We start from the raw sequence: 124,058 nt of genomic DNA, 5'->3' as shown, positions 1-124,058 counted from the left end.
CCTTGCATTGGCAGGCGGACTCTTAACCACAGTGCCACCAGGGAAGTCCCAACGTCTTACATCTTAGAATAATCTCCTGTATCTGGATGTCTTGAGAACAGCCATCAGTAGGACCCAACTGAGTGGCTTTTAAATACGACTACCACTCCCAGGGCGGAGTCTTTGCGGTGGGGGACAGAGAATGGTTGGATTGAAAGTTAAAATGCCTCAAAATCAACCTTTAAGCAGGACTTTTGCATTACATGTATATTGTATGAGCAAAGGCAAATCACTGTTTATCGTCTGCTGCCCTCTCTAGAACTTCTGGAGGCAGGGGCTTTTATCTCTTTAGTTCACTCCTTATTCTTAGTGCCTAGAGCAGAGCTTGGTAAGTAGTAAGTGCTCAATAAATACTGTGCTTAATAAATATTGGGTTAAATGCATGAATGACCAACAGCTGATAGGGTACCCTCTGCTATCTCTCCTCCCTAACCTTATCAGAACTTCCTGTCTCTCCCAGGCACATCTCAATGAACCAGAACGTGTGGGCTGAGGATTCTGTTGAACTGGATGTCTCTCAGCTCCCCATCCAGCTTAGTCCTCCATCTTGGCCTCTCCTCTCTATCCCAGAACTTAAGTGGGGGAAGGGAGAAGACAGTCCTTTTTCTGCCACCTGTCACAAACCCCAAACCCAGATGTGTCCCCAGCCCTAGCCAGCCCACCCCTAACTCTACACCCCAAGAAATGCCCAGTGTCAGTTCTTCTACCCACATCAAGCTTTGAGGGGAAATCCCAGATGTGCCAAACTACAACTCCCAGAGCCCTCCTGGCCCCAGAAGGGGCGGGACTTCCGGGCTCAGCCCCACCTTAGCTGATTCTCTCCGCGTTCCTGTGTCTTCCCTCCCAGGTGAGAGGCTGCCAGCCAGCACACACCCAGAGATTACACCCTGACCAAAGAGGTGTCAGGTTGTACATTGTTTTCAGAGCCAATACCCCACCCACCACTCCCAGCCCTGGCTTTTCTCTTCCTGAGGAGAGAGGACAGTGCCACCCAGGGACTTTCCCAGAACCCCTTCTCTGCCATTGTTTGCCCCCTCCTCCAGAAAGTTTGTCCTGAACTGGCAGCTCTGTTCTCAGACTCTCTGGCAGCTCTGTCCAATAGAACTTTCTGCAATGACAGAGATGTTCTATATCTGCACTGTCCAACATCAGCCGCAGATGACTACTGAGCACTTGAAATTTGGCCATTGTGTCCGAGGAGCTGAATTTTTTATTTCATTTTAATTAACTTAAGTAACCACACGTGGCTACAGCTACTGTATTGAACAGGACAGCGCTAGAACTCACACACTCCTTGGCAAAGACCATATTCACACATTTTCATTGATGTATATTTATTCATTTTGTTTCTCCTGTAATTTACCTGCTCCTTGAAGGGGAGAGCCAGTACGTTCTTTGAAATGTTTTCTCTCAACACCAGGCCTTTGCCCATGCCATGGCCTCTGTCTGGAATACTTTGCCCTCCATCATCTGTAACAACTATGTGTCCTTCAGATCTTAGTTTTAAAGTCAGTTCCTCCAAGAAGCCATCCCTGACGACCATCCCTGACCCCCATGCCGAAGTTTCTGAGTCTTCTAGCCCCAACTAGACACTGATGACACTGTAGTATAATTGCCCAATTACTTCTCTGTCTCACTTTCTAGACTGTGAGCTCCTTGGGAGCAGAGACTAGCATAATACCTGAATCAGAGCTGACCCCCAATAAATATTCATGGAGTTCAACGCTGAATAAATGTTTTCACATGATACAATCCAATGCCCCATTCACAGTGATACTAATGAAAGCTGTAATTTATTGAGCTGTCTCATTAAACGCCACAACAATCATACAAGAGATGCTATATTATCTCCTTTTCACAGGTAAGTGATCTGAAGCTCAGAGAGGTTAAGTAAATCATTCAAGGTCACACAGCCTGGGTTCCCTAGAAAACAGAGCCTAAGGCAAGATTTATAAGCTAATGCCTTATTAGGGATGAAATCCCAGCTTAACAAGAGTGAAGGAAAAGGGACTGTGAGACTGAGAAGGAGGGAGAGCAAATATAAGACGTGTCTTACTAAGTTGGCCACAGCTTTCCAAGAAAATACGGCCGGGAGTTCCACCACTCAGGGCATCTCTGGAGAAGCCACGTGAAACATGCAGGGATGAAGGGCAAGAACGTCATCTGCTGGCCCGTCCCCTTTCCTGTCTGCCATTAGTGACCATTGGGCCCAACTGCTCCTCATGTCTGAGCTGTGTTACCTACACCTCCAGGCAGCCATGAGGGAAGCCAGTTCTACACCCAGAGCTTCACCTGAGTCTAGAAGAGGAGGCAGCAGAACCCTATTCCCAACCCCCAGCCAAGGATCCAGTCAGGTCGGACTGGACCACAGCTGGGGTCGTTGGAAGACCAAGCCGCGACTCAGGCCTCATCACCACAGGCTGAGCTGGCCAAGTGGCTGCAGCAACTGACCCAGGCCACCTGCAGGGGCAGGTGAGCAGAGGCTGATGGCATCCAGTGCCGCTGGGTGGCCAGGAAGGACACAGCTAAGCACACCTGAGAAGGTGCATCCATCAAGCCTGAGAGATATCACACTGGGATTCAGATCCAGTTCAGACTAACTCCAAAGCCCTTCCACAAATACTGATTGAAAGAAAGAAAAAAAAAAGAATAAATACATGACTGAATGAGTGGGAAAAAATCCCTGGCAATCATCTCTTCAAAACCCTGGTGTATTCCAGAGGCTCTCATTTTACAGTGGAAAGACTGAGGCCCAGTAAAGCAGAGATCCCCTGACCAGGGCCACACTGAGTGTGGGTGGCAGAGCTGGGACTTGAGCCTCGGTCTCAGGCATCACTGAACCTTCCTGCTTCTGACAGCACCAACTGATGTGTCTCATTTGTCGTGTCAGCATTTATAGCAACAGAGTGACACCTCTTGTTCTCACCTTCCCAGCATCCACGGCCCATCCTCTGCTGACAGCACCTTGGTTTTCCTCCTAGAAACCAACCCATCCCCCACCTTTAGTCCATGTAGTTCTAGTGCAGTGAGCCTCATGACATGCTTACTCTAATCCCCATTCTCCAACCCTCAATCCCTAATCCTTGAGCCCAGATCCTAGGTCTGGCCAATCAGAGCATCCCATTTCCCTGGCCACAATGATGGGACCCAAGCTTGTCCAGTGAGCGTTAATCACAGCAATTGCGGCAACTATGTGCAAAGAGGAGCTTTCTTTTCTCTGGGGCTGCTAAGCCTGGAGGCACCAGAAGCCAACACTGTTAGAATCTGCCTGAGAGCAAACCCAACTCAGCAGAAAATGGAGTTGAGAGATGGAGAGAGAAAGAGAGGTCCATTGCTTGTTCACCTGGAGCCAGCTGTGCCTGAAGCTGTCCCACAGAATTTTCAGTTATGTAAGCCAATGCATTTCTCGTTTCTAGTTGAGCCAGTTGGAGCTGCACTTCCATCACTTACCGCAAAGACAAGACAAGCGCCTATGCTGTGCCAAGTTTTTTTGTTTTTTTTTTTTAAATTAATTAATTAATTAATTTTTTGCGGTACGCGGGCCTCTCACTGTTGTGGCCCCTCCCGTTGCGGAGCACAGGCTCCGGACGTGCAGGCTCAGCGGCCATGGCTCACGGGCCCAGCCGCTCTGCGGCATGTGGGATCTTCCCGGACTGGGGCACAAACCCATGTCCCCTGCATCGGCAGGCGGACTCTCAACCACTGCGCCACTAGGGAAGCCCCTGTGCCAAGTTTTATGCTGAATGTGGGGGACAAAGATTTTTCAGATTCAGTGCCTACTCCCCGCAAGTTTACAGCCTACAGGGTAGATATCCAGATCCCAGAGAAATATCCCTCAACTAGAATTACCAAGGCAGAAAGGTAGAGAGCACAGTGGCAAGAATTTCAACACCTGGTGTTTAATCGTAGATCGGTTAATCCCTATTCATGCCTTCTCCTACCCAGGAAACCCCATACCCTCACCCCATCCTGATTTGGGGCTGGCTTTTCCCTCTTTGCCCAACCCACCCAGCAGCCCAGTGAAAGCCTGTCGATTTAAGGAACTGGGAAGGAAAATATACGCACACACACACACACACACACACATGCACACGCACACACACACACACGCACACACACACACACCCCTCAGGCCAGCTTGTCACACACTTGGGCTTTGTTCAGCAGCCTGAATGTTTCCTTCAAACGGAAGGACACCTGTTATGAGGTCGCAGACGTATGTTCAAAGCTGGAGCCTGAGAAGAAGTGGCCACCTTGGAGGGTCTTGACCTGAAGTGTGGTGAGTCTGGAGGGAAGAGGGATGTGAGGTCAGGATGGGGAGAGAGGAAAGTATTGTCCAGGAGCCATAATGGGCTTTAAGGGTCCATGAGCCCCTGAAATTACAATACTGTGTGTGTGTGTGTGTGTGTGTGTACAAGTAAGTCTGCATGAAGAATGCATCCATGCTTTTAAATCCTATTTTCAAAGGAATCATCACCTCCAAAAGTTAAGTCCCACTGGTCTAGGATATGGCCATCCTTCTTCAGGTGGGTGTTTTAGTCCACTCAGGCTGCTATAACAAAGTGCCACAGACTAAGTGGCTTATAACCAACAGAAATTTATTTCTCTCAGTTCTGGAGGCTAGGAATTCCAAGATCAGGTAGATTTGGTGTCTAGTGAGAGCACGCTTCCTGGTATATAGATGGCTGTCTTCTTGCTATGTCTTCACATGGCAGAAGGGGCAAGGGTGCTCCCTGGGGTCTCTTTATAAGGGCACGAATGCCATTCATAAGTCCACCCTCATGACCTCATCACTTCCCAAATGCCCATCTCTCAATACCATCACCACTGGGGTTAGAATTTCAACATGTGATTTTGGGGGGCACACAAACACTCAGTCCACTGCAATGGGGAAACAGAGCCATTACATTACATCATAATTTGACCAGCTCACACAGCCAACTTGTAATGGAGCTGGAAAAGAACCAGAAGTTGGGCTGAGCTGGCTGTGCAGCTAGGAGAACGAGACAAGGGATGCGGGTCAAAGTCCTCCCCTAAACCCGACTTGCCCATCTTCAGATCTCAGCCTGGATGTCACCTGGTACCCAGGCTGGATCAGGTGCCCCTCCTCTGTGCCTGCCCCAACATCGCCCTGGGCTTTCTCTTGGTGTGACGCTGTGTCTGTTTGCATCTGTTGATCAATGGGTTGGCGAAATACACATCTCAGACTTCATTTAGGCTACACCACACTCAGATATCTCCACCTCTCCTAACAAACCGGACCCTCCTGCAGCTTCCCTATCTCAAGTAAGGGCAGCTCCTCCATTCCAGGTGCCAAGGTCAAAAGCCCTGGCGGCATCCTTGCCTTCTCTTGGTCCCTCACACTCCAAGTCCAATCCATAAGCAAAGCCGGTTGGCCGGACCTACCTTTTTCCTTCCACAAAGATCCAGAATCCGCCCCCACCCTCCCTCTCTCCTCTCTCTCGGGTCCACTGATGTCTCTCACCTGACCGGCTGAAGTTGCCTCTGGTTGCTTCTTCCTCGCCCTTCCTTCTGCCTCTCCTCCATGCAGAAGCCAGAGTGATCTTTTTAAAACACTGGGACAGGTGACGTCACATCTCTACTCGAGACCACCCACAGACTCCCCGTCTCACTCAGAAAGTAAAAGCCAAAGATCTGTCATTGCCTAGAAGGCCCACCACTCTCCCCCTTTCCTCATTCCTTCCAGTTACCGGGTCCTCTTTGCTTCCGCCAACATGCCAAGTACACGTTTACCACAGGGCCTTTGCACCTGCTCCTCCCTCTGCCTGGAATTTCCTCCCCCGTAAATCCACATGGCTTCCTCCCTCAGCTCTTACTCAAAGGCCACCTTCTGGGCTTCCCTGGTGGCGCAGTAGTTGAGAGTCCGCCTGCCGATGCAGGGGACACGGGTTCATGCCCCGGTCCGGGAGGATTGCACATGTCACGGAGCAGCTGGGCCCGTGAGCCATGGCTGCTGAGCCTGCACGTCCGGAGCCTGTGCTCCGCAACGGGAGAGGCCACAACAGTGAGAGAAGCCCGCGTGCCACACACACACACAAAAAAAGGTCACCTTCTCATGGGGCTTTCCTGACCATCTCCCAGTCACTCACCATCACCCTTCCCAGCTTCATTTTCCTTTGTGGCACTTATCTACATCAGGCATCTTATATATTATTTCCTTATTGTCTCTCTCTCCCACTAGAGTGTAAGCTCCATGAGGACAGTGGTTTTGTCAGTTTTCCTCACTACTAAACCCCCACCACCTAGAACAGTTCTCAGAACATAGTAGATACTCAATAAATATTTGTTGACTGGATGGATGGATGGATGATGGACCATATTCTTCCACCCTGTTTGTCTGCCTTGCCCATGAAACCCTAAGCTCCTTGAGGGCAGGCACTATGTTCTGTTGACCACTGTATCTGTGAAGGTCACCTAGGGCTGGGCACATAAAAGTTGAATGAATGAATGATCAATTCCTTCCAGTTCACAGATGAGGACATGGACACCAGGATGAGGAAGGGACTTGGCTGTGGGGACATACCAAGGCTCTAGCAGCCACCTCTAAATACCCAAATCCCAGTTCCCCTCCTGCCATGGCTGACTATGGCTACCCTGGCCATCCATGCTCACTGGCTGGAGCAGGTGGGAGGGTTGACCAAATTCTAACCCTGGCTAGCTCCTAAAAAACGCTGGGGTATTTGACTTTTAAACTAATTCCTTAATATCACTTTGGGTTTAGGTCCCAGAGTCAGGAGCCTGATTCCCTGATTCTGGGTCCCTGGTCCACCACTCGTTTCCTGAGGCTTCGTTTTGTCATCTGTAAAATGGGAACTCAGATAACAGTACTATCCATCCTATCATAGAGGGGCCACAGTCTTGAATTGAATGAGGCACTGAAAGAGTTTAGAATGGGGCTTGATGAGTGCTCAGGAATTGTCAACTGCCATTAACAGTTAAGCACTGAGCTGGAGGAGAAAATATTCAAACCCTTTCATGTTTCCCTTAGGTGGATTCCAGGTAATTGAAGCCTGGCCGGATGTGGTTTCGGGTTATAATGCCTCATTTAAGTTTCTGGGCACCTGGACGGTTGGTGTGATTTTCCCAGGTGACACTGAGCACATTATCTGGAGAACAAAACTTCTTTCAAGGTCAGAAATGCCCGGAGAGGCACTGGGGCAGCCAGAGAGAGGCAAAATCACGGGCCTCAGTCAGCTCTGGGCTCCCCAGCTTCCTGGCTGGAATTACACCCCTCGGGATCCTGCCAGCCCCAAAGTTGAGGCTGATTTTGGCGTAGGACAAAAATCCATCCTCCCCTCCTCAAGGGGCCGTGTCTCATTTGCTGGCTAGATGCCATGAGGTTTTTCTAATCCTGGGAATAAAATGTCTGTGCCACCTTACCCTGACCTACCTTCCCAGGCTTAGCTCAGCCCCTCTCCCTGCAACACACCTGCATCTGACCCCCTAGAACCTTCACAACACCCCTACCCCCATTTCCAGAGAGACGAGGTGACCTCCTCAAGGTCATGTGGGGGAAACATGGTTTGTGTGCTTCTTTCTACCACATCATCCTGCTCAGTGATTGAACCCAACACGACATGCCCCCTGGGATTTAGAATCTGCTTTTACAGATGGAGAAACTGAGGCCCAGAGCAATGGGGCAACTTGCTCCAGGTCACACAGCTGGGAAGTGGTAGAGGGACTGGCTGGCCTCCAAGCCCAGGATTCCGGCCACGTTTAAAGTGCTGGCTGGGCTTAGAGTCCCCAAGTGAAACCCAAGGTTGAAGTCCTGGAAAGTCTGTGTAGGTGCCCTTGGCTGGCTCAGCTGCTTTTGACCCTGGGTGCCCTTAGGCTGCCTCAGCCCTTCTGGGCCTCACTTCTGACCATCAATGACAATGTTGGCTATTAGCAAACCACCATCCTGCCTCAGCCTCCTCATCCAACCTCTATTATTATTTTGGTAAGACTGGACTTGAAATCAACTCTCTTTCTCCTTAAAATAGATTTTAACTTAAAATGGATAACCAGTATCATGCCAAAAAATAAAACAAATCACCACAGCAAATACACGGAAAATCCAACTACATCCCCCAAATCTCACTAGACCCCATTGCTTGCTCAAGGCTCCCTGTCTTTTAAAAAGAGGAGATTGACAGATGCTTGGGAGATGATTAAGATCCTTTAACTCCAACAGAAATTTTCTCCTTGGTGTAAAGAGAAGGATTGAAGGAGAATTGAAAACTAAATAACTCTTGGCATTTAAGGCTGGGTTCAGGTGCCACCTGACTATCCCTCAAGGGACATATGTGGCACCATGAGAAACAGCAATATATAAAACAATGCCATTTACATACATGAAAAATACACATATACTGAACAATATTGATTTTGCAAAAATACCTCCATACAAAAAGATACACATTAAATAATGGTCAGGGATTGAGAGGAGCTAGCTGATGGGCAGGGTGGTTGCTAGAAACACAGCATCTGTGTGTGATTTCGGAAAAGGTGCTCCCTCTGGGTAGAAGCAGACCTTCTGGAAAGTGCAAGCCTTGATGGGCAGAGCGAATGAATGAAGGAATAAATGAATGAATTAATGAAACATGAGAGGGGGCTTGCATGGACCAGCGATGATCATTTCCCGAGGACTGGTTGTGCTCCAAGGTCTGTTTAAGCACTAACATTCATTCTAAAATTTGGAGTTTTGACTTCCAGAACTTGTTAGGGAAAAGACCCACCCTCACCCCAGTTATTAACACCTCCAAGTGCATCCCAGGCCAAAGGGAGGCTAATGACCTGTGATCTGAAGACAGGACCAGATCCCTGGCTGGCCAGGGAGGGGGGACACCTTTGCCAGCCCCGGTTTCTCTCCTTCCACTAATCTTGTCCCTTGACCTCTAGATCACTGACATTCCCTGATGGTGGGCAGCGTGTGGGCAACTCTGGGGCTTTCCCTAACCTGCATCTCAGCCCTCAGCCTCATCTCTCCTGCCTGGTTCCAGACCACCACTTTCTCCTTTGGTGTCCTCACCTACTGCTCCTGGCCTCAGGGTAACAGCTGAACCAGAGCTGTGGGACCTTCAGGTCCCTGGATGATATTCCTGACTTTGCCTGGAAGGTGAGGCATGGTCTCAACGATTCACTGGGACCTGGCGGTGGGGCACTCTTAAACCCATCGGAGCAAAAAAAAAAAAAAGCCAGTTTCTGCCCACCTTCCTCCTAACCTCTGACTCGTTAGGTGCGGGGTGGGGTCTGGCTATCCGCATTTTAGCAAACACCCAGGATGATCCTGAAGGCAGCTGCCAGCGTGCAGTGCCTTTGTACAAACTAGGAAAAGGGTGCCCCTGCTTCAGGACACTATACTGCCATCTGCTGGAAAAGTACTGTAGTCAATATGCATTTCTGTGATGACTCCCAAACGCATCTCCTGGAGTTGTGCAGTGCACAACCTGTACACACCTACCTGGTCATCCTCTATCTAAGCGCTGCTAGGTTTGAAAACCACAGCTAAGGTGTTGAAAGTCACTGTAAATTGCCAAATTCAACAATGGGCACAATGGGTTGGGACTCCCAGTTCAGCACCTCTAAGGAAGATTACACAGCCTTCAGAACCGATGATTATAAAGGTGCCTCTCTTGGTGACTCTGCTGTATAGCAGGTACTCAATAAAGGGAGGGTATGGTGGTTGTAGATCTAGATCTTAATTCTGACTCCAACTCTTAAGTAGCTGTGTGCTCTGAGGGAAATGGCTCCAATTCCTTATACCTCTGTTTGTTTATATGTAAAACAGGGATAATAACAGCACAGACCTTGTGGGATTTTGAGGACTCAGTAGCTGATCAGTTAAGCAGAGAGAGCCGAGACTGCCCCCACCCCAGACAACACCCTCCCTCCTTTCTCTTCCTAGCAGGTCTCAGCTGTGATGCTCCTTGGAGGCTGACTCCTATTGGCCTTCAATGCAATTCTCTTCCTGTCCTGGGCCTTAGCCCCCAAAGGGCTGTGCCCAAGGAGGGGCAGTGGCCCAATGCCAGGGGTGCAGGCAACAGCAGGTAAATCTTCTATCACATATGTGTTCCAGACATGTTTGTGGAATGAATGAATGAATGGATGGATGGATGAGCCTGTAAGCAGAGTCTTGCCTCCTAGTTGAATCTCAGAGATAAACCCTAGGATTGTAGACTATTCCAGGTCTTTAACAAGCCAGAAATTGGAGGTAGGGAATGGTATCCTTAACATCACCCTCTCTTGCCCTTATCCAAACCCAGTCTTAATAATCTGTCCTCCTTTGTTTCTCTCCCATCCATCCACTTAGCATCATTTTTACCAGGACCATCATATACAGTTGGGCAGGTTCTACACTGCACAAGGGCATCCAGCTGAGGTCTGAGAGCTGCTGAAATCTAACCATGCTCCAATTCCTAAGCTGTGAAACTGCAGGGCTGCGTCTGCCCAGCTGCATCTGCTTTTCTCTAATTCACACATCGGCTTGGGATGATCTAGCTCAGGTCTTAACTGAACCTTCATCCAATTAATTCTCCACCATCTCTCACCTGGTTTAGAGGTGACCCCCTCACACGTCTCCCTGCTGCCACCCTTGCCCCCTAGAGTCTGTTTGCCACACTCTGGCCAAGTGGGTCCTGTTAAAGCTGAAATCAGACCATGCCACTCGGACTGGCTTATCCGCGCCAATGACTTCCTGTTACCGATGAGGCTCCACTGATGAGGCCCTCATTCGCTCACTGACCTCATCTCTTACCTGCTCCTCCAGGCTCAGCATGCTCCAGCCAAACTGGCTTGCTTTCTGTTGCTCATGAAGCCCAAGCTTGTTCCCTCTGCCTGGAATTCTCTCTTCTCAGATCTTCACATCTTGCTCCTCCCACTTCATTAAGGGCTTTGCTCAAATATCACTGCCTCAGTGGGGGTCTTCCATGTCCTCAAGGTAAGGGAGCTTCCCTCTCCTTAGAGTCTCCTTCCTCTTACCTTGCTTTCCATTTTTCATAGCACTTACCTGCCTGCTTGATAATATCTTATCTGCCTGCTTGATTACTGTGCATCTTTCTCCACTAAAACATCAGCTCCATGAGGGCAAGAACATGTCTGCCTTGATATCACCAGCATCTAACACGGTACTTTGCACATAATAGTTGCTCATTAGATATTTGTTGAATCAATGGATGGAGATACAGTCCTTGTCCTCCAGTGTCTACTGGGGGTGGGGTGTACTAGGCAGTTATAACTCAGTGGATATTTGGCACAAGAGGATGAGCACAGGATGCAAAGAAAAACTCCAAGAGGTACCTGACCCAGTGTGTGGAAGGTGTTAAGGAAGGCTTCCTTGAGGAGGCATCACTGAGATGAATCTGGAAGGATGAGTAGGAGTTAACCAAATGTAGAAGGGTGTTTCAGGTAATGGGAACATCACGGGCAAAGGCATAGAGACAAGAGCAAGGCATGTGCAGGGAACTTCAAGTGGACGAGAGTGGCTGAAGGGTGGCTGCAAGTCACGTGACTCTCCGGCACGGGAAGTGCTTTCTAGGTGCGGAGGTGTCCGGCTCATTTTCTTAGTATCATTAGTACCTCTGACAGAGTGCCTAACAGTTTTGATGAATGAGTGCATGGATGGATGGATGGGTTGGTGAATGGATGAAGTAGGGTGGGTAAGTAGGTGGATGAGCTGATGGATGTATCAATAGACATATTACTGGAAGAATGGATGAATAGATAGATGGATGGAAGGATGGGGAAAATGGGTAGATTGGAATATGGATAGATGGATGGATGGATGAATTGGTGGAAGGCAGGTGGCTAAGTGGGTGGTTGGTTGGATGGATGGATGGATGAGTGAATGGAGAGGTAGGTGTAGGAATGGAGAGAATGAGTGGATGGATGAGTAGATGGACAGATGGGTGGAAGGCTAAGCTGAGTGATAGGTGGATAAAAGGATAGATGAGCCAATAAATAAGTGAGTGGATGGATGGATGGATGGATGGATGGGTGGGGGAATAGGAGGGTGGATGAGTGAGTCCTGGGATGGAAAGGCAGCCCAGAGCCCCTTGACCGACACATTGGTTTTCCTTGCTTCTGTTTCTAGCCATCGCCACCATTGTGGGCCTGCTGGTTTTCCCGATCAGCTTGGCCTCCCCATTTGCCAATGAAGCCTGCTTAGCCTCCTCTGTGTACCACAGTGGTCAGTGCCAGCTGGGCTGGGGCTATGTGACTGCCATCTTCCACACAGTCCTGGCCAGCCTCCTGCCCATGTTCAGGTGGCTCCACGTGACCAAGGTCCAGCGGAGGACCATCCTCTTCTCCAGTGACACTGAGAGCATCATCCTCGTGCCAGAAATGAGCAAATAAAAATATCTCAGGAGGAGCCAAAAGAGCCCATGCAACAGTTGTATGAAATCACCACGCACCCAGGTTCAAATCCCACCTCTGCTGCTTCCTTGCTGTGTGACCTCAGACAAGACACTTCACTTCTCTGGGCCTCAGTGTATACTTCTGTAAGATGGGTGTGTGTGTGAAATAATGCTTACCTCATAGGGTTGTTATGAGAATTAACTTAAGATGCTGTGTATAAATAAAGGCCTTAGCACAATGTTAGGCACTAGTATTCAATAAACTTTAGCTATAATTATTATAATCCTTATCTCACAGGACTGTGGTGAGGATAAATCTATTCATGAAAAGTGCCTGGGGCAATTCTGAATCCGTGGTCACCAGTCAAATACTACATCTTTTAATAAGTATGTGCATATTCTCTCTCTATGAGAGAATAAAATAAAAATATCCTTCCCTTTTTATAACTCCTCCTCTTGGAGAATTTGAAAATTTTTCCTTTTCCCATCAAACATCTAGTGAGTGCCCCTTATAGATGAGAGTTGGTCCAGTGCTGGGGTGGGGATTGAGGGGGGTGTCAGACGGTAAGGACCTATCTCACCCCTCCATGGATAATCCCACTGATGTGGAAACTTCACTGTTTTTTGGGGCACATGAGGCCCCTCACCATCCAGTCCAAACCTCTCTCTTCAGCTTCTTTCTTGTCATTCACCCAACCCTGCGCCTCTCCCTCCAGCCACACTGAATTCTGAGCCCACAGTAGGTCTCTTCACAGCTCCACCCCTTTGTACACGTTGCTCTCTGCCAGGGATGGAGTCAGTCTGTTGCCTTTGCTTATCAAAACCCATTGCCCTTCTTTGGGAAGAGCGCCCTAATCTTCCCTTGGGGAATGACCCTCAGCAACTCTCTGACCACCCCAGGCTTTAGGATGGACAAATGAGTCCTTCTGGCCAGTCAAGCCTAGTCAGAATGATTGGTTCAGAGATGGGCATGGGACCTGTATAAGCCAACATGGACAAGAGTTGAATCACCAGATAGACAAAGATGGAGCTCTAAAGACTTCACTTGAGTAGCTGGATGCAGCCATGCCTGCTCCGCTACCTGCAAGAGACATAGTCACAGGCAGCTCCAGGCTGGTACCCCTCTAGTTAGACTGCCCAGAAGGAAGAGTGAACTACTCTCTTCCCAGGGAAGGAATCTGATTGGCCAGAACTGAGTCATGTGCCCACCTTGGGGGGAGGGGCATGTCAGCAATCTCAATAGCCTATAACTATAGTTATAACGTAAGAGATACATTTCCCCAGAAGATGGGAGAAGTTGCTGGTCCTAGAATGGGGCAAGGATGCCAGGCAAGCAAAAACATTTGATACCAAACTCTCTCTTTAAGGGAAGCTTTACTATCTGCATTTCACAAAAGTGAAAACTGAAGCTCAGAGAGACAAAGTCACTTGCCCAAAGTCACACAGCTGATCAGTGGCAGAGCTGGGATTTGAATCCAGGTCTGTCAGACTCTGTGATGGAGGCAAAATAACACCTGAATTTGTGATCTCTGCCCCGACCCAGCTCACCAAACTCTTTTGATTTTAAATGTTCAACTAAGAACATCTGTAAATAACAATATTATATTATTAGAGCGATTCTATTATTTTGAAAACACACAAACCACAGAGAATGCAGCTTGCATTCGTCTTTCAGAAAAAAAAACAATAAGGACAATAATTACTTTAAAAAGTAATAGAATAATGGAATAAAGTAATAGAAAACCTAGGAAGCCACCACATGGTATCCAAATGGACTCGACGACCAGTGGTATGTTTCAAGTGTCATCAGAAGCACTTTGATGTGAGTCAGGCTTCTGTGGGAAGATTCCAGGAGGCCCAGGCAGCATCCCAGTGTAAAAAGCAGCAAGTAGATGCCACCAAGAAGAAGCCCAAACTCAGCTTCAGGTCACCCACCTGCGCTAGGGATGAGTCACCTCCTCTATTTAATAACCTTACAGTAGCTCCCAAGTTCCTTAATTTTCTCCTTCAACAATGCCAAAGGGAGCAAATCTGCAGCCTATGAAGCAGAAGCATTTACACAGACACTGTCTTTATTTGACAAGAGACAGAGGGATCTGTCTGTCTTATTCTCTGTTCATCATAGAACAGGATGGTCCTGTTTGCAGGAGCCCTTTACCTGCCGAGGCTGGAAATCACTGCGCCCACAAGACTGAATAAAGCAAGCCAGGAAGATACTGGAGGATTCCTGCCCAGCACCCTGATGTAATGGAAAGTCCCTAGGGAACGGCATCGTTCTGTAGGTCATTTGAATTCTACTAGGTTGACTTAGCAACGGATTGGCAAGCTGGCACTTCAAAAAGGATCAAACTGTGCTCCTTCTAGAGTCTATACCTGTCCTGGGCTCAAGCTCTCAGTGTGTCCAGCAGCTTAAAAGCCAGCAGCACAGAGACCTGACAGCCCTTCCCTGACTCAGCAGAACCCGATGCAAACTGCAGAGTCAGAGCGGGTTTTGCTCCTGCCAAGAACTGATGGCCTCACCACACCTAACTCCAGTTGCTCTGTCATAGCCCCAGAGGGCTCAGAGCTCATCCCTTCCCCAGTTCTCCTCCAGGAGCTGTGTCAAAGATTCACCTGAGAACCTGAGCAAGACAGATGATGGGAACTCAGGGAAACTGAGGTCCCAACCAGGAAATCATCCCCAGTGATGCTAGGGGCAGAGGGTCCCAGTGGACAGAGGGGGGCCAGGACTGAATCCAGACCCAAGGGAGGCATTATTACCCCCAGTTCACAGAAATGAAAACCAAGGCTCAGAGAGGCAAGGTCACTTGCCCAAAGCCACACAGCCAGGAAGTGGCAGAGTTGGGATCCTAAGTCATCCCTCCCCAAGCATGTGGACAAAGATATAGGACATGATTTTAGTTGGTGTGGTGAGAAAGTCACTCCCACTTCAATCCTCCTTGAAGTCCTCCAAGAAGAAAGGCTCATCTGGTGCTGGCATGTCTTTAACCTCTCAAACCCTTAGTGCATCTCTTCTTAACGGCAAGAGAGCAAGCTTCAGAAAGCCTTTGGTGGGAAACAGTATTTCGGCAAAATAATAATATTTATTTTTACAACCATCTTCTGTTTATGCAAATGATCCTGGCTTGCCATAAGTTTGAAGTTTTACAAAATGAGTTGATTTGAAGAAAACTAGTAAAGGGACTTTCCCTGGCGGTCCAGGGGTTAAGATTCCGCGCTTCCACCGCAGGGAGTGCAGGTTCGCTCCCTGATCGGGGAACTAAGACCCCACATACAACACAGTGTGGCCGAAAAGTAAAAAGGAAAAAGAAGACTAGTGAAGATATAATAGTACAGATGGCACACAGATGTGGTCCGAAGTATAAAGGTGGACTGCAGGTGACTTGAGTTCGATGCTGTCAGAAAACCTGGGGAGAAGGCTCATTGATTGATGGATCTAATGTCTCTCAAACGTGAGTATGTGTTGAAAAGGAAAGAAATCTAAACCACTTCCTCCCACTGCCCTTGACTGTACCCTCACCTCCTTTCCCCGATGGGCTGCTGGGACCTCAGGCCTGGGAGAGAAGGAGGGAGGGATAAGAAGGAAGATGAAACAGGATGGCATAAATGGTTGCAGCCGTTCTGAAATGGGATGGTCGGGGCCTCCCACACTCTTTGCATAAGTGCTTCTCAGTTGCCCCGTGGCCTCTCCCACAAGCCACATGGAAAGCTCCAAGTGAAAAGAAAATGGAACGTGATTTAGAAGAGAGATGACAGAGCAGCCAGAGGGTCTAAACCCAGCAGTGTTGTTCTGAATGAGAACAGCAACATTCAGGCAGAAGACATGGTGACGGACAGTCTCCACATGCTCATGGCTACAAGGAAAGGAGGCAGAAGGAGCAGAGGAGAGGAATCGGAGGGATGGGGGAAGGAGAAGATAAAGAAATGGAGGAAAAGATGGAGGAGGAGGCGGAGGAAGAAGAAGAGGGGGGAGGAGGAGTCCACAGTGACAACTGTGTGTGCCATACGTTCTCCATCCCTGCTTTGAGCCACGAAAACGTGCCTAGTGGCCCAAGACTCATCTTCTCACATCTGTGCAAGGTGCAAATGCATGTCTTTAGGAAAACCTTTACAAAAGCAAAAACCATTCTCTTAGGATTTTTTTCCCACAAAATATATCGTCCATTACCATAAGTCAATAGTGCATGTAACTGCACATTTGTACACACATAAAAGGTATACTGGTGGTTCCCAGGTCTGGTGGTGCCAGGCAGCTGCAAGAATAGTGGGGTCCTCCAGGAGGAGGGCCACGTGTACCAAGCTATGGCTGGAGTTGGGGAAATGAGACCAGTGGCTTCAACGGATGGTCAGAACATCAGGACCAGTCTTTGCTCTCAGAAGCTTCTCCCAGGAAGAAGCAGACCTTCCCACTAAGAGAGCCACATGTGGGCCAGCAAAAGACAAGTCCCCACCTGCCCGCTGCTGTGTGGCTTCAGACTTACCTCTGCTGGCAATCTTCCAAGAAAGTGGTGACTTGGGCTCAGCCAGGCCACCAATGCCACCTGAAACTCCTTTACTTTGCTGGCTTATTTTGAAACTAACTTTTTCTATAGAAAACCTGAAGTTTTGATGGGTGCTCATTAGATTAAATCAAGCTTTGCTTCTGCAGAGGAAAGCCAGAAGTTTCCCTTGGTGCATGGTTAGAGGCTGCTGGGGGTGGAGATCCATGCGAGGTCTCCATTGCCCAAAGACTGTGGTTCAGAATGGCAGCCGTGAGTGGGAATCATAGATATTGAGGAGATAAGTTGATGGTCTATGGGAACACTGGGGGCGAGAGAGGAGCTAGCTCAGCAGTGGGGATACAGTGAGGCATCAACTTAGAGGTATACTCTTGAGTCCAGTGGCTGACCATCTTGGGACCCCTCTTGTTCATGGACCTTGGGATACATGGTAGACTGTTTGCAAAAATACTCAATTATTTCCCTGCCTGTATTTACAGCCCTTTTCATTGTCACTTTTCAAAACCTCCCATAAACTGGTGGAATCTATTTCTCCATCCTTTCAATCTGAGCTCAGCCACATAACTTCTTGGACCAAAAGAATATAGTAGAAATAACTTTATGCCAATTCCAATCCTAGGTCTCAAAAGGCATTGCACACTTCTGTTTGCTGTCTTAGAAACTGCCATCATGGCCACGTAAACAAGCCTGAGCTAGCCTAATGGAGGATGAGAGATACATGGCCCAGTTTCTCCAACTATCCTAGCCAACAGCCAGCCAATTGTCAAAAGCAGAGTTGCCTGGCTGGCCATCAGCTGACCAGAGACACACAAAGAAGTCGAGCTGAGACCAGAAGAACTGCCCAGCTGAACCCAGCTCATATTGTTGACCTACAGAATCATCACAAGCTAAATAAATGGCTGTTTGAAGCCACTAAGATTTAGGGTGGTTTGTTACACAGCATTACTTGTGGTAACAGCTAACTGATACAAAGGATGAGATGAGATTCACCAGCCTTGAACTTTCAGGGGAAAGATCAGGGAGCTATCGTAAGAATATGTCCCTCTCTGTGTCTGGGTCACTGAGGTGGGGTGGAGGGTGGGGTATGAGGACACAGTCTTCAGAAGCAAGCATTTCTTTCTTTCAAATTAAAAAGAAAATCCCCAAACACAGAAACAAAAAATAACCCAGGTTCACGTTTCTGTTTATATATATTTTCTCTCTCTATAGACACAACTCTGTAGTAAACTGTAACAAGATATGTTGGCAACACTGAGAAAAGGAGGGCACTCCATAGATAAAACAACTTGCACGCATACAATTCAGGGACACAAGGACGCACACGAAGTACAAAGATCCGAATAAGCACAGTAAGCCGAATAAATAGGAGTTATTCCAAATCAGAACCACGACGCTCTCTGGAACACCACGAGAGAAGGCAGAGAAGAGATCTTGTGCTGTACTTTCAGACTAGTCTGTCAAAAAATGAATAAGAATTGGAAGGTCTAGGACCTGGGTCTTGCTAAAATAACATCCTCTGTAGTGAACAGTTGAATGGCAATATAAACTCTTATCTGGAGGGGACTTTCATACATTTTCTCCCATCTTGGGAAGGTGGGGGACTAGGGCGAGGAGATGCATTTCTCACAGAGCGTTCTTTGGAAGCAAGCGCCATCTAGTCTCATCCATCCTGCCCAGGAGACCCTACGCAGGCGGAAGTTCAGTGCAACCGAAAGTGCTGGGTCCAAGGGAAGCGCCTTCACAAGCACGCCAGGCAGGGATTGCTCCCCCTTCTGGTTTGCTCAGGATGGAAGGACTAATGCACTCTCTGCGAATGCTTCAAAGTCCTTGACGAGTCTCCTACCCTCTCCAAAATCCTACCTGCCATTCTTGGGAAGAGCATCCCTCCCCAGCTCTCACTGTTTCTCCCAACTCTGGTGCACTCTCGGAAGAGAAGGGCTGGCAGGACCACTCTCCTGGGAGGACAGGTAGGCAGGGTAAACTAGCTCGCTTAGGGTCTGTTTGGGGATTGGTGACCCTCTGTGTGAAGACATGGAGGGGACCATTTCCAGTCTGGTCTGTGACCCTGGCACCAGTTCATCAGCTGATGTTTCTTTCCCGAGGAAAACACCCGCCATACCCTACCTGGGCCAACCTCCTTTCCCTCCTTTGTCCTGAGTGAGCAAGGGCACTTAGAGAAAAGCCAGCCTCCCTAAACAAGTGGCTTGCACCAACACACATCTTCCAAGCTTCTGGAACATCAGACCCGATGTATGGAAGGGGAGGCGAGGTCGTCCCTAGGAAGAAAGGAAGGGGATGTGGACTCTGCCCTGCCCAGGGGCTCCTGAGCAGGACCCGGAAGAGGCCTATCTCATGCTTACAGACACTTCTCACAGGCAGACGTCTTTCTTTAAAAGAAGACAAAAGTCTCTCCTGGGCCAGGTGGAGGAGAAAAAATGAGAAATATACAACGGTTGAAATCCCGGACCCCAAGAGAGATGTGCAAAGGACCCCATGTGCCTTTTCTAAATGGAAGAAAGTCTCAGGATATAGGCGGCTCAGGTACAAAGAAAGTGGAGAGGGAGGTACACTTGTAGCCCCTCCTCCAAACCAGTGGTTCTCAAATGGGGCTATTTGGCAATGTCAGGAGGTGCTCCGGGATGTCACAAGGGGGTGGGGAGGAGGGTGCTACTGGCATGTAGTAGGCAGAGGCCAGGGATGCTGCTCAAACTCCAACAGTGCACAGGGCCGCATCCCTCAGAAAAGCATTAGATGTCAACAGTGCTCCGCTCCAGGCCAACCTTCCAGCCACGTTCTGGAGCATCTCCAAAGGCCCCTTTCAGAGTACAGAGGTAGCCCCAAAGACCTCTCCTATACCAGTTTCCAAAAAGTTCCCTCCCCAAGTCTCATCCGACAAGACAGTTGGAGGGATGGGAGAGAAGAGGGAGGAGACCCTTCTGGGGACCATGACCCAAGATGTGCCCTCTGCACACCAACAACTCCCAACTCCCACGAGGGAGAAATCCCAGACTTGGGCGATCTTTGGTCAAACAGGAAAACGTAAGGCTGAACTGAAGGGGCAACCCCTCGATCCCACCTGCCTGGTGGCCAAAGTTGGGGTACTTTCTCTTTGCACAGAGGTCCATGCTCGGGAACAGATGCCAGGACCTTGCTCCCTGGGCGGCCAGGAGGAGAAGCAGGCAGGACAGGCAGGTGGGCGGAGGCTTGGCTGACACTGCCTGGGTGACGTGGTCCTCACTTGTTCTCAATCAGGGTCTGCACCTTGTACACGAGGTCCCGGGCCAGCTTCAGCACCTGTTTGGTGTTGTGTCGCTCGGCCATTTCTGAAAGAGTGGAAGTAAAATCTCATGAGCCTCCTTCTGTGTCCACCCTCGGGATGCGCTTTCAGTGCCCGGAGAGGTCTCTGGGGCATCCCCATCATCATCATCATCTGGCATCACCCCCAGAGCAGCTCTGGAAGCAGAGACTTTGGGGAGGGTCTGCATCTCCAGACCTCGGTTTCCTCATCTGTAAAATGGGAACCATAACAGTACCTACTTCACAAGGTTACTGTGAGATCAAACGAGATGAAGCTGGCTCTCAGTGTGTGTGTTTAAAAAAATATTAGGTCCTCCCACCACCCTCCTACAAACATGACTGGACACCTTTTAAGAAAGCAACGCCAGGCACGTGGTAGATGCTTAAAAGTAGAGAAGGAAGGAAGCAACAGAAGGAGAGGGGGAGGGGAGGGGAGAAAGCACCAATAATCACTTTGTCGAGAGTGACACAAAATGATCAGCTCTTCAAAGCAGAATAATCCTAAACTTAGACATTTATCATAAAGAAATCATTTGGGGACTTCTCTGGTGGTCCAGTGGTAGTCCCCGCCTTCCAGTGCAGGGGACGTGGTTTCGAATCCTGGTCAGGGAACTAAGATCCCACATGCCACGGGGCAACTAAGCCCGCATGCCACAACTACTGAGCCCATGTGTCGCAAACTACAGAGCCCACGCGCTCTGGAGCCCGCACACCACAACTAGAGAGAGACAACCCGCATGCCACAGCTAGAGAGAAGCCCGCATGCTGCAATGAAAGATCCTGCATGCCGCAAGGAAGATCCTGCGTTCTGCAACTAAGACCCGACACAGGCGAGTAAATAAATAAAAATTGAAATAAAAAAAATAAAAATAGGGATAAGTAACATTAAAAAAAACCCTCAAAAAAAACCAAGAAAGAAAGAAATGATTTGGTAGAAGAAAAACAAACAAACAAACAAAAAACACTAACACCGTGGTTCCCAAACTGGGTGCTGAGGAACCCCAGGGTGCCACAGTGAACACATGGAAACGTTGAGGGAAATACAGCTATCTTCCACATCTGCTCAACATCACATAAACTGCTAATGCGAGTGAGTTTGCAAATTTCATGACATTCCTATCAACGGCTTTATAGCTTTGCAAAAACTAGGTTTTCAGCAAGCAGTTGCCATGATAAAAGCAAGTATCATGCGAAAATCACTGTGGAATAGGAAATGAAGGTGGTGGGGTTCAAAATAATTCCAAGGTTTGAGAGGTTGTGCAAAGCCCAACAGGTGAACACACCCATTAGTAACTGTACTTATTTATTTATTTATTTATTTATTTATTTATTTATTTATTTAGGCCACGCCGTGTGGCATGTGGGATCTTAGTTCCCTGACCAGGGATTGAACCCATGTCCCTTGCATCGGGAGCACAGAGTCTTAACCACTGGACTGCCAGGGAAGTCCCAGTAACTGTACTTATTTAAATATAAAATAAAAATACTATTTTCTTTTGACTTACACGTATTATTTTTTCAAATGGCTACTAAGTTGTTAGGATAGATATAATTATTAGGTGGTTTGGACCTAACTAGTCAGTGAATGGAACTTTTGGTCTGGGTGCCACGAAAACTTTACAGAGACATCAGGGGTGCCATGAACTGAGAAAGTTTGAGAACCTCCACGCTAAGACAGGAATTGCTTTGGGTTCTCAATCACACCCTCAAACCGAAAACAACCTAGATGCCCAATCAGAATGGACGGTTCAGTAAGTTATGAACAGTCACTTGAGGTATATTCTGGTGTCTTAAAAAATGATTATATGGAAGATGGTTTTTAAAACATTAAGCGGAAAAAAACCTAGATACAACTGGATTCTGAAATGGTAACAACATAAAAATATATATTACTTTGGGAAAGACTAGATGGAAAAAACATTAAAAAAAAAAATTGAGGGCCTCCCTGGTGGCGCAGTGGTTGGGAGTCCGCCTGCCGATGCAGGGGATACGGGTTCGTGCCCCGGTCTGGGAGGATCCCATGTGCCGCGGAGCGGCTGGGCCCGTGGGCCATGGCCGCTGGGCCTGCGCGTCCGGAGCCTGTGCTCCGCAGCGGGGGAGGCCACAGCAGTGGGAGGCCCGCATACCGCAAAAAAAAAAAAAAAAAAAAAAAATTGAACCCACTAAGTACAGCGTGGTTTCCTGGATTGGATCCTGGAGCAGAAAAAGGACATTAGTTAAAAACCAAGTGGAATCAAGTCAGTCTGTAGTTTAGTTGATAACAATATATCAACGTTAATTGCTTTGTTCTACAAATGTACGAGGATCAGGTAACATATTAACATTAGGGGCAGCTGGGTGAAGGGTATTGGGAACTCTCTGTACTATCTTTGCAACTTTTCTCTAAATCTAAAATTATTCCAAAATAAGAAAGCTTCTTTAAAGAAAACTAATAATGTTTCCAGTGTAAGGTCATCACAGGTGGCTTTTTTCTTCTTTTGCTTTTTCCAAAACCGTCTTTAGTTTAAGAAAATGTTTTAATAGTGATAATATTGATAGTAGCAACAGCTTCTATTCATAGTAACAGCTATGAGCCAAGCACCACCTGACTGATGGGCTTTATATCCTTGTGGTCTCATTTAATCCTCCTGACATCTCCGTGAGGGAGTTGTTAGTACCATTTTATCCCCAAGGACTCTGAAGCCCAGAGACATAAAGTCACTTGCCCAAGTCACACAGCTCCCAGGTGGCAAGGCTGGGATCAGAATCCATCTCTGTTTGATTTCAAAGAGTGTGCCTTTTTCATGCCATTTCAACTGCTTTCCTGTATCTGCTTTCCCTACACATGTCAACCCTCTGAAGAAGACACTGTTACTCCATTTCCCAGATGAAGAAGCAGATGTTTAGAGAGAGGGGAAGCAACGTGTCCATGGCACAGTTGGTTAATGGCAGAGCCAGGGATGCTCCCTGAGCCTGATTTCAACACCTAGGCCCCTTCTGCCAGATCCCTGAGAAAAACACACAGGGATCACTCAGCATTACAAGTTGTTAACTCATCCATTTGGAAATAGCTGCAAGAAGTGGGGAGAACCCTCCTCCATCCCCTTCATGGTGCATCAGTTTCAGTGACCCTCCATACCTCTCCAGGCCCCAGGAAGGGGCCCTCCAGAAGCCTGTACCCCTCAGATAAGACCCTGGTCACGTGGATACCATTAAAAAATTTGATGATGTCTGTGAAATCCATGTTGTTCTCCAAGATGATGTCACGGTAGACCTCCACCAGCGCCAGCGCGATGAACAGGACATAGTGGGCGGACGACACGTGTTTGGCTGCCCAGATGGTCTCCCAAACAGAGAAGACGTCATCATAGATGAGTTCTGCCGGGACACCAACACACACGCGCAGGGGGAGGGTCAGTCACTGAGCTCACGGCGCTGCCCTCCCTCCGGAAAGATCCCATGTCAGCCATGGTCTGCTCTTCTGTCCTGGAGCAGTGGCCAGAGCTCAGGCCAGGAGACAGGAGACCTGGACACTGTCATTTGACAGAAGCCTCAGTTTTCCCCTCTGTAGAATAGGCTATGCAAACCAGGTGGGTTGTAAGTTTCCAACTCTGACATCCTGTAAGTGGAGGAACCGGGCACATGCAAATTTGATTTACATTGACCTGTCCTTGCCCTGTCCCTTGGTCAGTGTCCCCCTCTCTCCCTGCTCCCTCCATCTCTTTTAGATACCAATGGGGGTATCTCCTTTTCCCCCTGCACCCAGGCAGAGCTGGCTGCTGCCTCTGTGTCTGGTAAAGAGACAGAATAGAGCAATGATGAAAAGTAAGGCTTCCTATGTCCAATAAACTCAGTCTGAATCCTGGCCCCATCACTTACTAGTAAGGTGACCTTGGGCTAGTTATTCCCCTCCATGAGCCCTTCTCTTTCCTCATCTGTAAGTGGGGTGATACTAACAGTAATAAAGGACTGAAGAAATAATACATAGAAATGGCTCAGCACAGTGCCTGGACCTTAATAAACACCTCCATACAGGTTAGATATTATTAGCATCACCCCAAATTGGCAAGACAGCAATGCACTGTGTCAGACATCATTTCTAAGTCACGTGTGAAAGATACTCTATGGGCTTCAGAGTTCTTGGCCTCTGATAAGCAGCTTAATAGAATGGAAGGGAACTGGGCTTAGGTAGACAGAGTGGGGCTCAGATCCTGGCTTTATTATTCCTAGCTCTGAATTTAGTTCTTCTCAGTCTTAGTTTCCTCATCTGTAAAATGGGGATTGTGACAACACCTACTGCATAGTGTCTCTGCAAGATAAGTTGGGTGAACTGATAGTCAGAACTCAACAAATCGGCATTACTCTCTTCCACTGGCTTTGTTACAACACCTCCCAGCCTCACCTCCCTGGTACCTTTTCCCCTGAGATTCTGCTACAAAGAGTCTGAGAACAAGTTTCCAGTTTGAAGTCTGTACCTCGCTTGAAATCCAGCAGGAACCAGCGGTAGCAGAAGTAGAAGTGAGTGTAGTCCCCATTCTGATGCATCAACTCGAAGAGCTCTGAGTCCAGGATCTGTCAGAGAAAGGAAAGATAGGCATCAGTCTCCTGGGCAAAGGCTAGACTAGAGGGGACAGCTGAATAAATGATGCTACATCCCCACACCAGATACCATACAGTCCTTAACAACCAGGTGGAGTTTAAAAATGGGCAAAGGATTTGAGGTGGAAGTCAACCTAGCTCAACCTAACCCCGTCATTTCTCTAAAGAAGATGTGCAAATAGCCAATAAGCATGAGAGATGCAACAAATGGGCATCTTTAGCAATTAGGAAAATGCAAATCAAAACCACAATGAGATACCACTTCACATGCACTAGGATGGCTATAATAAAAATGACAGACAACAAAGTGTTGGTGAGGATGAAGAGATACTGGAACCCTTATATGTTGCTGGTGGGAATGCAAACTGGTGCAGCTGTAATTCCACTCCTAGGTATATCCCCAAGAGAAATGAAAACCTATGTCCATATAAAAACTTGTACATGAATGTACACAACAGCATTATTCATAATAGCAAAAAAAGTGGAAACCACTCGTGTTTATCAGTGGATGAATGGATAAACAAAATGTGGTCTATCCATGCCATGGAATATTCAGCAATAAAAAGGAATGATGTACAGATATATGCTATAACATGGATGGACCTTGAAAGCATGATGCTAAGTGAAAGAAGTCAGACACAAGAGGCCACATATTGTGTGACTCCATTTATATGAAGTGTCCAGAATAGGTAAATCTATAGAGACAGAAAGTAGATTAGTAGTTGCCAAGAGCTGGGGAGAGGGATTGATGTTAATGGGTATGGGGATTCTTTTTGGGGTGATGAGTGTTCTGAAATTAGATAGTGATGATGATTTCACACCTGTGAATATTCTAAAAATCACTGAATTGAACATTTTAAAAGGGTGAATTTTATGGTATATGAATTGATCTCAGTAAAGGTGTGTGTGTGTGTGTGTGTGTCTGTATGAGAGAGAGAGAAAGCGAGCGAGAGAGAAATATACTCAAATATTTCTTTGCAGAAAAGGACCAATACAATCAAACATCCTGTTAAGGACAAGGGCCATGTCTTGTTCATCATTGTAGCCACAGTGCCTGAACCAAATAAATGCTCAGTGAGAATGAACGTAGTGGAGCTGAGCTGTTGAGTGAAGGTTGAGTTGAATTGAGTTTTTTAGTTTAACTCAACTGGGCTGAGTTAAGTAGATTGAGAGACTGAGTCAAGTTAAACAAGGCGCGGCTATTAAGTTGGCTTGTGGTCCATTGGGCTGAGCTGGAATAAGTTATATTATTGAAAAGCACAAGGTCCTACCTGAATTAGTGACCTCATGTTGGCAAAGTGCGTGTCCATGGCACCTCCGTGGGGGAAATTCTGGTTCATCCTCTTCATGAGCTCGGTGAAGCAGCTGAAGGCAAGGGCCTCTGCGGGAAGAGCACAGGAGGAACAGTCAACTGTGCCACTGCCCAAGGAACCTGAGGTCCCAAAGTGATGGTCCGAGGCCCTGAGGTGGTTCACAAAGTCCACAGCCAAATGACAAACATAAGGACAATGGAGTACAAATGTATACCATTTCAAGGAACGTTCTCCAATTAATTACATACTTCCCACCTTTAGAGGTACTGAAATGTTTTATTTTAGGAAACAATGGTGACAGCAAAGCGCTCTGTTTTAAAGATCCCTATTTGCTATAATGAAAAGTCGACAATGTTTGGTCCCAAACTTTTTGAAAAAAACATTCTACAGGGTTCATGAAATTCTCATGTCTGGGAACCACTGTATTAAACGAGCAGTTGTCAATATTGGAAGGGTGTTTGCAGGCGTTATGCAAAGAAAGGGTCAAATAACATTGGGAAATGCTGCTTAGAGAGCCACTACCTATATTAAGAATGAAAAGGCTCTGAGAAGTCATATAATTTAAAAAATCTTTTATATTGTTCAACCCAGTGTTTAAAAAATTTATTTGAAAATAGTACCTTTTTTCTCTCTTTTGACACCTAGTAACTTTGGGGAAAGTTATAAGAAGGTTTCCAGAGGCACAGTAAGATCTCATTTATTTTTTAAAAGACTTTATTTTTCAGAACAATTTACAGAAAAATTGGGAAGAGTGTACAGAGAGTTTCCATATACCCCACACCTCGTTCCCCCTATTACTAACATCTCCCATTAGTATGGTACGTTTGTTACAATTAATGACCTACTGATGATACATAATTGACTCAAGTCCATAGTTTTTTATCTTATGTCCTTTTTCTGTGCCAAGAACTCATCCAAGGACTACATTACATACAACTGTCATCTCTCCTTAGGCTCCTCTTGGCTATGGCAGTGCCTCAGGCCTTCCTTGTTTTTGATGACCTTGATAGTTACGAAGAATACTTGTCAGGTATTCTACGGGATGCCTCCCTATTGGAATTTATCTGATGTTTTCCTCATGATAAGACTGGAATTATGGGTTATTGGGAGAAAGACGTAGGTAAGGTGCCATTTTAATCACATCATATCAAGGGTATACTGTATCAATGTGATTTAGAATGGTTGATGACCTTGGCCACCTGATAGAGGCAGTGTTTTCAGGTTTCCCCACTGCATAGTTTCTCTCTCACCTCCCACCCCCTTCTACACTGAACTTTCTGGAAGCAAGTCACTATGCTCAGCTCTGAAGAGTTGGGAGTTATACTTCCCATTTTAAAACAGCCTTACTGAGGTTTACGTACCATAAAATCCACTCTTTTAAATGTATAATTCACTGGTTTTAGTATATTCACATCTGTGAACTAAAATCTCTAATTTCAGAACATTTTCATCACCCCCAAAAGACTCTCTCTATATCAGAGGTCATCACCTATTTCCCTCTCCCTGCAGTCCCTGTCAACAACTAGTCTATTTTCTGTCTCTACAGATTTGTCCCTTCTGGCAGCAATCTTATTTTAATGTTGCTAAAATGCCCAGCTTCTCACATGCTCTTGGAGGCAGTTTTCATATCTTACTGGTTTCCTCATTAATAAGTTGGATGAAATCTTTGTCATGTGTTTATTCTATTTGTATGAGAGAGACACATTAACTTTTTGAAAATTATATATATATATATATTTTTTTCCGTACGCGGGCCTCTCACTGTTGTGGCCTCTCCCGTTGCGGAGCACAGGCTCCGGATGCGCAGGCCCAGCGGCCATGGCTCACGGGCCCAGCCGCTCCGCGGCATATGGGATCCTCCCAGACCGGGGCACGAACCCGTATCCCCTGCATCGGCAGGCGGACTCTCAACCACTGCGCCACCAGGGAGGCCCTGAAAATTATATTTTATCAGTTCTGAAGGTCATCCACTGAGATGTTTGAGGGGATTAATCCAATGGAGACAAATTAAATCAAATTTACCTGTACATCCTCGGTGACAACAGAACTTTTTCTGACCCTCTAGTTCTTTTTTTCTTTTTCTACTGATATTATGTATTTGTTTTTATTTCTGGCTTGTATACCTTCAATAAGTTAATCTGAATTGGTGGCAGCAATGACTGGGGATTTGCTATTATGGTCTGACTATTTGGTGATCTCTGTTGGGTGTATAATGAAAGCCTATTCTCTGTTGGGTGAGAGATGACAGAGAATCCAATTTTGTAGTCTTTTTTTCTTCGTTGTTCTTTTTTTTTTTTTTTTTTTTTACCTGTTTGTCTATTTGCAAACTCAAATCAATTAACAATTACATGCTCACTGGAAGAAAAATAACCAAGTTTTTGTGTTTCTGGTTCAGTTTTCAGCAATATTTTATAGTTTTTGGTGTACAAATCTTGCACTTCTTCTGTTGAATTTATTCATAAGCATTTTATTCTTTTAGATGCTATTGAAAATGGAATTGCTTTCCTAATTTCATTTTTAGATTATTCATTGCAATTGTATAGAAATATAATTGACTTTTATATAGGTCCTATATCCTGCAACCCTGCTGAACTTGTTTATTAGTTTTAATGTGTTCTGGATTCCTTAGGATTTTCTATAGGCAAGATCATGTCATCTGCAAATATACATGGTTTTACTTCCTTTCCAATCTGGATGCCTTTTATTTCTTTTTCTTCCCTAGTTGTAAAGGCTAGGGCCTTTTGTGGCAAAAGTGGACATCTTTGTCTTACTCTTGATCTTAGGTGAGAAGTGTTCAATATTTCACCATTGAGTATGACATTAGTTGTGGGTTTTTCATAGATGCCTTTTATCACGTTGAGGAAGTTCTCTTTTATTCCAAGTTTGCTGAATTTTTTATCATGAAAGGCTGCTGAATTTTGTCAGATGGCATCTTTTTGTCAACTGAGATGATCATGTGATTTTTGTCCTTTATTCTATGAATGTAGTGAATTACACTGATTGATTTTCATACATTGAACCAGCCTGGCATTCCTGTGATAAATCCCATTTGGTCTTGAAATATAATCCTTTTTATACCTTGATGGATTCAGTTTGCTCGTGTTTTGTTGAGGATTTTTGCCTTTGATTTCATAAAGGATATTGGCCTGCAGTTTTCTTTTCTTGTGATGTCTTTGTCTGGTATTGGTATTAGGGTACCAGTGGGCCCTCATGTAAGGACCTGCCTTATAGGATGAGTTGAGAAGTGTTCCCTCTTCTTCTCTGTTTTAGAAGAGTTTATGAAGTATTGGTATTCATTCTTTGTTAAGTGTTCGGTAGAATTCAGTAGTGAAGCTGTCTGGGTCTGAGTTTTCCTTTGTTCTCACTCATGTTTATACAGCCAGTGGCTAGCAAAAGCTTGGATGGGTGTTGGACACCTGGAAATAAGTGTTGGTCAACATGGAATAAGAGAACTTTTTATTTCACTAGGACCTTGATGTGTTCACTGGACAGGTCTTCTGAGCACCTGTACTGACCCATTCCATGGAGTCACAGAGTCAGGTTAACCTCTCTTCTATGTAGTGGGAAGGAAACTGCATCCCCAGTTCTGGGGCAGGGAGGATATACTCACCGTCATCCAGAATGACCAACAGTGGAGCCAGGAGGTCACACATACCCTGGACATAGCCGATATCAATGTGCTGCCAGATGTAGCTACGAGAGAGACACAAGATGCCCAGTGATGGCCCCCACAATATGCCTCTCCAACCCCCTCCTCCTTTACCTCCACCCCGGGTTGGTCCCCATCCCTCACCTGGACCACTTCCTCAACCTCCAGCCTGCATCCCCATCCCCAGTCTCACTCTCTTCAAACATCCTATGCTCGGTCACCAGGATGTCCTTCTTAAAGCTCAGCTCAAGACCACTGCATGCTCAAAAACCCCACTGCATGACAGGACAGTGTCCAAACTCCTTTACTGGGGGTGCAAGGAGTTCATAGTTTCCTCCCAATCCCTCTTTACAGTCTCACACATCACTTCCCAGTGCTTCTTCCCCTCCAGCTGCAGAGGTATTTACCTTTGTACAAATAAAGCATACATTCATGCCCCTGTGCTTTTGTCCCAGCAGTTTCCTCTGCCTGGAATTTCCATCTGTCCCTTAATAATAATAACTAATATTTACTAAGCATTTACTGTATGCTCTGTCCACTATACATGTACTGTATCATTTAATTCTCAAAATAATCATATGAAAAAGTTACTATTATTATCCCATTTCACACATAAGGGGAATGAGGCACAGAGAACCAAGTGACATGCACCAGGTCATACACCTAACAATAAATGGTAGAGACAGGACTTGAACCCAGGTGGCCTCACCCCAGAGTATGTGCTCTTAACTTCAGTGCTAAATGATTTATTTCTTCAGTGTCTTCTCTTTTTGCCAAAATTCATCTTGAAGGTCACACCACTGTGAGGCCTTCCGTGATTTCTCCTGGTGCTGTAACTAGGTAAAAGTCAGTCTATGCTTCCTTCTCCCCCAGCACTATTTAATTTTAAGGAAGCATGCTATATTAAAGTTAATTATGTTTGTATCTCATCAACTAAATTTTGAGTGGCAGTAATTGCTTGGGAGACCATAAGACAGAATAGTTAAGAGGTGGTGTTTATTAATAAGAAGGCTTTGAACAGGGTTTGGCAATCCTTTTCTGAGAGGTCCAGATAAGAAGTATTTTCAGCTGTGTAGGCCATATGTTCTCTTTCTCAACTACATAACTCTGCAGAGGCAATCACAGATAATATGCAACCAAATGGGCATAGGTAAATTCTAAAAAAAATTTTATTTACAAAAGCAAGTGGTAGGCAGGATTTGGCCCATGGGCTGTAGTGGTAGTTTGCAAACCCCTGAGTTAGAGTAGCATGTAAAGAAGTCCAGGATGCACTGTTGAGTGTAAAAAGCAAGTTGTAGAAAAATAGTTTATAGTATAACCCAACACAGATAAACATTTAAAAAAAATTAAAACGTGTGCATTCATATTATATTATCCTATATATTACATAGTATAACTATATATTATATAGTATAATTACATTCTATATATTTATATAGTTATATAGCATATTACATTAAATATTAATTACTATCTAAATATCAATATATTAACATGTGTATATTCATATTATACTATATATTTATATAATTATATACTACATATGAATCATAATTATATATGTTATATAGTATAACATTGTATATTATATAATATACTATCTATTATATATGTGTATATATAGATATCTCATATATATGGCTTGGGAGGATATTCACTAAACCATTAGCAGTAGTTTCTTCTTCTTGGTGAGTGGCATTAATGACTGGATATAAAAGGAGAAGTTTCTCTTTATACTTTATGAACTTCTGATTTCTTTGGTTGATTCAGGTTTTTAATAAGCATGGGTTGCTTTCATATATCAAGAAATAAAATATTTACTATTTAATGAAAAGTAACAAGTAGCCCCAAATCCTGGCTTAAAGAAATAAAGCAGAGATTCTACAGTCCGAGAGAAATGGGTGAGTTCCTGTACAGCCACTGCCCACCTGGAGGGACCCTGAGCAATGCGGTACCCCTCTGAGCCTCCATTTCCTCACCTATAAAAGGGGATAAGACTTACCTCATAGGCTTGTTGTGAGGACCAAGTGAAATGATGTTAGTAAAGGGCTCAGGACAGTGCCTGGTATACAGTAGGTGCCTAATAAATGCTCTCTATTATTATTATTATTACTATAATTGTTATATAATTGTCAGGATGGGCTGGAATGAGATTCAAGGTGGGCATGGTGCCAGCTGCAGAGAGTGCGATTCTAAATGGGCTCCCCGTAGCACACACCTGTGCCATCCCCTCCCGATCCCCGACTGATCCATCCCCCCCACCCCGCCCCGGCCACCTGCACATGATGTTCCGTAGCTTCTCCAGGTTGGCGGGTGTGAAGTACCAGTAGTTGCGGTCACACCTCTGCACGTCCTTCTCGATGCGGTGCAGGTTCACCGTGTACAGATCCAGCAGCTCTGGCTGCGGGCCCCCAGGAGGGGAGGAAAAGAACAATTACACCCCAACTCCTCACAGAGGCTGTCTTCCAGAGATTCTCTTTCCTCCTCCTAGCCCTCTCCTGTCATCACTGAAAAAAACTTCCTCTACCTGGACCAGTCAGATGTTCGACTTTATTCTTGTTGCTATTGTTTCCTGAGAAAGCCTCTTTCACTTTGTATGATGAAAATTCTCTTTATTTTTTTCCTTTATAAAACAACACAATCCTGGGACTTCCCTGGTGGGCCAGCGGTTAAGACTCCACACTCCCAATGCAGGGGGCCCGTGTTTGATCCCTGGTCAGGGAACTAGATCCCGCATGCTGCAACTAAGAGAGCCCGCAGGCTGCAACTAAAGATTCTGCACACCACAACGAAGATCCCGCAAACAGCAATGAAAATCCCGCATGCCACAACTAAGACCCGGCGCAGCCAAATAAATAAATATATTTTAAAAAATAAACCAAAAAAAATAAAACAACACAATCCTATGAGATGTATAGAATTACTATCCCCATTTTATAGATGAAAAAAGTAAGATTGATATATATATGTTTATATAGGCTACAATATATATGTAGCAAACTAATAAAAAGCAAACAAATAAATGAAAATACTTCTAGGAAAAACAAAATTTTTTGCAGGAAAGAAAAAACATATACAGGTTACTACATGGATTATGCATTAAATTCTTATAATAATATAACCACCAAACAGTCATTTAACTAAAATTACTATAACCATAGTGAATGGATGGGGATTGGGACGGTTTCACTCGTGTGGTGAGGGGGCGGGGCGGGGGAAGGAAGAAGACTGAATCCTCTTCCTCCACAGTGGGGAGTCAATAGATGTCAAAAACTGAAGAAAAACAAGAAAAGATCAGTAAGTAGCAATACAAGTGTATTATTTACAGACATGAGGGTAAACATCGGATAATTTGGGCAGAATAAGTAACTACCACTGCCTCTGGGGAGGGCCTAATGGGCAGATGTGGGGCAGACAGCTTCCAGTTCTTGGATCCAGCCTTGTCTGACTGTTTGACTCTTTGTGATAGAGATAAAAAGTCCTTTAAAAGAAAATGGATATACAACACCTGGCCCAGAAAACCTCCCTTTCAGTTGATGTTCGTTGCTTTGGGCTCTTTTGGCAAGAAAGTAAAATATTTAAAAGATATTGGACCTGAGTGTAAATCAGGATGCTCACCATCAAGGCTGCTATTGATCGCTATGGGCTGAGCACAGAGGACTTGACTCACTAATTCTGAAAACAACTCAGGGAGGAAGGTACGAGATAGATAGGGAAACTGAGGCTCAGAAAGATAAAGTGATGTACCTAAGCTGGGATCTGAACCCAGCACTGTTTGTCTGCAAAGCCTGTGTTCTTTAAGTATTATATTATCTTCTCTCCCAAATGGGTTTCTACAGTGAACCCTCCGTGATGGGAAAAGGCAATGAACCAGAGGTCGTTCTGGATAACTGCGGTTTGTGGGACACTCCCACCCTCCTGAGGCTGCAGAAAATTGAGTGGAGGAGAATCCTGGTGACTTACAGAGTAGGTGACGCCACTAGAAGACACAGGGGATGCCTCGTTGTTGGCAGAAGTGGTCACGGCCAGAGAAGCAAGCACGGGGAAGAGACTTTCCATCTCGGGCTCCTCTGAGAGGTTGTCCTCACTGTCCACCTGGCTCTGCTTCCCCACCTCGATGCCCCTCCAGCCCTCCATCGCAGGGCCCTCCCTTTCGGGCAGAGCTACATCCATACTGCCAGTGATGGACACGAACTCGTCCATGCTCCCGTTGGCCAGGAGGTCGCTCTCCAGGCTGTCCTGCACAGCCAGCTCCTCACGGGGGACCTCATCCCGGGAAGTGGTGGCCTCGCTGCTCTGCCCGTCATCCACACCGTTGTCCCTGGATCGAATCACCAGTGGGGCAGGGCGCTGGGCGTCCATGACGCTGTCCTCTGTGCTCAGGCTGGGTTCTGAGTGCTCCGAGAGGCCCGAGGAGAAGTTGTGGGAGGAAGGGTGGCCGGAGTCTGGGGAACAGGTGCCATTCACCAGGTTCCCGTTGGGGATCTTGGGCTGCTTCTCCTCCAACCTGCATTCTGCCTCCACCTGCTCCACCTCGTCCACAGACTCAAAGACCTGCAGACCAGGTGCACAAAGACAGAGGGACTAGGATGTCTATTGTGGTGCTACTTCCAGCAGCGACCTGAATATCCATCCACAGGGGACTGGTTCAAATACGGAACATGCCTGCAGGGGAACACTACACAGTCAGTAAAAAGACTGAGGCAGAACAAGGTGTAATATATGCTCCCATGTGTAGAAAATAAAAAATTGCTCCATATGCACGCATAAGCATAGAATAATCCAGAAAGAAACAAGGAAGAACGGCAGTTGACCCTGAGGAAGAGTATCTTTTATCATACAAAATTATGTGCACTTAATTTTTTTTTTTTTTTTTTTGTGGTACGCGGGCCTCTCACTGTTGTGGCCTCTCCCGCTGCGGAGCACAGGCTCCAGATGCGCAGGCCCAGCGGCCATGGCTCACGGGCCCAGCCGCTCCACAGCATGTGGGATCTTCCCGGACCGGGGCACGAACCCGTGTCCCCTGCATCGGCAGGCGGACTCTCAACCACTGCGCCACCAGGGAAGCCCATGTGCACTTTTTTTAAAGTAAAAAAATTAGTTAACCACATATGGAACAGGCTAAAAAAACATCCATGTGGTGGACTATTATGGATCAATTTTCAAAATTAGTTAGATGTATATGAAATATTATGGAAAAGTCTCCAGGATACATATCTAAGATTTATTTGTGGTTCTTTGTGTCTTTAGGCCATATCCCATCAAGGCAGACTGTATAAGATCATATCCCAAGATCACTTGAAATATTTCTTCTGTGTGGTTATGTCACCAACTTGATTTACTGTTAATTTCATGTGCTTCTGGTTTTAAAAAGATTTTTTTTCGATTAAATTGCTTTTGGAGTTAACTTACCTAACTCCAAAATCAAAACTAGAAAACAAAGTACATTCAGGGAAATGTAGCTTCTTTCCCTGTACCCCTCACCCCACTTAAGTAACCATTTGATCAGTTTCTGGTTTATCCTTCCATCGTTTTAGAAAATAGATATATATATAAATATAAATAGATATATATATAATACATATATATAAATATACACTTATATACATATATATAAATATAAAGATATATATTATATATATACATATATATAAATATAAAGATATATATAAATAGATATATAATACATATATTAATATTTCCTCTGTTTATGCAAAAGGTGACATACTCGGCACATTTTTTCACTTTGTTTTTTTCTTTAATATTGAGTGAGAATGTGTTAACATTTCTTTGCAGTGAATGAAATGAAAAGCTGTTGAACAATACATCTGATGGTATTTATTTAGAAATTTTAAAAGATTACTAAACATCGCAATATATTACATACTGTCTATATATTTCTGTGTATGTAAAGGCATACAGAAGGGTCTGGAAGGATACACAGCAAACTGAAGATAGCAATGTTATTCCTAGGGAGGGCATGTGGGGATTAGGGGTGGTCAAAGCCAAATAGTTTTCTCTGTAATATTTTAATTTTTTTAACAGGCAAAAGAGCTTCATGTATTACTCATGTAGGTAAAACTTCAATTTTTAATGCTAGCATAAAAGCTAAAACAGATCAACCATGAGTGACCTGTATATGAGGGACCTCCAGTCCCATTATTCCAGGTTGGAGGGAGGGGGATGGGTGGGGAGGGGCGGGGCCTCCGGGAGGTCACCTGTGTGCTGCTGCTGGAGTCGCTCTGCAGGCGGATGTTCTGGCGGCCCGAACTGCAGCTCTGGGAGGACTGAGAGAAAAAGGGGTAGGACGGAGTGTGGGTGAGGCTGCAGCCGGGCTCAGGGTCCCCACATTGAGCTTAGGAGGGGCTGCTGGGCTGGAAGTGAGTAAGTGTGGTCTTATCTCTACCCCTGACTCGGGCAAGTCCCTTCTCAGGGCCTCAGCTTCCTACCTATCAAATAGAAGTGGGGCGGGGGCTCGCTCCCTGGAGCCTCCTCGGAGGCCACAGCAGCCACTGGACCTCCACCTCCCACCCACAACCAGAGAACCCCACCTTTAACTGCTCTGCACTTGAGACTTCCAACTAACATTTTAGTTCAACTCAAAGGACTGGTTGTATGCATGTCTATTGTCTACTCCTTCCCTGTATACGTGCTTTTTGCCCTATAACTTTTACTTTCTGTCAACCCTGATGCTAAGCTTGGCCAAGTGACCTGCTTTGGCCAGTGGGGTGTTAGCAAACTCGACAGGGCAAACACATAAAAAATGCTTGCGCATTTTCTGCTTTCTCTCTTTAAGATCTGCTTTCACTGCGAGAACATGGCCAGGCTAGCCTGCTGGAGGATGAGACGTGAGGAGCAGGGCCGAGTCACCCCAGATATGTGAGAGCCCAACGAAGATCAACAAACCTTTTAGCTGAGCAGAACTGCCCGGCTGACCCACAGACTCATGAGTAAAAAATATATGTTTACTGTTGGACATCATTGGCTTTTGGGGGTTGTTTGTTACACAGTATTAGTGTGGCAATTGATGACGGATTTATCACTGGTGAAGGGAATTGACTTTCTTTCCATCCCCTGCTTTGGGATGCTAAACTGGAGATTCTATCAGGACAGATATGTCTGACCTAGTCACTGGAGCATTCTTGACATTCCAGGACATTCCTGAAGTACCTGGCACATAGTAGGTACTCAACAGCATTTGCTGAACAAATGAAAGTCTAACACTGTGCTGGGCACTTTATATATGCTAGCTTGTTTGAGTTGTACACAAATCTCCCCTATACAAATGATCATTCCCATTTCATAGATGAGGAGACTGAGGCCCAGAAGTAAAGGTGCTTGTCTGAGCCCCAGAGCTAAGAAATGAAGGGGCTGGAGTTTGAAGTGAGGTCTGTCTGACTCCAAAGTCACCTTCCACCTAAAAGCCAGGGGTGAGACTCTGTCCCAAGGCCCCAAACACCCAGCCCTCACCCTTCCTACAACAGCCTGATGGAGCAGAGCCCCACCCCCAGCTCCCTGAGGGGAGCCACCCATCACCTCATTGCTGATGGTAGAGTCCCGGTGCATCATCCGGTGCAGGTGGCTGTCCAGGCTGGCCCCCGAAGAGCATTTGGCCAGGGCGGCCGCGTGGGATTCCCGCTCCCTCTGCCGTACAATCGCCTCACAGCCCAGCCACTCAGACATGGTCTGTGCATAGCAGGCATGCATCTGCTCGTCCACCTGCCAGGGCAGATGCACGGTCACCTGGAATGCTGGGATCCCAGGGGACAACCAACCCAACCCAGAAGATGGTGGCTCTGACCTGGGACCCTGAGCCCTAGAAACACCCATCCAACATTCATGGAGTTAACATCCATCAGATGTTAACTGAACACCTACTATGTGCCAGGCACTGGCTAGGCCCTGGGGATACACAAAAGTGAGCAAGGCAACTTCTTTCTTTCCATTTTTCCCTCCTTCCTTTCTATCTTCCTTCTTTTATTCATTCATTCATTCATTCATACACTTATTCAAATATTTGTTGACAACCTACTCTGTGCCAGGCAGTATACTAAGCCTTGGGGATACTAAAGTGAGCAGACTGTTTATTTCTTTATTACCTTCTTTTCCTTTTTCCTACTTCATTCATTCATTCATTCACTTGTTCATTTAAGTTGATAAGTACCTACTATGTGCTAGGCATCAACCTAGGCATATGAAACATAAGATGAGCAAGATGCCTCATTTGTCCATTCCTCCAGTCACTCAACACACTTACCAGGGGCCTCCCAGGTGCCCAGCATGGGGGGTAGGTGCTGAGAACACAAAGATGAATAAAAGTGACCCTTTCCTTTACTTACAGCAATGGCTTTAGAGAAGGGCCACAGGTTTCTAGTGTTCCCCTTGTGAGATTTCAGCAGAGAAGATCGGAGCTTACTTCATTTCTGTGTTGCACAGCCCAGGTAACTGAGGTTCTGAATCTGCCAGACCTCTGGGCACAAGTGGGGCAGACAAGCTGACGAAAGGGTGTGAGGGGGCAGGAAGGAGAAGAGGGAGGGCAGGGAGCCTGCCCCATGCCAGGGTTGGGAGGGGCGGGCGGCCTTTAGCTAGTCAGGGCTTCCAGAGAGAGGCTCCGGGTCCACCCTGCCCAAGCCTGTCATGGGCAGCTCCCTCCTGCTGACCTCCCGAAGACTCATCCAAGCCCACCTCCCTGTTCCCACTGCCATCCTAGGCTAGGCTTCCAGGACCCCTCACCCAGATGACCTTCCTTCCTGGTGCCTGCTTGTCCCAGCCTGGCCCCTCCTGTCCCTCTCCCACTCGGCAGTCTTCCTCTTGTTTCCTCTCCAGCCCTGCTTCTCACTGTTGCCCCCACCCTCCTCGTCCTTTACATCCCAGCTACCCACGTCCCCAGCTACCCACGTCCACACGCCCTTCCGCCCCTCCCCACACAAATGCACACAGACACACACATCGCATCATGCAGGCGTCTCTCTTCCCAGAAGCCCTTCCTCAGTCTCCTCGCCTGGAAAGCAACCTCTTCAAAGAATGCAGGTAGGCTTCTGCCCGGTGGAGGTGCCTCCTCTGTGCTCTTAAAGCCCCTGAGTTTGCCTCCATCTGAGTTTGCATGAACCCCCCTAAACTGGCAAAGACCTTATCTAATGCACCTCTGGGTTCCCAGTCCCGAACACGGGGCCTGGCACACTGGAATCCTCATGCTGGTCCTGAGATCATTTTATTTTATTTTATTTTTATTTATTTTTTTTTTTGCGGTACGCGGGCCTCTCACTGTTGTGGCCTCTCCCGTTGCGGAGCACAGGCTCCGGACGCGCAGGCCCAGCGGCCATGGCTCACGGGCCCAGCCGCTCCGCGGCATGTGGGATCTTCCCGGATCGGGGCATGAACCCGTGTCCCCTGCATCGGCAGGCGGACTCTCAACCACTGCGCCACCAGGGAAGCCCCTGAGATCATTTTAGACAGTTCGTGGCACAGCCTCAGCATATGGAACCACAGTGTGAGAAAGTCTCCATATTCAACTTTTCTGATTATGAGGAAGGCCAGTCTGGCACTACTGTGTCTTTAATCCATCCTTAATACTTTATAATCTCCCTTCTAAACAAAGAGAGAGAGGCCTCAGGCAGCCTGTGACATCTAGGTAGAACTGAATTATATCATTTTGTCACATTCTATTTATTTTTGAAGTTTCCTTCTCTTTTGGCAAGTCATATTGGTTTTCCATTGATGGCAGGGATATAAAATGCCTTTTTAAGTAAGTTATATAAATTTTTAAGTGAATCAATTCAAAGACAAATACTTAGTAAATCGTAGCACAGATGGTACACAGACATGGAGTGTAAAATATCAGTGGGTTTTGAAAACTCAGTATGAATAAAAGAATGTAAAATACCTCACTAATAATTTTTATATTGAGTACATGCTGAAATGGTAATATATTGGATATACTGGGTTAAATAAAATATGTTATTAAAATTAATTTCACCTTGATAAAATGACATAGAACCACACACACACACACACACACACACAGAGGAGCGGATGCAAAAACTAATGAAATCCTAGGTTGTACTGTACCAATGTTAATGTGCTGTTTTTTTGTTTTTTGGGGTTCTTTTGGCTGCGAGGCCTTTGGGATCTCGGTTCCCTGACCAGGGATCGAACCCAGGGCCCCAGCAGTGAGAGTGCCGAGTCCTTACCACTGGACCGCCAGGGAATTTCCTTAATATGCTGGTTTTGACAATACACTATATATAATAGTTCTATAAGATGTTTTCATTGGGGGAAGCAGGGTGATGGGTACCTAGGACCTCTGCATCACAACTTTTGCAACTTGGCATGAACTTAAAATTATGTTAAAAATAAAACTTTAAAAATATTAATTGTGTCTGTTTCTTTTTACTTTTTAAAATGTAACTACTAAAACATTTAAAATTCCATATGTGCTACAGTAGTGAAAATAGTATGATATTACCTGAAGATTACTAATTATAGTGTGGCATTAGATCAAAGGCACAGAATAGAGAATCCAGAAATAGATGCCACTCTAAAAAGCCCCACTGATTTTTTTCTCCTTCATTTTTTTTTAAATTGAGGTATAGTTGATTCACAATATTACGTAAGTTTGAGGTGTACAACACAGTGATTCACAGTTTTTAAAGGTTATACTCCATTCATAGTTATTATAAAATATTGGCTATATTCCCTGTGCTGTACAATATATCCTTGTAGCTTATTTATTTTATACATAGTAGTTTGTACCTCTTAATCCCTACCTCTATCTTGCCCCTCCCCTCTTCCCACTGGTAACAACTAGTTTGTTCCCTATATCTGTGAGTCTCTTTCTTTTTTGTTACATTCACTAGTTTGTTTTATGTTTTAGATTCCAAGTATAAGTGATATCATACAGTATTGGTCTTTCTCTGCCTGACATTTCCCTAAGCATAATACCCTCCCAGTTCATCCATGTTGTTGCAAATATAGGCCCAAATGATTTTTCACAAAGGTGCAGAAGCAGTTCAATGGAGGAAGGATAGCCTTTTCAACAAATGGTGCTGAATCAACTGGACATCCAGAGGCAAAAACCAAAACCAACCAACCAAACAAACAAAAACTCCTGACTTAAATGACACACCATATCCAAAAATGAACTCAAAATGGATCATGGACTTTTTAGGAAAAAATAGGAGAAAAAGTCTTCAGGATTTGGGGCTAAGCAAAAAATTATTAAACTTGACACCAGAAGCACAATCCATCAGACGGAAAATTGATACACTGAACCTCCTCAAAAATCTAAAAATTTGTTCTGCAAAAGACCCTGTTAAGAAGACAAAAAGACAAGGTACAGACTGGGAGAAAATATTTGCAAATGACATATATGACAAAGAATTAATATCTAGAGCATAAAAAGAACTCCCAAACTCAACCGTAAAAAAATGAAACAATTCATAAGAAAATGAACAGAAGCCATGATCTGACATTTCACTGAAGATTCACAGATGGCAAGTGAGCATGTGAAAAGATGTTCAATATCACTAGTCAATTGGGAAACGCAAGTTAAAACCACAACGAAATACCACGTACACATTCCTGTAAGTGGCTAACATAAAAAATAGTGATAACACTAAGCCCTGGTGAGGATGCAGGTGTGGATCACTCCTACGGTGCTAGCAGGAAGATAAAATGGTACAGCCACTGCAGAAGTTTGGCGGTTTCTTATAAAACAAAAAGTGTGAACTACCATCGGGCCCAGCAACTGCATTCGAGCATTTATTCCACCTTATGCTCACATGGAAACCTGTATATGAAGGTTCACTGCAGCTTTATTTGTAATCACCGAAAAACTGGAAACAACCTGCCTATCCATCAACAGGTGGAGTTAAACTGTGGTGCATCCATACTGTGGAACACTACTCAGCCGTATAAAGGAATCAAGAATTGATACGCACAGCAACTTAGATGAATCACTACAGATTTACACTGAGTCGAAAAAGTCAATTCCCAAAGGTTATACACTGTATGATTCCATTTCTACAACATTCTTGAAATGACAAAGTTATAGAAATAGAGAATAGATCAGTGGTTGTCAGGGGTTAGGGATGGGAGTGAGTGGGAGGGAGGGAGGTTTGGCTATAAAAGGACATGAGGACCCTGGTAGCACTGGAAATGTTCAGTATGTTGATTGTGGTGGTGATACACAAACCCACATGTGTGATAAAATTGTAGAGAACTAAATAGACACACACACGAGTACAAGTAAAATGCGAAGCCTGATTAAGATTGAGATATATATATACACACACACACATATATATAAGGATATATTATACAGCACAGGGAATATGGCCAATATTTTATAATAACTATAAATGGAGTATAATCTATAAAAATTTTGAATCACTACGTTGAACACCTGAAACTAATATAATATTGCAAATAAACTATATCTCAATTAAAAATATATACATATTTATTGTAAACAACAAAAAAGAAATGCAATAAAATATGGACTTTAATGTAAAAATAAAGATTGATACATTGCCAGTATATCTATGTCAATGTCAATACCCTGGCTGTGATATTATAGTTTTGCAAGAAGTTACCACTGGGGGAAGTTGGATAAAGGATGAGATATCTCTGCGTTATTTCTTACAAGTGCATGTGAATCTATCACTACCTCAAAATGAAAAAGTTATTCAAAAAAATGACATCTGTGGCGTGTGTTGTGTTTCTATTGGACTGTGCTGCCCCCAAGCTTCCTGACTCCCCAACATCTCCCTGCCCCACCTTGGTCTACCATGGGACCAGAGCTCCCCCAGCCCCACATTACCTGGCTCTTGTTGCTGCCAAAGACCCCACTGCCCATCAGGGGTAACCAACCTCCTTCCTTTCTGTTTCTGTCATCCCAAACTGGTAGTGGCCCAGGAGGAAGGGCCACACGGCTTTGCGGATCTCTGGCTGGATGCCCCCGTAGTAGATGAGACGCAGCAGCTCCCGCTCCTCGTAACTCTGTGGTAGGTGGGGGGAAACAAAGGATTTGCTCAACAGGAAACCAGCGGATGGACTCTGTGACCCAGCAGTCCCGCTTCTCAGACTTAGCCCTCAGTGATCATGCTGTGAACAATCAAAGCCACATGGGCTCAGATATCCATCGCAGCATCACACAATAAAGCAAAACCCCAGGAACCCCCATAACTGCCCACCAATGGGGGAATGCTGCATCCCTACGTGGGAATACCACACGGAGAGTAACAGGGCAGCAGGCGCATTTATGAGAACCTACATAAAAGGATGTTCAGTGTATACTGTTAAGTGTAAAAAATAAGATGCAGAATAGGTCGAGGGTGAACCCATTTTTGTAAAAAACAAAAACAAAACCCAAAGGTCAGAATATAATGAATTAACATTTCTACTTAATTTTTAGTCAATTTTGTGTACTGTGCTTATTGGGGAATATTATCTTGGAGTTATTAATCTTGACTCAGCACTAAGAAAATTGTTTTAAAGCGAATTAAACTGAAAAGGAACCATTTCCAGCTGATTCTTCGTACACTAATAGCTTTTGTGCACACAAGAATGACTTTAGCAACTGTTTGCTGTACTGTGGAATAGATTTGTCCTCTTTCTTTTTTAAAATTCATTTCCAGGCAAAGGCTTTGCAGATACAATTTGTCAAGCAGTCGCGCTGGGGGACCAGAGGGTCCTATCTGTGTGTGTGTGTGTGTGTGTGTGTGTGTGTGTAAAGTGCCAGTGACTGCCAGAAGGCTACCCTGAAGGGCACTAGGGTCCTGTTTCCTCCCACCTCTTTACTTCACATTCTAAAATTAAAAGCATGTTTCACTTCTTAACACTAGTCTTAAATGTACCCAACCACAATGGCAAAACCAGCCATTTTGTTCCTGTTAGGAATTTTTATTCATAGTGTATTGACAGCCTTGTCAATGCTGTATAAAAATTAGGGAGCTTGGGCCTCCCTGGTGGCGCAGTGGTTGAGAGTCCGCCTGCCGATGCAGGGGATACGGGTTCGTGCCCCGGTCTGGGAGGATCCCATATGCCGCGGAGCGGCTGGGCCCATGAGCCATGGCCGCTGGGCCTGCGCATCCGGGGCCTGTGCTCCGCAACGGGAGAGGCCACACAGTGAGAGGCCCGCATAACGCAAAAAGAAAAAAAAAAAAAAAAAATTAGGGAGCTATTTGGGGCTGAGGCTGTGAACGCTTCATCAAACATCTGTGTTCTCTTCTCCCGGACTCCATTTCCCAGCCTCCCTTGTAGGTAGGTGTGGCCATGTGACTGGGCTCTGGCCAAAAGGATGTAAGAGGAAGTGATGTAATCCATTTTCAAGCCAGGGCTTTGAAGAAGCAGGTGTACTCCCTTCACACTTTCCATTTCCCCTCTGATGGCTGGAAGCAGATGACCACAAGGCCCCAGAGGATGGTGGGGCCACAAGACTGAAAGATCCCTGACCCTCTAGAGGGAGGAGAGATGCCCACTCACCAGGAATGCCCACCCAGGACTGTTAAGTGAGCAATAAATACACCTCTGTGGTGTCAAGCAACTAAAATAGCGGGGACTATGTGTTACTGCAGCCCAGTCCACCCTGACACAACGATGCAACCAAGCAGATTGTGAAAGGGTTGCAGGAGTGTTAGATGGAAAATATTCATTTTTGACTATTTATTGTTTCAGCCAATTTGTCCTTAGGATACTGCCTCCCAAACTGGGGAGATTGCGAGGAGCATTTGGGGAACTTTCTTTTTTTTCTTTTTCTTTCTTTCTTTTTTTTTTTTTTTGGCTGCAACGCGCAGCCCATGGGATCTTAGTTCCCTGACCAGGCATCGAACCCGGGCCTTTGGCAGTGAAAGCACGGAGTCCTAACCACTGGACTGCCAGGGAATTCCCTGGGGAAGGGGAACTTTCAAAATATAAATTCTTGGGCTCCACTCTTAGAGGTGCTCAATCAGTAAAGCTGGAGCCGCTGGAGTGGAGCCCAGAAGTCTATAAATCTTTCGAATTCCTCAGGAAATGTGCAATCGCTCTCACAGACTGCCAGGGATTATGAACACCATAACCTTTCAAGAAAGGTAAGCTGGCATATCTATTTAAATTTAAAATGGACATCAAACAGTTACATTTCTAGGACTCTACCCTCAAAATAAGAGAACTAGTACAGAAAGGTATATGCTTATAAAGATGTTGACTGCAGCACTGTTTGAAATAATTTAAAAAAAAGAAAAAGGAACAGCCCAGATGTCCATCATTAGAGGAAGATTTGACTAAATTATGGTCCACCCATATATAAGGTGCTAAGGTTCTAACGTGTAATATTTTACTTAGAGATTTAAAAGATGTCTTTGATATAAAAGTTAGTTGGTCACTTAAAATACAAATATAATGTTATCTCATTAAAAAATGAGTTTCAGCTTTATCTATATAGACATATCTGTGGATGTATAAGTATGGGAAATGTATAGCACGGTCTACACCAAACGGATACTATTCATTAATTCAGGGGATCAGAACTAGGGGGGTGCAGCAGAGAGATGATATTTAAAAACTTTAAAAAAATTCTGTACACCTGTGTTCTTCATTCTTTGAATTGTTACAGTAAGAAGGCATTCCTCCTGTAATTTAGAAAAGCAACTATTTCCGGGAAAAAAGAAAACCACCCTTCTGCTTGTCCAGGTTTGGGAATCAGTTTATTTTTCCCACTGAGTCCCCTGGCATCCCCAGATTAATGCACAGAATAGCACCTTCCCCCAACGTGGGGAAGCCAGGCTGAGCCAGGTGCTCACCAGCTTGGCCCTCCCCAGGGAGGAGGGATGCAGCTGACGGAGCCACTGCATTTACCCAGCGTGGAGGAAATGGGTATCTCCTCTGAGAGCCTGAACTTGGCAGCAAACCAGTATTTCTTAGAGTGGATTCTGCCTTCCACCATAGGTGGTACTTTTCCAACAAAGGTCCCTGCGGCCACATACATTGGAAGGAACGTTCCATATGCTCTCCCGCACTCCCCCAATTTCCTGAGCGTGACAAGCATATCAGCATAGCCAAGGCTCTGACAAGTCCTGCAGGACACAGAAAGCTGTTTAAGCTTGTTTCCCAAATTATTTCTCCATGAAACTTTTTTCACACATAAACATTTCCCTTCCAGGAATATTTGTATTCTAATAAGAAAATCTTAGAAATCTATCTCCAGGCGAAATAGCTAATGGTAGAATTCTCGAGCCCTAAGACAAAGATGAGAGAAAAGGGTTTCATGTAGTGGTGGGGTTTCCTTGGTCCAGCTGCCTCCCTCTAACTTAGCTACCCTCATCATTCTAAGTAGCCAACTGGACTGTAAATTCTTCTGGCCGGGAAGTCACAGCACATCATACAGGACCGAGCATACAGCTGATGCTTAATAAATGCTTACTGACTGACTCATTCTTTACTCCTTCCAGGCAAACATATGTATTTTCCACCCTCCCTGATCCTCACCCCAATGGGCAGAAGCAGGCTATGGGTGTTGGAACTCTCGAGGAGGGGACCTTCAATTTGTGTATGGAGAAACCAAGGATGTCACAACACTTGAGTCCCCACGCAGGTGGGTCTATTCCTCAGATGATAAGAGGTCCCCCCATAGTCTCTGTCTCCCCATAGTCTCTGCCCCACGGCAGGCCGAGCCAGGCCAACCCTTACTGTGCTGTCCTGCAGGTACTGCTCCCAGATCTCGGCCGTCAGCCCGTGTCCAGCATCGCAGGGCAAGTCCGGGGACACGATCATGTGATTGACCAGGGCTGACAGGTGGGTCCTCACAGTGGACAGGTGTCTGCAGTAGGCAAGCCCTGCCGGGGAGGAAGGAAAAGTGTCATTGTCCACCATCCAACACCCTCTGCCTTGTCTCACGGAGTCTCCAAAGTACTGTCCTACTTGCAATCTGACTGAACCCTCGTGACCAGCAAATTGTCATCATCCCCCTTTTCCAGATAAGGAAGGTGAGGCTTGGAGAGGCAAAGTCACTTGCTGGCTTAACTGCTTAACAGCCCTGTGACCCTGGGGAAGTCATGTCACCTTTCTCAGCCCCAGCACCTCCTCTGCTGGAAACCAAGGCATTTAATTCACAGGCTGGAGGCAGGAAGAGGCCAGTGACTCCACGGGCTCACTGTGCCCTGGGGTGCCTCCAATCCATACCAAGAGAAAGAGAATGGGAGAGAGGGGGATGACTCGTTCAAACTGCAGCTGGATAAAGAAGGCCCTGGCCAGTCAGTAGCTGGGGGAGATGCTGAGGGCCCTTCGAGCAATTGCCACCAACTTGCCCCCCTTCATCTGCTCCACCCTGGGTGCCGGGTCCACAGGAAGCACTCAGCCGGTGCTGGCCTGTGTGCGCTTTGACCATGCCCGTTCCTTCTGGCTACTGACCCCCAACTCATCCTTGAGTCCCAGAGAGGACCCTGGACCATCTGGAGCCTGAGGACTCACCCCTACCAACAACAGGGGTAATCATGATGATTACGATGAGGATGATATGATAGCTAACATTTATATAGCACACTTTGTTCCAGGGAGCTGTTCCCAGAGCTTACGTAACTTAGTTGATTCTCACTACAGCCCTATGAAGCAGGCATTCTTACTACGCCCATCTTATAGGTGGGGAAACTGAGGCACAGTCTGCGTGCATCACTTGCCCAGGTCACGTTGCCAGGTGTTGAGCTGGGATTTGAATGCAGACTGTCTGGCTCCAGAACCTGGGCTCTCAACCCCCATCAGGGAGGAACCACATCATGTGATGACATCAAGACCCATCTCGATCCCCAACCCTTCTACCAGGAAGCTCTTCCATTGTGGTTCCATAAATACTCACCCAATGCCTTCTTCACGCCAGGCCCTGCGTTAGGCACTAGGGATGGGTAGTAACAGAACAGGCAAAACCCTTCATCTTGGGGAGCTCGTGCTTTCCCTGTTTCTCCAGGCCAGTACGACCTGCACTGTTTTTTCGCAGGCCCAGGAAGGATGTACTAAGACTTTCCTAGAATCCCAGAAAATATACACATTTTATCTTCCCCATCTAGGCTGTGAGGCAGGGGAAATAAAACCTGCTAAGAATCAAAATAGCAGAGTGGAAAAAACAGAGGCTTTGCCACCAGGCAGGCCTGGGTTTGAGCCCCAGCTCTGTCTCTTATTAGCTGTGTAACCTTGGGCAAGTCACTTTGCCTCTCTGTGCCTCAGTTTCCTCATCTGTTAATTGGAAATCATCAGAGCACCTGTATTATGAATTTAGTTTTTAAGTTTTTGGGAAGGGATCAGGCCATCTTACTCTTCTGCTTCGGCCTATAGGAGAAGGGGACTGACATTTACTGAGCACCGACTGCACGCGATGCCAGGTGCTAGGGACTTTATACCTGCTTTCTATTCAATCCTGAAAACACACACTCTAAGGTGGGCACTGGAGATGCAATGGTGATTAAACCAAACCCCTTCCAGCAAGTGTTCAATGCCTCCCCTTAGGACCAAGGGAGAAATTTTATGCCCAGTCTGTAAATGAGGAAATTGAGGCTAAGAAAGGTTAATGTAACTTCACCAAAACTAGACACCTAGGAAATAGGAGTCAGGCTCCTTCCCCTGATATTGCTGGCATGCAGTAGGCACTGAATAAGTGCTCCCTGGAGACCACAATGGCAAATAAGGCCAATACGCACATCCATAGAAGGCTCTGGAAAGAATCTGGTACTTCATATTGTCACAGAGAAGCTTCAAGGGAGCCCTGTAGGAAGGAAGGAAGGAAAAGGAAGACACTTAGTATAGATCCACACGTAGCCCAGGTTTGCTGGAGAGGAGCATAACTCGTTATCTCTAGGGAGCAGATTAAAACCAGCCAGTCAAGTAGATTGGGGGTATTATTGTTTGTACCTACATAGCATCACTGCCCCTTCTTCTGTTATCAGCTTGGGAGTTACCTCCTCCCCAACTCTGTCCCTATGGTTTGGGTAGAGCTGATTCTACCCAGTACATGACTCAGCTTGGAGTCACAGTTATTGGGTCGGGGGTGTGTGTATGTGTGTGTGTTTCACATGATCCAACCTGGGCCAATGAAAATCAGCGCTGGAACTTTTGTTGGAACTACTAGAAAACAGACACTCTTTTCTCTGCTTGAGTTCCTAAGCCAGTGGCGTGTAGGGCAGCAGCTGCTGGGATCCATTTTTACTACTGCACAGGAAGGGCCAGCCTGAGAATGAAACCATCATAGACACAAGCAGAGCCAAGAGCCAAAGAAACAGACATCCCTCTATGGAGCATCTCGATCCAGCCATGCCTGAAGCCACCATACCTCTGGATGTCTCAGTTCTATCAACAGATTTTCATTCGCACCAGTTTGAAGTGGGTTTCTTTCACCAGCAGAAAGTGTTTTGACATCTTTTTATTTTTTGATTGGAGTACGGTTGCTTTTCAATGTAGTGTTAGCCTCCACTGTACAACAAAATGAATCAGCCATACGTATACAGCCATATGTCTGACTTCTAAAGTGACCCAGCTGAACCAAAGTGGAGCCAGACTGCGATTCAGACTCTGGCTGACTGCCAAGGAGGTAATGCCTCAGAGCTTCTCCTTGCATGGGAATTTGGGTGGGTGGGGGGGACTGTTGTGGCTGAAAGAAGGCCTCAGAATTGATGGAGAAAACAGGACTGCTGAAGGTAGCGTTGTGCATTCTTGGAGAAAACAGAGTGGAGGAATATTACACCCGTTAAAAACCCAGCGAGACTGGGAAGAAGGCATGGCTGAAGTCCTCCAGTTATGCATATGGAGGCATTAAACATTAAAGTCACCCTCTTTGTGCCCTCAGGCTGGTGAGGCTTGGCTTCCTCGGGTTACATAAGGACAGCATCACACTGACAGCTGCCCCACGGTGGCCTTGGCTGTCTGCAAGGTGGTGAGTTCCCTATCATTACAGATGTGGAAGCAGATACTATGAGAGGTACTAGGTTAGAACAGAATTTGTCAATTGTCCATGCACCATCAGCCGCAGAATCACTTGGGGTTTCTCCAGCATGTGGATTCCTAGGTCCTGCACAGACCTACTCAGTCAGGATCTCCAGTAAGTGGTCCAGGAAGCAGTACGTGATCCCCAAAGTGATTCTGATGCCTATGAAAATGTGAGAATCTCTGGTCATTTCAGTGCTCCTCAAGCTTAAAAAAGTACACACATGATCTTGGGACCTTGTTAAATGCAGATCCAGCTTCAGTAGGTCTGGGATGAAGGACAGAGAATCTGCTCGGGTGATGGTGCTGCTGGCCCAGAGACCACACCCTGAAAGCCAGGAAGTAAGTATATGGCTTTATCTGATGCTGGCCCCCATTTACACGCCCATGACTGAGGACTGGACCACCCACTGGGACAGAGGCCCAGCAAGGAAAAAAGAATTCCATTCTCCTAGGCCAGGCCAGGCGGGGTCAACGGGAAATATGACCAGTCTCAGGAATGGGCTGCGTAGTTCCAAGGAGACAAAGCCCTGTGGGCAAGGAGAGAGATGATCTGGGGATTTAACTTTATGCAATGAACTAAAAAGTGTCATTTATTGAACATCACCATATGCCAGGTACACATGCTGGCCACCTTAAACCATTATGTGATTTGTCCTTACAACAGCTACATAACGTAAGCATTAGTATCCCCACTTGTTGGAAGAGCAAACTGAGGCATGTTTGGTTGTCATTAAGTAATATTTCCAGCTTCTGTCTTCCAGGAGTGTGGTAGGACGCACTTCCTGGTCCCTTGTTGGTGGGGCCAATGAGGTGTGAGTGAAAATGTAAGTGCTGCACTCGGGCTGGAGCATTTAACCACTGGTTAAACCCCATCCAGAGCTCCATTTCCCTCAGTCACCGTGATTTGCAATATTCAAGATGGTGGTGGCTCCATCTGCCAGGCCCTTTAATGTGGAGAAACCAGAGCCCCCAGCTGACCCAGGATAGACACACAGCATGAATATGCACGATGGACAATCCTTTATTGTAATAAGCCACTGAGATTTTAGGATTGTTTGTTACAGCATCATAATCTTGTTTATCCTGCTCGATATATGTAAGGAAGCTCCAACAGCTAGGGCTTCACACGGCTAGGATTTAACTCAGACATGGACGATTCTATAGCCTATGTTCACTCCTCTGAATTCAAGGCAAGGCAAGAAATGGGCATCTGCAAATCTTTGGTAAATCCTTCCATTCCCTCCATCCACAGTCCAAGCCCCTCATACCTCTCATGGTTGCAGCCATTGGTTGAGCCACCATCAGCCGAGCCACTCTGTGAACAGGATGAGCAGGAAGATTTCCGTGGGCTGGGTTGCCATAGGGATGGCAGGTTGCTCACGGAGACATCCATCAGGTCCTGGGGGACTGTGGTGGGTAGAAGGGGCAGAGGAAGAGCCACGGTTAAGCCTATGTGGGTCACAGAAACCTCACCCCAAAGCAAGCAGCTCACCCCCAGACCAGCACAGGGATAGGGAAAGACCCTGAACGTCACAGCAGGAAACGGCGACCCCAAACCAGGTCCTTGAGCCCATCCGAGCCAATGAAAGCCACCACCAAGATTTCGGGCCCCCAGCAGAGGGGCAGAGCCCATGAAAGCCGAAGAGACAGAAGGAGAACAGACAGAAAGAGATCAGAGCCAAGGAGACAGGCCCAACCCCCGAGCAGGAGGCCAAGCCTCACCATGTTGTCATTCAGTTGTCCTCATAGGAGGCTGCCAGGAAGGAAGGGGAGCCCGCTGGGGACGTCTGGGGAAGGCTGATGGCCTCGAGTCCCCAGAGGTAGGTCTCACGGGGAGCTCCTGGTGGTGAGATGTAAGGAAGCCTGACTCAACAGGTGAGGCAGGGCACCCAAGAGCAAGGGAGGGGGCCCGCACTGTCCTTGGTCCTGGGCCTGGAGCTGCTCTACCAAGAGAGCCTCAAATAGGTTGGCAACCCCCCAGAATCCGGTTGGGGGGCGTGTTAAAAAGCCATATGCCTGTATGCCACCCCTGACCTACTGAATTAAAGTAGGTCCTACTATATGCAGGCTGTATCCTGGAGATACAGCCCTTGAGTCCATGTTTCAAAAATAGTTTTGAGGTAGCAGCCACATTTGAGGACCAAGAGGGCACAAATGATCTCCTAACCCTTGGACACTGGTGGTTCCTGATCAATCGCTCCCAAGGATATAGCACTTATAGTCTCCCTTACTGTTTTCTTTCCCAGCTCCGTGGAAACCGCAGCGTCTGCAGTGCTGCAGAACAAACACACCGGTGACCCAGGCATTAGAATTTCTACAGCTAATTTTCTGGCCTCTTGGTGCAAAAAAGCTGTTTTCTCCAGGACAGGGCTTGGTAAATATTTTCTGTAAAGGGCCAGGTAGAAAATATTTTAGGGTTTGCAAGCCACTATCATAACCACTTGACTCAGCTGCTGTAATGCAAAAGCAGCCAAAAATAAAAGGCAAACAAATGGGCATGGGTATGTTCTAATAAAACTTCATTTGTGGACACTATAATGTGAATTTCGTATCATTTTCACATGTCACAAAATATTACTCTTCTTTTGATTTTTTTTCAATTATTTAAAAATGTAAACACCATTCTTAGTTCATGAGCTATACAGAATGAGACTGGATTTGGCTTGTGGGCCATAGTCTGCCAAACCCTGCTTTAGGAAATTAAGAGGGGTACTCATTTGCCCCATGAGCCATGCCTCCTCAAGGATGACTGGTAATACCTGGCCTCTTCCCTTGGGCTCTAAGGGGAGGGGGAGCTGTGGATCCGGCCCCCCTAGTCACCACAGATCCGTAGCTGACAGTGTCTGCCCCCACCCACTGACAGAATAGAAAGCTGCCTACAGAATGAGGTTCTTGAGGCCACCAAAAGTGGCTTGTTGCCCTACTCCTCCCCATAGACTCACCAGTGAGCTGGACAAGAAAGACCAGTAAGCCCCTGTAAAATGTTCTACAAAAAGTCCCAGTTCTCAGCCAATCTCAGGGAAGCACTGATCAGTTTCACGCAGATGTGGCAAGCGTGCCTCCACCCCCAGCCTCTCACACCCTGCAGACATCATCAGTGGATCCCTCTGCTACAGAACCCGCAACACTCCAAGCTGCGTCCTGCAGCACGGAGGTAGGACAGTGTGAGGGCATCAATATTTCTCCTGCCTCCACCTCCCCTGGGACCAAGACTCAAATGACAACATGGCAGAGGTGGCTGGCACCCAGCCCCAGGGGTGGGGGGAGCCCAGACATTACTGGGGGGCTGCAGCTTCTGGCTTGATGTGGGGAGGGTGGTGTCCCATTTGGTCTGCGCCCACCGACTGCCCCTGGCCACCACTAACACGGACTGTCCCGCAGGAACCACCATCCAGGCAGGGCCCACGGAGACAGGGGAAGTGCTGCCCATGGCACTGGAAGCAACTTAAGAGACAAAATAAAAAGCCCTGGTGAAATGGAAGGTCTGCGGTGCCCGGAACACTGAAAAGGCGAAAAGAACCAATTCCTTGGGGCTTGAAACCTTCCCCTGTCCTGTTCCACTTAGTTCCCATGGGTTGTGTTTCATCAGAGGAAGAAAGAATGCTTTTACCTATAAAGTGCCTCCTCTGTGCTGGGTGCACATCCTCTACTATATGCAGGGGATTGCCTTATCCCTAACGACCCTGTAAGGGATGCATTTTTTTTCCTATTTTGCAGAAGAGAAAACTGAGGCTCAGAATGGTGACACAACTTACTCAAAGCCTCACCAGCTAGTCACTGGCACAGCTGGTCTTTTTGACTAAGTCCCCCCTTCTCTTCCCACTAAGAAGAGCTGTCACTTCCCGAGCTCAAGTCCTATCATTATCCCCTTTTACAGCTTAGAAGACTGAGGCACAGAGAGTTCAAGCAGCATGCCCAAGACTACTCAGCTAATAAGTGGTGGAGCCAGGATTCCAACCTAGAGGATCAGACCCCGAGATCCTATTCATACTCTCTCAGCTGTTTCCCTACTGGCTGTTGTCTCCCCAAACCATCCTTGCCCTAGACCAGCGGTTCTCAACCGGGGTGATGTTGGCCTCCCAAGGGACACTTGGTGATGTCTGGAGACATCTTGTCATGACTTGGGAGTTAGCTAGATGTTACTAGCATCTAGTGGGTAGGGATGCTGCTCAACATCCTATATAATATATAAGACTCTTCCCTCCTCCACCCACAAACAGTTATTCAGCCCAAAATGTCAACAGTGCCAAGGCTGAGAAACCCTGCACTGGGCAGGTGCTGTCCAGTACAAATCCAATGTGAGGTACAAGCATAATTTAAAATTTCCTAATAGCGACACTAAAAGCATAAGAAGAAACAGATGAAATCAATCAGCAATATGTGCTGTTTAACCCAATAAACTCCAAATGTTATCTTTTTTTTTTTTTGGCTACACGGCGTGGCACGTGGGATCTTAGTTCCCCGACCAGGGTTGACCAGGGATCGAACCCACGTCCCCTGTAGTGGAAGTGCAGAGTCTTAACCGCTGGACTGCCAGGGAGGTCCCACCAGATGTTATCATTTTCACACAGAATCAACACAAAATTATTAATGAGATATTTTACATTCATTTTCTTGGTACAAAATCTTCAAAATCCAGTGTGCACTGTACACTTACAATTTGGACTAGCCCCACTTCAAGTTCTCAGGACCATATATGGCTCACACCTCCCATACCAGACAGTACAGAGACCATCTTGGCGACAGAGGGGTCTGGAAATGCCCTTCTCTGATTGTGAACCCACCTAAACGCTTGAGAACTTGTCTTTGCCTCCTCTGTGCACAAGAAGCAGGCACAGAACCAGGTGGTGGAGACAGGGGTGAGAAGACACGGAAAGGGAGTTTAGAACCACTTGTGGCCACATATTCCTTCCCACAGGGGGAAACTCTTCTCTCTCATTATTTAAGGCAGGCATCTGTATACTTTTTCTGCAAAAGGCCAGACAGTAAATATTTTCGGCTTTGTGGGCCATGTGGTCTCTGCCCCAACTATTCAACTCTGCGGCTGTGGCTTTTCAAGCAGCCACAGATCATATGTAAATGGATGGGTGTGGCCGTGTTCCAATAAAACTTTATTTACAAAAACAAGCAGTGGGCTGAATTTGGCCCACAAGAAGGGGTTTGCTGATTTCAGATTTAGGCACTTCTTCAGAAACTACTTTACAGGTCTTACAGATGAAAATCATGATTGTTTTGTAAACTCTGTGAGGCTCAGGGTCCTGAGAAAATCAACCAAGGATGGGGGTCACCATTTCCATGTGGGCTGAACCTGACCTTGAGGATGAAGGGAGTGAAACCACAATGCCCTCCCCCACCCTCCCATCAAAACAGTCTGCATGGAGTGGATGTAAGAAGCACAAGCTCTGGAGCCAGACCATGTGGGTTCAAATGCCAGCTATGCCAAGGATTAGCTGGGCAACCCTGGACCAGTTTTTTAACCTTTCTGTGCCTCAGTTTCCTCCTTTGAACAAGGCGGGATGGTGATGACAATGGTACCTGCCTGGGAGGGCTGTGGTGAGGATTAAGTGAATTAAGACATGGAGAGAACACAGAAGTGGGCTCGGCACACAGTGGCACTTAGGACATGAGACCCACCATTGCTCACAGGGCATCTGTCATATTAGGTGTGTGATGTATCATTGAGCTGACTTCTAAGAATATGATCCCGGGTGGGGACTGCTGTTATCCCAATTCTACAGATGAGGAAATGAGGTCTGGAGAGGGCCAGTCACTTGGCCACATTGCAGTGGCAGACTTGAAAGTAGTAATGTGTTCTTTTCTCTAAACCAGCAGTTCTCATCCGGGGGGCAATCTGGCCCCCAGAGGACACTTGGCAGTGTCTGGAGACATTTCTGGTTGTCACAACGTGGTGTTGGTGGTGGGGGCAGATTTACTACTTGGCACCTAGTGAGTGGAGACCAGGGATGCTGCTCAACACCCTACAGTGCATAGGACAGCCCCCAACCACAAAGAATTATTCCATCTGAAATGTCAGTGGTGCTAAGATTGAGAAGCCCTGTTCTAAATACACTGTCTTGGTTGGGGCTTCCCTGAAGGCAGACAAGGATTTAAGTGCAAGTTGGGAGATGTTCCCAAGAAGCACAGGTAGGGGAGAAGTGAAAGGACACAGGACGGGAAGGGCGAAGAGGGTAATGAGCTGGTCACTGCATCAGTTACCATCATGGGCACCTGGCACTTGATCTCATGGGGGACCTCTAGGACATGTGCAGAACACACATTTCAGAGTGTTCTCACCTGAGGGGTAAGGGAGCTGGGGCATTTATACACCAGCTCCTACCGGGCACTGGCTGAGGGCTGCTCCAGGGAGGCACTGATTGTAATCCACCCCACCCACCCACCAGGGCAGAAGGAACCCTGGTGGCTGGAGAAACCCTTAGGCAAGGAGACACTAAGGCTGGCAGCTGGCAGTGGAGCTGCCTGCACAGAGGCTGTGGGTGGGTGCAGCTAGCATCTGTTCCCCTGGCACGTGCAGGGCCACAACAGGCTAATGTGGATATTCCCCAAATAAGTAAGACATTCAGCACCCAGCCTGGCTCCCAGCAAGAGCCTACAAATTGTTTGTTGGATGAGGGCCTGTGGAGAGAGCTGCCTGGGAAGGCAGCCACAGGGCACTGGCCCCTCTGATAAATCAGCTCTCTGGGGGCAGTGGGGGTGGGTGTGCGCCACGTGAGCCGTGGTACCGCAGAGAGGCTAGGACGGCTTCAGACCCTGATCCTGGGCGGGAACGGATGTGGCAATACACTTCAGGACACTCCATAGCTCTTAAAGACACAGGAACATGAGGCTTTGCTCCTAACTGAATACATGTGAAAACACAGGCTAACCCAAGCAACATAAGACCTTACCACCAAGCCTGCCCACATCCCAGCTCCGACAGCAGTGAATGAGAACTGGAGCATTAAGCAGCCTGGCACGATTAGTCCAACCTCGCCAGGGAGGGTGTCTGCTTTCAAAAGAGCCTCTCACTGCCCAGCGTGGTCACTTAAGCAAAGGGAATCTCAGAGCCATTATCCATCAAATGGGAACAGGGCTGCAGAGGGTTAAATATTTAAAATAAGGTTTATAGAAAGAGCCTATAACTTATTACTGATTTGTTTAACAGACATCCACACAGTGCTTAACAAATGCCAGGCCTCCTTCTGAGACCTTTTCAAATATTAATTCATTTCATCGTCACCACAGCACTCTGGTAATGAAGATCTTCATAGCAACAGTTTCCATTCACTAAGCATCTACTTCATGGCAGTCACCATGCAAACTGTAGGACATATGTTATTATCTTGTGTGCCAGTGCCCAGGGCTTCCCTTCCCCTCTGCTGGCTTTTATTTATTTGTTTGTTTGTTTGCTTATTTATGGCCGCGCTGCGCGGCTTGCTTGATCTTAGTTCCCCGACTAGGGATTGAACCCACGCCCTCAGCAGTGAAAATGCAGAGTCCTAACCACTGGACCACCAGGAAGTTCCCCCCTTCTGTTGTCTTGACAACCATTTATTGAGGGCCTACTGTATGCGAGGCCTCATTCTATGGGCATTACATTGACCAGCTTATTATCTCACTGAATCCTTACAACAATATATTGAAGTAAAATAATAATAACAACATTAATAGCATGTGAGTGTTCTTTCTGTGCCAAGTGCTTTATCTCATTTGTTCCTCACAAGAGTCCCATGAAATAGGTGCTATGAACATCCCCATTTTACAGATGAGGAAACCAAGGCACAGAGGGGTGAAGTGACTTGCCCAAGTTCAACCAGGATTCCAGAGCCCATATCACTGCTGCTGCCCCATGCCACCGTGTGCCCATGGACATCTTTATTAGCTAAGTAGAGAGTGCTTATTTGTTTTCATTTGGGGGAAATCAAGGCTGCCAAGATCCCAACTTCCTGATTCCAGGTACCCCTGCTGGCCCCAGAATCCACATCTCTTGTCCTCTAGTTCCACATGGCTGAAGTCAATTTCAGGACCAGCTAACAGGTGGATCCCTGGGCCCAGGGCCAGGGCAGCTTACCGAATTCGGACTGCATGCCAGGGTAGATGATCCTGAACACGTAATCTGTGGCCTCCTCATCTTCCTTGTCTGAAGACGTGGACTCAGACGAACCCTGAGGGCTTCGCTTGCGCAGTTTGGGAAATACTTTGCCCTGAAAGAACACATCCCAGTGCATGGTCCCTGGGACTCACCTGTCTCCACAACCTGCACAGCCCGAGGGTCTCTGCGGGGCATGCAAGAGACTATGCAGCCACATAAGGGCCCATGGGCAAGAACAGCCAGCCACTCCCCATGGCTGACCCCTACCCCAGCCTCCCTGGGGCTCCCACGATCACTCACCTTCCCCCGTTGAGACCAGAGTGGCGGGTCCAGCTGCCCGTGAGGGAGCAGCCCATTCTCCAGGCACGAGAGGAACTGCAGGAGGTGACCTCCCTTGGGGAAGCGGAAGGGCGGCCTCTGGATCCCGTCCTGGCTGACCAACACCACTGTCCCACCGCTGTCCACTGCCACCGTGACCCGGCCAGAGGAGACCCAGCAGGAAGTCACTATGAGACATGGTGATGGGCCCCCTCCCAGGCATGCCCAGCCAGACCCAGCGGTCCTGCTCTAAGGCTCTGGGAAAGGCCTGGGCAGAAGCTCAGGGGCAGCTGTCACGTCCTCCGAGTCCCCCTCATCCCACCCACCAAGGTCATCAACTGGGGAACTACAGGACAAGGTCAAGAAGAAGGTGCTTGGCCTCCCTGCATTCACCCACCAAAGGAAAAAGATACCCCCAAACACCCTATGCCCCTCAAACACACTCTTCAAATTGGCCTGATCTAATTTTGTATGGAGGCTTTCAGACAGACCCATTTTTAGAGCAGTAATTGACTCTTGTTAGCACGTATTAAGCATTTACTGTATACATGCATAGCACGTTAAAGGCATTGCCTTATTGTAATACTCAAAAGAGCACTATGAGGCATATCTATTACTGCCTATTTTGCATATGATAAAACTGAGGCTCAGAGAGGTTATGTAACTTGCCCAAGGTCACACAGCTGGTGAGTGGCAGGACCTGGATCTGAACCCACGTCTGTCTCATTAAATAATTTAAGTCACTGTGTTTTGTGTCTTGGTGAGGTACAGATTCCTTTTTTAATAAAGCAGGATGGCCCTCTGCTTGTTCAGAATATACCTTCCTTGGGCTATAAAGGAGAACTCTAGCTATAAATCTTTGATTTTCAGAACACTGACTTTGGAGGGACAAAGGCCTGGGTTTGAGACCAGACTGGGGAGCTTAGGAAGTATATCAATGTGCCACGCTGCTTCCTCACCTCTAAAATGGGAATGATGGAGCCCTTACCACTGGGTTGTTGCAACGATTAGATAACAAGCATGTGAATAGTGAGAACTGTGCCTGATACATGGGTTTAATGCTGAGCCCTTAACAAATGCCATTTGATCCTCACAGCAACCCCATGAATAGACGCTGTTATTATTTCCATTTTACAGATGGGGAAACTGAGGCTCAGAGAGGTGAAGTCACTTGTCTGAGGTTGCACAGGTAATAAGTGGGTGGGGCAGGCAGGGGATCCAGGAGGAACACCCCAGCCCCATGCTCACCCTCAGTCCCTACCTTGCTGGTGGCAATGCAGGTAGACAATCTCCTCCAGGCGGATGGTCATGGCATAGTCCCAGTAGACGCTGGAAGGGGAGGGAGGGTCAGGCTTGCAGGATGTCTGCCCAACTCGCCATGGGGAAGCCCAATCCATGGGATCCTCCACCCTCCTCACCAGGACCACCTACCCTCAACATCCACATCCCAGTCTTCTCAGACTCTATCATCTCCCCTTCTTCTGGTTCCAGTACCCCAGTTTTCTAAGGAATCCCCCCTACACACACAGTTCTTTAACCCCAGTCCATGTGGCTAAGGCTGACCTCTCCTACCCTCCCCCATCTCGAGGACTCCAGGAATGGGCACTTGACCCTGGCTTGGCCACTTAGTATATGACACTGTTCCAGCCACTGTGATTGGTTCACGGATTGCCCCATGATGCAAGCAGAACCAATGAGACTCAATTATTGGATTTATGTTAGAAATCTCTGGGAAAGAGATGCTCCTTTCTGCTAGGAGAGTAGTGGTAAGGATGATAGCACTCTGGAGATGCAGAGGTCCATGGCAAGAAAAGGCGTGCCTGTGAATGGAGTCAACAGCTGGGGAAGTCGAGCCAAGAGACGGAAAGAGTTCAGGTCCTCATTTGAGTCCCTGGATCCAGCCATGCCTGAAGCCACCACCCCTGGATTTTTCAGTTCATGTGAGCCAATGATTAAGGCAGTTTGAGTTTGGTTTTCTGTCACCAGCATCTAAGATAAGAGTCTTGTTGACCAACTCCAGGCCACCATGTGTCCATGTGGTTAGAACAGCCACTCAACAGCCTTAACTGCACAGGTCTCAGCAGGGTGACTTGAAGGCTTCCATGAACCTCATTTTCCTCCTCTATAAAACGGGGCTGATAATAATACCGACTGCATCGTGTTGCTGTGAGGATTAAATGGAATCACATATTTGAAGGGCTTAACACAGTGGTGATGCATGAAAAGGTACTTGGTGAACGGTCCCTGTGATGATTTACTTAAGGTTTTCCATTTCCAGCTCAATGCCTACTGCTGTCTTGAAACAGATTGCCCTTCCCCTCAGAACACAATGGACAGTGGGGGCCACAGGAGTGCACTGTTCAAGTTTCCTTCAGATCGTGCCGTGGGGAGCAGAGCTGACCAACCAACAGCTTCAGAGGCCACCCCCGGGGATCCACCACCACATCTGTGCTAAGGTCATGCTTCGCTTGGGCTGCTTTTAGTCAGGACTGAGCACGTGGGGGTGACAGTGTAGGTCTATTCTTGTGGGCTGGGAGACTCCTCCAGTGGTCAACTTTAGCCCAGGGATTCCCTACTGATCTGGCCAAATGTTCTTAGAACTGCACTGTGTCCGAGATTCTTCCTGGCCAGTCTTCCTTCCTTTCCCCATCCCTTCCCAGTGATAAGACCAGCTTCTCGGTCTGCCCGCCTCCTTCTGCTCCTCACTTTGATCCTTTGCAGGTTCTTCCCCCATTACATCTCTTCTGCACGTCTAATCCTGTCTTGGTGTCTGCTTCTTGGAGGACACTAACACAGGCATCAAGGTCAGGCAGGGTTCAAATCCCACTCCTGCCACCTACATTGAGCCAGTCTTTCCCCGTCTCTGGGCCTCAGTTTCCTCTGATGTAAAGCAAGGAAGTTGGAATATAAGCTCTCCGAGGGTCCTTCCTGCACTGGTCTATACCGGAATCAGTGTCGTCAGGATCCATGGAGTGAATGTCCTTGGACGATGGTCAAGAACACAAGCGTTTTTCCGAGTAGTAGCCTCTGCCAAGCCCCTCACGAGGCGAGTCCCACTCAGGAGGTCCTTCCCAGGGCTCCCACACCAGGTCCATCACACAGGGTTGCAATTGCCTGTTTTCTCCTCTGTCTCTCCAAGGGGTGCTGAACTCCTGGAGAGGGACTGGGCTTTTTGTTCACTTCTGCAAAATGCTTAGAGAATGTTCATAATGAATGGTAAATGCTGGATCCTGGAATGCCCAGGAAACAAGGCAACTCTCCAATTACCACCAGACACCAGCAAGGAGGATCTCTGTGGCCACAGGTCCTTTGGATCCATCTAAATTAACACCAACAAACCCCATGACCGGGATGCCTTTCCAGCTGCCAGGCTTCCTGCTAAGGGCTTTATATGCATTTTCTTAGTGACTCTTCCCTGTATGTCTCTTCAGAGGTTCCATTACCACATCCCCATTTTACAGATGAACAAACTGAGGCTCAGGGAGGTGAAGTTGATTATCCAAGGTCACTCAACTGGGAAAGAACAAGAGTTGAGTTTCTGTTTTCGTTTTATATGTTCTAACGGCTTCTAGAGTGGAGTTTGTATTTGTATTGTATTTGAATTTACTTGTTTGTAAAGTGGTTGGACCATCAGCAGTGTATGAGGGTTCCAGCTGTTCCACATGGCAGGGCTGAGATTTGAGCCAAGTCTGGGCTGACTCCAGAGACCAAATATCCACCTTTCTGGTGGTATTTCCCCTTGAACATCAGGAAACCCAGCTGGGGAGTTATGATCCTGGTTGTGTAAGAGGGAAGTCTGGCTGGGGAAAGAGGAAAGAGGTCCTGAACCTCCTCCTCCTTATCGTCATTGTCCCTTGATCCCCAGAGGGATGCTGGAGCCCCTGGGTTCCCCCCTTTCCCATGCCAACACACACATTTCTGACCCCTGGCTGTTTTTATTCCAGTGAGCCTCAGTTCCAGGCAAGGATAACAAGGATAGATGGAGGTTCAGAGCCCAGGGCTGGGGAAGGTCCCAACCCTATTAGCAGTGACCTTTCAAGTGCAGATTCATCTGGAACTAAATATTGAAGCACTTATGATGTGCCTGTCCACAGAGGAAAAGATGATGCAGAAACAGGCAGAAACAGAGTCCTCGATGATTTGAGCTGGAGGGAAGGTGCTTGGCAACCATTTGGTCCAATGCCTTTCCCAAAACATTAACATCAAAAGTTTCCTGCCCACACAGTCCTGGGCTTAGGTCCAACCAACAAACAGGGTCCTTGTGTTGTTGAAAGCTTTGATGTTTGGTGGAAGACACGTCAATGTTTAGGAACCCCTGCAGACCCTTGGGGAACCCTTCATGTTTTGGAGAGCTCATCCTGTCCAACCCCTCATTTGATAGGAGAGGGAAGCCGAGGCCCAGAAAGGGGGAGTGATGTACCCCAGGTTATCCAGTGAGGTGAGGACCGAGCAAGGACTTGGCCCCATCACATCCATTTATTCATTGCTTATTCGTTGTCTCCTCCAGTACAATGTAAATACAGTGTAAGCTCTGAAAAGATCGATTTTCCTCTCCTTTTACACATCTGTTATCTCTCTTGGACCAAACACAGTGTCTAGCACACGGTAGGTACTCAGTTAACATTTGATGAATGAATCCAGGTCCCCTGACTTCCCTGCTTTGCTTCACAATTATTTGAAATCTAAAGGGCGAGACAGTTGGAACACAAGTAGTAACAGATTTATTATGATTTTGTAAATGCTAAGAAGGAGATTCAGGGCTCTGTGGGACCTGAACTCAGCTGGGAGGTCAGGGAAGGCCTGATATAGAGATTTCAGATGAATAAGCTGATATAAGGTTCAAGGGCAAGAGCATTCCCTCGGCTCCCACACTGCTCCTCCCAGAAGGTGTCGCCATCAGAAACTCAGGAGTCTGGCTGGAGCTGAATTACATGGCCCAGCTGAGGACTGGCTGCACCTCCCAATGACTGTCTCTAAGGACAGACGGTAACCCTTGCCCAGGAAGTGATCAGCTTAGAGAATGATATTAATCACACCAAAGCCTGGCGTTAATCGCACCGAGGCTTAACACTACACAGAATACAATGTGCTCTGGTTATAGCCCTTGAAAAGAGTCCTTATTTTATATATATAAATATATATATTTATACTTACAAATATGTATATATATTTATAGATGAAATCCTATAATTTCATGATGTCTGTTTGCTACTGCAGGACAATATGAAAGGCAGAGGGGATGATGGGATGGCTGTTAGGGCTGCATCATGGGTACTTGAGTTCTATTTTTATGTTAGAAATTCCTCATAATCAAAAGTTTTGAAGAAATCAAGAACATGTATAATAATAATAGAGCCCGATGTGGACTCTATGTGGACTCGAGCAGCAAAACCCGTCATCCCTCCTCCCCACCAGCAGCCAAGACTCCCCCAGCTGAAATCACCAGGCGGGCTGCACCTCTGCATGGCGGCTTCCCTGTGTTTTTCCTAAATTTTCCCTAATTGCGCTGGAACACAGGGGATCACAGGCAGGGAATCCCTGGTCCCTGGGTCTCTTTGAAGTGTGACTCCAAGGCCTTTGCTGGGTCTTATAACATGCAGGGTATTACAGGAGATACAGACCTGGACCAGATGCTCACAACCAACACCTCTGGCCTTCCTTTTGCATTGAGTGATGGGTAAGGTGGCAGGAGACTGGGGAGTATTTGCCATTTGCGGGCTTATGAAATCTTTGTTACGATTTCTTTCTCCGGGTGGTGTCTGCCCAGGGCACTGCCTAATACCTATATCCTGAGATTCTTCCAGTCAGTTCCCAGATCCTCCTGAGTTACCCACAAGGCCACAGCTGCAGGGAGGCTGGACCAAGTGGCCATAACAACCAGACAGAGCGGGGCAGAGGCGGGGCACAAGGGACAGGGCACAAACATCCCTGCGCCGAGGGGAAGGGAGGCTCCCAGCACCCTACCTCTTCTCGTAGTCCAGGTCCCCCACAGACCCGTTCATCAGCTGGTTGGGCGTCCACTTCAAGGTCATGACGTCAGCTGTCTGGTGCAGGGACAGATACCCCGGCACAGCCTCCATGTCATCCCTCTGCAGAGACAGCAGGACTCAGGCCTGATCATAGTGCTGGCATCACAGTGGACACAGGCCCTGGCCCATGTGACCCAAGGACACACAACCAGAACCAAGAGGATGGCTCATTCCCTCCATGGCCATGTCCATTTGGAAGACCCTGAACCTCCCTCCAGATGGCTGTGCTAAGCCAACCACCACGATGGGTTTGGTTCTACAGAGTCCAGCTGTGAAAGCCGCCCACCCCACCCTTTCATGTGGCTCAGGAGCCCTGATGCAAGGGTGGGGTCGGGGGGATCTTTAGAACCAGGAAGGGGGCTCTGTCCTTTCAATAACACCCTTTCCAAAACGGAAGGCATGTATCTGCCATCACTGTGTCCAGTCTTAAGGGAGAAAGAGATGGCAGCTGAGTTCTGTTCCACAGATTATTACCCAGAACGCCCTCTCCAAATACCCTCTCCATACTCCCCGCCCAGGAGCCCCATCCTCTGTCTTCCCAATATGCCTGCAGGGCTTCTCACCTGCTCTGTTCTATCCCAAGTGGGGTTTGGCGGAGGGGGCTGTCTCCAAGCCTCACACATAAGAGGCACCCCTCCTCCCCTCAAATTCACACCACAACATGTGGAGACAGACGACTAACATTTACTGAGCACCAAGGGTGTACCGAGCATGGCTCCACTCCATAAATATCTCAACCACACATGCCAGCAACCCCGGGAGGCGGCATCCTTGCCGTATTTCATCGATTCTAAGATACACAATTGTTTTTTACATTTTAGTGCACCTGAAACGGGGATGCCTCTTATAATCAGCGGCATCTTAAACTGTGACATAGTTGTCCTTGCCCGATCTTGTGCAAACTCGGTCTCGGCTGTTTATACTGCTGTCCCTTCAATGGCGTTTTGTTCTACCGTTGTTACTCCACACGTGGAGCACAGGTGTTTTTTAAAAATGTCTTCGAAAAGATTAGACTGTGATCTGATTGGAAAAGTGATTATGTATGTTGGAAGGCTGGGAGCAGAGCAGTGGAGTAAAGTGTGATACTGGTGCAGCAGACACATCATTCACCCTGCAGGGATGACCACACTTCCAGACTTTCTTGCACAACAACCAAGTGCACATGCTTGCAGGAAAGGCTGCACCTCCTGTGCTCTTGATCAGAGGTGGGCAAGCTTTTTATGTAAAGGGTTAGATAGGGGATAATTTTGGTTTTGTGAACAATACAGGTTCTGCTGCAACCACTAAACTCTGCTATTATAGCGTGAAAGCAGCCATATACAATATATAAACTAATGGGCATGGCTGTGTTCCAATAAAACTTTATTTACAAAAACAGGTGGATATATATAATAATATATATGTATGTATGTATAACTGAACCACTTTGCTGTACACCTGAAGCAAACACAACATTGTAAATCAACTAAAGTTCAATAAAAATTGTAAAAATAAAAAGAGTAATAAAGTATCAGGAAGAACATAAATGGTAAAAAAAAACACAACAAAACAACAGGTGGAGGGCTGCATTTGGCCCACAAGCTGTAATTTGTTGACCCTTTCTCTTGATGGAACAAAAAATTGTATTAGATAGGAAAATAAGGGCAGTGCTGACTGCGACTCAAAAAGTGATACAGAAGATTGGAATCCTGAAATGTGAAGGTGTTTTGGAACTATCTTAACTAATGTATTTCAATTATATCTCCCCTTGTGTATACTTATAAGAATAATGTATGATTAAAAAAAAAACTATGTCTAAATAAGTCTCAAATACCTCCTTCAAAAAGTATAAAATAACATTTCCTAGTGAGAAAACATTGTGTATAATTTAATAGGATTTTAAATTTCCTGATGGTTGTGTTAATAAATTGGGCACCTTGGGACTTCCCTGGCTGCCCAGTGGTTAAGAAGCTGCACTTCCACTGCAGGGGGCACGGATTCGATCCCTGGTCAGGGAATCAATATCCTACATGCTGCACAGAGCGGCCAAAAAAGAAAAAATCATTCATCTTAAATTCATGGCTTCTTACAACTGAGGAAATAGGGTCTCGTGCCCACTGAGATGCAAATACTGAGGCTCAGAAGGAGAAGTGACCTGGGTCACCCAGTGGTGGCAACTGTGAGCGCAGAGCTGTAGTGGCCAACAGCTCTCTCTCTTCCTCCTCCCGGCTGAGCCCAAACACGACGTTGATCCTGATGGTCCAGGGAGGGGACAGCAAAGGCGGTATCACATGGGGGTAGGGCCTTCATGTGCCTTACTCACCACCCACCCCTGGGGCTGCACTCAGTGCTGGGGCGTAGAGGGCGACTGATAAGTGGTACAGACTCTGAATTCAGATCATAACTCTGCCCCTTACTCCCCTGTGTATGGGCTTCAGTGTTATCATCTATGATAATACAACTTGCTTCAGATGGTTGTTGTGAGGTTTAAATGAGTTAATACAGTTAAAAACACTTAGCACGGAGCCTGACACATAGGAAGTGCTCCATAACTATTAGCTGTGAAGACTTTCATCTTGATATCCTAAGCATCTAGCGCATAGCGGGTTCAGTACAAATGAGTGAACTAAATGAGTGAGTGATTACAACAGAGAATGAGAGATAGACAGCTGGGTGGACAGGTGGATGGACAGATGAACTGGAAAACAAATGGACAAGTGCAGAGATGGATTAATGATGGGTAGATGGATGGATGAATAGATGAATATAATTATGGGTGGATGGATGGAGGTAACGATGGGTAGATGAATGGATGGATGTAATGATGGGTGGATGGACTGATGGATGGAGTTGATGGGTAGATGGATGGATGAATGAACGGGTGGTTGGGTGGATATAAATACAGGCAGCTGGATAAAGAAATAGTGATGGATGCATGGATAGAGGGATGGGTGAATATAGAGACTGGAAGAGAGTAGACTGGCTGGGTGGGTGGAGATTTTGACAGATGGATGAATAGATGGGTGGATGGGTGGATGGATGGATAGATGGATGAGCAACCAGGAGCCAGAGGGAACTCCTCCTCTATAACCTGGAGCCAGACCCCCAGTGGAAGAACTGGGCCCAAGACGAACTCTCACCGGCTGAACCAGAACGTTGTTCTTGCCATAGAGCAGGGTGGCCCGGGAGTTCTGGTGAAGGGACTCTACATAGTCACGGGCGGAGAGGGACGGCCGGTCATCCATGCTGCTACTCGAATGCCTTTTCTGGATCTGGCAATGTGCGGGGAGGTGGCAGATGAGGTCTGGAGTGACCACCAAGGCCCCGGTCCACTCCCCACCTCCACACCAAGTCCAGAACTCAGCCAGACTCCCTCCCAGTGCCCCACCATCCACCCCACTCACACAGAGGGCCGGACGCTTGGTGGGTGAGTCCTGTCGCAGGTGCAAGCTGTGGATGCGGTGCCTCTGGACAAGCTCGTCGGCTGAGGGGTCCGTCCAGAAGTGATCGGAAGTCTTCATCTTGGTGTACTCCAGGGCGCAGGGCCCCACTGTGGAGCAGACAGGGGCTGGGAACCCATCTCCCTGGAAAGTCCTCCATCCCTTCTACCACCAGATGGACCACTTATTTCACCATCTCTCCCCTCCAGGCAGCTAGCATGACCCAGGGTCCCGCTAAAGAGAAACCAGCACAAGACCCTGAAAGCAAGAGGCAGGGAGCAGTTTTGAAGGGAGAGGCTGGAGGGAGGCGAGAGAGGTCCTTAGGAGGTGCCCCCTGGAGCTGAGACCAGAGATCCAGAGGAAGCTCAGAGCACTGGACCACTTACCCAACAAAGATGCAAGGATGGGGCCATCCACAGGGTCCATCAGGAGAGCTTCCTTCTCATAATACTTACTAGCAAGAGAGGAAAGGACATACAGGGTTGTATGGTGACCAGCGGAGGCCGCACAATCAACTACAACCTGATGGTTAAGAGCAGACTGGGTTCAACGCCTCTCTGGTCACCCAGTACCTCTGTGAGCCTCAGCTGTCCCATCTGTAAAATGGGGATAATAATAATATGTCTCATAGGGCTGCCAAAGGACGTTTGAGAGAGATAACAGATGTAAGGCACTTAACACAGTGCTTGGCTATAACTGCTTAATACACGGCTTATTAATAATACATTGTTATTAATAATGAGAGTAACAGAAAAAATCATTAGAAGGCTGCCGAGGCCTGGCTGTTCTGTCTGCTTCTCTTGCATCTTCCATTTCAAACATGAAGTCACTTAGAGGCTCAGATGATGTCTGGCCTTCCAATATTATTGAGGCAAACATATGCTTTTTAGCTGTGGTGTGTCCTCAAAAGCTGTAATAATAGGCCTTCCTGTCTGGAAAAACTAAAGCAGATGACGCTGGCCTGACACGCTCAAAAATGCCCCCAGCCTCTGACTCTCCAAAATAACATGGAATGTTGTCAATACGTTCGTGCTGAGGGTTTTGTTTTTTGAGTTGTTGTGCACTGGTTTCTAATTCTTTGCAAGGTCATACAATCTAGAAACAGAACTTTAGAACTGGAAAGGACCTTGTTCTGACCTCCTGAGGGATCTCAGGCCCAGAGAAGGTAAGTGACTTGCTGGAGGCCACACAGCAGGTGGATGCAGGCTACACCCAGCAAGCTTAGCTCTTCTTCCCTTCCTACAACAGGGGGGTGAAGAACACAGGATCTGGAGCCGGACTGAGTGGGAGCCCAGCTCGGCCACTCCCTCCTTCGCTGTGTGTCCCTGGGCAGGTGACTACCTTCTCTAAGCTTCGTTCGGTGCCCTCAGCTGTAAAATGGGAAGAATGACAGAACTCACCCACTTGGGGTTGCTGGGAGGAGTAAATGTCCAACTGCATGTATTAAGTCCCAACACCGTGAAGTTCTCACTAAATGTGGCAACATCATTGTAATTCTACCCCAAAGAAATCTTCAATCAACCATAAAATTGGCTGAGGCAGAATGACACATCCTGGACATGCTCAACATCAAGTTTATACATTTTGGTGTCAGATCTGAAGCTAATAGTTTGAGACACTTTCCAGTCCACGACTCGTATTCTATTCCAAAAATCAGCACTGTTATGTGATCATAACCTGGAAATAATGCCTTAAAATAGTAGGTAGGTTGGGAGCAAGATGTGACTATATAGGGTAGCCCCAAGGAGTTTCTTCCGGGTGATGGGTTTCTTTGGAACAGTTCTATAGCCTGAGTGTGGTGTTGGTTTTATGAAACTATGCATGTGTTAAAATTTCAAAGAATTATATAGCAAAAAAAAAAAAAAAAGAATGTACCAATACTGTTGGTTTAACAGTATTGCGTCAATGGCAATTTCTTGGTTTTAAGACTTGTACTACAGTTATGTAGGATGTTAACACTGAGGGTAGGTAAGAACCCTCTGTACTACTGTTTCAATTCTGTGTGAACCTAAAATTCAAAATACAGTGTCAATGAAGAAATAGTAGGTTGGTATTGCTGCTCAAATAAATTACTAAATAAATATGACCAACTTTTTCAGTGGGAAAACACAAGGTCATATGCCAAAGGCAATTAACTAAAGAGACTCTGGACCCATAACAAGACAGGGGGCAGAGATGTGTTATAATTTACTAGAAGGTGAAGAGGTGAACTGGAACTCCAGAGCCTGGATTTCTTTCAGTTCCTCTCCTGCCTCTGGGCCTTTGCACCTGCTGTTCCCTTTGCTGGGAACACTCTTCCCCATCCTGTTTCACAGTATCCCATCTTCTGGGATACTTTCCCTGACCACCCAGAGGAAATTAAACACCACCCATCTGTCCTGGTACACTCATCACAAATTATCACAATTACTATTTGCCTGTTTTCCCTGCTACAATGCAAGCTTCATGAGGGGAAGGACTTTGGTTTGTACTTTCATACATATTTTCCTAGCAAACAGGCAAAGAATAAAAGATGAGAACAATGATACCCACTCTGTGTGAGGATGTGGTTAAACAGGCATTTTCACATACTGAAAGATGGAAAGATTCTCAGATATATTTCTTTCTTTCTTCCATCCTCTCTGTCTCTCTTGCTGGAAAGGGGTGCTGGCCACGAGGAGTCTCAGATCATAGATCCTTCAGTAGCTCCCCACTGTTCTTTTCATAATATCCAAGTTCTTTAACATGACAGGCAAGACCAATGTATCCCCAACATCTAGGTTAGTGCCTGGCACATAGTAGATGCTCATTAAATATTTATTGGGTGAATGAATGGATGCAAGGATGAATGTTTGCCAAGAGGACTTACATTGTAAAACCTTTATACCATGTCAAGCTGAGCTAGGAGAGAAAATGTAAAAAATATCACTATGCATTTCCAAAATGCTGTGTACTCACTAACTCCTTTTCTCACCTCTTCTCCAGAGTGGCAGCAATTCCCATCCTGTCCCATTCACCAGAAGAGACAACAGAGGCACAGAGAAGCTAAGTGAGTCCCCTAGGGCCACATAGTGAATAGACTGTGCGCTTCATTCATGGGAAAAGGAACATCTCTAAGATTGCAAGATCCTTACACCCCACCCCAATTCCAAAGACCCTGCATTGCTATTAAGCACCCAAATCTTCCCAAGTTTCTAAGCTAGGCTAGTTCAGAGTCAAACATCCAGAAGGCCCTTATTTAATCACTTTCACATCAAGTGTATATCAAGGGGGCAAAGGGTAAGCAGTTGTGTGAGAGGGTGCAATTCCTAAGAAGGCCAGCAGGTGGTGGCAGAGCGCACCCAGGTGTCTTCCGCTCACCTGCTGTTTTCCACAAGGTAATGAACAATTTTGTCTAGGACCTTCTCAAACAAGGCTGTACGGATCCACAGGTGCTTGATGGCGAGTGGGGACAGGTTGGGCAGTTTTGGCAGCTTTCGCACATTCTCCTGGAGGCCCTGGATCTGGTTTCGCCTTCAAGACCAGTAAAGGAAGAGAATAGATATTCACAAAAGAGGAAATCCAACAGGATCGATATGCAAATGCAAAAGTGTCCAACTTCTCTAAGAAATCAAGGAATGTCAATTAGAACAACAACAAGAGCCCATATTGCTCCTGGAGAACGGGAAAAGAGTTGAAAAAATAATACGGAGTGAGTGTGAAGATGTGGTAAGACTGACACTTTCATACACTGTTGATGGGTGAGCCAGATTCTCATACTGAAATTTCTTTTTTTTTTTAACATCTTTATTGTAGTATAATTGCTTTACAATGGTGTGTTAGTTTCTGCTTTATAACAAAGTGAATCAGTTATACATATACATATGTTCCCATATCTCTTCCCTCTTGCGTCTCCCTCCCTCCCACCCTCCCTATCCCACCCCTCTAGGTGGTCACAAAGCACTGAGCTGATCTCCCTGTGCTATGCGGCTGCTTCCCACTAGCTATCTATTTTACGTTTGGTAGTGTATGTATGTCCATGCCACTCTCTCACTTTCGTCACAGCTTACCCTTCCCCCTCCCCGCATCCTCAAGTCCATTCTCTAGTAGGTCTGTGTCTTTATTCCTGTCTTGCCCCTATTGGAATTTCTGTCTCTCTCTTACTTTCTCTCTCTCTCTTGGCTGGAAAGGAGTGCTGGCCAAGAAGAGTCTTGGATTATAGATCTTTTGGTGGCTCCCCATTGCCCTGGAGAAGGAAGCTTTTTAACATGACTAGCAGGGCACTCCATGACCTTGCCCGTTTGCCTCTCCAGCCACCTCCTTACCACTCTCTGCCTCTGACTCCATGATCCAGCCAGGCAGAGATATCGGTGGATCCCTGAGGCTGCGAAGCTCTCATATGAGGACTTTTGTGAGCTGCTGCTTCTTCTCGGCTTCCCCCGCCCACCCTATTCCCTGGCTGACTCCTTCTCACTCTTGAGGTCTCAGCGAGGGCACCCCCTCCTACAGGAAGCCCTCTTGCACCAGCTGAAGCTGGGGAGGGGCGCCTCCTCTGTGTTCCCTCAACCTCTGCAGCTTAACTTCCCACTCACTTCTCTGTCTTCCCCTCCACACTGTGACCTCGAGGGTATGGACAATGCAACTGCTTTTAAAATAAAATATTGAGTCTACCAAGTGGCAAGCCTTGGCCCTTTTTCACGCCTGTATCTCCAGGGCCCAGCACAGTGCCTGGCATATACAAAGGGCTCAGTAAATATGTCCATGAATGAATGATTGCACAAATGAATGAATGGACACCTGGAATGGACATCTCTCATTCCTCCATTAGAAAGTTGCTCCCAATGTTTTGGAAGGTCCATGGAAATCCATCCCTTTTAAGAAGTTATCAGCAAACACCTGGGAATTTAGCAGATGGATTGGAAGGCACCTGAAGACCAGTTGGCCGAGGAGTCAGATTCCAAATGGGAGTTGGCAATGCCAAATCCATAGCCTTACCCATCATGCAGTTCTGGCCAGCAGCCCGGGGCTGGCAGGGCCCAAAGGGCAAGGAAAGGGCCATTTCTCATCCAGTGAAGTAGAGTAACCACTCATGGCAGAGAGGGCAAACACATGACATGCATGCCTCTCTCTCCCTTCTGTTGCCCATAACAGGCATGGCTAATCAATCCATGCCCTCTTTCCCATAAAGCCCACTCACAGCTCCAGAATCTTTCACAATGCAACTCTCTGTGCAGGTACTAGGACCAAATGGGTTTGAAACCTATTTGCCATCCCTGACCAGGCTTCAGGTAGGGGGTTTGGCTGTGCAGTTGGGACGCTGGGTGTGGCTCGGGTGGAAGTCCCTCATGTTCACACTCTCAGGCCATGAGCCTCCCCCCAGTACACACAATCAGCCACTAAGACAACATCCCCTTCAATGGCTGCTTCACTGTGAGCATCTGTCCATGCAGACAGAGACCATGTTGGTTATGTTAAACTTTGATCTTCCTGCATTTGGCACAGGCTTGGCTCAGAGTAGGCACTTATTCACTTTACAGTTCTTTCTTGGGCATTTCCCAGGTGCTGAGCACTGTCTCAGACACTGGGGACCTAATGGGGGATAGCACAGGTGCAGCTGCCTGCCCTCAAGGAGTTCAGGGTCAAGTCGGGGAGACAGACAACAATCAAGTAAACAGTAAACGAATGAATGAATAAATTACAGATGGTGATAACAACTGGGAAGACAATAAACAGAGGGATATAAAAGAGAAACGGGGTGAGGGTTGGAATTTACCATTAGTTAGGGGAAGGCCTGAGGATGACAAGGAACCAGCCATGGAAGGTGAGGGGTGTGAACTGGGTGGAGGGTACAGGGTGTGCAAAGGACCTGGGGTGTGAAAGAATCTGGCAGGTTTGAGGAGCAGAATGGAGAGTGGAGAGGGTGCAGGCTCTCACAGAGCCCGGGGAGGAGCAGGGGCTATCCTCTGGGGGTACCCTAGCCTGTACCCCGTTCTCAGCACTTACGCGCTCTCGATCAGCTGCTCCAGGTCCTGCACCTTGCGGCTCAGCTCCTCTGCTGGCGGGAAGCTCTTGCCCACTTTCATGAAGAGAGCTGCGATCTTGTTGCTGCGCAGGAAGCCAGCCGCCCGCCTCCGCAGGCCATGCAGGACGCAGGCCTCCACAGCCGCTGCAGGGATACAACGATCAGCAGGCCCTGCCTATGCTCCCCAGTGCCCAGCCTGGCTCTGAGCTTCAGACACACACAGGTACCTTGAAGATCCAGGGACCCCAGAATCACAAATTTCATGACAGCATCATAGCAAAAAGCACATGTGCCTCTCCACCATCCGGCCCCTCCAAAGGGAGCAAGGGGGCTTAGTGGTGAACCCACGCTTGCTGCCCCAGGTCAGATCCTCTCTGTTCACATTCTCTCCTGGCCAATAACCAGCTGTGTGACAGGGGGCAATTACTTCCCCTCCCTGTGCCTCAGTTTCCTCATCTGTAAAAAGGGGATGGTATGAACACTAACCTCGTGAGGTTGCTGTTAGGATGAGGTGGAAAAAATGCACGGAAAGCACTTTGCACAGAGCCTGGCACATAGTGTGTGCTTTACAAATGTTAGCTATTACTCCTGTCAATGAGGGAGGGGAGCCTGGACCATGTGACTGCTGAGCTTTATTCCGGTTAGGGAATCACATTGTTGTCATTACTACTGTGACTCCAGTAACAGCTAACATTATGGATCTCATTTGATCTCTGCCACAGCCAGGCAGAAAGGAAAACCATCCATTTTTCAGATGTGGAAACTGAGGCTCCCAGAGGTAAACTGAACTGCCCAGGGCCACCCAGCAAATAAGTGATGGAGCTGGGATTCAAACCCACATCTGAACCCAAGGCGTGCTCACAACACTTGTGCCTCCACAAAGGGCCTCTGAAGAGAGGATTCAGTCATAATCTTCCCATTTCTGTGTTTCCCCTGGAGGCCTGCCCAGCCCTCCTCAAATAAGAGACCTAGGGTGTAGCCTGGGTTCTACCACTAACTTGCTGTGTGACCTCAGGCAAATAACTTTCCCCCTCTGGTCCTCAGTGTTCCCTTCTAAGAAACAGACCCTGTGCAGGCCATGCTGATGGCCCCTATCTTATATCTGATACTCCCAGCAGCCTTTATTTATCTTCTTACTTTCCGTCTTACACAGCAGACTGGGAGCTCTCTGGTATGCACTGGAGCATAATCAATGTTGATGGGAAAATGTGAATTTATAATAAGAGGCACCCCTTCTTGGGCACCTACTGGGTGTCAGACCAGTGTTAAGGTTTACGTTCCCTGATCCCCATGGCAAAACTCATGAAGCAAGTGTTCTAGTTACTGTCATTTCAGAAGAGGAGAGCCTGGCCAAGGTCATGCCATGTGCAAGGAGAAATACTGAGAGGTTTCGGCTTGTGCTGTTTTTGTTGTCAGCAATGACTTGGCTTTGAAGGATCGTTCACGTGCTGCCTAATCTGCTCATGGATTTAAAATATTCTGGGTATCGTTCACGTGTTGCCTAATCTGCTCATGGATTTAAAATATTCTGGGTATCGTTCACGTGTTGCCTGATCTGCTCGTGGATTTAAAATATTCTGGGTGATGATCTCTAAAATATCTGCAGTTTGGCTTACATACCCAGAACTTTCATTTCTTTATACTGATTAAGGTCCTGATCCATTCTGGCGTGGCAGACATTATTCCATCCCTTCCGACAACGGCTCATAAGGAACAACGGACAGAAGGAACCGCAGGGACATCCCTCAGGTTGCGTTTAGAGCCAGCAGATTTCTCTCACCCCCAAACTCTGATCAGAGTTAGAGAAGTATTATGATTTCTATCACTCTCTAGTCTTCCAAGTCTTTAATTGGTAGGAACGCTAGTGAGTCCCAAAATAGACGTGCATATCATGTCTTCTGCAAATAAACATGTCCAGGAGAAAAAAGAAAGCCAGAGATATATATCTATATTTATATACAGAGATATATATTCCCATACATATGTATGTGTATATATATGTGTATGCATAAATGTGTAGTTTTATACATAACGTAACATCTTACCGAAAAACCCAAATGAACTTTTTGGCCAATCCAATATATACATAAAACATATTTCTGGCACTTCCCTGGTAGTCCAGTGGTTAAGACTCGGCGCTTTCACTGCCATGGGCCCAGGTTTGATCTCTACTTAGGGAACTAAGATCCCCCAAGCCAGGAGGCGCAGCCAAAAAATATATATATATGTGTATATATATATGTATTTATTGATGTAAATAAATGCATTATCACCTAAAAAAATAAGATCTCGCCCAAGGTCACCCAACCAAGAAGTGGCAGAGGTGGGATGTGAACAGAGGTGGGCTGCAAGGGGCTGAGCTGACGTCAGTGGTCTCCCAGGTCATGGCATGTGCTTGGCCAGCTGCAGGCCCACGGGTGGTGTCCCCGGCCATCTGGATGGAAGCTGATGGGCCCCTCTATAGGGCCAAGACCGTGAGGGGGGCATTACAGCTTGTCCTTTGTTATGAGACTCCAATCACGAAATAAAAAGGTTTTATAAATAAAAAGGGAGAAAGAAACACTCCCACGTATACGTACACACGGCTTATGCACTGAATCCTGACTTCAGGGACACGGTAAAACACCTGTCTCTAGCCATTGTGAAAGTACAGTAAGAACCTGGCAGCGAGGTTATTTCTGGAACCCTGTGGGCCTCGCAGGTTCAAGGAAAGAAGTCTCAGTCACGCTTTGAGCCTGCCTCCTTTGCTGAGCCAGCTGGAAGAGATCCCTCAGGATGTGTCTATGGCTCTTGATTCCTTATTATTATTTTTTAACTCCTCATTCATCCTCTCTCTTTACCTGGGTGAGGAAAGGATGTAGAGCCCATCCCTTAGATGCACGACCCTTGGTCGCTTGGGGTAGGGTCAGTGCGAACGGAACCCACGGGAGGGAAGGCATCCTTCTGTGTCAACCATGATTACCTTTTACCGGGCTGCAGATGTCATTCTTTTTTTTTTTTTTGCGGTACGCGGGCCTCTCACCGTTGTGGCCTCTCCCGTTGCGGAGCACAGGCTCCGGACGCGCAGGCTCAGCGGCCATGGCTCACGGGCCCAGCCACTCCACGACATGTGGGATCTTCCCGGACCGGGGCACGAACCCACGTCCCCCGCATCGGCAGGCGGACTCTCAACCACTGCGCCACCAGGGAAGCCCCCCAGATGTCATTCTTAATTTCTTCTCTACTTCCAAATCTTTTCTCTACTTCCAAATTCCCTAATGGAGTCCCTTTAGAATCCAAAAATAACTTCGCAGTTAAAAAGCAAAAGAATGACATGAGAACTTTGCTCAAAGAAAGACTCCATATCCCCAAGGCAGCCCACAGAGGGAAAAAAAGCCGCTTTGCAAGGCCATGGGCCACTAACTCACCACAGAAAGAGATGATGTGGCTGCTGTCTTCGTGGACAAACTTGCGCGTGACAGCTTCCTCCATAATCTGCTTCACCTGGAAGGCAGAGGCACCAGAGGGGGAGACCCAAACCCACTCGGGGTGCAGACACCTCAAAGGGCTACATCATCCCCCACGGTGTTCTCAGGCTGCTTGGGATGTTTTGGTAACTGCTTTCCTTCCACATCCTGCCTGCTGTGTTTTCGGTAGGGCTAGGGTCTGTGGCCTCTGATAGCTCCACACTTCACACTGAACTAAATTATTTTTTCAGGCTCTCTGCATAGTGGGCTTCTCTTGAGGTGTCACGAAAAATGTCCTCTCCTTCCTGACTGTCCACATCATCTAAGGCATCCCACCTCTAACTCCTTCCATCCCCTGTTATGGTTTCTTCAGAGTACTTCCTGTCCTATTTGTTTACTGTCTGTCTCCATCTTCTACAATATAATTTCCCCAAGGGCAGGGCCTTGTCTGCCTTTTTTTTCACGGCTGTATCCATGGAGCCTAGAACAGTGCCTGGTCCACAGTAGGTCTCCATAAATATTTCCTAAGTGAGTGGATGAATGAATGAATGAATGAATGAATGAAACGGGTATATTAAAAAAAACAGGAAGGTGTAGTATGAAAAATCAGCCCTGGAATCCTGTAGACCACAGTTCAAACCCCTGCTCAGGTACCTACCAGCTGGATTTGTGATCTTATTTTGGGAAACAGAGGCTTAGCAATGTGTAGAAATTCACCCAGAAACGTAGAGCTGGCCCAGAGTGGAGACAGAATCCAAGGTGGGTCTGACTCCCCAGGCTATGTGTTTTTCATACTACATTCACTCATTCAACAAATATTTATTGAATACCTGTGATGTGCCAGGAACAGGGGACACAGTGCTGAAACAGCAGCCATGCCTCTGCTTATGGAGGTAGCCCTCTGGTGGCTTGAATGCCCTTCTGCTTTGCTGGATTCTGGGCCCCACTGTGTCTGGAGTCACTGTAGTACTTTAGCAAAGTGTTTCTCCCCTCTAAGGCCTCAGTTTGCCCACCTGGAGGTTGAGGAGGTCAGAAGAGATGACCTCAAAACCTGGCCCCAGCTCTACATCTCTGGGGCTGTGATGTGGGGATCCGGAATCCACCCCCATCGATGAGCCCCTACTCCCTTCTGGCTGCCCTGCAGCCCATCTACACTCGGCCTGGCCAGCCCATCCACGCACCTGTCTGAGAGCAGTCTCAGGCTCTCAGTGCCCCTCTCTCCCTTCCTTCTGATTGCCTCTGGAGAGGAAGACAGAACCCAAAGCATCCTTGGCCATGTTCTCCAGAAAAACACATGGCAGTGACCACCTGAGAGCTGACACAGCACTTCCCCCGACACAACCAAGTCAGCACCCGCACCGTGAACAGCTCCCGGCCACTAAGCCCAGCAAGCTCTAAGCCTGGTTTTGCCAGCAGCATTTCAAAGTCTGAAAACTATCTAACTGAGCCTGTGGAACTGGTCCCACTTACAAATAGGGAAACTGAGGTTCAGGAAGAGGAACTAGTCCACCCAAGGCCACACGGCTGGGAAGCAGCAGAGCTGGAATTCCAACTTATAAAAATGTTTCTCATTTTGGCTCCAGCGGCCATATCCTGACCCTCTAGCTATTAGCTGTATTTCCTCAGGCAAATCATGTCGCCTCTCTGAACCTTAGTTTTCTCACTGGGTAAAGGGCTTGTAGGAACAGCACCTACAAGGGGCAATGGGAGGACTGCACAAGGTAATGCACTCCACGTGCTGAGTACAGAGCCTGGTGCGCAGTGTACCTGCAATAAACGTTAGCTGCATGCAGGTCATTGCCCTACCGAGAACCTCACACCTCGCTTCCTTTACCGTTATTCTGGTCCTGCCTGAAACATAACCTGTTAAGATTAAATTTCTTTGCTTGGGGGCCCACAGTGGCTGCTTTTGTAACATCCATCAGATTTGTGATGATTTTGTCAGCACCTGTCCCCCCTGCCAAGCTGTGGACCCCATGAGGGCAAGCACTCGTGTCTCCCTGCTTAACAACTGTGGTTCCAGCACACAGTAGGTGCTCAATAAAGTTCTGTTTGAGGAATGGATGGCTTGAAAGATCATGATTGACTTCTGCTTTGGTGGAATATTCTAGTTGAAAAACATGCTTTCTTGTCACTATAACCATGGGTAAATGGAGCAGCAGCATAATGATCCCTGGAGCAAACAAAGGCACAGAGAGGCGGAGTAACCTGCCCAGAGTCACACAGCTGGTGAGGAGTGGATTCAGGGCTTGGACCCAGGTTTATCCGACTCCAGGGGTTGAGCCCCTCCTACAACATGCCGTTAAGCCCACATGGTCTCAGAGCATTTGTCCCCCTCTCTGCCCTCCTCAACCTCAGGTACCTGCCTCCCTCTTTTCTCTGCTCCCAGCACCTAGACTTGGACATCCTTTGGGAATAGAGGCAGAGGGAGTGAGTTCAGGCCAAATAGTGGCGACGGTGGACTGTCAGGGAGGCATGGGGGTGGGTGTCCAGGCAGCTGAATCGGGAGTACTTTCAAAAGCACAGTGAGTAATCAAGAGCCAAGAATTGGGAGCCAAACAGACTTGGGTTCAAATCCTGGCTCAGCCACTTACTAGCTGTAGGAGCTTAGGCAAGTTCCTTTACCTAGCTCCAATTTCTACAGAATCGTTTTACTGACTCTTTTGGCTCCACCATCGAAATAGACTCAAGAGTCCAACCATTTTTCCTCCCCTCCACCAGCACTGCCCAGATGCAAGTGATCCTGGTCCAAGTCATATCTCTCCTAGATTGACACTAACCTCTCACTGGTCTCCCTGTATCTACATCCTAGAGGCTATCTTAACGTGTCCAGAAGGATCTTGTTGAAAGGTAAGTCAACAGAACAACCAGACAGAAGGTCAATAAGGAAACAGAGGACTTGGATGACATTATAGACCAACTGGACCTAACAGACACATGAACTATCCAACCAACAAGAGCAGAATACACACTTTTCTCAAGTGTACATGGAATAGTCTTCAGATTAATGTGTTAGGACACAAAACAAGTCTTAACAAATTTAAAAAGACTGAAATCAAAGGAAGTATCTCTTCCGATCACAATGGAATGAAGCTAGAAATCAACAGCAGAAGGAAAACTGGGAAATCCAGAAATAAATGAAAATTTAAACACACGCTTAAACAATGAGTCAAAGAAATCACAAGGAAAATCAACAAACATCTTGAGACAAAAGAAAACGAAAACACAGCATGCAAAAATTTATGGGATGAAAGGGAAGCAGTGATAAGAGGGAAATTTACAGTTGGAAATACTTACATTAAAGAATAAAGATCCCAAATCAGCAATCTAACTTTACACCTTAACGAACTATAAAAGGAGAATAAACTAAACCCAAAGCTAGCAGAGGGAAATCAAGATTAGAAATAAACAAAATAGAGAACAGAAAAAATTAACAAAAGCAAGAGTTGGTTCAAACAATCAGAAAAATTGACAAACCGTTAAGCCGGACTGACTAAGAAAAAAGGAGAGGGCTTCCTCGGTGGCGTAGTGGATAAGAATCTGCTTGCCAATGCAGGGGACACGGGTTTGATCCCTGGTCGGGGAAGATCCCACATGCCGTGGAGCAGTTAAGCCCGTGCGCCACAACTACTGAGCCTATGCTCTAGAGCCCGCGAGCCACAACTACTGAAGCCCATGCGCCTAGAGCCCGTGCTGTACAAGAGAAGCCACCGCAATGAGAAGCCCGCACACTGCAACAAAGAGTAGCCCCTGCTTTCCGCAACTAGAGAAGGCCCGCGCGCAGCAACGAAGACCCAACGCAGCCAAAAATAAATAAATAAATAAATAAATATTTTTTTTTAAAAAAGAGAAAAGGAGAGAAGACTCAAATAATTGAAATCAGAATAGAAAGAGGGGACATTACAAGGGACGCCACAGAAATAAAAAGGATTATAAGAGAATACTATGAACAACTGGATACCAACAGATTGAATAACCTAATAGACACTTAACAGACTATAGTATAGTTTAAACATAACACTTACATGCACTGGGAAACAAAAAAATTCATGTGATTCATGTTACTGTGATATTTGCTTTATTGTGGTCGTCTGCAACCAAACCTGCATTATCTCTGAGTCAAGCCTGTATAAGAAAAGCCCACAGCTACCATCATACTCAGTGGTGAAAGCCTGAAAAAGCTTTTCCTAAAGTTCAGGAACAAAATAAAGATGCTTGCTTTTACCTCTTCTATTTAACATAGCACTGGAAGTCAGCCAGATATATTAGGCAAGAAAAGAAACAAAAGAGGGACACACACTGGAAAGGAAGAAGGAACATTATCTCTTTTTCCAGATGACATGATCTTATATTTAGATATTATATACAGAGTGAGAGGTTTGTATGCCCATGTTCATAGCAGTGTAATTCACAATAGCCAAAAGGTGGAAACAACCCAAGGGTTCATCGATGGATGATAGATAAACAAAATGTAGTGTATACATACAATGGAGAATTATTTAGCCTTAAAAAGGAAGGAAATTCTGACACATGCTACAACATGGATGAACCTTTGAGCACATCATGTTAAGTGAAATAAGCCAGACATGAAGAGGCAGATACTGTAGGATTCCACTTATATGAAGCACCTAAAGTAGTCAAATGCATAGAATGGGGCTGCCAGAAGTTGGGCTGGGGATGAGGGGAAAATGGGGAGTTAGTGCTTAATGGGTACAGAATTTCAGTTTTGCAAGATAAAAAGAGTTCTGGACATTGGCTACACAATAATGTAAACATACTTAACACTACTGAACTTAAAAATGGTGAAGGATGTGAATTTTCTGTTCTCTGTATTTTACCACAATTTTAAGAAGCATGTATGTGTTAATGTAGTATAAATAAATATTTTCTAGTTAGAAAAAACAGGGTAAGTCCAACCACCATCCCTCCAGTGCTCAGAGCTCTCCTGTGACTCCCATCTCACCTGGAGTGACAACCCAAGCGCTCACGATGGCCCACAAGGCTCCACATAACCTGGGTCCATCACTGTCCTCCCAACCTCCTCCCCCACTGGTCCCGTCCCTCACTCCACATACCCCATATCTCCTGGCTGTTTGTCCAGCTCAGAGGGCACGGTCCCACCTCACGCCTTCACACTTGCTGTTCCCTTTACTGAATGCTTTTTCCCTAGAAACCTACACGGTTCAACTCTCCACTCAAATGTCACCATCCCTGATCATCCTATTTAAAATCTCAACCCCACCCCAGCCAGCACTCAACATACCCCTTTTCTGCTTATTTCTCTCCATAGTGTTTATTGCCCCTAGCATGCTATGTATTTTACTTCTTTCTTGGCAGCTCTTGACTTCCATGACCCATATGCATCACTTACCGCCCTATTCTTAAGACCTAGAAGAGCACATAGTAGGCACTCAATAAGTATCTGTTGGATGAATGCATACTTCCTACGGGGAGGTTTAAATGAGGAAGTATAGGTAAAGCACTCAGCATAATGCCTGATACATAGTAGGTGCTCAATGAATAGTAACATTTTAATAATGATGACCATGACCTCTTTGCTGCCTGTCAACAAGTCGAATCTGGTCCATGAACCCCACGTCCCTGCCATCAAACACATGTATGCAGGTAAAACCCAGTTACGATAAACAAAATTAACCTTGCAGGGGAAACACGGCCACCAAGGGCAGCCTACATGGCGTGAGGCTGAGCCTGGGGTTATAAGCAGGTGGGATGGAATGAGCGAGTACTAGTAAGTCCTGAGTGTGTCACAGTCTGCAAAGCCCTCTCCTGCCTGCCTCACCTCACTGGACCATCACAAGAATGTCACAGTAATACCCTCTCCATTCAGAGAGGAGGAGACTGAGACGGAGGGAGGATACTCCTTGCAATGGGCTGTTTAGGTTCCTCCAACATTCATATGCTGAAATCCTAACTTGCACTGTGATGAGATTAGGAGGTGAGAACCCTGATTTACAGCAGGTCTGCCAGAAGTACAAGGAACAACCTGAGATGTGCAACTGGTACCTGAAATTGGGGGGTCAGTCTTGTGGGACTGAGCCTTTAACCTGTGGGATCGGATGCCATCTCTGATAGATGGTGTCAGAACTGAGTTAATTGTAGGACGCTCAGCTGGCGTCGGGGGATTGTTTTTTGTGCAGAAAACCCACAGTCTGGTGTCAGGAGTATTGTGTGGGGACAGGTGAGAGCAAAGGAGAAACACACAGGAGGGGCGTGTTTTTGCAGCTCACCGACCCAGCACAGGAACATTTGGCTCTGCCGGGCTGGTGTTCCCTGCAGCAGCAGGACAGCTCTGGGGGGTGGGAGGAGTGCCGAAGCGTGACCACTCCATTTCAGGGCAGGCCTCAGCTCCTTCCAGAGGGCCAGCCCTCTCTTAAGCAGGTCGCAGCCCTCCTGCCAACGTCCTCCTGTTCCTTGAAGGCGGCCATCTGCCTGTCACCCTCTGGAGTGGCTCTGATGCAGAGGCCCTGCTGCCAGCCTGCCTCTTTCCCCACGGTTAGCGCAGAGACCACCAGGCCCCATCGGCTCCCTCCACAAAAGGAGGCTGTGAGCTTCCTCAGGATGCGTGAAAAACCCTTCAGCTTTAACTTCTGGCTCTGCTAGCAACTAGTAGGGGCCCTTAGGCTGGCACCACCCCTCTGGCCTCAAAGACCTGCCCAGGATGCCTTAACCTCTTTCCATTCCTTTTCCTTGTCACCTCCCCTAATGTTATGGGCTCAGCTGTGTCCCTCCCCGGCCCCCCACCAAATTCATGTTGAAATCCTATCCCTTAGGACCTCAGAATGTGACAGTATTTGGAGATGAGATCTTTACAGAGCAATTAAGTTAAAATCAGGACATTCGAGTGAGCCTTCATCTGGTATCATCTGGGATCTTTATAAGAAGAGGAAATTTGAACATGGACAGGTACAGAGGGAAGGCCATGTGAAGATACAGGGAGAAGACAGCCATCAACAGCTGAGGAGAGAGACCCAGAACAGACCCTTCCTGCCTGGCCCTCCAAAGGACCCAGTCCTGCCGACACCTCGATCTTGGACCTCCAGCCTCTAGAACTGTGAGAAAATAAATTTCTGTTGTTTAAGCCACCAAGTGGTGCCTTGTTATGGCAGCCCGAGCAGACTAATACATCTGCCGTCGTCCTCCCTCCCGCTCTCTGGAAGGCCTGGAGCATCCCTAACCACCACATGTGGCAGATAACACTGATGTAGTACAAAGAGGATGGGGCCTGGGGGCTTTGACATCTCTGTGTTGCAGGATGGCCTGGTCAAGCAAAATTAAGATTCAGAGGTCAGCTGGCGGCAAAACCATGGGCAGGTGTCTTTAATGGGGGCTCTGTGTTTGAGTGATAGCAAGTGGGGTTTCTGGTTTGGGGCTGGAAAGGAAGGAAGAGTGTGGGGTACAGGGGCCATGGGACTCTGGGGTGGGGAGAGGATGGCGGTGGGGGCCGTGAGAAGGTTCTGATGATGTGGCAGATGCTGCAATGCACCACTCAGATCCCATGAGGACCGGAGGCTGCCAGCTGCTGGGAGGGCTGCTGTCCCTTAGGAAACAGGGTCACTTCAGCTGCAGAGAGGGCCTCCCCCAAGGTCGCAGTCCTTCCCGGGGTGGCCCATCCAGTGAATGATGCATGTGGGGTGTGAAGATCTGGCATCCTTGCCCTCACATGGGACAGCTCTGAAGGGCTGTCCCAGCTCTCCACAGGGCTGGCTGAGGCTTCCATGGAGGCCACATTGTGGCCCAACTTCTCCCTCCACCCACTCCTGCTTCTCTGCCTCACCTCTCCTGGTGTTGACCCCAAGAGTGTGCCCTCATAGACCTCCTGCATCCTGATCTCTATCTCAGCACTGACCTCGGATCAACATGTCTGGACAGCAATCTACAGGGACAAGTTGCAAGTGATACAAATGCAGGTGAATTCATCTGGGCAGGCAGCAAGAGAACCAGCCCTCGGATACTGAGTTCAAGGTGGAGAGAGCTGCAGGGATGGAGTCAGACAGTCCTGCCCTGAAGGGGCCCTTAGTCCAAAGAGCCACAAGCTAAGAGAGGTGGGAGGTAAGTGCGATGGGGACCAGCAGAGCTCCTTGGGGCGGGGCCCAGAAGCACCAGCACTGGCACCAGCTGGGAACTGGTTAGAGATACAAATGCTCAGCCTCACCCTGGACCTACTGAATCAGAAACTCTGGGGTGGTGATCAAGCCCTTCAGGTGATCTGAAGCACGCTCAGACTGTACTCAAGAATCTAAGGGGATGGAAAAGGAGAGCGGGGGAGAGTGGGGAAGGGTGGGGGAGGATATAAAATAAGGAGCTTCCCCAAAATCCTTAAGAAAGAGGCGCAGCAGTCACAGCTCTCTCTGGGGACCCTCCCCACACAGCCTGCCCCTTCTGGGAACCTCTCCCTCCCACCCTGATCAGAGTGGGGGCAGTAGCGGTTCCTGGTTCCCCAATGTTAATATCACAGGGTGCTGCATGCTTCCCGGGGTCTCACAGCATCCTTCCCTTGCCTTAGTCAACAGCCCTTTATTAAATTCACCTTAATGTACTCAGTTTGGGGGAAGCACTTGCTTCCTATTGGCACCCTGACTGCACACACGCATTGTCTCAACTCCAAAATCTGCAGAGCAGAGAAGGCCATCTGCTTATAGCTGTGGATCCTGAAACTCAAAGGTAACCTTGCTGTTGAGGTCACACAGCTGGGAAGCTGGCTGCAAGGAGGAGCCCGTGGCTGCCTGGCTCTGGGCCTCTTGTCCTGGGGATGGATCTGGGGGTGGGTGGTGGAGGGGAGAATGCAGCACCCAGGGTGTTCTCAGCCTGAATAAGGAGTTCCGGCGAGTGAGGGCCCCTCCCCACCTCCGTTGGCTCCCAGCTGTGGGCTAGAATATCTCCCCAGAAGTTCATAACAGGCTGACAGCCGGAGGCCAGGAGAGGAAATTAAAAGGCAATGCTGTGGAAGCCTCCCCCAGAAGGTCACTGAGAGTCCTGCAGAAGAGGGCATGGTCTCGCCGCAGGAAGAAAGAGGCTGCTGCCCACTCCTGCGAGGGGGGGACCCATCCCCGAGGACAGATCAGCACTGTGGGCAGGGGAAGAGGGTCTGGCAGCTGCAGAAGACTTCCAAAATTAGCTCCACCACCTTCCCCCTCTCAGACCCCCAGACATGGTCTTGAACTTGGTCCATGTTGGAGGCAGACAGACTGAGGGACCGTGGGGTGGTTTGGAGACAGTGGCAGCGGCAGGGTGCCATCCTGGCTCCTTGTGGCCTGTGTGATTTTCTAAGCTTTGGACCAGGAATCCCACCCCATTTGGGCGGCACAGAGGCAGTGACTATGGTTGGTGCCACTCTGGAGCCACACAGACCTGCATTCTCATCCTAGCCCGGCCACTCACGTCCAGTGTGAGCTCGGTCGAGTCGTGCCCCTGTTGACACCTCAGTTTCCTCACCTGTAAGTGGAACTTATCACCCCCTGGGGCTGTGCTGAGAATTAAATGTGATGTGACTGGTGAAAGGGCAGGCTGGGCTAGCACACAGTAGGAGCTTTATGACGCTAAAGCTTACCCTCACTTTTTGGGCACTCGCTGTGTTCCGGGGATTATTTGTAAGCACAACCTTAATGAGGTCATTTCCCAAGTTATTCCCATTTTATAGATGGGGAAACTGACATACAAACATTAGCTAACCTGACCCAGGTCACGCAGAGGCAGCAGGATTCAGACCCAGGGCCTTTGTTCTAACAAACACTTTGTCCCTCACTGCAGAAGCGGAGGCCACTGTGAACCAAATGCTTCTGTTATTCTCCTTTTGTTTTGTCATTCTGCTTTTGTTATTAGAATAAAAGAGAATGTATACTAAGAGCATCTATGAAGTGCCAGGTGATCTGTATAGAATGTCTGATTTAATCCTCACGAGAGCATTATTATCCCCATTTTTTTTTTTTTTTGCGGTACGCGGGCCTCTCACTGTTGTGGCCTCTCCCGTTGCGGAGCACAGGCTCCGGACGCGCAGGCTCAGCGGCCATGGCTCATGGGCCCAGCCGCTCTGCGGCATGTGGGATCTTCCCGGACCAGGGCACGAACCCGTGTCCCCTGCATCGGCAGGCGGACTCTCAACCACTGCGCCACCAGGGAAGCCCTATTATCCCCATTTTAAAGATGGTTAAAGTGAGGCACAGAGAGTTTATACAACTTGCCTGTAGGTCACACAGCCAGGACTTGAAGCCAGGTCTGTCTGACGGCCTGACCTGGAGCCCTGCCTCCAGCCCTGCCCAAACCTGGGTCAGGCCCTCTGAAATCCCAAGATGCTGAGAAACCTGTGAGGAGGGATTCTCCAGCGTCTCCCAACTTGGGGATGGAAAGAGGCACTGAACTGGGAGTCAGAGGACCTGGGTCACCTGGATGTGACTCTGCCAGCTACATCCCACTGTGGGGACCCTTCAGAGGCAGGGGGACCTCAAAGGTCACAGTGGTCGGCAAACTGTGATCCCTCTCCAGCTCCATTCTAAGGAGTCCTCCAACAACTGCTTGCATTTCTCCAATGATGGGGAGCTCACTCTTTTTGGAACCAGCTTCTCAGCTCTAAGGACAGGATGTGAGGAGGCAGTTGAGAGAGGCTAAGAGCCCAGGAGGTGGAGTCACTGACCTGGGGTCCAATCCTTGGCCACTCACTGCCCACATGATGCTAGACAAGCTTCCCCATCTGTAAAATGGGGTGGATGGTCTTAGCACCCCTACCTCACAGGGGTAATGTGAGGCTTGAATGAGATTGTGGAGACTGTACCTGGCACATAGTAGGGATGCTACAAACAGTAATGACTCTTGAGATGATAGTGACGGTCAGGTTCACTGCGTGGTCCATGGTGGATATTCATGAGGGTTAGTTAGTTAGGTGAAAGGCCAATTGCTAAGGGGCCCTTTCAGCTCTATTCACCAACCCCAGCTTCCTCTGGCTGTGGCCCAGCCGTGCCTCCACATCAGGCCTCAGAGCACCTACCCCACCCCACCGCTGGCCCCACCCGGCAACCATTCAGAAATATGCCCCGCCCTCCCCCATCCCTCCCTCCCTCTACCTGCAAATATTTAAACAGCCTAAAAGGAGGATTAATCTCAGGAGGGAGACAGGGAAATCCGGGCCAATCTGCAAAGCCGGAAAGGGGGCTCCTGGTGGCTCCCTGGGCTGCCCTGTGTCTCTCCTCCTCACACCTGCCACCTGCCCATACCCAGGTACCCTCATGTTGCCCACCTGGAACCCTGCCAGGTTCCAAATCAACTTGCTCCTCCTCCCTGACTCTCCACACTGTGCGGTGTTCACTCCTCTAAGCCCCGGACGGGAATCACACGGCCCAGTATGCAGGGCTGTCATAAGGATTACGGAAAATACAGGCAGGGGACCTCAAACGAGACCCAGCACACAGCTGGCACCATATAAAGGGAGGCCTTTTAGTGATGTGAGTAAGAACATGGGCTTGGGAGCCACCAGGCCCAGGTCAAACTCCAGCTCTGCTGCTAGCTGGGGAACCTCGGGCCTTAGTTTCCTCATCTGTGAAATGGGGATGATGTTTGCACCACCTCACAGGGCTGCTATGTGAGGATTCCAAGACAAAACAGGCACAGTGCTCAGATCGCCCTGTCTAAAACAGAGTCTCTTGCATGGCACCCTAGAAATGATCACAGCCTGATCGTCACTACACGTCTGTGGATTTATTTGTTCAGTGTCCGTCTCTCCCAGGTAAACCTTGAGCCCCTCGGACAAGCAGTTCAACATATATTTGGTGATCACTCTGATTAGACCAATAACACGAATACCAGTAGCTGATGCTTATGGAGCTGGGTTCCAGGCAGTGTCCTAAGCCCCTCTGACGCCTGATCTCGTTTGCTATGTGTGTAAGGCTGGGGTCAGCAAACTTCTTCTGTAATAAGTCAGACAGCAAATACTTCAGGCTTTAGGATAGTGGTGCCATATAAAATACAGGATGCCCAGTAAAATCTAAATTTCAGATAAATAAGAAATACATATATAAATTTAGTATAAGTATGTTCCAAATAGCAAATGGTAAATACTTTTGCTAAAACATTACTGTTTCCCTGAAAGTCAAATTTAATTGGGCTTTCTGAATTTTCATTTGCTAAATCTGGCAAACCTCTTTTTTAGACCACCTACAGTCTACATCACAGAGCCTCTTTTGCTTTTACAACCCTTTGTAAGGTAAAAAGCACTCTTGGCTCAAGGGCAGCACACAAACAGGCTTCATTTGGGCCACGGGGACCCCCGGTTTAAAGCAGCCAGCACAGTGCCTGTGGCATATAGGAGGCCTAAATAAACATCACCAGAGCTGCCACCTGCTCGGCGGAGGCCTTAGAGCATCCGCACGCCAGCTGGGGTCTCAGGTGGTAGGTGCCTGGTGGTGCAGGTGGGTGAGTAATGCTTAGGTAGCAACAGCTTCTGAGATGGAGGGCCCTAGGCAGCCTGACTCTTACATCTACAAGAAACTCACGGTGGAGAGGACCGTTAGATTAGGATGCCTGGAGGGCCTTCGAAGTGGTTTTAAAAATAACTCTCAGGGACTTCCCTGGTGGCGCAGTGGTTGAGAATCCGCCTGCCAATGTTCGAGTCCTGGTCTGGGAAGATCTCACAGGCTGTGGAGCAACTAAGCCAGTGCACCACAACTACTGAGGCTGTGCTCTAGAGCCCGTGAGCCACAACTACTGAGCCATCGAACCTCAACTACTGAAGCCCGCGCGCCTAGAGCCCGTGCTCCGCAACAAGAGAAGCCACCACAATGAGAAGCCCACGCACCACAACAAAGAGTAGCTCCCGCTCACTGCAACTAGAGAAAGCCCGCGTGCAGCAACGAAGACCCAACGCAGCCAAAAATAAATAAAAAACAAAACAAAACTCTCAGCACGTGGGGAAAGTGGGGAGAAAAGGGGGGTGGCTCAAAGGCCCCCTCGACAATGACTGGGGTGAGGGGGGTGAGAGGTGGATAGGCTGGGCCACTCTGCAGGCACCCCGGATGCTGAGAACAAGATGCAGATACCTTAAGAGGCCAGTACTTCCAGCCCTGCCTCAGGACGCAGGTCCCCAAAGGCAACGCAATGGGCTCACCTCCACGCCTTTGCCTATGTGGTGCCTTCTGCCAGATGCCCTTCCATGCATGCTCCAGCTGGCTAACTGCAACTCAGGCTTCAGCCCAGGGGTCCCCTCCTCCTGGGAGCCTTCCTGGACTTTCCATACCCCAAGTGGGGATAAGCGTGCTTCTTCCACGTTCCGCTAACACCTGCCTTCCCATAACGTATCACATGAACCAAAACTGTCAAAACTGACTGCTCAGTCAGTCAACATTCACAGAGCGCCTCCTATGTGTGCGGCATTAGGTGGCAAGCAGATAGAGTCCCTATCCTCATGGAGGTCACAGTCCAGCAAGGTGGAAAGACATTAACTAAATCACACCAACGTGTAGATAATGACGAAGCGAGACCAGTTTTCTGCAGTGAAAGAACTTGGTTCTATGAGAACAAATAACAAGGAAACTGGGTGGGTGAGGAGGTCAGGGAGGGCTTCCTGCAGGAGGTGATGCTCAAGGTCTGAAGTACAAGTAGAAATGAACTTTCTGGGCTTCGGATTCACCAACTCTAAAGCATAGGGAAAAAACTTCCTCCTGCTACTGCCCCCACAGAGGTGCCCTGGAGCTCAAAGGAAGGAACAGATGTATGGACAGTGTGGCAGGGAAAAGCACTACATGGAAAGAGCTGGCGGCTCTGTATTTTTTAACTTGATATGGGCGAGGCACGCAGGAGGTGAGAGTTGGGAGGGGCTGGAACAGGGCTGAGGCCAATGGGTGGGGCGGGGGGGTGGAAAGGAATATTTTGGGAAGCTCCAAAGCACAGACACAGATGTGGGGGCTGGATGGGACTGCCTGGCAAGCTGTAACTATTCCCATGGTGTGGCTCCACCTGCCTTTCCTGCCAAATCCTGTCCCTTCCCAGTCACACGTGCATTCCTTCTGTGTGACCCACATGACTCCCACCACCTGACATTCGCTTCTGCAGTCCCCTCCACCTGACATCCCCACCCACTCTTACCTCCACCTCCAGCTCTGGAAAAACCACCCAGTGCTCCAGAACCAGATAACGTGACCTTCTTACTTCCTCCTGAGACCCCCTCGAGTTGATGTGATGCCCCCTCCCTTTCCCAGCTCCTAGAGTAACACCCACTGCACAGCCATGAGCACTGGACTCTGGAATCAAACTTCCAGAATTCATATCCCAGCTCATGCACGCATGATCTCGGGCAAATCATGTCCCTTCTCTAAGCCTCAGCATTTTCATCCATAAAATGGGTGCTATTCATCTTAGTGTTATATTAGTATTTGTATTAGATATTAGTATTGCCTCAAAGGCATAAGATAATACATTTTGCAGCAATATCTCTTGGATCTGTCTCTGAAGGCAAAAGAAATAAAAAAATAAACAAATGAGACCTAATTAAACTTAAAAGCTTTTGCACAGCAAGAGAAACCATCGACAAAACAAAAAGACAACCTACGGAATGGGAGAAAATATATGCAAATGATATGACCAATAAGGGGTTGATATCCAAAATATATATAAACACCTCAGACAACTCAATATAAAGCATTAAACACAATAGCAGCCACATAGTAGGTGCTTTATGCATTTGTTTTATGTAAGAACAACCGGCATTTATTTATAAAGTGCTCACTGTGTGCCTGGCACTGTGTTTAGGGGGTTTATCTCATCCAATCCTGTGGTAATTTGGAGAAATGGATACAATTAGCCTCCTGATTTTACAAACGAGGAAACTGAGGCTCAGTGAGATTAAATGACTTTCCAAGAGCACAATGTTTTCAAATGGCAGGGCAGGGATTCAAACCCATGACTACCTGCTCTGCACCAACCCTGGCACACAGTAGGTTCATTCATTCATTCAACAGACACCTATGGATGCTTCCCACAAGCTGGGTAGGAGCTTTACATATGTGAGCCCAAAGATTCACAATAATATAGGCGTCATTGCTACTATTCTCATTTTTCCAACGAAGCAGCAGACCTGCTAGGGACAAAGATCATCTGGCCTGTGAAGAGGCTGGGATCTGAATCAAGGTCTCCTGCTCCGGAGTCCCAAGTCACGGTGGGGACGCCAGCAGCCAGGTGGCCAACGCACCAGCTTCCTCAGCCCAGTGAAGCCCAATGTCACAGTCACAGCCAGGGTCCAGCAGCGCCTGCCAGCTCCACCTCTGCCCCAGCCATCATCTTTCATCACCCATCTCTCCCAGCTCGCCAGGCACCAACTAGCTCCCTCTCTCTGCCACACGTCGGTTCCCGAAGGAAAATCATAGTCACGAAAAGAATGTCCAAGCTGAAATGCTTATTACTAAATGAAAGAAGCCACTCTGAAAAGGCAACATATTGTATGACTCCAACTGTATGACATTCTGGAAAAAGCAAAACTATGGAGACAGTAAAAAGATCGGTGGTTGCCAGGGGTTGGGGGGAGAGAAGGATGAATCGGTAGAGCACAGAGGATTTTAGGGCAGTGGAACTGTTCTGTGTGGTGCTATAATGGTGGATACACGTCCTTATGCATTTGTCCAGACCCATAGCATGCACGTCACCAAGACTGAATCCTAGTGTAGCTATGAACTTGGGTTGATGATGTGTCAATGTAGGTTCCTCCATTGTAACAAATGTCCCATTCTGGTGGGGGGTCCATAGTGGGGAAGGCTGTGCATGTGTGGGGTGGGGAGTTTAAGGGAAATCTCTGTACTTTTCATTTAATTTTTACTGTGAACCTAAACTGCTCTTAAAAAATACAGTCTGTTTTTTAAAAAAAATGTCTTTACCTTACTCTGCCACTCATGGAGGATGTCGGCAGGGGTCCCAGCTTTTGGGCAAACAGGCTAAGAGTCTCCTTCCAAAGAGACTCCTCCATGCCTTCAGCCTGTGTGGTCTGCAGGGCCTCTGGGGCCTCGCAGAGCAGGGGTCTGAAGGTGTCTGGCACTAGGACCTCAGCAACCACCGGGAATAGATCGAAGCTTCCTTTTCGGGACTCTCTCTCGCCTGCAGTTCAGGACTGATCTGCCCCACCCTCATGCCCACATCCTTCCACCCTGCCCACCACATCCACGCAGGTAAGGAAGGCAAAGCCACAGGGGTGTCCTTCTGCAGTCCCATCTGTGTGACGGGAATGAGCAGATAAATAAATAAATGATGAAGTGGTGGCATGTGGATTTTCAGAGGGTTAGAAAAGCCCTCCCTCCGGTTCCTCACTCTTAAACGCCCTAAAGGTGGCTATGGGGCTTGCAGGAGAAGCAAATGCCTCTCCCGGGCTGCTGCCGGTCCGGCCCCAGTTAACAGTTTACTGACAGTGCTTGATTACTGTAGCTTTGTAGTATAGTCTGAAGTCAGGGAGCCTGATTCCTCCAGCTCCGTTTTTCGTTCTCAAGATTGCTTTGGCTATTCAGGGTCTTTTGTGTTTCCATACAAATTGTGAAATTTTTTGTTCTAGTTCTGTGAAAAATGCCAGTGGTAGTTTGATAGGGATTGCATTGAATCTGTAGATTGCTTTGGGTAGTAGAGTCATTTTCACAATGTTGATTCTTCCAATCCAGGAACATGGTATATCTCTCCATCTATTTGTATCATCTTTAATTTCTTTCATCAGTGTCTTATAATTTTCTGCATACAGGGCTTTTGTCTCCTTAGGTAGGTTTATTCCTAGATATTTTATTCTTTTTGTTGCAATGGAAATGGGAGTGTTTTCTTGATTTCACTTTCAGATTTTTCATCATTAGTGTACAGGAATGCCAGAGATTTCTGTGCCCAGAGATAAACCCACGCACATATGGTCACCTTATCTTTTTTTTTTTTCTTTACGGTACGCGGGGCTCTCACTGCTGTGGCCTCTCCCGTTGTGGAGCACAGGCTCCGGACGCGCAGGCTCAGCGGCCATGGCTCACGGGCCCAGCTGCTCCGCGGCACGTGGGATCTTCCCGGACCGGGGCACGAACCCGTGTCCCCTGCACCGGCAGATGGACTCTCAACCACTGCGCCACCAGGGAAGCCCTGGTCACCTTATCTTTGATAAAGGAGGCAGGAATGTACAGTGGAGAAAGGACAGCCTCTTCAATAAGTGGTGCTGGGAAAACTGGACAGGGACATGTAAAAGTATGAGATTAGATCACTCCCTAACACCATACACAAAAATAAGCTCAAAATGGATTAAAGACCTAAATGTAAGGCCAGAAACTATCAAACTCTTAGAAGAAAACATAGGCAGAACACTCTATGACATAAATCACAGCAAGATCCTTTTTGACCCCCCTCCTAGAGAAATGGAAATAAAACCAAAAATAAACAAATGGGACCTAATGAAACCTCAAAGCTTTTGCACAGCAAAGGAAACCATAAACAAGACCAAAAGACAACCCTCAGAATGGGAGAAAATATTTGCATATGAAGCAATGTGACAAAGGATTAATCTCCAAAATTTATAAGCAGCTCATGCAGCTCAATAGCAAAAAAACAAACAACCCAATCCAAAAATGGGCAGAAGACCTAAATAGACATTTTTCCAAAGAAGATATACAGACTGCCAACAAACACATGAAAGAATGCTCAACATCATTAGAGGAATGCAAATCAAAACTACAATGAGATATCATCTCACACCAGTCAGAATGGCCATCATCAAAAAATCTAGAAAAAATAAATGCTGGAGAGGGTGTGGAGAAAAGGGAACCCTCTTGCACTGCTGGTGGGAATGTGAATTGGTACAGCCACTATGGAGAACAGTATGGAGGTTCCTTAAAAAACTACAAATAGAACTACCATATGACCCAGCAATCCCACTACTGGGCATATACCCTGAGAAAACCACAATTCAAAAAGAGTCATGTACCAAAATGTTCATTGCAGCTCTAGCTCTATTTACAATAGCCTGGAGATGGAAACAACCTAAGTGTCCATCATCCGATGAATGGATAAAGAAGATGTGGCACATATATACAATGGAATATTACTCAGGCATAAAAAGGAACAAAATTGAGCAATTTGTAATGAGGTGGATAGACCTAGAGTCTGTCTTACAGAGTGAAGTAAGTCAGAAAGAGAAAGACAAATACTGTATGCTAACACATATATATGGAATTTAAGAAAAAAAATGTCATGAAGAACCTAGGGGTAAAACAGGAATAATGACACAGACCTACTTGAGAATGGACTTGAGGATATGGGGAAGGGGAAGGGGAAGCTGTGACAAAGGGAGAGAGAGGCATGGACATATATACACTACCAAATGTAAGGTAGATAGCTAGTGGGAAGCAGCCTCATAGCACAGGGAGATCAGATCGGTGCTTTGTGACCGCCTGGAGGGGTGGGATAGGGAGGGTGGGAGGGAGGGAGACGCAAGAGGGAAGGGATATGGGAACAGATGTATATGTATAACTGATTCACTTTGTTATAAAGCAGAAACTAACAAAAAAAATAAAAATTAAAAAAAAAAAAGTTTACTGACAGTGCTATAAATAGGCACCAGGCATTGTTTCCGAAGACTAGAAAGACCGGCCAGCCAGCTGGGCCTGGAAGGAGAGGTGTTCTGGGGCTGAGAATGGGGTTCTCACCCACAGGTCTGTCATCGCCACCCTGCACAGGTGCCCCAGACCCCTCGACAAGGAGTCTTCCCCAGTGCCTGATTCTAAGAGCATTCACCTGGGGACATCTTGGCCAAAAGGTCCCTCTGGCCAACACTCCTACAACCCAGCCACTGATGGACATGGAGAAGCCCTGAAGGCCATCCCCCGGCCGCCCCCCATCCCCAGGAAACAGGGCCTGCGTGTTTCACATCCTCAGCCCACGCCATGGACACCCGCCAGCTTTCTCCCGGGTGCTCTGCCTACTGCGTGTGGCGGCTCCCCTGGCAACATGCCCCGTTTCTGCAGACCCACGGGCCTCAAGGATAAGGAAGGCGCATACGGACTCCAGAGGGTCCCGAGATTCTCTGGAAGGCTGCCCAAAATTTGGGGGTCTGGGCGGCTGCAGCAAAGAAAGAAATGGAATTCCCAGATGGTTCACACTCAGGATGGACCAGAAGATGGACTAACCACCTCCAGCCAACCTTAAGAGGAAAAGTAGTGAGATAGTGTGTTTAAGGGCTGGGTTAGAATCCTGGTTTTTATGGGCTCTCCGACCTTGGGCAAGTCACTTCACTTGCTCTGTGCTTCAGTTTACTCATCTGTAAAATGGGATAATAAGTAGGACCTACCCCTATCTCTGAGGTAGGGGTAGGTCCTATTTATTAAGGAATTTTTTAAGATCAAATATGTTAATGGATATAAAGCACTTAGCACAACGTCTAGAACATGATAGAACTTTCTGGACATGCTCTATCCCTGTATTGTCCAATATGGTATCACTAGCCACATGGGGCTATTGAGCACTTGAAACGTGCCTAATGCCATTGAGGAACAGTATTTTAAATGTAATTTTACTTGATTTAAATGTAAATAGGTACACGTGACTAGTAGCCCACATTGGACAGTGCAGGTCTGGAATATAGTAGGTGCCCAATAAATGCTCATTATGATTATTATTAGAGATTGATATTATTATTAGAGGACTCACTGGGTTAGAAATTAGGAGACACCATTTCATTTCTGAGCACGTGGAGGTCGGGAAACTGTGCTGTATTCATCTTTGTATCCCAGCATCTTTCAGGATGTTTTGGTTTTTTTTTAACTCTGTGAAAGGTTTATTTAAAGCCACATTAAAGGACACCAACTGTATTAGGGTATTTGGGTTGTGGATCCTTTACAGGTCCTGAGGATAATGGAGGATACCCTCTCCATACAGCAAGTACAAAGTGTTTGTACAATTTCAGGGTTTTGCACACCCCAGAGTAAAAAATCTCTGCTCTAGCAGACACCTGCGCACAGCAGGTCCCCAGGCAGCACTTGGGATCACAGCCAGGCACGGCGCATCAGAGTGGCCACCTCTACTGTTAGGGGCTGAGCTCCAAATGCAGGACCCTCAGGCTGTGAAGGTGGATGTCTGTGGTTTGTTGGCCTAGTTACCATCTCCCTGTCTGGTCATTTTACCTTGACTCTCCTCTGGGTCCCCTCCTTTACTCTCACAGGGCTGACTCCACACTTCACCCCTTCAGGCTTGACCAATCAGAGCAATCCATCCCACAGCCATTGGCGCAAAAGGAGCACATGACCCAGGCTGGGTGGATGAGATCTAATTCTAAGACTTCTGCTAGAACCATGGGGAAGGAGAAGCTCTGTTTGTCTTGATGTCAAGCTGGCATATTGTTTCCTGAGAGCGGGCAACACTCTACGTCCCCATAGAGAGAAAGCATAAAGCTTACACAGACAAAAGCAGCATAGAGAGATGGAGAGAGATGGTCCTGATAACATCACTGGAACCCCTGGATACAGCTGTACATAAAGCTGGATCACTACAAACTTCCCAAACCCTTGAACCAACAGATCCATTTCTTAGCCTCTCTTTCCCTTTCTGCTTTATACTTATATATTTATTTATTGTTTTAACTAGTTTTTTTTAGCAAGTTATTATCCAACTTGAATTGGATGGGGCTGGCTAAAATGCCCTGCTTTGCAGCTGTGTGACCTTACTTAGTCTGGCTTCTTAACCTCTATGAGCTTCAATTTCCCCTTCAGTGAAGAGGAGCTGCTATCTGTACCTATTCACGGGAAGATTGCTTTGTGGATTAAACGAGACAGAGTAAAGCACTTAGAGTAGCGTTGAATAAATGGTAGTAGTAAAAGTGTCTTTATTTCTGAAAAAAAAAAGAAATGATAGCTGCTCTGTCTATTTCAACATAATTCACTAAATAACAATAATGAGAGGAGAATTCATCCAATGCCCCAAGTATCGCCAAGTCCCTTGATCTCTTGAGGCTTCAGTTATCTGATTTTTGTATGGGGTCTACGGCAATAGGACCTGTTAGTGTCCTTTACAAATGCCCAGAATCTGAGTTCCTTCAAGATTTTGTAAAGAAAAAGCACAAAAAAAACCTATTCATCTCCTATCTTCTTGTACTACTAAAAGAAAGAAAAATACGCTACCCCCATTGGAGTTCAGCCCTCCTAGCTGCCTCACCCGGGGGTTCACAGCAGCTAAGCAGCAGGGCCAGCAGGCTCACGAGGGTTTCTGACCTCCTGAGGCTGAGGGATTACCTCCACGGGGGCCAACGAGCAGTCAGACACAGAGGGAACCTCCAGCTGCCCACCCGAGGATGGCAATGCCATCAGTCTGGACTCAGCCTTGCAGACTCCTACTCAAGGGCTCAGTCCCGCTGGATCCCCTTCCTAGGCTACAGCACTGCTCCTGTGGCCCTGGCAACCCCCAGCCCGAGGCTTACCCAAGGAGAGCAAGACCCCATGCTGAGGGCATCTGCAAGTTCAACGTAACCAGAAAGGGCAGCAAAACGTCCTTCTGCAAACGAGTTCCATCTCACTCTTAACTGGGTGAGCCAAGCACTGTGCCTGGTCCCTCCACAAATACTGTCAAACACCCGTGTGATAGCATAAACGAGTGGTAGGTGATGCCCTGGCCATCTGATACACAAGGAAACTCAAGCCAGAGAGATTCCCACAGCTCCTAAATGGCAGGGCTGCAACCTGAACTCAAGGCTGTCTGGTTCCAAAGCTTGGCCTTACCCCTAACTCCACACTCTCGTCATAGCTTATAACCACATTGGTTTTGGCTCCAGACTGCAGAGCAGGGTCCTGGAGCCAGACCCCCGAGCTGTACCACTTACAGTCTCCACGACCTCAGGGGTGTTACTTGCCATCTCTGTGCCTCAATATCCTTCTCTATTAGGGAGAATGTTTTATCCACTCCACGGGGCACTGAGATACTTAAATGAAGTCATTCATATAAAATGCTCAGTAAATGCTGTTTAAAAGAACTTGATCCCATTAGAATGGCTTGAGTCGAGCCCTTGTTTTCCTTGAGTGAAGGCTCCCCAAAAGTCTTATCAGCTACTGAGTATAATAAGTCTTAAATACAGACCTGGCAAATTCAGAGTAGAGAAAACACAGGAGAGACTTGGCTCTTGTAAAGAGATGCCAGTCAAATTAGATGGCTCGATGTCCTTAGAATACCTGAGCCGTCCGACCTTGTCCACTTAGAAAGCAGGAGAATGAGACAGGGAGAAGGGACCCGCTAGGAGGCCACAGGTCATTAGGGGCAGAGTTGGGACAAGGACCCAGGTGTCCTCATCTCCCATCCTGGGGTCTGCAGCCAACAACTGTGGGCCCAACTGGGTGACAGAAATGCACTTTCCCACCTGCCAACCGGCAGCAAAAGCTACCACCCTCTCGCAGAGCCCCTCAGGAGGTTACTGCAGGGGGCACCCAGCCAGACTTCACGGGAGACAAAGCTAAGCAGGAAAGCCAGAGTCCCTCCTGCCACCCCCGTCACATCGATCCCAAGCCCACCACTATCCAAAGCGCCCGGAAGCCGCATTGCCGGAGATACAAAAAAAGCATCAAACCAGACTATGTGCGGATATAGCTGCATTATTCATGAGAACTTCTGCCGTTTTAAGCTCGAAAACACGACACACACCAACTGATTTGAGTCAATCCTACAAGCATCAGAGAGCCCCAAAATATCCCACCCAGTATTCCTGCTTTTGTTCATTCGATCAGCAAGCGTTTTCGGAACCTCCACTTGGCCCAGCAGAGGAGTGTGGGGCTGTGATTTCCAGCCCAAGAATGGAAAGCCCGGAAAGAACTAGATAGAAGTTTCCTCTCTTGCCTAATGACTTTGTATCCTCATTTGTCCCCTCCATGTATTGCCTGCCTGCAGCCACACATAGGTGAACTCACATTCCCCCCATGCTCAACATCCCCCCATGGCTCCCATCTCACTCAGAGTAAAAGCCAAAGCTTCCGAGGGCCACAGGCCCTGCACGATGGGCCTCCTGCTCCTTCTCTGACTTCATCTCCTCCTCCTTCATTCTTTTTCCCTTTGCTCCAGCCTCGCTGGCCTCCTCGCTATTCACTGCTCCCCACTCAAGGGCTTTGTATATGCTGTTCCCTCTGTCAGGGACACCCTTCCCACAGATGTCTGCCAAGGAAACAATGTCACCCTGTCAGAAAGGCCATCCCAGAGTGCCCCCTCTGGAGCGCACTTCTCACCACTCTCCACCACCTTTCCTGCTTTATTTTCCTCATAGCTCCTGTCACTATATTTATTGTGTTATCTATCTGTCCCACAACTAGACTGTAAGCTTCACGAGAGCACATGAGCAGGGATGTTGCTTTGTTCACTTCTCAATCTGCAGTTCCTACAACAGCGCCTGGCACCTAGTAGATGCTCAATAAATATTTGTGGAAAGAAAGAGAGGAAGTTTTCTTCTAAGAGTTGGCAGAAAGGGTCTGTCCTGGCCCCTGCTGCCAAATGAAACTTCCTGAAGTACAACTCCAAGCAAGACCTCCCCTGTTCATAAATCTTCTAGAGCTCCCCACTATCTGATGGAGCAAAGGCTGCTACCTGGCATCCACAGCCCTGCACAAGCTGGGGCTAATGGACCTTTCCTGACTCATCTCCTTCCCCTACACACATCTGACCCCCAAGCCTGCTTCCGGGGACTCTGCCATAGCTTGTAGCTCCCTACCTCTGCCCTCTGTGAATCAGGGGCCACGAGGCCACCCTTCAGATCCTGACAATGTGGGATTTGAATCCTGGCTTCTCCACAGGCTGGCTGTGCAACCTTAAAGCGAGCTGCTTACCGTCTCTGTGCCTCCAGGTCCTCTTCTATAAAGTGAAGGAGATGGTTATTCTCCCTCTTAGGGTTGCCTTTCAGAGTAAAGGAGGTGGCATGTGGGGACCAATCAGCAAAGTAGTGCTGTTCTGAGCTGGACACTTCCTTGTGATGGGGGCTGTCCTGTGCTTTGCAGGATGCTGAGCAGCATCCCTGGTCTCTTCCCACTAGATGCCAGTAGCACCCCCAGCTATGACAGCCAAAAATGTCTCCAGATGTTGCCAAATGTCCCCTGGGGTAGGGCTGCCAGATTTAGTAATACATACTCATTCTAAAAAACTGTTTGTTGTTTGTCTGAAATTCGAATTTAACTGTGTGACCTGTATGTTATCTGGCAATCCGACCTGGGTGGCAAAATTGTGCCCCCTTCTTCACTAAGAGCCACCGGGTTAGACTGACACCACCACAGGGTCCTAGTACTAATATCAGTCATTTCCCTCTTGATTTCCTCCAACCTTCTCAACACGTCCCACCCACCTCCCCTCTCATGATCCCCCACTCAGGAGCTGGGAGGCTGAGTCCCCAGACAAGCCCAGCTCAGCCACCGTGATGACGGCTCCCCAGGACAGCCCTCACACCAGCTCCAGTGTGCAGAGCTAAACGTAGCTCCCTCTCTAGCACCCACCTCATCCCCCTGCCTCTTTCCCAGGGTCTCTCCTCCGGCCCACAAGCCCCTGCCTTCTCCCCTCCAATTAAGAGGCCTCCCAGGCCCAGCCCCAAGGCAGGAAAACAAGGCAGTTAGTCACTCTGCTTCCGTTATCAACACGTGTCACGTGGCTGGCTCCTTTAGTGGCAGTCGTCATGGCAACGGGAAGCCAGTCCCTGAGGCTCTGGGAACCAAAACAAAATTAAGGGGTGGAGGCGGGGAGGGAAAAGGCGGGGAGGGAAAAGGAGGGGAGGGCTAATCGAGCCAGGAAGGAGCCAGGATAGAGTCGGTTGGATTTAACTGGAGGAAATTATGATGAGGCCACGCTGTCCCCAGCTTTCCCTGGGTGGCGCTGGGGAGACAGAAAAAAAAAAAGAATCCTGTCCTGGAGAAGCTCAGACTAACATGGTGGGTGTTTTCACATGGTTTACCCTGATGGGTAATTTTCACCCCCATTATGAATAAACTGAAACCCAGATACGTGTGAAGGTAAAGACAGATGCTTGTCCAAGTTGTACAATTGATAAGCAATGAGTTTCGGCCCCACCCTCTTCTTCCATATTCCTCATGTCCTCCCCACTCCTTTCCTCTTGCTTTTAGGACAGGACCACATGCTCTGCCCCCTCTGCATGTGGCACCATTCTCCTTTCTCTCTGCACTCCAGCCACTTCCTAGTCCTTCCATTCCTTGTCTGTAGTGCTCCCTCCAGCCACAAAGTCTTTGCATGTGCAGTTCCCTCTGCCAGGAATGGTTTTCCTCTGTCTCTTGCTACCTCATACCTTCACCTAAAAAGCCTACTTATCCTTCACACATCTTCTTAAACATCACTTCCTCCGGGAAGCCCTCCTGAGCCACCTGTATGCAGTTATATGTTCTTGTGATGCCAAGTGCTTCTACTTCAGACCTCAGTGCACAGCCTGCAATCATCCTTTTAATTACATTCTGATGTCTGTCAGGGTCTGTCCACCATACTGGAATGTCAGCCCCCAGAGGGCAGGGCCTCTCTTGTTCACTGTGGGAGCCACAGAGCCCAGCTGAGTCAGCACTAGATGGAATTTCCAGCCCCACAGTCTCTACTAGCCTTTGTAGCTTCAGTGGCTCAGACAAAGTTTGCAGACCTGCCTGGCTTATCTACAGAAACTGACTGTTAAGCTGCCCCTTCCAGAAAGAAGGATGGGAGGGGCCTCTGGGCGAGGCTGTGACAGGCAGGGATGTGGTTCTGAACCCAGAGGGTGGAGAGAAGGAAGACCTCAATCAATTCCCAGTTTTCTAAGCAAAGAGCCCCCCTTCCCCATCCCATTGGAGATGCTCTCCAAAGGGGTAGGCAGAGGAAGGAAAGGAGAGAGGAGATCTGCTTTGGGGGGCATGGATTTGTCACCACGTCCTTGGGGGCACCCATGCTGAACAGGGGGCTCACAGACAGAAGACTGTTCCCCGTCACTGGTTCTGTGCCCTTGAAACATCGCTTACTCTCTCTGGGCCAGGTTTCTCATCTGTACGATGGAAATTATACCACCCACACATGCTGAGATTGTGGCACTGTGTAGATGTGGATGCGCATGTTTGTGACTTAGGGGGTAAGAGAGCCTGGCTCTGACACCAGACAGGCCTGGGGGATAACTCCCTTCTGGGTTGTGTGCTCTTGAGGAATTCACTCCTCCTCTCTGAGCCTCAGTTTCCTTGTCTGAAAATGGGAACAACCTCACTCACTTCATAAAATTACTGTGCACACAGGATATGGCACAGAGTAGCCCCCAGTAAGTGGAAGCACTAATTACTAAAACGATGTGCCCCACGGAATGCAAAATTTAGAAACAGCCATCAACTTGCAACTATAAGTCTTGCCTTCTGATTGCAGATCGGGGTCAATGGGCACTCGAGGTCCTTTGCCGAAACTTGCAAGGTTCTGCCTCTGCACCCCGCCCCCTCCGGCTCCCACCCAGGCATCAAGCAGGATGCCAAGAGGTCCCTCTGACCAGGAGATGGCCTCAGCCTCGAGCCAGGCAGAAAGCTCATCCCAAGCCCCAAACTCAGTTGCTCCCAGGAGAGAGAATGCAGCCCCAGACCGCTGGCCGCCAGGGGGAAAGTCCCCCACAGCCTGGCCAATAACCCAAACTAGACTGACATGGATGGGACCTCCAGGGACACTGAACCAATGCTTCCTCCTCCAGATATGGAAACTGTGTCCCTGAGAGGGGAAGGAACTCGTCCAGGGCATCGAGGGAGCTGGTAGCAGAGCTGGGTTCAGGGTCCCAGCTGGAGGCCTGCCCAGAGCCGGGAAGCACTCCCTCCAAGATGTTCACAAGCTCTTCTGCCTGTAGGTCTCCTCCCCCAACCTCTCGATGAACCAGTCAAGCATTTCCTTAAAAACACAGCCACTCCAGGTGAAAACATCTGGGGAGCACATATTATACCTAGGTTTAATTAAACAATGAACAAAAAAATTGTAGGTTTTTAACCTGAAGGGTTTTGGGCGGGAGGTCTATACACACCTCTCCCCGAAACAATCATAATATGTAGGTTTTGATGGAAAGAGGGTCTAGACAGAGCTTTCTTCAGGTCCCCACAGGGGTCTCTAAGAGGCCTGAGCTGAAAAGTTCTGGGCCTTTCTGAGGGATTCCATGTAGCCTGTATGTCTCCTTATTCAGAAACGCTAGAATGTGCAGTCAGCCTGGAGCTGATTCTTTTAGCAACCATGGGACATGCCACACACAGAGACATACGCACAGACACACGCCCACGCCCCCCAAGCGGGGAGGGGCAGCAACAGGTTCCAGCCTCCAGGCCGCCCTCGGTGGTATCTGCCACCGTGCGGGGAGGGGCTTCTTGGTGGACAGCACTGTTACCAGATACTGACACCCTCAACATACACAGAGGCACAGGATCAGGTCAGCCCCCAAGGTCTGTGGCCATTCCTGGTCTAGGGCTGAGCACTCAGGATGCAGATGTGAGGCAGGCTCAGCAGCAATGGGGTCCCACGTGGAGGGACGCGGAGTGACATGAGGAGGGCGATGCACACACAGACACACACACACATGGTCACAGCTCACTCATGCACACACAGACTCATGCATCCCATGTCACATGCACACACACAGTCACAACCTCACTCATTCACAGAGATTCCCACATCACACAGATACACATCATAATCACAAAAACAGATAAACACACAGACACACGGATGCATGTACACACAGAGATACACTTAGATATCTCCAGGCAGATGCACACATGTTCTCAGATACACATACTCACAGCTACATGTCCTCACCCACACAGACATGTGCATGCACGTACACACACAAAAAAACACACGCAGTCCAGGTATCTAAATGCTTCCCCAGGCACCCATCACTATAGATTCTCCCACTCTCCGAGAAGTCATGAACTATTAACTCTAAGGCTAGACTGGGCTCCCGTCTAACCCCAGGGAGAGTGAAGGGGCAGGGGGGCAGCTGAACCCTGACGAATTCTCACCGTCGGTCGAGGGTGGGGTGGGGTGGGGGTCAGGGGCCCCTGCCTGCCAGGGGAGCATGCGCACATGCCTCAAATGGAGGAACCCACTGACCTGGGACTCTCAGGGAGGGAGTCCCCTGGCTCCTGGGGGTGGCTCCAAGGAATGAGAATTTCGGGGAGGGGGTAGGTGGGGGGCTTTATTTCCCCGTAGTGAATTCCTCCCCTTTCCCGAAGTCTGGTGCTCCTGCTGCAGTCCCATCCGGCCCGCCCCCGACAACATGCCCTGTCAGCACCCCCAGGTGCTTTTCTCACCTTGGCGAGACCCACCAACCTGCTCTTCCACAAGAGGGGGTCCTACTCAGACACATCCAGGTGTGCCGCCACCTGGAGGGCCCTCACTCAGCAGCCGTCCCTGCACACAGCGCAAAAACACCCAGGGCCCCCCACCAATAATCCCACCCCCAAGCTCACCCGCTTCTAGCCCCGTGGGGTCAGCACCCACGCAGGGTAGCTCCACACCCCAGGAGGCCACCGCTCCTTTGCACACGCTTTCCGGGCTGGCTGCGGTGGCTCCCTGCCCTGGGAGTCGCGCCCCCCGCCCCCGCCCGGCACTTACCTCCTTCTTGACGGTGCGCAGCAACCTCTGCCGGGTCTCCGCCTCTGTGGGGTGACACGGGGGAACTGCCGCTTAGCCGAGGGCTGGGGGCCGCGGCTCGGGGCTGCCCTCCCGCCGCCCCCGCGCCCCGCGTCCCCTTACCCGCCAGCCCCGAAGCCATGGCTGCGCGCACTGCGATCCGAGTGCGGCCGGCGGCGGTGGCTCCTAGGGGCTTCTCCCGGCTGCTGCGGCCGCGGCGGGGCGGGGCGAGCGCCGAGTGACGGTCAAGGCGCCAGACGTCAGGCATGGCCGCGGCTGCCCCACCCTCCGGAGAGCCACGCTGGGCCGCCCAGGCCCTAGCTGAGGCTCCGCGCGGCCCGACACACACACTCACCCCCGCGCATCCCGCGCACCCCGCGCCTGGACCTCCCTCCCGAGGGACCGCCTCCCCCCATGCCCACCCGCCTCTATGGGGCCGGGAAGAACAGCATCATTTATTCAATGTCTGCTGTGTGCCAGGCTCGGAAGTGGCGGGAGACGGTGGGGCTACTATCGACACTCTACTAGCTTCGGTTTTCTCATCTTTAAAGTGGGTATATGATTACCTCATGGGAATAATATGCGACTTAAATGAAGTACTGAATGTAAAGCGCTTAAAACACACCTAGGAAAAAAAGGCCAGCAACCATAAAAGACAGCTGTGCTCCTACTATTACTGTTGTTTGTTGTTGTTATTACAGGCATACCTCGTTTTATTCTGCTTTGCTTGTTTTTCATTTTAAAAACTTTACCATGGATATTTTCAAACATATATAAAAGTAGAGAGAATAGCATAATAAACCGGATTTACACATCCCCAGTTACTAATATACAACCAATCTTTTCTTTTTTATACCTCATTTGTGTCCTACCCCCTGACCCCATTATCATTTCATCTATAAATATTTCAGTGTGTATCTCTGAAATATAAGAACTTTTTGTTTACAACAAAACCCCAATCTCATTATCAGACCTAAAAAATTAACACTAAATTCTTAATAACAACAAATATCCAGTCAGTGTTCACATTTTCCCAATCAACTTATAGATTTCAGTCTATTTTCAACTAAAGTATTGCTTATGTCTTATACCCTTTATTGCACTTTGCAGATATTGTGGGTTTTGTTTTGTTTTTTACAAATGGAAAGTTTGTGGCAACCCTGAATTTAGCAAGTGTATTGGTGCTATTTTCCCGATAGCATTCGTTTGCTTTGTGTCTCTGTCACATTTTGGTAATTCTCACAATATTTCAAACCCTCCACCTGCAAAAAGATTGACTCCTCAATGAAGGCTTGGATGACAGCATTTTTTAGCAATAAAGTATTTTGAAATTAAGGTATGTCCATTTTTTTAGACATAATGCTATTGCACATTTAATGGACTGCAGTATAGTGTAAACGTAACTTTTATAAGCACTGGGAAACTGAAACATTTGTGTGACTTGCTTTATTTCGCTATTCACGCTTTTTTTGTGATGATCTGGAACTGAACCCGCCATATCTTTGAGGTATGCGGTATTATTAAGAATCTTCCAAGGCACACTGATTCTCCATCCAGGAGATGCCAGGCCTTGAGGAGCTCCCTCCCCCACATGCAGGTCACTGGGAGAGTGGGGTCCTGGCAGGACCCCAATAGGGGCACCTGTCAGCCAGGATCTCCAGGGCTGGGCAGGCAATGGGCTCTTTGGGACCAAGGTTTCTTCCACCAAGTTCCTGACTTCATCCACCCAGGATGCATCTCAGATCTGTATTTATTGAGCACCTACTATGTGCCAGGTTACTGTGCTGGGGATACTGAAGTGAGCAAGACAGACAAAATGCCTCACTTTGTGGGGCTTAGGGAATAGACAACAAAATAAATAAGCAGATGATATAGTATGATGGAAGCTTCTGGAGAAAAATAAAGTAGGCAAAGCAGAGAGGGAGGGCCCAGATGGGTGGGCTTTGTATTTTGAAGTGGGGTAGCTGAGAGAGGCCCCACTGAAGAGGTGTCATTTGAGCAAAGACAAAGGAGTAGGCTGTGGGGATTTCTGGAGGAAGAGCATTCCAGGCAAAGGGAAAGTGCAAGTGCAAAGACCCGGAGGTGGGAGTGCGCCCACTGAGTGTGATGACAAGCTCAGAGGCCAGTGGGGCTGGAGTGGCACAAACAAGGAGCACAATGGTGGGCCAAGGTCCTGTAAGGCCTTGAAGTCCACTTTAGGATTTGCATCCTGCCCCAGAGGGCCCCCCACTATTCAGTTTTCCTTTCAGAAGGACTGAGGACAGCTCAGAGTGTGCCCTCTCCCTGCAGCCGTGGATCCAGAGTCTGCTCTTTTCCATTTGTCAGTGTCAGGGGCCTTTGACCATAAGCCACAGGTGCTGACTTTGGCTAACTTAGCAAAAGGGAATAGACTGGAAGGATAATGGGCATTCCCAGAGTCCAAGGGAGGCTGGAAGACTCAGAAATGGGATGAAACCAAGGCAGCTCTGGAAGGCCAGAGACTCTTGGGAATAGTCGTCTGACAAAGACTGTATGTTTTAGAGCACCACCACTCAGGTGAGAGGAGCTCCATCTATTTAAGGCCCTGTTCCAGAGAGGGAGCATCTGATTGGTCTGGCCTGGGTCACACAGCCTGCTCCTTCTGTGGGAGGGGAGTCTCAATCAAGATCAGCTTGGAAAGATCCCAAAGCCCTCCTCAGGGTCTGAGAATTCCACCATCTGACTCACGACTACCCAGGCTTTGCCTCATACCTGTGCTGCTGACCACTGGTGCAGCTGCGGGAACCAGCGAGAAAGGCCTGTTTATCCTGCAGTGTCTCTTTAGCGCCCTCTACTGAGAAAACTCAGCATCGTGCTCAGTATAAAAGACGATCTTAATGCAGTCTTGATTATTATGGAGGAGCGTCCCCTGGACTCCGGGAATGCCCATTTTTCTTCCAATTTATTGCCTTCTGCTTAAGTTAGCCAAAGTCAGCTTCTGTGGCTTATGGCCAAAGACCCCTGAACACTTCCATTCACTATGGAAGAAAGAATTTGGAGTTGAAAAGCAATACACTGATTACTAGCACAACGGCATGACCCTATTGTGAAGTAATTGACCTAGAGTTTTCTCTTACTTGCAGTTGAAAACACCTTGCTGATAAAATTATTCTATGTAATGTGTTCATCTGTTTACATGAACATTTGTAAATAAAAGTGACCTGCGTTTTCACCTAAAAATGAACATCTATGTCAATAAATATAGATCTAGATCATTCCAGGCACATGGAAGAGCAGGTGCAAAGCCCCTGGGGTGGGAATGAGCATGCCTAGACAAAGAAGAGAATGGATGTGGTGGAGAGTGTAACACAGTGAGTACTTAAGGCTCCTCCAGTCCATAACTCCCTAAAAACACCCAGGAGAGTCCTGATTTCCTTCTTACCTTCTCATTCCACATTCTACCCGTCAGCAAGCCTTTTTAATTTACTGTGGTAACAGTCACATAACATTCACCATTCTAACCATTTTAAAGTGGACAATTCAGTGTCGTTTAGTACATTCACAATGTGATGAAGCCATCACCACTCTCTAGTTCCAGAACACTTCTTCATCTCAAAAGGAAGCCCTGTACCCATTAAGCAGTCACTCCACATTTCCCCCTTCCCCCAACTTTTGGCAACCACTAATCTGCTTTTTGTACCTATCAGTTTGCCTGTTCTGGAGATTTCATGTAAGTTAAATGATCCAGTAGGTAGCCTTGTGTCCAGCTTCTTTGACATACCATATTTTTGAGATTCATCTATGTTGTTGCATGTATCAGTACTTCATTCCTTTTTATGGCTTAAGAATTTCCATTTTATGGACATACCACATTTTGCTTCTCCATTCATTAGTGGATGGACATTTGGATTGTTTCCACCTTTTGGCTGTTGTGAATAATGCTGCTATGGATAGTGCTGTATACTTCGGTGTACAAGATTTTATGCGGACAAATATTTTTATTTAACTTGGAGTGTAATTGCTGGGTGCTATAGACTGAGTGTTGATGTTCCCCTCAAATTTATATGTTGACACCTAATCCCCAGTGTGACAGTATTTGGACGTAGGACCTTTTGGAGGTGATTAGGTCAGGGGGATGGAACCCTCATGAATGAGATTAGTGCCTTTATAAGAGACCCCAGAGAGCTCTTTGGCCCCTTCCACCACGTGAAGACACAGCAAGAAGATAGCCATCTATGAATCAGAAAGTGGGCTCTCACCAGACACTGAATTTGTCAGTGCCTCGATCTTGGACTTTCTGGTCTTCAGAACTGTGAGAAATAAATTTCTGTTGTTTATAAGCCACCTAGTCTATGGTATTTTGTTATAACAGTCCAAACTGACTAAGACATGGGTCACATGGTCATTCTATGCTTAACGTTTTGAGGAACCTCCATATTCTTTTCCATAGTGACTGTACCATTTTGTATCCCTACCAGCAATGTACAAGGATTTCAATTTTTTCACACCCTTGCCAAAACTTATTTTCCTTTTTAAAAATTATAATCATCCTAGTGGGTGTGAAGTGGTATCTGATTGTGATTTTGATTTGCATTTCCCTAATGACTAATGATGTTGAATATCTTTTCATACGCTTGTGAGCCATTTGTATAACTTCTTTGGACAAGTTTTATTCTAGTCTTTTGCTCATTTTAAATTGAATTGTCTTTTTGTTGGTGAGTTGTATGAATTCTTTATGTATTCTGGATACTAGACTCTTATTACATATATGGCTTGCAAATATTTTCTTCCATTCTGTGGACTATCTTTTCTCCTTCTTGATAGCAGCCTATTGAGATAGTACAAAAAAAGTTTTAAATTTTTATAAAGTCCAATTTATGTATTTTTTCTTTTGTCGCTTGTGATTTAAAAAAAAATTTTTTTTGTCCGCTCCACAGGGCATGTGGGATCTTAGTTCCCCAACCAGGGATCAAACCTGTGCCCCCTGCATTGGAGGCATGGAGTCTTAACCACTGGACCACCAGGGAAGTCCCTGTTGCTTGTGATTTTGATGCCATATCTAAGAAACCATATCCAAAACCAAGGTTATGCCTATTTGCCCCTATGTTTTCTTCCAAGAGTTTTATAGGTACAGCTCTTACATTTAAGTCTCCAATCCATTTTGAGTTAAGTTTTATATATGGTGTGAGGTAAGGGTCCAACTTCATTTGCATGTGGATATCCAGTTGTCCCAGTACCCTTTTTTCAAGAAAAAAGGGCTTAGTTGCTGTTTCTAAAAAAAATGTTTCTAAAAATAAAGCTACCATATGATCCAGCAATCCCACTCCTGGACATATATCCAGAGAAAACCATAGTTCAAAAAGATACATGCACCCCAGTGTTCACTGCAGCACTATTTACAATAGCCAGGACATGCAAGCAACCTAAATGTCCATCATCAGAGGAATGGATAAAGAAGATGTGGTACATATATACAATGGAATATTACTCAGGCATAAAAACAAATGAAATAATGCCATTTGCAGCAACATGGATGGACCTAGAGATTGTCATACTGAGTGAAGTAAGTCAGACAAAGAAGACAAATATATGACATCACTTATATGTGGAATTTTAAAAAATGGTACAAATGAACTTATTTACAAAACAGAAATAGAGTTACAAATGTAGAAAACAATCTTATGGTTAGCAGGGGGGAGTGCAGGGGGAGGGATAAATTGGGAGATTGGGCTTGACATATACACCCTACCATATATAAAATAGATAAGTAATAAGGACCTACTATATAGCACAGGGAACTTGTACTCAATACTATGTAATGACCAATATGGGAAAAGAATCTAAAAAAGAGTGGATATATGTGTATGTATAACTGATTCACTGTGCTGTATAGCAGAAAGTAACACAACATTGTAAATCAACTATACTCCAATTAAAAAAAAAGAAACTATTGTTTCTCCATTGAATGGTCTTGGCAGCGTCTTGAAAACCGATCGATCATAGATGTATGGTCTCCTTTCTGGGCCCCCAATTTTATTCAGTTGATCTATATAACTATCCTTATTCCAGCACCTCAGTTTTGATAACTGTAAGGAAGTGTGAATCTACCAATTTTGCTCTTTTTAAAGATTGTTTTGACTATTTGGGGACTCTTGATATTCCATATGAATTTTTGGATCAGTTTCTTCATTTCTGCAAAAATGGTGTTGGGATTTTCCCTGAAGATTGTACTAATCTGTAGACAGTTTGGGGGAGTATTGCCAAAGTTTATAAAGTGGTTTCACAGTCATCACTTGATCCTCATATTGTCCTTACGAGGTAAAGGTTACAATCAGTGTTTCCCATTCTACACACAAGGAAACTGAGGTCAATGAGATGGAGCAACAAAGTCCAAGGTCTGGCTGTTAGGAGGTGACAGATCCAGGGCATGGAAAGCAGAAGGAATAATACATGCAGGGTTCAGAGGTGACAGCCAGTATGATACATTTGGGGACTTACATGTTGGTCAGTAAATTGAATACCGGGGTATTGAAAGTGGGGTGGCTGAGAAAGCTCTGGGGTCCACTCAGGGAGGTAGCACCACATACTGGTTAAGACCACAGTCTCTGCTCAGACATACACAAGACTGAATTTCAACTCAGCTACTTGCCAGCTGTGTGATCTTGATCATGTCCCTTAACCTTCCTGAACTTCAGTTTCCTCATTTATAAGATGGGGGCAATAATGATCAATATAAGCTTGTTGTGAGAATGAAATGGATGCCAAGTGCTATATTCCTGGCATACAGAAAATGCTCAAGAAATAATAGTCTCTAGGGACTTCCCTGGTGGCGCAGTGGTTAAGAATCCACATGCCTTAAGAATCCACATGCCAAGGCAGGGGACATGGGTTCGAGCCCTGGTCTAGGAAGATCCCACATACCGCGGAGCAACTAAGCCCATGCGCCACAACTACTGAGCCCTCGTGCCACAACTACTGAGCCTGTGCTCTAGAGCCCATGAGCCACAACTACTGAGCCCTCGTGCTACAACTACTGAGGCTGCGCTCTAGAGCCCATGCATGAGCCACAACTACTGAGCCCGCATGCCACAACTACTGAAGCTTGCATGCCTAGAGCCTGTGCTCCGCAACAAGAGAAGCCACTGCAATAAGAAGCTCACACACCGCAATGAAGAGTAGCCCCAGCTCGCCGCAACTAGAGAAAGCCCACACTCAGCAACAAAGACTCAACACAGCCAAAAATAAATAAATAAATTTATTAAAAAAACCCGTCTCCAGTCTCCAAACTTCAAACTCTGATTGGCTTAGCCTAGCCAATGAACTGACTCTATCCTGGGTCAGGTGGCCCTATCTGCTCCAGTCAGCTGTAGCCAGAGGGCTGAAGTTATTTGGTGTGAACGTTGTTACTGAAGCAGAACGAAGAGTATGTGGCTCAGGAGTGTGCCTATGAGTGAGGCCTAGAGAAGGTGGGAGAGAAAAGTGTTCCAGATGTTCTCTGAGGGCTCCAGGATGTCCTGGTTCCTGTGCCACAGGCATTGCCTTCTGAACATCATTCCTTATCCTCTAAGCCTCATTTTTCTCACCTATAAAATGGGAAAGGTGTTAATTCTACTTGTCCATCTATCTCCCAGTGCACCTGTGAAGATAAGAATCAAATGACATCGTGTTTATGGAGACTCTTGGTGTACATGCCATGTAAGTACATACGACCGTTAATTTACCAAAGTGATAAAATTATGTTATTGAGCTGCTAAAGCAGATCTTAGTCAAGGCTCTTGAGACAGGAAAGACACTCACTCTGAGTCACTTAAATTGATGGAAAGATATGCGGGGCGGACTTGACAGAAGAAAAGGACAAGCCGAATAGCATCTCTGGCTGTGTGAAGGTTAATGATTTCCTCTTGCTGTGTGTGGCTCCGTTCTCTTTGCCGATGGGTCTTTCTCCCTTTACTAATGTATGGGAAGGAGACTTATTTTGAATTGTGGGCTCTTTCCAGCAGTATGTTTGGGGGTTTTTTTGGCCGCACCACATGGCATGTGGGATCTTAGTTCCCCAACCAGGGATTGAACCCGTGCCTGTGCCCCCTGCATTGAGAGCACAGAGTCTTAATCACTGGACCACCAGGGAAGTCCCTCCAGCAGTGTGCTTTTTAAAAAATTGTTATGAACATATGTTACCTTTTCACAAAATAGAAAATAATAATGATAATAATAAAGATGATGGGGTAGGGTCTCAGCAGGAATTGCAAGTACCAGCCTGTTTTATGAATCTTGCCTCCTTGTGAATCAGCTACTTCTCCAGGACGCCTTAGTTTCTTCTTTTGGAGTGCGGCATTAGAAACCAAGATCTGGGCACGAGGTATCTTCTGCTTGGCCTCATTCTGCCTCCTTCTCTTCACACTCCCTTCGAGGTCTTGGGTTTCCAGTTTCCTGGAGGAATGCACAAATGAGAGATTAATTTGTGTTAGAAACAAAGACAGAGGGCTTCCCTGGTGGTGCAGTGGTTAAGAATCTGCCTGCCAATGCAGGAGACACGGATTCGAGCCCTCGTCCGGGAAGATCCCACATGCTGTGGAGCAACTAAGCCCATGCGCCACAACTACAGAGCCTGCGCTCTAGAGCCCACGAGTCACAACTACTGAAGCCTGCATGACACAGCTACTGAAGCCCGAGCACCTAGAGCCCGTGCTCCACAACAGGAGGAGCCACCGCAATGAGAAGTCCCCACACTGCAACAAAGAGTAGCCCCTGCACTCCGCAACTAGAGGAAGCCCGTGCACAGCAACAAAGACCCAACACAGCCAAAAATAAATAAATAAATTTTTAAAAATTATAAAAGAAATGAAGACAGAGCAGAAGCAAGGTCCAGGATACAGGAACCCGAGCTCTGGCTGCTTCTCAAGCAAACTGTTCTTTCAGGTCGGCTTTTGCTTCCTAGACTCCAGAAGTGTGGATCTTGAACCAGAGGAAACTGAGCTGGGTGATGGCCCGACAGTTCTGTGTCCAAAAGAGCCTGGGCAGGTGATAAGGGGACCTTTAATGACAAGGCTGCTCCTCACTGTGCCCTCGGCAGAAGCAGGGCCACCGGTAGCAAAGGCCAGAGCCTACATCTCAGCACAGCCTTGCCTTTGGTGTCACCAGGCTCCCAACTTGCAACAAGGGGGCTCTGCCTTGGAGCACCTCCAGGTTCTGACTTAAGGCAGGGGCAATCATGCCTGCAAACACAGGGTTATTCTTAGTGCCGGGTCCTGTGGTCACTATGGAGGTGTTTTGGTGAGGGGGGCCCCAGGTGTTCAGGCCACGCTTCCCCCATAGCAGCTTGTGGTTCTCAGGGACCCACTCACTTCTGCTGTAATGCTGAGTGCTGCAAAGGGGCAGCTCATATCTGGGGCAGATCTGCAAAAAAACCCAACAAACAAATAAACAAAAAACAAAAGAAGAACCATCACATAAACAATAATCTGCTCACCAGGGAACCACATCACTGACACTTGGATGCACCTCCTTCATGGCTTATTTTTAGGTGAGCCCCCCACCCATTATCCCATAGGAAACAGGGAGTCCTTAAGAATTCCTGGGCTGGAAGAGTTCTCTCAACTTAATTTTGAAGCTCAAAAGACAATTTGGGGAACGTACATGGGCCTTAAAAGATCCAGTTACAACACAGGAGCACCTCAATACATAAGGCAAATGCTAACAGCTATAAAAGGGAAAATCGACAGTAACACAATCATAGTAGGGGACTTTTAACATCCCACTTTCACCAATGGACAGATCATCCAAAATGAAAATACATAAGGAAACACAAGCTTTAAATGATACATTAAACAAGATGGACTTACTTGACATTTACAGGACATTTCACCCAAAAACAACAGAATACACTTTCTTCTCAAGTGCTCATGGAATATTCTCCAGGATAGATCATATCTTGGGTCACAAATCAAATTTAAGAAAATTGAAACTGTATCAAGTATCTTTTCCAAACACAACGCTATGAGACTAGATATCAATTACAGGAAAAAATCTATAAAAAATACAAACACATGGAGGCTAAATAATACACTACTTAATAACCAAGAGATTACTGAAGAAATCAAAGAGGATATCAAAAAATACCTAGAAACAAATGACAATGAACACACGATGACCCAAAACCTACGGGATGCAGCAAAAGCAGTTCTAAGAGGGAAGTTTGTAGCAATACAATCTTACCTCAAGAAACAAAAAACACCTCAAATAAACAACCTAACCTTACACCTAAAGCAATTAGAGAAAGAAGAAAAAACCCCCAAAGTTAGCAGACGGAAAGAAATCATAAAGATCAGATCAGAAATAAATGAAAAAGAAATGAAGGAAACAATAGCAAAGATCAATAAAACTAAAAGCTGGTTCTTTGAGAAGATAAACAAAATTGATAAACCATTAGCCAGACTCACCAAGAAAAAAAGGGAGAAGACTCAAATCAATAGAATCAGAAATGAAAACAGAGAAGTAACAAATGATACTGCAGAAATGCAAAGGATCATGAGAGATTACTACAAGCAACTGTATGCCAATAAAACGGACAACCTGGAAGAAATGGACAAATTCTTAGAAAAGCACAACCTTCCGAGACTGAACCAGGATGAAATAGAAAATATAAACAGACCAATCACAAGCACTGAAATTGAGACTGTGATTAAAAATCTTCCAACAAACAAAAGCCCAGGACTGATGGCTTCACAGGTGAATTCTATCAAACATTTAGAGAAGAGCTAACATCTATCCTTCTCAAAGCCCTGTTAGGACTAGCAGGGCCTGAGTTAGGAGTAGTGTCAGGGCTTTAGTTAGGGACAGTGTCAGGGCCTTAGTTAGGACTAGAGTCAGAGCCTTCGTTAGGTATCGTGTCAGGGCCTGAGTTAGGAGTAGTGTCAAGGCCTCAGTTAGGGACAGTGTCAGGGCCTGAGTTAGGAGCAGTGTCAAGGCCTTAGTTAGGGTCAGTGTCATGGCCAGAGTTAGGTGTACTGTCAGGGCCTTAGATAGGGACAGTATCAGGTCCTGAGTTAGTAGTAGTGTCAAGGCCTTACTTACGGACAGTGTCAGGGCCTTAGTTAGGAGTAGCATCAGAGCCTTTGTTAGTTATCGTGTCAGGGGCTGTTAGGAGTAGTGTCAGGACCTTAGTTAGGGACAGTGTCAGGGCCTTAGTTAGGACTAGCATCAGAGCCTTTGTTAGGTACCGTGTCGGGGCCTATGTTAGGAGTAGTGTCAGGTCCTTAGTTAGGGACAGTGTCAGGGCCTGAGATAGGATTAGTGCCATGGCCTGGGTTAGGAGTAGTGTCAGGCCTTAGTTAGGATTAGCATCAGAGCCTTTGTTAGGAACAATCTTGTCCTGATCTTAGAGGAATTGGTTTCAGTTTTTCACCATTGAGAACAATGTTGGCTGTGGGTTTGTCATATATGGCCTTTATTATGTCGAGGTAAGTTCATTCTGTGACTACTTTCTGGAGGGTTTTTTTTTTTTTATCATAAATGGGTGTTGAATTTTGTCGAAAGCTTTTTCTTCATCTCAATAGATAATCAATATTATCTCAATAGAGATAATCTTATGGTTTTTCTCCTTCAATTTGTTAATATGGTTTATCACATTGATTTGTGTATATTGAAGAATCCTTGCATTCCTGGGATAAACCCCACTTGATCATGGTGTATGATCATTTTAATGTGCTGTTGGATTCTGTTTGCTAGTATTTTGTTGAGGATTTTTGCATCTATGTTCATCAGTGATATTGGCCTTTAGTTTTCTTTCTTTGTGACATCTTTGTCTGGTTTTGATATCAGGGTGATGGTGGCCTCGTAGAATGAGTTTGGGAGTGTTCCTCCCTCTACTATATTTTGGAACATAGAGAATAGACTTGAGGACATGGGGCAGGGGAAGGGTAAGCTGGGATGAAGTGAGAGAGTGGCATGGACATATATACACTACCAAATGTAAAACAGATAGCTAGTGGGAAGCAGCTGCATAGCACAGAGAGATCAGCTCGGTGCTTTGTGACCACCTAGAGGGGTGGGATAGGGACGGTGGGAGGGAGGGAGACGCAAGAGGGAAGAGATATGGGGATATATGTATATGTATAGCTGACTCACTTTGTTATAAAGCAGAAACTAACACACCATTGTAAAGCAATTATACTCCAATAAAAGTGCTGTGATTAAAGGGCCTCTTTTGCATGGACACGCCTTGTAATCTAACTGCTGCTAAGTCAAACAGCACCCCAAAATGATTTGAGATTTTTCTGTCTCAGTTTCCCCTTAGGGTCTTATAGATGCTAATTAAAAAATAGACTAATTAACTTTAAACAATGGCAAAAGGCAGAAGGGAGAGTCAAGGGACTCATCCCAGCAGAATGGAAATCTTTGCATGGTTTTTGAGGAATGGGATGAATAAAGCTGACCTTAATGGCATTGAAACAAAAGTCTTAATGGAGCACCATCAAAGGATGAGTGGACCAATGGGACATGGGTCCTCAAACATGTCTTTCCACTCTATTTAACCCAGTTTGGAGCAATTTTAAAAGCCAGGAGGCAAAGACTACAGTGAGAAACCCAACTGGGGGTCACCTGGGATGACAGTCAAGCAGACTCACCTAGATAAAGACTGACAAAGGGGCCAGTGTATCTTGGCTCAAGGCTCTGCTGGGGGACCCAAAGCCTTATGCACATGAGTGGGTGGAATGATTGGGGAGGGAGGAAGGGAAGTTTCCTGGGCTCCTGGACAAAAGAACTTCATGAACTGTGTAGCACCCAAATCTGTGCGTGAGACAGGACCTCAAAGAGCCTACAATTAAACTGAGAAAATAACAGAAATGCATGAGTTAATCGGATTCAGGTGGAAAGTTTGGATGAAAACTGGAATGTTTATGCAGGCTCTGTGTGAAGTGGCTGTGTCTGTTTTACCTGAACATATTATGGGGATGGATATTGGGTCTGACTGAGGAATGTTTCCCTTGCCTGGCATAAAACAGAAGGCATAGAAGTCCATTCTTCAAGCAATACTAATTGCTAAATGGGAAGCAGTAAAAATGTCAGAACCTACAGAGTATAAAATAGAAGCTTAAGTGTTGGTACAAATTCTCGCTACAGGAGACCCGTGGAGAGTGTAGACTGGGGTTTATGGCAAAACCGTGTGTTCCCCTCCCAGTGACCACTGCTGGGATAACGGACTATACAATTTCCATAAGAGGAGCAATTATTATCTTGCTATCGGACATTAACTGACTCTGCCCTACAATTGAGGGACATAAAATAATCTTGAAACCTGAAATACCCATAATATCTTGGGTGATAGCAGAGGGACACTCTAATAGGGAGGGCAATGCCCAGATGAGCTCCATAATAAAATGGAAATGGTTTGCACAGGAGCATGTTGTGAGGGGACTGCAAAGACTTGTTCAGTGTATTCGTGGGCAAGTACACTCATTTTCTCCAGGACTGACTTTGGAATCACATGCGGAGCTACTGATTCCATTGCCACTTGGGCCAGTGCCCTATAAACAGCTCTTGACTGACCAAAAAAGAGCGGCTTAGCTTTTAGATGACAGTTCCAAGATGAAGAGATAGTTTCCTGTTTGGAAGACCATCACTCTGATCAAAGAAGGTAAAAATAAACTAGCTCTATGCCCCTATATTGCATGCTGTTTGGGTTTTTACTGATGCATGGATGGTGACCAATAGCTTGGCCATATGGTCAGGCCAAAAGGCAATGGAAAACTGGCCTATCAGAAGGATGCCCAGATGGCGCATGGCCCTATGGAAATCACTAAGGAAACTTGAAGACTGAATTAAAGTAGGATATGTCAATGCCCATCAGAAAAACCACTATTCAGATTTGTAAGATGACTGGAATTGATGAGTTTGGATATACTAATGTGCTTGCCTGAGGTGGCCTCCTCGGTCCAAGGACTGTAAAAATGGACTGAATCTGCATGCATTCCTCTTGTACCCTTTGAGACACAAAATGCCAAGAACTGTTCTGTCAACAAGAGAGACACAGACTGCTGATGGCCGTGGAGTGGATTCCCCAGGGGGAAAGCTGGCAAGTGGATTACACTGGACTAATGCTGGGGCCCCAGGGGGCTAGACCTAAGTCCTGACAGGAATAGATACTGACTATGGACTGGAGTGTATGTTATCAGGTGGTACATGCCAATGCTCACACTACAACAAAGGAGTCAGAACAGAAGGTCCTGCACCGAGCAACACAGTGCTCATCCTCAGAGTAATGGTTTGGTAGAGAATTGGAATAGGCAATTAAAGCATTGATTTGTCTATAACAGGGGGAGATTGAGGCATAACAGACTTGCTTATGTGCCCTCACAAGCGTTTGCTCACTCTCACCGTGACAGGCGCCAAAGGCATTTCCCCACTAGATAGATCCTTCTGCTTTTTTGGTGGATCTGAGGGAGAGGGCGTGGGAGAGAATGCTGCTTTGACTATGCAGTTCTTCCCACTGGGGGAAGATGATGGTATGATTATATGTTTTTCTTTTCCTCACCCATCACCTCAACTTTCTTCCCCTACCTGATGTAAATAGTAGTCACAGGACTGGGCTGTAACTACAATCAGAAGCAGGCATGGGTCCTAGGCAAGAAGTTGTAACTCTACTTTTACACGTTTATGTCAATTTTCCTAATTGAGTGAGTCCTGCTTTCACTCCCCCAAGCCAAAATGGGGTTAATGGTGAATGCGCTTATATTGCCCAGTGGTAGAAATAGCCCATTCATTCTGTACAAATGGAGAGAAGCAGAAATAATAGCCAAAGGTAAAGGAATGAATACATGGGTTATGCAGAGAGGGAAATCCAATATTCTTCTAAAAAGGCTCTTAGCTCAATTATGCCAGATGCCTGAAAGGCTGAAGTCACGTAGAGCTGAGACCACTCCTTCTTTTGGAACCTAACAATGTCAAACGGAAGCCTGCAAACCTGTGTGGCCCTGACCCAGGAGGCATTTGGTCAAGCAATATGATGATGGGCTAGACTATTTATTCATAACTAAAAGGAACTCATTTTCCAGGTGGCATCTATAATATTGGGATGCGGTCTAACACTGGCATTGTTGCAAGATTATAATACTGATACTGATAGTTAAATGTATTGGGAAATCCATTTGAGTTAAAAACCTACTACCTGTACCCTACATTTGCTCCTCCAAATATTAGCTATATTCACATCAGTACTATTGCTGTATCTATTATGTAAATGCTATTCCAAATGTAGATGCTCAGACAGGTATGATCATTTTGCTATAAGTTAACCATGGCCAAAGACTAGGAGAGGGGAGGGCAGACAGAGATTGGCTCCAATCAATGGGCCAGTGTTTAAATCACTTATGCCTGCAGAGTGAAACCCCAATAAAAATTATGGACACCGAAGCTCAGTGGTGCTTTTCTCGTTTGGGGAACAGACAGATGTGCTGGGACGGTGACGTACCTGACTCCACAGGGAGAGGGGATGGGAGCTCTGCTTCCAGGACCCCCTCAGGCCTTGCCCTATGTGTATCCTTTACAATAAAACTGTAATAACAAGTATAGCACTTTCTTGAGTTTTTTGAGTCATTTATAGCGAATTATCAAACCTGAGGGGGTCATGGGAACCCCTGAATTTATAGCCAGTCTTTTGGAAGTTTGGGTAGCCTGGGAACCCGCAAAATGTGGCTGGTATCTGAAGAAACGGCAGTCATATGGAGGACTTTGTCCTTAACTTGTGGGATCTGATAGTAACTCTTGGTGGTTAGTGTCAGAATGACATTGCAGTACACCTAACACATATACCCATGAGGCAATGGCAATGGGATATTTTACTGAGAAAGGTGACACTTGCAATTTTGCTGTGTAAAAGGAATATAGGGGAAAGACACACACACACACACACACACACACACACACAAAACTGCACCACACGAACTCACATACAGACACACCCCAACCCCTAGGACACAAACCTATACCATCTAAAGGGATTACAATGGCTTTCAGAAACACAGCCAAAGTTCTTTGCCTAGAAAATTCACCTATAACCTCCTGTTTGACTAGATATCTAAGGGCTTGAGATTCTATAATTATCAGAATCATAAAGACCTTTTAAATATTTTAAAAATTAAATGTAGAACTAAAAACATGGAAAGAAATCACAGATGATCAGAAATGTCCAGACAGATTATTAAAGGAAACAACTGAACTGCTAGAAGTGAAAAATACAGAAATTAAAATTAAAAACTCATTTAATGAGCTATAGCAGAAGATTAGAGATAGGTGAAGAAAGAAACATAGAAATGGACATTGGGTCTGACATATTTTTCCAATTTAGTATACAAAGAAATGGAATGTTCAAATAAAGAGGTAGAACAATATGAAACACAGAATGAGAAGCTTTGATCATCTTCCAACTTTATTCCAAGGAAAAAATGAAGAGAATGGGAGAAAGAAAACACTGGAAGTAATCACAGCCGACCATTTCCTAGATTTGATAAAAATATGTGAATTCTCATCTTCAGAAAGCAGGATGAAAACCCTAGCACGTGAATAATTAAAAATCCACGTAGAGCTATATTGTGGTGCATCTCAAGAAAAACAAACGGAGCGACGAGAAAGGGCTATTCTTATCCCATAAGAACAACCAGCAAAAGTACAAACAAAAGGAACTGAAATAACACTTTCATATGCTAAGATTCAAAAGAAGATCAGTGTAGAATTATAGACTTTTACTTGTATTCAAATAACAGTGAAAAGAAACAGTAAAGATGATTTTTCAGAGACAAACTGAGGTAATTAAAGGGACAATGATCTCAGAATGAAAGTTTGAGATGTTGGGATGTTCAGTGAACACTGGTGAGCAGAAATGAAGTACTCTCCAAATGAAATAATAGTATTTTTCGAATTGGGAGTTAAAAAAAAAAAGAAGCAAACTGCTAGACAAAAGTAACATGTAGGGTGAGAAGGATGGCAATCAGATTTGAAGAGTTCTCATTTTGTTCAGAGTGAGGTAGGCACAAAGATTACTTGCATTGTAAGCTAATTTTGCATGTTAAAGTTTTAAGAGTAACTTTAAAATTACATAATAGTACTATGGTAAAAATTACAGTTAGTCAATCCAAAAGAAAAAAGAAAAGGAGAAAGGAAGCATCAAACCATCAGGACAAACAGCAAAACACATAGTAGAAATAAATACAAATATATCAAAATTATAATAGAAATAAATATGAATATAAAAATATTCACTCATACTAAATTTAAATGGGCTTAACATGAGAGTTAAAAAGCTTTTATCCAGATTAGATAAACCATATAAAACATGACTACATATAAGTACACATACATACTTTTGATTAAAATGTTGGGAAGTTATACTAGGCAAACATTAGCGAAAGAGAAAGATTATTGAAGGTACATGAATAAATAGCAAACTAAATATGTTTGGAGACCAAAAGCACTGTTTTGTCTTTAGAAAGTCAATATATAATAATAAATTGTATGATTCAAAAAAAAGAATCATAATTCTCAACTGCAACACCAACTAGCTTGGACAACTCACCTTCCTTCTCTGGGCTTCAATTTCCAGATACCCTTGGGGATAACAGCACCCATAGCTCGGTGGTGGTGAATGAAGGGACATAGTGAGTCCCCTATAGTAAGTGAACTAACGGACGGCTTGTGTGATGGAGAATGAGCTCTTTGGGGACAGGGATGGCTCCTACTCTCCCACCCGCCCCTCGGGCCCCGCTCAGTGCCAGGCGCACAGTAGGTGCTCAGACGCCCGAAGGAACTGAATCTTGTTTCAGTTCTTTGTGCTGCAGCCCCAGAGAGCCAGCGCCGGCTCCTCAGCGCCCTCCCCTCCAGGCCGCCTCTCCTGTGTTTTTCCAACCCATTTCCAACGAGGTGGAGACAGAGCACCGCCCTGCCCCTGCCTCTGTGCTGAGGCTGGTGGAGGTGGGGTGGCAGCTGCTCCTCCAGGGCACACCTCCCAGTGGAGGCTGGGAAGGAGGGAGGAGGGAGGGGGAGAGGAAGTCCCTCCAGAGTTAGCCCTGCTTTCCCAGGGGCCCAAGGTCCTCAGACAGGAGAGTGAGGCTTCAAGCCCAGCACCCCTACTCCTAGCTGTGTGACTGTGGACATGTCACCCCACCTCTCTGAGCCTCCCTTCCTGTACAATGGGGCTGTTGATGACACTGGCAGCCCCTCAGGATTGTGGGGAAGGTGGTGAAGTGTGGAGCATACCGTCGGCGCTCCATAAATGCACCAGGCACTGCTCTCAGTTTTTACAGCTCCTGTCTTGCACAGATGGGGAAACTGAGGCCCACATAGGGCCAGTGTCTTGTCCAACGTAGCAGAGCCTATATCTTGCTGATTCCAGCTCTGGCCTTAGCCATTCTCCCTGGGCAACCCCAAATAACCAGCAGGGCTGGGCCTCTGGGTAGACCAGGCAGGGGTCTCCTGGGCTGAGGGAGTGGGGAGGGTGTGGCGTGGAGGAGAGCATCAACAGTAATACCACCTTGCTGAGGGCCTTACTTGTATTCTCATTAAATCCTCAAAAAGCTATGAAAGCGGTG

At 47.0% G+C, this 124,058-nt stretch overlaps 2 protein-coding genes and 1 long non-coding RNA gene across 6 annotated transcripts in view; 1 reads left to right on the top strand and 2 right to left on the bottom strand.

The window, feature by feature from the left end:
- Positions 1-8,957: 8,957 nt before the first annotated feature.
- LHFPL7 (LHFPL tetraspan subfamily member 7) lies at positions 8,958-12,393 on the top strand (the record flags this gene model as incomplete). The annotated part of the gene is given in 5 exon segments (XM_082640917.1): positions 8,958-9,095; positions 9,098-9,157; positions 9,950-9,976; positions 9,980-10,088; positions 12,131-12,393. Coding segments are annotated over 5 exon segments (597 nt in total).
- Positions 12,394-18,143: 5,750 nt separating this feature from the next.
- On the bottom strand, positions 18,144-105,725 carry SGSM1 (small G protein signaling modulator 1). 4 transcript variants are annotated; one of them, XM_082640087.1, is made up of 26 exons: positions 105,643-105,725; positions 105,502-105,545; positions 76,921-76,996; positions 73,495-73,657; positions 70,873-71,025; positions 67,920-67,987; positions 67,498-67,643; positions 67,234-67,365; positions 64,050-64,174; positions 59,347-59,414; positions 58,068-58,231; positions 57,747-57,879; positions 52,958-53,122; positions 50,947-51,085; positions 48,397-48,461; positions 46,400-46,545; positions 42,602-42,730; positions 37,268-37,450; positions 35,950-36,018; positions 33,695-34,285; positions 32,008-32,132; positions 29,693-29,775; positions 26,041-26,150; positions 24,646-24,742; positions 23,381-23,548; positions 18,144-20,217 (listed from the first exon to the last, which is right to left on the bottom strand). In XM_082640087.1, exons 1-26 carry the CDS (start codon positions 105,659-105,661, stop codon positions 20,129-20,131), a joined length of 3,450 nt encoding a protein of 1,149 aa, XP_082496213.1. In that variant the 5' UTR covers positions 105,662-105,725; the 3' UTR covers positions 18,144-20,128. The 4 variants fall into 4 exon arrangements, with proteins under 4 accessions (XP_082496213.1, XP_082496210.1, XP_082496211.1 ...); XM_082640084.1 differs by lacking the exon at positions 52,958-53,122; XM_082640085.1 differs by lacking the exons at positions 52,958-53,122; positions 105,502-105,545; positions 105,643-105,725 and adding exons at positions 100,749-100,773; positions 101,406-101,474.
- Positions 105,726-113,248: 7,523 nt separating this feature from the next.
- LOC309814850 overlaps positions 113,249-124,058 on the bottom strand; it is a 17,388-nt gene continuing 6,578 nt past the window's right edge. The window contains exon 3 of the long non-coding RNA XR_014295756.1: positions 113,249-113,907. This is a non-coding gene — a long non-coding RNA (uncharacterized lncRNA). The remainder of the gene's footprint in view (positions 113,908-124,058) is intronic.

This window comes from Mesoplodon mirus (genome assembly GCF_964341445.2).
Source record: "Mesoplodon mirus genome assembly, chromosome: 13".
In the NCBI taxonomy this organism is placed as follows: Eukaryota; Metazoa; Chordata; class Mammalia; order Artiodactyla; family Ziphiidae; genus Mesoplodon; species Mesoplodon mirus.
The sequence above is the reverse complement of the archived record's forward strand: the minus strand, read 5'-3'. Positions and strand labels throughout refer to the sequence as shown.

Bases quoted from the DNA above. Each gene is read 5' to 3' on its own strand.
- SGSM1 (XM_082640087.1), bottom strand. The intron at 59,415-64,049 runs GTAGGGTGCTGG...CTCCCCTTCCAG, and splicing joins GACCTGGACTACGAGAAGAG to CGTCTACTGGGACTATGCCA. The intron at 58,232-59,346 runs GTAGGGACTGAG...TCACGGTGGCAG, and splicing joins CCTGCATTGCCACCAGCAAG to TGGACAGCGGTGGGACAGTG.